Genomic DNA, 118,772 nt, shown 5'->3' on the forward strand with positions numbered 1-118,772 from the left:
TGGTAGCAGGCTTTCTGTGGCTTACAGTCTAGCAGGCTGATAATTAATTACACCCCTCCCTCTTCCAAGCTTCTGCTCAGATCTGCCCTTTCTGGGAGACTGTTCCCAACTGCCTTCCTCAGCCCCTTTGGGAAGGAAGGTGAAGATAGTCTCAAAGCTAAACATGGGAAGGGCAGGTGGGAAGGGAAGGCAGGCAACAGACTGTGTTTGTTGCGGCGGTAAGGTTACATTCTCTCATCGTGTGTATGGAATAGCTAGCATCTATTGAGTTTCAGGAGCTGTGCACAGCACTTGAAATGTCTCATCTCAGGGAACTCTCACAGCATCCCTGTGAGCTGTGGACAATTCCATTTTATCAACAAGGAAACTGAAGCTCTCTCCAGGAGATGAAGGGATTTGCCAAAAGTCACACAGCTTGTAAGTGGTAGGAGTGAGGTTTGAACCCAATTATTCTGAGGCTGCAGCCCCCACCCTTAACACTATGCTGAGTTCTTGTTTGACTAGACCTAGGACTTCTTGGTGGTCCAGTGGTTAAGAATCTGCCTGCCAGTACAGAAGATACAGGTTCTATACCTGGTCCGGGATGATTCCACATGCCGTGGGGCAACTAAGCCCGTGCATCTCATCTACTGAGCCTATGCACTGCAACTACTGAAGTCTGTGCACCCTAGCTAGAGCCTATGCTCAGCAACGAAAGAGGCCACTGCAATGAGAAGCCTGTGCACCAAAACAGAGTAGCCTCGGCTTACCGGAACTAGAGAAGGTCCGCGCGCAGCAACGAAGACCCAGCACAGCCAAAATAAATAAATAAAATTTTAAAAGAAAGAAACTCAGACTTAGAGAGGCCTAGCAATTGGCTAAAGGTCATACAGCAAAACAGCGCTGTGAGTTGAGTTAGCTGGTACCCAAAATGATGCTTGGGTGAAGGTATACAAGCTATCCCGCTAGGGCCTTGGGAAGCCAACTCTCGCACCAGAAGGGATTCCTAGGAATGGGGCAGGGCCTGGAGGAAGACCGGTGGCGGGCAGGTCTCTCTGAGGGTCTTCAGTGCTGCTTGGGCTGCACTCTCATCCCTGCCCCACAGGCTCTGTGCTATGGGGCAAAGGACCTTGGGATATCTTGGCAGAGGCACTGTCCCTCCCATATGTGTTCTGAGGTGTCATCTCTGTGTCCTGCTCTGTGCAGGCCTGGGGAGGTGGCTGGTAGACAGGAGAAAAGGATGTTTAAGTCCTTAACTGAGTCTTTCACCGCCCTGGGGGCTTCTGGTCTGTCTGGAGAGGAGGGAGGTGCCTTGTTGGGGACAGTGACGCTGGCGAGCATTTATGAGCATATTTGGTAGGTGCTGACAGCAGGAGAGCACCTTCCCCTTTGCCTATCTCTCCCATAATCCTTTCAGCAAACCCTAAGTGACAGATACTGTATCTCTGTATACTGATTCTGCATACAGATGCTGTATTTCTGTTTATCCGAGGAAGAGGTGAAGTGATGCCACCAAATTACAGAGCCATGATTTGGACCCAGGTACGGAGGAGCCTGGTGGGCTGCAGTCCATGGGGTCACTAAGAGTTGGACACGATTGAGTGACTTCACTTTTCACTTTCATGGATTGGAGAAGGAAATGGCAACCCACTCCAGTGTTCTTGCCTGGAGAATCCCAGGGACGGGGGAGCCTGGTGGGCTGCCGTCTATGGGGGCGCACAGGGTCGGACATGACTGAAGTGACTTAGCAGCAGCAGCAGCAGCATAGGTGATCTAACACCGTGCTCTTCTGCAGGGCTTCTCACATGTGGTCCCTGGGCCCCAGCACCAGCATTGCTTGGGAAGTTATTTGAAAAGCAAACTGCTGAATCAGAAACTCTAGGGGTGAGGGGCTGACAGTCTGTGTTTAACAAGTCCTCCAAGCTCCCAACTTCTGCTTTCCTCCCTTATAGGCCCTGGGTGAGAGTGGGCCAGGGTGCAGGTGACCCATCTAAGATCACGGGCCCTGGAGTCAGACAGAGCTGAGTTCAGGCAGAACTAAGTTCAAATCTCTGCTCCACCACTTTCCAGCCTATGACTTTGAGACTTTAATCATGAATCCCTGCTTTCCTAGCCTGTGAAGTGAAGGTGATAACACTGCCTCACCTCCTAGAATTGTTGCTGGTTAAAGATCTCATTTGACAGATGAAAAAAAATGGCAACTCAGGGATCTCCTTGGGGGTCCAGTGGTTAAGAATCTGCCTTGCAATGCAGGGTTGCAGGTTCAATCCCTGGTTGGGGGGACTAAGATCCGAGCTGCAACTACTGAGCCTTTATGCCACAACTAGAAAGTCTGTGTGCCACAACGCAGGATCCTGCATACAACTAAGACCCAACACAGCCAAATTAATATTTTATAAAAAAGAAAAGAAAAAACGGTGACTCAGAGAGGGAAAGGGACTTCCCAGAGCCCTGCTGTGTGAGCTCCTTTCCAGAAAGGACTCTGCCCTGTGGGTCTGTCCCAAAGTGACCGTTTCCCATCCAGCTCCATCCTGGCTAGCTGTGTAACCTTGAGCTGATTACTCATGTTCTTTCTGCCTGTCTCCTCAGGCTTAGAGTGGGGATCATAACAGTGCCTGGGCTTCCCGCCGTTGTGGCGAGACTAAAATGAGTTTCTCCGTGCGTGGTGCCGAACAGCAACTTGAAAAGGGCTCAATAAATGTTAGCTGCTCTTATTGAAGGCAGACGCAGGAGCAACCCCTGTGTCTTCTAAATGGCCCCCAGCCCTGGTCAGAGCATGATTAAGAGTTTAAAGGAGGTCAGAGAGCGTGGGAATTCTGAGGGGTGGAATCTTCCCCTTGGAGGAGAGCATTTTGGACAGGATCATTCTGTATCGTGAGAGACCGTGTTGTGCCTTGTAGGATATTTAGCAGCGTCCTGTGGCCTCTACCATCTAGATGTTAGGAGGTCCCCCCACCAAGCTGTGATGACCCCAGATATCTCCAGACGTTACCGAATATCTCCCGGGGAGGAAAATTGCCCCTGTTGAGAATCACTGAGATTATTAGGCAGGGTGGTCTGAGATGCTTTGTTTGCTTCATGGGATGGTGGGGAGACTGGGGTCCAGGGTCACACAGCAGGTAGAGATGGGCCTGGACTCCAGGGCTCTTGTGCCTGTAGCCTCTCCACAGGTCCCTCAGAACAGGTGGGCAGAGCCCAGGGGACAACCAAGCTGGGGCTCAGGATGCCTGGAGTGTCCCCGCTTCCCCCGTCAGAGTCTACTTCCCCGACCACTGCCACATGTCTGGCAGTGCCCATCAGAGTCTGGGCTCACCTTTCCAGAAGCTCCAGGGTGGCCAAACCAAGCAGGTACCTGGTGCCAGGTACTACTGAAGTTGGGCATCTAAGAATATAGCCAGGGCTGGGGTTGTCAGTGTGGAGCTCGCCATGGCCCTGTGAGGGAGAGGGGCATCAGCAGAGTGGAGCATCAGCCCGCCCGCCGGGACCATAAAGCTGCCACCAGAGGTGAAAGATGGGTCCCCCTGCCACTGGGATGCAGAGAGCCGTGGAGACGTGGTGACAGGGCTGATTTAGCGGGGGAGGAGGGAGGATGAGAGACAGTCAGAGATAAAGAGCCAGAAACAGAGGCAGAGAGACAGAGTGAAGAGAAGCAGAGAACATGGATGAGATAAAGAGAGACGGGAGAGAAGGACATAAAGACGCAAAAAATGCAAGAAACAGATCAGAGATGCACAGAGAGATGCAGTTAGAGACGCAGATCCAAAAATAGAGGGAAAGAGGAGAGTCAGAAACAGAGACAAAGATGAGAGGGAACTGGAGAGGGGGCCGGAGTCACAGAGAGGGAGGAAAGAGAGCAGGAGAATTAGACGCAGAGAAAAGAGGCCAGATTCCGTGAGGGAGACACATTCAGTCAAAGGAGACAGGACAGAGACATCCAGAGACGCTCAAGGGACTGACCTCTGCCTCTTCTCTGTGACTCATGCCCTCTGGGCATGTGTGTATATCTCTGCCCACGTGCACATTCATGTCTGTGCTCATGTGTCACACTTCCCGTGGGAGCCATCTGTGTCTGAGAGCCCGGCAGTGCTTGGGTGCGTTCATCTGCTAATTCACCACTGGCTGCCTGTGGGGTGCAGGGCAGTGGGTATCAGTGAACATGGCCCCTCATGGAGATGCTTGCTTATTCATAGAAAAAGTATACAAAGAAATACCAGAGCTGTGCAGAGATGTGAAACGGAGTCATGTATTAGAGGACGACTCTATACCTCCTCTATACCTGGTGGTCAGGGGAAGGTCACTGAGGAGGTGAAGGGTGAGGTGAGACCTGGATGTCAAAGAGCCAGCCTGGCAAAGATCAGGGGCAAATCCTTCCAGAAGGATGACTTGGTACAAAACTCTGAGGAGAAAACCAACTCGGTGAATGCAAGACTGAGAAAGGAGGCTGGTGGGGCCACAGCTTCAGGGGGTGAGGTGGCTAGACAGGAAGGCAGAGGGCAGATCATGAAGGATTTGGTAAGGCCAGGGGAAAGACGTCGGGGTTCTTCTAGGTGAAATGAAAACTGGAAGACTGAAGCTGGAGAGTGATGCCAACAGATACAGGTTTGGAAAGATCTCGCTGGCTGCTGGGTGGGAAGTAGGGGGTTGCGAGGCTCCTGCAGTAGTCCAGGCAAAAGAGGTGGGTGGCTTGGGTGAGACTGGGGAGAAGTGGGTGGATGCAGGCTGTGTTTTGGGTGTGGAATCAACAAGATAGTGGGATGGCGGCAAGAAAAAGGAGCCAAGGATGACTCCTGAGTGGTTTGCCTGAGCATCTGAATGAATTACGGTGGTGTTTACCAGCATGAGGAAGACAAGGAGAGGCAGCTCTGTGGGGAACAGTACAGGAGTCTGTTTTGGCTGTGTGATGTGCCTGTGTGTGTATGTGTGTGCACCTGTGTGCACATCTGCTAGGGCCCAGGTGTGCACGTGTGCCTGTGTGGGTTCAGACCACCTCTTGCTTGGCCATGTGGGGGCTCCTGGGCCTGACCTGGGACCAGTCCTGTCTTGACTCTTCGCTTCCCCCAGCCCCAGGTGCTGCCCCTGCCAGATGGGGATTCCCCAAGGGCCAGCAGGAACAATGGGGTGGGCAGGCCCTTGGCGCTGCTGACATCTGGGCACACAACCCCAGGCCCAGGAGGCCCGGGAGCCCCGCCCGGCAGTGGCAGGCAGGCTCCGGGGCAGCTGGTGGCGATTAGCAGCGTTGATTACCTCGTGGCGATGCCATCTGGGGTGAGGGCACTGAGCCCAGCCCCACGGGATACCCTGCTTGCTGGCATGCAGGGCTTTCTGGGGCTGAATGCATGTAAATGTGTCAGTGTCGCGGCCTGCGTGTGTGTGGATGCCCATTGGTGAGTACATATCTGAGCAGGGGTTTCCGTGGGAGCCGAGTCTGTGTGGCTCCCCGCGTCTGTGTCTGCGCGTGTATGTGCTGCAGGTTTTCCTGTGTGCATATATGAAGAATGATGCCTGTGGGCACAGGTGTGTGTTTCTATGTGTATGTTTGTACACACACGTCTACATGTGCCTGCATGTGTTTCTTTGTGCATATCCAAGTACATGAAATACTGTATGTGTGCATTCTGAAACTGACGCACCTGTGTTTGAGTACACCCAGGATGTATTTCTGTGGCTTCATCTGTGTTCACACGTGTGTTTCTGTGTGTCTGCTTATGTGGAGGAGTATTGTGTGTGTGCATGTGTCTGTGTAAACCTGTCTACATTTGCACATGGAGTCTATACACATGTGCTGTGAGAGAACATATCTAACTCTCTGCTTCTGCATGGGTGCATATATGTGTCCGGGGCAGGGAGGGGCACAGGCCCATTTCTAGACTGTGTCTGTGATAGTATATCCAGGCATAGGGTGTGCCCCAGGCTTGGCTGTTCTTATGTGCACCCTTAGGGAGCAATGGAAAGGGATCTGGACTTCCCCTTCTCAGGTCCCTTCTGCTCTGGGTCCAGCCATCCCCTCCTGTCTAGGAGGGTCTGGGGTATGAGTGGGGGAAGGATTGGGGGTGCCCAGGGTGGCACAGTGGTTAACAGCATGTGCAGTGGGTCCAGGCTAGCTGATGTGGGCCCCTGCCCCCCCACCCACTAACTATGTGACCTTGGGCAAGTTGGGTCATTCCTATGCTCCGGTTTCTCCATCTGTAAAATGGGGGTAAGCACAGAATTCTCTTTCTGGGGCTGTTGTGAGGATGAAAGGAGCTAGCCGATGTGAAATGGTAAGCACAGAGCCTGACCTCTGTCTGGGTGTTGTCTATTCATTCCCAAGTGCCTGCCGCTGGGGCAGCACCCTACGGAGACAGAGCCTGTGCCTACCCACTCCTCAGGTCAAAGTTCCCAGAAAGCCCCACCCCCTCCACTTCCCGCCTGCTGAGCTCAGCGCTTCCCAGGCCCTGCCACTGTCGTAGCCACATCTGGGCCGGCTCTGCGCAGGGACCACAGTGGTGCGCCTCCGTGGCCACGGCTGGGGTTTCCGCTGACTCAGTGCCTCAGGCTCTGGGGGGCGGGAAATCCCAGTCCTGCCCCCCCACCCCCACCTCAGGTTACATGGGGCCACAGGGCTATGGCTCCACAATGTTGCTTTTCCAGGAAGACCCCGCCCCCCAATCAAGGGACTCCAGTTGCTCCCCCCACAGGCATTCTTATGCTCAAGGACTTCCTGAACCTACTTCTCAATAGGTCCTTATCCTTGGGGCCCAGAAATTTGCTACCTCCCTTAGGAGGGTCACTTTGATCATCCCCCTGCCTCTGGACAGAACTAGACACTTTACCTGCTTCCTTCTCCTCGGAAGTCCAACCTTCTCCTCATCCAACCTCAATTCCCCTTGCTTCCTTGCATTCTGAGTATAAAGCAAAACCCTCTCCATTGCTGGGCTGGCCCAGAGTCACCCCCTCACCCCATCCTCCATCCTCACATCCTGCCAGCATTCACCATAATAATGATAAAACAGCGAATATTTATTGAGCTCCTCTTTTGTGCCCTTGGTAAGCACTTTTACAGACTAATTTGTTTTCTGCTCACAAAGTATATGCAGTCATTATCCCATTTTACAGATGAGAAAGTAAAGTCATCGTTAAATAGTAAGTTCAAAACTAGAGGATAGGGATTTGAGCCCTTCTAACCTCATGGAGTTAGGAGGAATAAGGGGACCCGCTGGGTTCCACTTGTCTGGAATTGAGTACAGAGAAGAAGGGGTTAATTTAGCACCCTCCCCAACTCTTGGAGGGAGCCCCCCTCCCCCCAGTTCAGACGGTCAGAGAACAGAGTCACAGGGACTGTTAAGCTCAGAAACTGGAAAAAACTGACCAAGGAGGCTTGGGCAACAGCCACGTCACGGGTGCCGCGGAACTGGGGAGGAGGGTCTTCATTCCCCCTCCCCCAGCCCCACCCCCACCTCCACCCCCGTTTCTGGAGGCCCAGCCGGGGAAGGGGAAGGTGATGGCAAAGGGGAGGCCTTTCAAGCTCCAGGCCTGGCTCTTAAAGGGCCGGACTGCCCGCCCCCCACCCCCCCACCCCCCCACCCGCCTGCAGCCAGAGCCCCCTTGCAGGGCAGCTCCGGACACGCAGGGTCCCGCCTAGCTCGCTCGCTCACCTGGCGGGCAAATGGGAGGGGCGGGCCTGGGAGCGCAGCCAGGCCAGCAGCGGGGCCGCGCGTCCCGCCGCCTCTGCCACCGCTGGAGCCCCCTCTCGGTCCTCCCTCCCTCCTCCAGCCTGGCGGGCGGGTCCAGCTGTGTTCCATTAGCGGCCCTGGCAAGTCCCCAGCCCCCTGGAGCCGCCCCCTATTCCCCCACCCGGAGTAGCCGGCAGTCCCCGGCAGTCGCGCGCGCGGGCGCGCGAGCGGGACAGCCTTTAGCCCCCAAAGCCTCGGGACCCGGGAACTTGGGGTCCCCGAAGCCGGCCAGAAGTGATCCAGGACCTTCCAGCGGGCTGAGGAACCCAGGCCCTGCTTTCTGGGGTTGGCTGCATTGGGCTGCCTGGATTAAGGTGGAGGCGAACCCCAGCTACGGTAAGTGAGGGTGGAGGGGGTTGCCTCCCGGCTCTGGGCTTGCTGTGTGACCTGGGGCAAAAGGCGTTCCATCTCAGAACTTCAGTCCTCTTCTTTCTAGCCGGATAAGCTCTTACCTCCATGGCAGTTCTGACTCTCCCTGCCCCCAAGTCTGTGCCTTCCTATTGGGATGGGATCGTTTCCTCGCGGAAGCATCTCTCCTATGTCTATAGTGCCCTGCTCTGGCTGGGGCTAGGTGAGTGGAGGCCAGAGGTCAGGAGCGGGAAGGGGACAGGGAGCGCATGGAAGTTCACGCCTCCACATGCACTCATACGCCTCTCACAGCTGACGGTCCTTCCACTGACTGGCAGGAGGGGGAGGTCAGGAGAGGGTTGGAGGGATAGGAGGTGCACACCGGAAGAACGGGGGGGGGGGGGATGAGTAGGGGGTGGGAACAGTTCTGCCTCAAGAAGAGGGAGATTGGGGTCCTATCTCCAAATATATGGAGGCGAGGGGTCCTTCCTGCTCTCTTCCCCATCCAGAACTGAGGGAGGGGGAAACAGAATTCCTTTACAGCTGGAGAGAAAGAGGTCAGACTTGCATAAGAACTTCCCAACAGGAGGGCCTACAGGAAGGGTAGTCATCGCCTGCCTGTGTGCACGTGTATGGGTACAAGCTGGTGTGTCTGGGTGGCCCCTGAACACACGTCTCTGTGAGCCTGCCTGTGTGTAGGTAGGTTTGTGTGCACACAGTGCACAAATATGCCTGTGTGTATATATGCCTGTATATCTGTGTGTATCATGACTGTGTGCGCACGCGCGGGCTGCCTGTCTCAGGGGAGGCCAGATGATGTATGGCTCGCCTGGCTGCTTGCTGAGCCCGCATTGATTTATCTGGGCCCATCCATCAGGGTTTAATAAAACTAAAAGACGAGCATCCATCAGCAGGGGAGATTGGCAACAAGGTCCTGAGCCCGGTGACCTGCTCTCCCGCCCACTGCACCCATGAGGGAAGCTTCCTTGGCCCCTGTGATGCCTCTAGGAGACTCAGCTCAGTTGTCAGCCCCTTGTGTGTGCCAGAAAGGGCTGGCTGGCTGAGCTGGGTGCAGCTAGCCAGGTACCAGATTAGCATATACCTATACAGTGCACAGGTTGATAAAATATTGAAATACTTCCAAGCGTCTTGGCAAATAGCCTCTGCTTCAAACCTTTTAGGACCCTCTCGATCTCTCTTCAGTCCAGCAACTGTCCACTAGCACAGCCCGATGCTGCCTGGACCTGGTTTCACTGCTCCAGCCAGCATTCTGTGCTGGCTGCTGGGTGTCCGTGCCATACCGGTGGTTAAATATTTTGAATATCACCGTGGCCCAAATCCTAGCCCAAGGCCTGTGGTTGGGCCTCTGAGAGGGACTGATGCCTGGTCAGACCTCCTGCCACCCCAGGACCAACGCCTGGGCCCCACGGGCTGACTGCTGCTTGCCCATGTGAGAAATTGTTCTCTATGAGCTCTGGAATCCACCTTCCCCCTCCCTATGGTTTCAGGTCCTGTGGCTGCAGTCGACTTCTCTGGACCAGAATGTGGGCATCTTGGGCTCCTGGCTTGTGGCTGCTCAGTCTATGTGTTACCTACAGCCATGGAGCAGATGCAGGTAAGGATCGGAGTGCCATAGGCCTGCCACTGGCTCTCTGAGGTGTGGGGTCCTATGCAGGTATGTGACCATGGCCCTCAGTAAAGTGGGCATTTATAGGAGAGTCCAGAGGCTGGGCTCAGGGTGGCCTGAGCTGTTTGCACACATGAGCCAGCATGAGGCGAGCTAGAGCAGGGGTTCCTGACCTCCAGGATCTAACACCTAATGATCTGAGGTGGAGGTGATGTAACAATAATAGAAATAAAGTACACAGTAAATGTAATCGTCCTGAAACCATCCCTCTCGGACCCCAGTCCTTGGAAAAATTGTCTTCCATGACACTGGTGCCTGGTGCCGAAAAAGTTGGGAGACTGCTGAGCTAGAGAGTGTGCGTGTTTCTGTCTATGTATCTGTGTGTCTCTGGGCCTCTCTGTTTTTACATCTCAGAGCTGCTCTGTGCTTCTGTACATACTCCTATGTCTCTGTGTGTGAGAAGAACCCCCCTCCCCAATACATAAACCCAACCTGTGCCCCAAGGTCTGGTGAGGCCAGCATGGTGGGGAGGAGCCGGCAGCAAGCTCTCCTTGCAGACAGGCCAGGACTCTCCAGTCCTTTCCATGTGGAGGATCCATCCTCCAGCCCACAAGCTCCTCCTCCTCCCTGGCAATCTTGGATAAAGGGCCTGCCTCAAGGCCCAGACACTGGGTAAGACAGAAGGGTGTAGCTTTCCAGGGCCCAAAGCCAGAGGAAGTTGACCGGGCAGCTTGCCCTGCCCTGCTGGGTGCCCTCTGGCTGTGTAGTTGAGCAGAAATAGAACTCCTAGAACCCCCAATACAGCCAAAAGAGGCAGAAAAACCCAGGGACAGATGTGAGAGGGTATATGTGGCAACCTGTGGGCTGTGTGTCTACATATGTGTATTCACATGTTCCCACGTATGCTTTACTCTCCTCTCCCTCACCGGGTCCCCTGGGGATTGAGGCAGAAAATTTCAACATCTGTAAGGAATTTGGGCCCATTGCCAGGGGGTGAGTCACCCCTTGCTGCTGCTGCTACTAAAGACGGTGATAGTTTTTCTGGCCAAACCTGGGGGCAGAAGGATTCGGGGAGGGGGGTTGGTCACTGAGCCTAGGGATCCAGGATGCCTTATTCTAGCCAGGGATCCAAGGAGTCCAGTGTCCCAGCTTCTAGGAGCTATTTCCATTGCCTTGTCCCAGCTACCCTATCTGCATTGATGAAAAAGCTCTCTCTTTTTAAAAATTCTAGCCTCTATCTCTTCTGTTGTAGTACCTCTCTCAAAACTTCAGTTCAATCAGCCCTAGAGAAGAGGCAGGCCCATGGCTACCTACCAGATCCCTTTAAGGTTTTGGAGACCTGAATAAGCTATCCCCTTCTGCAGGAGCCTCTACCCTCTTCATATATCCTGTCTGGAGCCCTAAGGCTCTGGTGGTTCCCTTGAGCTTGTGGTCCACTCAGGCCCTCAGTCTCTCCTCACAGTTTCATAAGGTGGCTATCCAGGTGAAAAGTCAGTCTGTTAACTCAGACTTGTGTCTGGCCTGCTTTGTTTTGGCTGCGGAGTGGAACCCCACCCATTGTTGGGAGCACATGGCATCCCTGGTTGCACAGGCATCTACAACTCACACATGTGTAGACCCGCGTGTGCATAGATATATAACACAGTGTGCACGGATCTGACATCTCCTTGCCCTTGAAGTGCTCCTTTGTCCCCCACTCAGGTGTGTGTCGTGGGATATGTGAGCTGTCTAGAATTTATTTCATTCTCTAGAATGAAAGCAGCCTGGCCCCTGTCTTGGGGCTCTAGGAGAGATCTGGGTTCTAGGAGATCTTGCTCAGCTATGAACTCACTTAGTAGCCTTAGGCCAGGCCTCAGTCTTCCCATCTGTGCCCTGACTCCCAGGATGGGTAGGTAGGGTTAGTCGCTATGTCATGTCTGAATCTTGCGACCTTGGCAGGCTCCTCTGTCCATGGGGTTTCCCAGGAAAGAATACTGGAGTAGGTTGCCATTTCCTTCTCCAGGGGATCTTCCTGACCTAGGGATCGAACCCGGGTCTCCTGCATTGCAGGCAGACTCTTTACCGACTGAGTCACCACCAGGGTCAGAAGGCAAAAGCTGAAAGGAGCCCAAGGCAGAGCCTGGCTGAAGATCCAGAGTGGGGAACATGAACTGGCTCTGTCCCAGGTTCCCCAAGAACTATGCCACCTCAGCCTGACCCCCTCCAGATGCCCCCACTGCCAATTCTTTTGCAGGGGAGCAGTGCCCACCTTCTCAGCAAGAAGGACTCAAGTTGGAACACAAAAGTGACTTATCGACCAACGTGACTGGTGAGCGCCCAGCTCAGCCTGTTGTCCCCCCTCCGCCATCTTCCTGGAGTGGCCTGTACCCCACTCACCTGCCCAGCTGAGCTCGTCATCTGGTGTCTCCCCTAAAGGCTTCAACCTCATCCACCGACTCAGCCTCATGAAGACGTCTGCTATCAAGAAGATCCGAAATCCCAAGGGACCATTCATCTTGCGACTGGGAGCAGTCTCAGTCACCCAGCCCACGCGGTAAAGGCCCCAATGTGGCCACTGGGAACCAGTCTCAGCCACACTCCCCAGCAACTCTGGATGTGGAGCTTAATTTCAGGGGGGACCTGTGGGTCATTTATCTCTCTCCTTGCCAGGAGTCAGCCTGGTCCCACTCCTGGGCCTGGCAGGGCAGGCAGCAAGGGGACTGGCAGGCCCACCCTCTGTCCTTTCCCCATCTCTGGCTAGCAGTAGGTGAGGACAGGTCTGCATCCCATGGGCACTATGAGGACCTCAGGATGGAGGAGGGAGCCTGAAAGAGTTGGGTGTGTTTGTGTGTGTGTGTTCACATGCGTTGATGCGTGTCAAGTTCAAGCTCCTACAAGTTCCTGAGTGTTCTGGCCTCTGCTTACCTCTCCAGCCTCATCTTCCAGAATGTTCCTCTTTCTTTCCTGATTCTCTAGTCATGCTCAATCCAGTCATCTTTTTTCAGTATCTCTTCCCTTCCCCCAGGCCTGGTCATGTTCCCCATGGCATCCTGGTTTCCTTGGAATCCTCGAGAAAGAGCGAAACAGTCATTCTGAGGACTCTGTTTATGGCCTTACCTCCCCCATCATCCCATCACACTTGCAGGCTGCCTGAGGACAGGCCTCTTCTCTGTCTTTTCACCTGTTACCTGCAGCAACCAGACCACCCCTGATGCATAGTAGGCCCTCAAGAAATGTCTGTAGAATGAATGGGTGTGTATATGTATATGTGTGTCCATGGGACGTTATGTGCCTATGTGTGTCTCGTGTAGGTTCAACAGTGCTGAGGGCCCAGGGTGGGCAACAGACGGTCTCTTACCTGAGCCTCAGGGTACCCTCCCTGTTCTACCCCCAGACGCGTGTTCCCTCGGGGCCTCCCCAGTGAGTTTGCCCTGGTGCTGACACTATTGATGAAGAAACACACCCACCAGAACACGTGGTATTTGTTTCAAGTGACCGATGGAGACGGGTACCCGCAGGTGAGCCTGGCGCCCCGCTTGCTCCACCCCCGTTGCTCTTGGGTATCAAGTGGTACCAGTCCAGCCCAGCTTCTGTCCCAGCTTGTGATTCTGGAGCCTCCCTGCTCCACCCCAGTGCCCACCCTTGAGGCCACCCGCAGCCCACCTATCCCTTTCTGTTGGAAGGTATTTCTCAGTGACCCCAGCCAGCTTTCCTTGCTTTGTGGGCTAAGTTTCCCCTCTTGTGAAATGAGCGGGAGAGCCCTTACCTTTGTCAGGCTGTGGCTCACAGGGCTCTGATTCTCTGTCCCTGCCTTTCCCCCTCTCCACACAGATTTCCCTGGAAGTCAACAGTCAAGAGCAGAGCCTGGAGTTAAGGACCCGGGGCCAAGATGGTGACTTTGTGTCCTGCATCTTCTCGGTGCCCCAGCTCTTCGACCTGCGTTGGCATAAGCTGGTGCTGAGCGTGGCTGAACGAGTGGCCTCCGTGCACGTGGACTGCATGTCAGCCTCCTCCCAGCCTCTAGGGCCCCGGCGATCCATACAGCCTGTGGGCCATGTCTTTCTGGGCTTAGATGCTGAGCAGGGCAAACCTGTCTCGGTGAGTGCTAGGTCGGGCTTGGACTCTGCTCCCACTTTCTGGCAGCCTGAGTGGGCTCCCCAGAACCTGTATCTCACCAAGGCTCAGAACCCCCTTATGCTTCCCCATTGACCTCCAGGTGCAGCCTGGCATTCAAGACCTTTCATGACCTGGGCCCTAAAATGTCTGCAGCATCACCTTCTGCTCTGTCTGTCCATGCTCCTTGGCTCTGGTTGATCCCATGCCGGCCATCCATCTCACCTAATACTTTCACACCTCTAGCCTTTGCCTATGCTGTTACCTCACCTGGAATGCTTGTCCTTGAAACCTACCTGCTGAATACCTACTGGTCCTCACGGCTTAGCTTGAATGGAACCTCCTCTTCCCTGCTTCCTCTGGCCAAAGTGAACGTTTCTCCCGCCTCTCCCTCTATCTTGGGTGTATGGTTTTGCTTTGTATTTTGTGACTATATTCTTGATGATCTCCCAGGCCAGACTGGAAAGCCTCTGAGGGCAAACCCTGGGATGGAGCCATCTCTGTGCCTCCTTGGGGACCAGGACACAGAGCTGTTTGCTAAAATGAAGTGACACTTGTGTGTCCCCTGCAGTTTGACCTTCAGCAGGCACACATCTACTGTGACCCAGAGCTCGTGCTGGAGGAGGGCTGCTGTGAGATTTTACTAGGAGGGGTGAGTGGCCTGGACCCAGCCCAGCTGGGAGAGGCTGGGGCACTGCCCTGGGGCACAGTGTGCTGGAGGAGAAGGGCCAGGAAGGGGATGCCTAGACATCTTAGGATGCTGAGTGTGTTAAGGGGGGCTCGATCTTCTGTATTGACCCCAGCCCTTCCCCCACACTGGACAGTGTCCCCCAGAGACCTCCAAGGCCCGCCGGGACACCCAGAACAATGAGCTCATCGAGATCAATCCACAGACTGAGGGCAAGGTCTACACCCGCTGCTTCTGCCTGGAGGAGCCCCAGAACAGCAAGGTGGGTGGCCAGGGCAGGCAGACATGGGCACAGGCTCGAGTGGTCCTGTCCCTCCCCCGATCTGACTACAGCCTGCCCCCAGGGTCAGTTGGTCACGTGCGCCGGGGCAGGGAGGGCACTGGAAGCCCTGCCTATTTGCTTCCTACCCCTACTGGATTCCGAGAGGCAGAGAGACAGCCCACTGTATGACCCTATGCCTGCCTGCTTGCTGGCATTGAGAATTGTGCCTATCGAACTCTGGCACTAACCAGAACTTCACTGGTACCATCCCAGACTCTGGTGAGGGAAGGATCAGGCTGGCACCCAAAGGCATTTTCTCCAGGACACAGATACCTAGGATCAGAGGCCAGGCGCCACACTGCTTGTCTTGGGGCTCACTCATTCTTCTGGGCTCAACCCGGGCCAATGCCAGACTGGTTCCATGCCCAGCACCATGGCCAGCTGCCCTGCCTGCTCCCAGATTCTTTAGGGGGTGGCAGGGAAACCCAGTTCCTCCCGTAGCCCCACCCCTGGCCCTGCAGCCTCCCTGTCCACCAGGCATCTTGCCCAGCCTTTGGCTCCAGGAACACAGGATCCCATTGATTCATAGTCTTGTTTTCTCCGACATCACGTGGGTGGGGGGAAAAGAAGGGGGGTGGACTGTGGGGGTGCCAGGGGTCTGAGCAGGCTCTCGATACCCTGGGAGCTGCCAGATATCAGGCTGAGGGGGTCCCTGGGGTCCATGCCCTTGCCTAGGGGCCCCCAGAACTGTCTCCTTCTCAAGACTTGGCCCTTATTCTTTCTGCTCAGGTGGATGCCCAGCTGTCAGGAAGAATCAGCCAGAAGCCAGAAAGAGGAGCAAAGGTAGAGACAGGCGGTGGGCGGAGGAGCCCACGGCGTCCTCAGTCTGCCCTCCGTGTCCTCTGTAAACCCCTTGAGTAAGAGACTCTCTCTGCCCACGCTCTTCCCACCTGCCCCCACTCTTGGACAGAGCTTAGGACTTGAAGATGCCAGCTCTGAGAAGGAAAGATGAAGGGGGAGAGACAGAAAAGTACCTGGCTCTGTGTAGGGCACCCGCTCCTGGTTGTTCTTGAGTAGGGGTGTTGGAAGCCGCGCTTTGTCCTCTCCATTCCCCGCCCATTCTTATGCCCCCCTCCTCTTCCCAGGCCCACCAGGAGACAGCAGCCGATGAGGTAAGCCTCCCATCTAGACTGGAGAAAAGAGCTTGGTTGGAAGGGTGCCAGCCTGAGCCCTTTGGACAAGGCTTTGGGGCCCTGGAGGCTGGGCCTGGGGTGGGATGGCCACAGAGCTCCCAGCATTCCTTGGGGACCTGATGCTGGGCTCTGTCTGCCTGCTGCTTCTCCTTAGGAGGTGGCTGTTTAGCCCTGGACACTCCTGTTGAGTGGGCAGCAAATGGCCATGTGCATTTTGGGGAGAGCCCAGGCCTTGCCCATGGGACCCCAGATTTGGGGGCCTTACTCTGCTCCATATGCTGTGTGATCCAGGTCTCGCTGCTGGTCCTCTCTGGGCTTCAGTTTCCTCATCTGAGAACTGGCTTGGCTCTGGGTTGGTGGGAGTTGGGGGACACAGCCTATTTGATGGGATTTCGATCTTTATGCTCCTTAACTCCACCCAGACACCTGTGTACTTGGTGTGTGTATGGGGGCCAGTGGGGTGCAGGAGGCTGGCCCTAGGCTCTCAGACCTGACCTCCAGGTCCATTCTTCCCTTTCAGTGCCCACCCTGTGTCCATGGTGCCCAAGAGAGCAACGTGAGTGAAGAGAGAATGTGCTGGGTGGGGCGGGAGGAGGCTGGGAGTGGGCACTGCCTGGAGGTTGGCTTGGTAACTTCTTGGTTCAGGACAAGGGGGTCTTTGTGTACTTTCACACTCTCTGCCCACCCATCCCCCAGAGCTGGGCTTGACCCTCACCCCCAGCCCCACCAGGCCAGGGCCTCATGGAAAGAAGTCTCATGCTCTGTGATCTAGGCAATGTACTGGGCTCCAGGGTAGGACGGGAATGGGGTGGCAGCCTGCAGGATCAGGGCCTCAGTACTGATCCCGGCACTCCCCACAGGGACTCAGGCCTGCTTTGCTTGGAAGGCTTCCCATGTCATTCTAGAGACAGAGAAGGGGAAGGGCTGGCTCAGGGTGACACAGCCCAGCATGGCCCCCCAAGCCACATGTTGACTCAGGGCTTCCCCTCTAATCCCTCTCCAGGTGGTCCTGGCCCATTCTCCCTCTGGGGGGCCAGAAGAACAAGGGAAAGGGGCTCACTGTGAGCCCAGCTGGTACCCAACTGTGCCTCTTCTGTGGGCAGTATGAGTCACCACTTTCCCACAGCCTGACATTCTGAGTTGACATTCTGCATTGATCCACAAAGGACACAACCCTCTCTCCCCTCAGCTCTAAGCCCCTGGCCTTTGGGGATGTCAGGAAGTACCCCTCTGCTGCCCGCCCTTTTTCCATCCTGTCCCCCACCAAATCCAGTAAGGCTGATCATCCCCAGATATGCCGGGGTTACCATGGCAACTGAGCAGCCATGTTATCCTAGCAACTAGGGGGTGGAGCTAGCCAAAGCCAGGCAGGTTAGAGAAGATAGGTCAAACCCCTCTGTAAGTTTGACAGCTTTAGTATATAAAATCAGCATGCTGGTTGGCCTGGGAGGCACAGCAGGGGCTGGGATCCAGGATGTTGGCTCAGCCACTCCTGTGTGGCCCTGACTAAACTGCTTGCCCTCTCTGGGCCCCTGGTTTCCCCTTCCTCCCTAAGATGATTATGTCCTCTCTCCTCTGTCCTTTCAGGTCACGACTGGTCCTTCTGGCCCCCAGGTGAGTCCCAGATGGAGAATAGGACACCCCTGCCCTCTTCAGTGGTGCCAGCCCATCTCATGGCATGTGGCCTCCTGGTTGTGTGTTTATATCAGGGCTACCCAAGCCTGCCTGGGCTTCCCAGGTGGCGCTAGTGGTAAAGAACCCACCTGCCAATGCAGGAGATGCAAGAGATGCATGTCGGGAAGATCCCCTGGAGGGAGGCATGTCAACCCACTCCAGTGTTCTTGCCTGGAGAATCCCATGGACAGAGGATCCTGGTGGGCTACAGTCCTACAGGCTTCAGCTCCCTACCTCTAGGTCTCACAGAGTTGGACATGACTGAAGTGACTTAGCATGCATGCATGCACCCAAGTCTGCATAAGGGTGGGGTTGATAGATGTATGTTTGCGTGTGTGTGTGTTTGTTAGAGAAAGTATTGGGTGTGTGAATCTAAAGATGTAAAAAACTGCACGTATCTAAGGGTCTGTGGAGAAGGAAATGGCAACCCACTCCAGTGTTCTTGCCTGGAGAATCCCAGGGACGGGGGAGCCTGGTGGGCTGCCGTCTCTGGGGTCGCACAGAGTCGGACACGACTGAAGTGACTTAGCAGCAGCAGCAAGGGTCTATTGTGTGTCAGGCCCTGGGCTGCCCATTGGCAGTATGACCTTCTTAAACCACCTCAGGCATAGGTACTCTTATTTTATTTCAGGGCCAGCTATGCCTGCATGTGTGACTGGTGTGCTTTTGTGTGTGTGTGTGTGTGTGTGTGACTGTGCATTTCTGGACACGTGTTTGCATGTGCAGGGGATGAACCCATATACCTGGGGGCCTGACAAGACCATAGAACTGTGGGTGATGGGCTAGGCAGCATGTGCAAATGTGAGATTGTACTCTTGGGTGTGCCCATGAATAAATAATGTTATTCTTGGGGCCACCTCCGTGTGCGTGCTAAGTGGCACTGAGGAGTTTACCTGCAGGGTTACATTTCTTCCGCATTACAGCCCCTTGGCCCCTTGAGGTAGTTGCTGACATGAATCCCATTTTCTTGATGAAGAAACTGAGGTTCAAACAAGTCGCATGACTTGTCCTAAGGCATGTACTTATAAGGTGTGGAGGTAGGATTTGAACTTGGGCAGCCTGACACTCACCGTTATGGGTGTCTGCCATTCCACATATGTGTGTCCAAGCACGTGTGTCCCTAAGCCCCTGGGTGTGAGCTAGCATGCTTGGAAAGGGGTGTGGGGAAGAGATGCTTTCTGCGTGAGACTATAGATTTACCAAATATAGCCTTTTGGGGTGGGAGGGACAGGCGGATGAATGCGTATGGGATCCATATGCTGTGTGCGTGGTGGTGGGGGTTGGGGTAGGGCTGTGCTCATTTACACACCCGTGTGTGGTGGATGCATGGAAAAGATCAGACTGAGGAGAGCTTCTTCAAGGCTCTCATGTGCTTCTCTGGTCCCAGCCCTTGTCTTGGTCTCATCCACAGGGAGGGAAAGGTGAGCGGGGCCTGCCTGGTCCATCAGGACCCAAGGGAGAGAAGGGAGCCCGGGTAAGTGCTCCATCCATGACCGCAGCAGGATCTTCCCAGTGTGCCCTGGGGTTGGTCTGGAATGTGAGCCATCATCATCCCATCATCTTATCTGGAACTCTGCAGCCTGGTCTAAATAGAGGAGGAGGGCCAGGGTCTTTCTAGGGGTTAGTGTGTAGAAACCTCTATTTTCTAGGGGCACCTGGGACGATGGGATTCCTGGGCCCTTCCTTCTCAAAATAGGTCTAGGGTGGCTCCCCTAGGAGGCTGATTCCTTGCTCCCTACTTCTAGGGCAATGACTGTGTTAGAATCTCCCCGGATGCCCCGCTTCAGGTAAGACCTTGAGGAGAGGCCTGCTTTAGGGCCAATATGTGGGTGACTCCTGGGGAAGGGGGCTGTGCCCTCTGAGCCCTGGGGGTGACCCTGGGCCCCTCTCAACACCTTATCTCCCTGCTCAGTGTGCAGAAGGCCTGAAGGGAGAGAAGGGGGAGTCGGGAGCCTTGGTGAGTATGCGACCAGGGCCAGGGCAGGGCAGCAGGGTCGTGGCCAGTCTCCCCATCCTTTCCTCACCTCTCTTGTGTGTCCCCTTCTCATCTCAGGGACCCTCAGGACTCCCCGGCTCCACAGGCCAGAAGGTAATGGGCCTGGATTCTGAGGGGATGGGTACCAGGGAGGTCTGCGAACCCTACAGACAGGAAGAGGGAGGGGTCCAAAGTCATCCTAGAGGATGACGTCATTGGGCCCAGAGTGGGTGGCACCCCCCCCAACCCTCCCAGTCATCCTGCCTTGTCCACCAAAACCAGGAGGGAAAAGCCACAGACACCCTGAGTGAGTGGCCTGGCTGGTTGGGCAGTTCTTTCGGTTGTCTACCCTCCTGTGAAGCCAGTTAATCTCTGGGGAGGCTGAGACTGGCTCTAGGGAGCAGATGAAGCTGTCCTGGTTCTTCCAGCCCCTTCTCTCAGCCCCCGTCACTCTGCCTCTTCCTCTTTCAGGGCCAGAAAGGCGAGAAGGGAGATGGAGGCCTGAAGGGCTCGCCAGGAAAGCCAGGCCGAGATGTACGGTGCTGGGACCCTTCCCCCCACAAAACCCACGTCCCTCAGCACGTGGTCTTGAAGTGGCGAACTGTAACCTTGGGAATCCAACCCACTGCCCTTGTTCAGACAGAATGGAGACCCAGGGAGGGGAGGGCTGCGCCCCAGGAGGGGGCAGAAAAGGGCCTGACTGACTCCCAGCTTCCCAGGTGGTGCTAAGGGTAAAGAACCTGCCTGTCAATGCAAGAGATGTAAGAGATGCAGGTTTGATCCCTGGCTGGGAAAGATTCCCTGGAGCAGGGCGTGGCAACCCACTGCAGTATTCTTACCTGGAGAATCTCATGGACAGAGGAGCCTGGTGGGCTGCAGTCCATGGGGTCGCAGAGTCAGACACACCTGAAGCGACTTAGCGCAACATGACTCCCAGTCCAGGAGCCCCTGACCTCTAAGCCCTGAGTTGACATCTGATGTCCTTGGGGCACTGGGTGGAGTCTGGCTTTGGGACAGGGCAGCGAGGGTGGGCATTTCTACGTCCCAGTGGGGCTGCTGTCCTGGGAGGTGCCAGGCCTCAGCCATTCTCACAGCCTCCCCCCGCCCACAGGGCCGGCCAGGAGAAATCTGTGTCATAGGGCCCAAAGGGCAGAAGGTGAGCTGTGGCTGTCTGATGGGGAGGAGCAGGTCGGGGAGCTCAGAGGTGGTGGTTCTCTCACATCCACCTTATGTCTGTACTAGGGAGACCCTGGCTTTGTTGGGCCTGAGGGGCTGGCAGGAGAGCCCGGGCCCCCAGGCCTCCCTGGGCCCCCTGGCATAGGACTTCCGGGGACCCCGGTGAGTACCCCTTGCTCCTCCTGCTCGTTTTCCCCTCAGAGACCCTTCTTCCTCCCAGCCGGAGGGGAGGTGGGGCTGGGTCCCAGGGGGCCAGGCTGGGGGAAAGGGCCAGAGTGGACCTCACTGTAATGGAAGGCCCCTGGCTGACCCACCCTGTTTCTGCCCTCAGGGGGACCCAGGTGGCCCTCCAGGCCCCAAGGGAGACAAGGTAAGCATGGACAAGAGTGGGGGCCCATGTGGGAACCCCCTGCAGGAACCCCCTACTTGGTGAAAGGAGAGAGGAAAATGGGGCCAGGGGCAGCAGGAGGGAGGCAGTGGGCAGGTTGGGGAAGGGGCTAGGGGGCTGGGCCCCTCAGTGGGCGGTGTCCCCATGCCAGTGCTTGCTGACGTGAAGGCCTTGGCCTGGGTTCACAGGCCTAAGTATCTGGTTAATGACCACAGTGGTCCAACTGGAGGGCCCAAACTCACGTGAGGGCCTTGTGCCTTGAAGAGCAGGAGGCCTGGAAATGTCTGTCTCCTGTGGTTCCTCTGGGCTCACCCAGGTCACCACCCAACCTGATGCCCTGGGGCAGGGACACACAGAGGCCTCGTGATCCCCCTTCCTGTGCAAGCAGAAGGACTCGGGTTAGACACGGAGAAGGACAGGCAACAGGAAGGGAGTGTTGACAAAACTGACCAAGAGGAGACAAGAGATTTGGCAAGATTGTCCTGCCATCCAGAGGGGACTGGAGGGTGAAGGGGTGGATGGGCTGAGGCCACGGCCAGCACCCTTCCCCTTAACCCTTCTTCTGACCGCAGGGCAGCTCCGGGGTGCCTGGAAAGGAAGGTCCTGGCGGGAAACCTGTGAGTGGCCCAGTGGGAGCACGGCTGCCCACCATGCCCAGACCTCCTCTACCAAGGCCTCCAGAGGGAGGGGGGTTCTGTCCTCCGGCCCTCTCTGCCACGGCTAACGCCTGCTGCTTCTCCAACAGGGCAAACCAGGGGTGCCCGGGCTGAAGGGAGAGAAGGTGAGTCCCAGGCCTGGTTGCGCCGGGGTGGGGTGGGAGGGCAAGCCTATCTCTGAAGGGACGGTGAGCATCAAGGGTGCTGAACCTGAGACCTTCCTTGGGGGACCCCCACTCCTCCTTTGATCCAATGGCGTGCCTTTGACTACTAAATAAAGGGCCTGGCTTTGGAGTTACATAGCCAGGTTCAAATCCCACCTCCGCCACATACATGAATATGACAAGTCAGTTAGCTTCTCTTTTTTGCCCAAGTTTCCACAACCCTAAATGGGACACAATGATTTCTTATGGCTTGTTGTGAGGAGGTAGTTTTTGATGTCCAGGGATTGTACTCTGAGTGAATGAGTCAGGTGAACAGAAAGCACCCTCTACCCCCCTAGTGTTCCTGCTGCCCACTTTGCCCTGGCTCACCCCTTGTCTTCCCCAGGGTTTCAGCCCCACCCTGTCCACTCATGGTCTTTCCCTTCTGCTAGGGTGACCCCTGTGAAGTGTGCCCAACACTGCCTGAAGGGTTCCAGAACTTTGTGGGGCTCCCTGGAAAGCCAGGACCCAAGGGAGAACCAGGTGATCCTGCACCAGCCAGGGTGAGTGCCTAGGGTGGCCTGCGGGACTCCATCAAAAAGCCTGGGGGCATAATCATGGAGAGGAGTTGGGCAGAAGGGCTGGAAACTTCTCATGGCCATAGAGACCTCGTGAGCAGAGAGTCTAGGATCTTAGTTCCATGGGGGTGGGGACTGAACCATAGAGTTTAGGGCTGGGCTAGAAGGCTGCCCCAGGTCTCCATAGCAACCAAAGAGGGTTCTTTAAGCCAAGGCTTAAGATGCCTTTTGGGCATGCTGGGGTGGAGCCAACCGTTATAGTGAGTGAGGCTGTGCCCTCCTCCTGGGATTGGATGCTGGTTGAAGGTGGAAGAAAGGAGTGGGCAGGGGTGGTTAGGGTCCTGGCTTGGACTGTGTGCTCCACTCCCTCACGGATGCTTTTTTTCAGGAGGGTCTGGGAGCTGTTGGACAAAAAGGTGATCGGGTATGTATAGGCAGTTTCCAGTGGGGTAGGTTAGCCTGGCCTTCTTTCCTGTCTGTCTGTCACGTGGGTTGATGAGCCCAACTCTGGGATGCTGACCTTGAACCCCTTGGGACTCCTGGCTGTTTGAAGGGTTTGTGGTATGTGACATTGCTGTCCTCATAGATGGCTGGGAAATTTGGGGTGCCCCAACATACCCAGTCTCTCAGCCCATAAATCTCTTCTCCTTGCAGGGAGACCCTGGCATCCAAGGCCTCAAAGGAGAGAAGGTGAGGGACCCCGTCCCCTGGCTGCCCCCCTCTGATCACTGTGAGCCTTTCTGATCCCTTCTCTTCCTTCCCCAGGGGGAGTCCTGCTCGTCTTGCAGCTTTGCCGTAGCGGCCCAGCATCTCCAGCCTTCTGCAGGGGCCAAAGGAGACGTGGGCCCTCCTGGCCTCGGTTTGCCAGGTCTTCCAGTAAGTCACTGCTTCCCCCAGCCAGGCCAAGGCAGCCCATCTTTGCCACACTGGTAGCCTCCCTGGCTCCTTAGGCCTAGTGTCTCAAGCAAGGCAGAGGCCAGGAGGGACGCCCTGAGGTAGGGGCCCCAGGCCTGTAGCCCAGTGTCTCCCTTCACCCCTGCGTCTCCCCAGGACTCCCTCTTAGAACCTCTGAGTGCCAATCTGTGTAACAGCTGGAGTTGTCCAAACACTGAGGGGTTGTGGGATTTGTAGTTCTGAGCTGGCCTTTCTCTTTCTGGGTGGACACTGGGACTCATGGACTCTTGGAGGGATGGGAGTGGGGGGCACGCAGTGACTGTGACTTGATTGTTTTTTCAGGGGAAAGCTGGGGCCCCAGGGCCAACAGGGCTGAAAGGAGAGAAGGTGAGATCTGGTTAGATGTCAGGAAAACTGGGATCTTCTTGACAAGGAGGCAGGGGAGGGGGCCCCTGGGTGGGGCATAGGGACAACAGACAAGAGACCAAACTAAATCCACAGAGAAATAAATTCATCAATGTTTTGCAGACTGGAGTCAAAGAATTTATTTCTGAGAGCCCACATGTTCTCCAAGAAAGTTCCTTTAGTATTGTATTTTTAATTTATTGATGATCCAAAAAATTGAGTACCTTCATAAAATAATAATAACAGCCCTCCTTTACTACTTACTTTGTGCCAAGTAGCATTCCAAAGGCTTATAGATGTATTGACTTGTTTCCTCCTCCCAAAACCTCATGGGGTAGGTACTCCATTCTTCCCATTTTGTGGATGAGGAAACAGAGGTCCAAAAAGACCAAGTAAATTGCCCGAAGTCACATGGGTGTTTGGGTGCAGACCTGGGATTTGAGCACAGAGAAACTGGCTCCAGCGCCTACAGTCTTGCTACTCGGCTGGGTTGCTCAATTTCAGTGCCCTGTAAATGTATGTATTTGTGGTTGTGTTGGAGACAAATGACACCACTGAACTGATACAGCAGCTATTCCTGTGAGGGGTTCGCTGGGTGTACGAGGGTTCAAGTGTGAGAAACCCTGGAATATACATTCAGACTCCGCTCTACCAGGCAGATCATTTGTCAGATTTCTCAAACGGAGCTTTACACTCTCCCCCTCACCTGTTTCTTCTTCCAGCCCTTCTGATCTCCATAAATGGCATATACCCAGTTCTTCAAGCCTCCTCAAACCCCAAACCCGTCTCCACCTCATCTCCTTCTGACAGGTCTCTCCCAATCCTCCTTTTCCCCCGGCTTGGCTCAGCTCCACGGCTGCACATCGTCTTGGTCCCACAGCCTCTGACTTGGATGGAGGTGGCAGCCCTCTAGCTCGCCTGCCTGCAGCCGCTGCAGCTCTTCAGCGTTTTCACCCAGTAGCTACTGTGGTTTTGTTAAAACAAACACACGCTCTCAAGTTACACTGTTTCCCTGCTGAAAATCCTTCTGGGACTGTACACTGTCTCAAAGGCCGGCGGTGCCTAGCAAGACCCCGGATGCCCAGCCCTGCCCGCCTTTGCAGCTTCATCTGGTTCTTCTCTCTGCATTTCCTGTGCTTTAGCTGTACCGCCCTCCTTCCTTTCTGGAATATGTCAAGAATGTTCCCACCTCTTAGATTTTGTCCTTGTGGCTCCCACTGTCTGGAGCGTTTTTCCTCTCTTGCTCCCCCTGCTCTTTCATTGACCGGGCCTTAGTCTCCTCTTTCTGACAATAATTGTCAGCATATAATAATAAACAGTTCTCTGACCATCCTGTCTAAAACGGCCTACCCTGCCTACTTTGTCTCACCACCCTGCTTACTCCCTTCATAGCACTCCTGGCCATCCAGTTACAATTATTTAAAAATTCTAGGTGTCCCCCACAAGGGTGTAAGCGCCACAGATGTGTTTGTCTGTGCTGTTCACTGCTACTGACCAGCACCTTGCCTAGTGCACAGCACGTCCAGGCATCCAGCGAGTGACTGTTGGATAAACGAATTCCTGATCTTTGTGTGCTGGGCCAGGGCTGAGGGCGGGTCTGGGATTCTGCGGCCTGTGCCTGAGGACAGAAACAGGCTGGCCACAGTCTCCCCTGGGGACCTTGGCGGAAATCCCTTCGCTTTCTGGGTCTCAGTTTCCTAGCCAGGAAATGGGAGTGGGGGTGGTTAGGGGTCCCCAGGGGCTACTCTTGTGGCTTGGGGTTTTGGAACGACCTAACACTTGTGTGCCTCCCCACTTTGACCCTGTGTTCTCTGCTTTGCTCTCAGGGTAATTTCGGGGAGGTAGGGCCAGCCGGCAGTCCGGTAAGTGAGCTTTGGATGCCAACAGCTCGAGGGAGCAGGACGAGGTGGGAGTGGCCCAGGCAGATGCCGGGCATCACACGTGGCTTCTTATCACACAGGGGCCGCCAGGGCCTGCGGGACCCACAGGCATCAAAGGGGAGAAGGTGAGTCTGAAGACCTTCCCCATGCAGCCAGGGCCAGCATCCCAAACACACTCCTCCTGCTTGACTTCAAACCCTCCCAGGCTGCCCACTGCCTGAGGGTAACATCGGATCCCTTACCATGATGTTCAGAACTCCTGAGGCTTGGCCCCACCTCCTTTTTTTTTTTAAATATGATCCATTTTTAAATTCCTTATTGAATTTATTGCAATATTGTTTGATGTTTTGGTTTTCTGGCTGTGAGGCATATGGGTTCTTAGCTCCCTAGCCAGGGATCAAACCTTCAAATCCCTGCATTGGAAAGTGAAATCTTAACCACTGGACCACGAGGGAAGTCCCCCCCACCTCCTTTTTTCACGTGGTTTTCTACAATGTCTCCTGAGAGACCCCCCCTGCCCAGTCCAGGTGCTAGGTCAGGCCCGGCTGCATTCCCAGCCCCAGATTCCAAGCCTGGGATGAGGTCCCCCAACCCTGTGTCCTTGCTTGGCAGGGGGAGCCTTGTGAGCCATGCAGAGCCCTGACCGAGCATCAGGATGAAGACAGCCACGTGGTGGCCTTGCCAGGGCCCCGAGGAGAGAAGGGGGAGCCCGGGCCTCCAGGTTTCGGTCTGCCAGGAAAACAGGTGAGTTCTGGGGCCTGTGGAGGTGGGATACAGGCAGGGCTGCCTGGGTCTCTAGGCTCCTGGTGCAGTGGCGGGGTAGGTGGGAGTGTGGAGGGGCCAGTGCGTCTGTCCCCAGAGGGAGCTGGCCTGATGGACCTCTGCCCTTCGTCCTGGGACATAGCATGGCTGAGTGTGCAGAAAGACCACCAACCTGGGACCAGAAAGACCTGGGTTCAAAGCCCACCTCTGCCTTTTACGAGCCCTTTGACTTGAGCCAGTTACCTCCCTTCTCTGTGTCTCTGTTTCCTACAAATAGTGTTGCTGTAAAGTCTAGGAACGACGTGTGTGAAGCATTGGTGGCACACAACAGGCATTCAAGAATGATAATTACAAAAAAAAGAATGAAAATTGCCACTGGGGCGATTATTATTGTTGCTGCTTTACTCATAGCAGTGAATGCTACCAGAGTGCATATCATGGGCCGTTCACAGCTTCATATATATCGACTTGTCTAATCTCACAAGGACTCTGTGGGATAGAAGGCTGTGCTCTTTTTATCATCTCCATTTGATAGATAAAGAAACTGAGGCACAGAGAGGTTAAGTAGCTTGCCAGGGTCACCCAGGCAGGAAGTCTGACTCAGGGCTCTTTTCTTAATCTACACAAACTGACTAGAAGGAGAGCAGAGGTTTTGGTTTGTTTGTGTGTTGTCTTTTCCTTGGCTCTAACGCACTGCCGGACGCTTAAGGGTGTCTAGTGTGAGGGAACGGACACTGGAAATGCTTTCTCCTCAGGGCAAGGCCGGAGAGCGTGGACTGAAGGGGCAAAAGGTGAGAGGAAACTCGGTGGGCACAGGTGGGCACCACCTTCTCTCAGATGCCGTCTCCACCTCCTATTCCTGAATTGTGCTGTGCCCACTCTCCATTCCCCGCCCAGCCCCCAACCCCAGTGAAGAGCTTTGAGTGCCCGTAGGTCCCAAGAGGCCACCATGCCCCGAGCTGGGTCATCCCTGCCCTCCTTGAATCTTACTCCTTACAGGGTGATGCTGGGAATCCTGGAGACCCTGGAACACCAGGCACCACAGGGCGGCCAGGACTGTCGGGAGAGCCAGGGGTTCGGGGCCCTGTGGGGCCAAAAGGAGAAAAGGTCAGTCAGGAAGGGGGCAGGTTGCCCCACAAGCACGAAGAGATCAGGCCGAGAGCTAATGAGGGGAAGGACTTTGGGGTCAGGCCGTGACCCTCATGAGATGCTAGCGTCACCGGGTGGAGGCGCCTCGGCTCTACTCCAAGGCAGGGGAGGAGACCCAGGAGTCTCAGGGGCCAGTATTGATATCCCGGGCTGAGGAGGGGTCGGTGGAGGGGCGGAGCTCTCTGAAGGGCACAAGGACCCCAGTTTCCAATGCCTCCTCTCTTGGCGGCTGGGCCTGGCTCACGGGTTCCTGGCTGTGCCCATCTCTGACCAGGGTGATGGCTGCACCGCCTGCCCCGGCCTGCAGGGGGCGCTGACAGACAGAGCGGGGCTGCCTGGGAAGCCGGGCCGGAAAGGAGATCCTGGGCCAGAAGGCGTGGGCCGGCCTGGTAAACCGGTGAGTTCTGGCTACCTGCCTTCTCGTCCTTCCCTCCCTGGGCCTTCTTTCTCTTCCCCTGCCCCCTTGCCCCTATGGGAGCCCTGGCTCACCTGTGTCTTTACTCACCTGTGTCTTTTAGGGCCAGCCTGGTCTACCAGGAGTTCAAGGACCCCCAGGACTGAAGGGCATACAGGTATGTGTGAGTGTGGGGGGCCTGGGCTGCAGCTCTGTGGGGGTGGGGAGATACTGGGGGCAAGTGGGCCTGGAGGGAGGAAGGGAGATCCCGCCGCTGAGCAGGGGGAGGGGGAGGGGGGAGGTTCAGGAGGAGGGGCTAGGGCAGGGGTGAAGGATGAAGAGGGAATCTCAAGCTCAAGCTTGTCCTTCTGCCTATTTAGGGAGAGCCTGGCCCTCCAGGAGTGGGAGTCCAGGGGCCACAGGTGAGCCTCCAGCCTTCCTTTTGCCTGCTTGCCTCCCAACACTTACTTTCAGTCATGTCCAACTCTGTGACCCCATGGACTGCAGCATGCCAGGCTTCCCTATCCATCACCAACTCCCAGAGCCTACTCAGACTCATGTCCCATTGAGTCGGTGATGCCATCCAACCATCTTATCCTCTGTTGTCCCCTTCTCCTGCCTTCAATCTTTGCCAGCATCAAGGTCTTTTCAAATGAGTCAGTTCTTTGCGTCAGGTGGCCAAATTATTGAAGTTTCAGCTTCAGCATCAGTCCTTCCAATGAACACCTACTTAGCCAAGTGCTTACTCCCATCTGCCCCACCAAACCTAAGCCCCCTCCCTGCCCCCAGAGGCTCCAGGGCACAGCCCTGGCCTTCTGTTGCTTCTGTCTGGGACTTTGGTTTGGACCCCCTGACCCTCTCTGACCCTCTGAGTCTCCTTGTGGAGCCCTCTTGAGTTTGGGCTGGCAGATACCCTACCCCAGACCAGTCTGCCAGTGGCGCAGGTTGGCTTGGGCAGCTGTGACCCAGGCTGCCTTTTTCTGACTTGCAGGGGGAGCCTGGAGCCCAGGGTTTGCCTGGCATTCAGGTATGTCTGCCTCGGGCCTTGGAGGAGCCTGGCAGGGGAAGGGGCCACCCGAGGATAGAGATAACCAAGTGTGCTTCCATCTGCAGGGGCTTCCGGGCCCTCGGGGACCACCTGGCCCTGCTGGAGAGAAGGGTGCCAAGGTGAGCCTTTGCATCCTTGGGCTCTAGACTAGTAATGCTTCAGAATGTCCTGGCCGTGGGCACAGGGGACATGGGAACCGAGGGATACTCATCAGACGGCTGCCCAAGGCCTGGTCTCACCTGCTGGATTGTCGCGAGCTTCAAACTCAGGCCCTGCAACCTTGGTACCCTCTCTTCCACAGGGATCTCCAGGAGTGAAAGGAGCCGCTGGGCCTGTGGGACCTCCTGGTGCCAGTGTCTCTGGGCCTCCGGTAAGGGCCCCTTCTGTACTCCACACTGGGATGTTGCTGGGACTAAGGGCATTGCTGCCAGGAAGAGGGCACGGGGCTGACCTTGCCTGTGGGGGATGGGAGCTGAGAGGCCTCAGCTCAGCCCAGCGTGGGAGTCGGAAGACCACACTGTTTGGGGGGAGTCCCTGAAGAATGGCAGTATTGACCACCACCAGTTTTTGAGCAGTGACCACGCTGAGGCCCATGCTAAAACAGAGATTAACTTAATCTTCACAACAGCCCTGTAAGGGAGCAGCTATGATTATTCCCATTTCACAGATGAGGAAAATGAAGGCCTGAGAGTGGGGAGACAGAGCCAGGACTTGAACCCAGTTCTGTCTGACTCAAAGCCCATATGTTCAGCCCCCCCACCCCACTTCAAAACTTGGAATCATTCGGGATGATCTAAAACAGTGCTGCCCAATAGAACTCTCTGCCCCGCCTGAGATGTAGCCACCAGCCCCATGTGGCTCTTGAGCACTCAAAATATAGCTAGCATGACTGAAGAACGAAATTTTACATTTAATTTAATTTTAATTATTTTCAATTTAAGTAGCCACATGTGGCTGTTGGCTACCATGCTGGCCAGCACAGCTCTATCTACACCAGCAACACTTTCAGTCTCATTATCCTCAAGGACCTCCCTGGATTACTGTCCCACCAATGATTCCCATATTCTGAAAGATGTGTCTGTTGAACAAATTGCACAGATTAGGGAATAATAAGCACATTTCCTCATTTTTATTCATCAAAGACCTATATAATAGCTAGCTTCAGCTCCACATGAACCCACTAGAATTTTTCAAGACGATATAATTCTAGCCTGAATCAAAGAAAGGCTACCTTGCAGCCAGCCGGTGCTGTGCCAGGTTGTGGGCAAATGTATAATTTTTCTTAGGCTTTTGGTAACGTTGAAAATAGCTCAGTGAACCATATCTTTTCTATCTTTATCAATCCCTAGAGAAAGTCCAGACCCAGTTTGGGAATCACTGATGGATTCCTCAGGAGGGGGCTACGGCCTTGCCCAAGTCCCCATGGTCAGTCTGGGTCGTCATGGTCCCCACCTGAGCCAAGGAGCACGCCCCCCGCCCCCAGTAAAGGCAGATGTGAAGGGGAAGGAGGCCCTGGTCCTCAGGGAGCTCCGAGTCCCATGTGGGAAGGTGGCCTGTCCGGCAGGAGACCAGCTGTCAGCATGTGCCCTGGCTGGTCTCTCCAGACCAGCTTTCCTCAAGCTGAATCCCATCCGCGAGCCTCCACAGTCCCTAGCTTCGTGACCGTCAGCACATGACAGTCTCTCGGAGCCTTTAATTCCCTTTAATAAGAGCCAAAATTCCTATCTCTTCCTTAAGTCAACTGAGAGACCTTTTATGATGAAGAGACTGTGTCTCAAGCACCGAAGAGAGAGAGGATAGAGCAGGGATCTTGCGATAGAGCACAGACCGGGTGCAGCCGTCCTGTTGGGCCTATTAGAAAATCTCGTTAAGCCTTAGTTTCCTCCCCTGTGGGCTTCCCTTGTGGCTCAGCTGGTAAAGAATTCACCTGCAATGTGGGAGACCTGGGTTTAACCTATGGGTTGGGAGGGATTGGGGGCAGGAGGAGAAGGGGACGACAGAGGATGAGATGGCTGGATGGCATCACTGACTTGATGGACGTGAGTCTCAGTGAACTCCGGGAGTTGGTGATGGACAGGGAGGCCTGGCTGTGATTCATGGGGTCGCAAAGAGTCGGACACGACTGAGCGACTGATCTGATCTGATCTGATCTGACCCACTCCAGTATTCTGGCCTGGAGAATTCCATGGACTGCACAGTCCATGGGGTCGCAAAGAGTCGGACACGACTGAGCGACTTTCACTTCCTCCCCTGGAAGTGGAACAATACCATCCTGCAGGACTGGGAGCAGGGGGATTCCATCCACTGCCCTCTGACAGGCACTTGGCCCAGTGTCTGACACCCAGAAAGCGCTCGAGAAATGCCAGTCTTCCTTCTTCCTCTTCTCTTTGTCTCGTGGGCCTCAGTCTCCTCCTCTGGACATGGGCACTGAGATGTGGGTTCCAGGGAGCCCGGCGCTGCTTCTGTTTGTCCCGTCACCCTCCCCTCCAAGCAGGCCAGCTGGCTGGCTGCTGTCCAGACCTGCCCGCTGACCCTGGGCTCTCTCCCTGCAGGGCCCTGATGGGCAGCAAGGACAGACTGGACTTCCAGGAGCCAGAGGGATGCCGGTGAGTGCTGTGTCTCAGGGCAGCAGGAAGCCACCGCTGGCCTTGATTCTGTACCCCTATCTCCTCACCCACCTGTGTTTCTTCCCTGCAGGGTGAGAAGGGATCACAGGGAGAGAAGGTAAGTCCCAGAAACCTGTGACCAGTACTTCCGGGGAAATTAGCAGCCCCTAGCACCCTGCCACCCGGGGGATCCTCTGCACTTGGCTGTGACCCTGGACTGGAGGATGGGTGCTGAGGAGTCATCCTGGTCTTCTTGCCACCCACCAGCTCCCTGGTTCCAGGTTGCAGGGAGCCCCAAACACTTCCCATCTCACCTGGTTGCCAGCCCAGGGCTCAACCAGGTTCCTAGGAGACCCAGAGAGCTCCAGGTCTCCCTACAGCAGGCAGCTGCATTTTCAGATGAGTGCTGAGTCACAGGACAGGGGAAGGAACTGGGTTCAGAAGAACCAGTGAGAGGACAGGGATGTGAAGGACCAGGAGAGAAGGGCATGGAAGGCAGGCTGGGCCAAGGGGAATGAGCTGAGAACCTGTGCAGTCGCAGATGGTGATGAAGCTGAAAAGGCAGTAACAGGAAGGGCTGTTGTTTTCTGAGTGCTTGGCATGTGGCAGGAACTCTGTATACATTCATCCAGTCCATCCTCATGACAGTCTATGCAGTGGGCATTATTACCCCCATCGTACAGATGAGGAGACTGAGGTTCAGAGAAGTTGAACAGATTACTCAAGGGCATAGTCAGAAGAGGCAGATCCTGGATTTAAACCCTGCCCTCTCCATCTCTAGAGCCCACCCCGCCTCCCAGCTGTCAGTTTCCAGAGGGTGCTCCATCCTTGTCCCTCTGCCACTGACAAAGGCTCTTCTCTTTGCAGGGCGAGCCAGGGGAGTGTTCCTGCCCCTCCCGAGGGGACCTCATCTTCTCTGGCATGCCGGTAAGTGGTGCCAAGAGCCTTCCCCCCGAACCTGGGGGAGAGGCCTGGCTTTCTGCCCTGTGCCCATGATGCACGGGCCCCCGTGCCCTGGCCAGCTGCCTCCCCACGCAGCCCTGCGCTTGGTGTGGACGTTGCCTATAACCTCTCCCCTTCTTTTGCGACCCCTACTCCCACCCAGGGTGCTCCGGGACTTTGGATGGGCAGCTCCTGGCAGCCGGGCCCGCAGGTGTGTCGCTTGTCTCCTCTGCGCCTCCTCTCATCCGCCAGCACCCCGAGGCTTGCCCATCCTCACACCGCTGCCCCCGCGATGGGGCAGAACTTTCTTCTGGGTCTGATGATTTCTTCTCTCCCTCAGGGTCCTCCAGGTGTTCCTGGACCACCAGGCCCTCCTGGAATGCCTGGGCTGCAGGTAAAGAGGGAGAGCAGAGGGAGGGCAGGGCGACAGGGCGCGTGCTCTGTGCTTGACGCCAAGTGTGCCGCCCCCTGGCCCCAACACCTGTATGTGTCATTTCTCACTCCTTGTCTCCTGCTTCCCAGACTGGTACCCAGGGCCCCCCAGTCCCTGAGGGCAGGCTGTGTGTACTCCCAGCTCCTTTCTGACACATGTCCTGTTGAGTGTAGCCCAGGCATCGCACTGACACCCATGCCAAGCTCAGGCCTTGATCAGCTGGCGGGAACCCAGAATCTAGGTCAGCTAACATTCCTTGACACTGGTACAGAGCTCACCATTTTGGAGCAGCATTGAACATTCATTCATGCAACAAATATTTTTGTGCATCTAGCACTTTCCACGGAGAAGGCAATGGCACCCCACTCCAGTACTCTTGCCTGGAAAATCCCATGGATGAAGGAGCCTGGTGGGCTGCAGTCCATGGGGTCACTAGGAGTCGAACACGACTGAGCGACTTCACTTTCACTTTTCACTTTCATGCATTGGAGAAGGAAATGGCAACCCACTCCAGTGTTCTTACCTGGAGAATCCCAGGGACGGGGGAGCCTGGTGGGCTGCCGTCTATGGGGTCACACAGAGTCGGACACGACTGAAGCGACTTAGCATCAGTAGCAGCAGCAGCACTTTCCAGGCACTGCTTCAGGTGCCAGCGACATGGCAGTGGACAGAAAGAGACCTCTGCTCTCTGGGAGCTTGTGTTGTAGTAGGAGAGACAGATGATAAGCCACAGAAAGAAATAAAATATAGTATGTTAGAAAGTGATACATCCTGATGAGAAAGCTAAAACAGGGAGTGAAGATAGGAAATGGGAGGAGCCCAGGGCAGATATTTGAGAAAAGTGTTGAAAAGAAGAGAACGTTTGAATCAAGACCTAAAGGAAAAAAAGAGAAAAATAAAAAATAAAAAGACTCAAAGGAAATGAGGAGTGAGCCTGCAAAAAAGAATATTCCTGACAGACAAAGCAGTAGGTACAAAGGCCTGGGGGTGGGAACATGCCTGCCATGTCTGGGGAGCAGGAAGGAGGCCACGGAGTGGGGGAGAGAAGCAGGCGGCATGGGGAGATCCACGTGGCATCGTGATTAGACTGTGTGTTCCAGAACCAAGCAGCCTGACTTTGAGTCCCAGGTCTGCTATGTGTTAGCTTTGTGATGCTGGCTATGTTTCTTACTCTCTCTGCGTCTCAGTTCCTTCATCTGTTAAGGGGAAATAATTACCAAACCTTCCTTATGGGGCTTTCGTGAGTATTGTTAAACAAGTTCAGTTCAGTTCAGTTGCTCAGTCGTGTCCGACTCTTTGCAACCCCATGAATCGCAGCACGCCAGGCCTCCCTGTCCATCACCAACTCCCGGAGTTCACTCCAACTCATGTCCATCAAGTCGGTGATGCCTTCAGCCATCTCATCCTCTGTTGTCCCCTTCTCCTCCTGCCCCCAATCCCTCCCAGCATCAGAGTCTTTTCCAATGAGTCAATCTTTGCATGAGGTGGCCAAAGTACTGGAGTTTCAGCTTTAGCATCAGTCCTTCCAATGAACACCCTGGACTGATTACCTTTAGAATAGACTGGTTGGATCTCCTTGCAGTTCAAGGGACTCTCAAGAGTCTTCTCCAACACCACAGTTCAAAAGCATCAATTCTTCGGCACTCAGCTTTCTTCAACATCCATACATGACCACTGGAAAAACCATAGCCTTGATTAGACGGACCTTTGTTGGCAAAGTAATGTCTCTGCTATTGAATATGCTATCTAGGTTGGTCATAACTTTCCTTCCAAGGAGTAAGCGTCTTTTAATTTCATGGCTGCTGTCACCATCTGCAGTGATTTTGGAGCCCCAAAAAATAAAGTCTGACACTGTTTCCACTGTTTCCCCATCTATTTCCCATGAAGTGATGGGACCAGATGCCATGATCTTCGTTTTCCGAATGTTGAGCTTTAAGCCAACTTTTTCACTCTCCTCTTTCACTTTTATCAAGAGGCTTTTTAGTTTCTCTTCACTTTCTGCCATAAGGGTGGTGTCATCTGCATATCTGAGGTTATTGATATTTCTCCCAGCAATCTTGATTCCAGCTTGTGCTTCTTCCAGCCCAGTGTTTCTCATGATGTACTCTGCATATAAGTTAAATAAGCAGGGTGACAATTTACAGCCTTGACGTACTCCTTTTCCTATTTGGAACCCATCCATTGTTCCATGTCCAGTTCTAACTGTTGCTTCCTGACCTGTATATAGCTTTCTCAAGAGGCAGGTCAGGTGGTCTGGTATTCCCATCTCTTTCAGAATTTCCCACAGTTTATTGTGATCCACACAGTCAAAGGCTTTGGCATAGTCAATAAAGCAGAAATAGATGTTTTTCTGGAACTCTCTTGCTTTTTCGATGATCCACTGGATGTTGGCAACTTGATCCCTGGTTCCTCTGCCTTTTCTAAAACCAGCTTGAACATCTGGAAGTTCATGGTTCACATATTGCTGAAACCTGGCTTGGAGAATTTTGAGCATTACTTTACAAGTGTGTGAGATGAGTGCAATTGTGTGGTAGTTTGAGCATTCTTTGGCATTGCTTTTCTTTGGGATTGGAATGAAAACTAACCTTTTCCAGTCCTGTGGCCACTGCTGAGTTTTCCAAATTTGCTGGCATATTGAGTGCAGCACTTTCACAGCATCATCTTTCAGGATTTGAAATAGCTCCACTGGAATTCCATCACCTCCACTAGCTTTGTTCATAGTGATGCTTTCTAAGGCCCACTTGACTTCACATTCCAGGATGTTGGGCTCTAGGTGAGTGATCACACCACCATGATTATCTGGGTCATGAAGATCTTTTTTGTACAGTTTTTCTGTGTATTCTTGCTACCTCTTCTTAATATCTTCTGCTTCTGTTAGGTCCATACCATTTCTGTCTTTATTGAGCCCATCTTTGCATGAAATGTTCCTTTGGTATCCCTGATTTTCTTGAAGAGATCCCTAGTCTTTCCCATTCTGTTGTTTTCCTCTATTTCTTTGCATTGATTGCTGAGGAAGGCTTTCTTATCTCTTCTTGCTATTCTTTGGAACTCTGCATTCAGATGCTTTTATCTTTCCTTTTCTCCTTTGCTTTTTGCTTCTCTTCTTTTCACAGCTATTTGTAAGGCCTCCTCAGACAGCCATTTTGCTTTTTTGCATTTCTTTTTCTTGGGGATGGTCTTGATCCCTGTTTCCTGTACAATGTCATGAACCTCCGTCCATAGTTCATCAGGCACTCTGTCTATCAGATCTAGTCCCTTAAATCTATTTCTCACTTCCACTGTATAATCATAAGGGATTTGATTTAGGTCATACCTGAATGGTCTAGTGGTTTTCCCTACTTTCTTCTATTTAAGTCTGAATTTGGCAATAAGGAGTTCATGATCTGAGCCACAGTCAGCTCCCAGTCTTGTTTTTGCTGACTGTATAGAGCTTCTCCATCTTTGGCTGCAAAGAATATAATCAATCTGATTTCGGTGTTGACCATCTGGTGATGTCCATGTGTAGAGTCTTCTCTTGTGTTGTTGGAAGAGGGTGTTTGCTATGACCAGTGCATTCTCTTGGCAAAACTCTATTAGCCTTTGCCCTGCTTCATTCCGTACTCCAAGGCCAAATTTGCCTGTTACTCCAGGTGTTTCTTGACTTCCTACTTTTGCATTCCAGTCCCCTATCATGAAAAGGACATCTTTTTTGGGTGTTAGTTCTAAAAGGTCTTGTAGGTCTTCATAGAACCATTCAACTTCAGCTTCTTCAGCGTTACTGGTTGGGGCATAGACTTGGATTACTGTGATATTGAATGGTTTGCCTTGGAAACGAACAGAGATCATTCTGTCGTTTTTGAGAATGCATCCAAGTACTGCATTTTGGACTCTTGTTTGACCATGATGGCTACTCCATTTCTTCTGAGGGATTCCTGCCCACAGTAGTAGATATAATGGTCATCTGAGTTAAATTCACCCATTCCAGTCCATTTTAGTTCGCTGATTCCTAGAATGTCAATGTTCACTCTTCCCATTCCTGTTTGACCACTTCCAATTTGCCTTGATTCATGGACCTAACATTTGAGGTTCCTATGCAATATTGCTCTTTACAGCATCGGACCTTGCTTCTATCACCAGTCACATCCACAACTGGGTATTGTTTTTGCTTTGGCTCCATCCCTTCATTCTTTCTGGAGTTATTTCTCCACTGATCTCCAGTAGCATATTGGGCACCTACTGACCTGGGGAATTCCTCTTTTAGTATCCTATCATTTTGCCTTTTCACACTGTTCATGGGGTTCTCAAGGCAAGAATACTGAAGTGGTTTGCCATTCCCTTCTCCAGTGGACCACATTCTGTCAGACCTCTCCACCATGACCCGTCCGTCTTGGGTGGCCCCACACAGCATGGCTTAGTTTCACTGAGTTAGACAAGGCTGTGGTCCGTGTGATCAGATTGGCTAGTTTCAGTGTGTATGCCCTGTGATGCCCTCTCGCAACACCTACCGTCTTACTTGGGTTTCTCTTACCTTGAACGTGGGGTATCTCTTCATGGCTGCTCCAGCAAAGTGCAGCCACTGCTCCTTACCTTGGATGAGGGCTATCTCCTCACGGCCGTATAGAACCTTGTCCGATATATAGTAAACACACAGAAGACATTAGCCATCATTATGGCAACTACTGCTACGATTTTATATCCGTTCTCTCGCGTTCATCTGGGCCTACATCAACTCCAATAGGAGGGCAGTGTCATCCCCAAGTCACAGCTGAACACACTGAGGCTCTGGGAGGTGAAATATCTTGTCTGAAGTCATTGGCTAGGAATTGGCAGTGCTGGACTGGGGCTTTCCCGAGCAGGGCACTTTTGTCTGACCTCCACTGCCCTGCATGGCGGCTCCCCCAGGCTTGCATGCCAGGCCACACTTCCCAGAGACCCTAGGAGGCACAGACAGTGGCTTCTGTATGTCTGGCTCCCAGCCCTTTAAAAAGTGAGTCTCACCTGAAAAAGCAAAGGAGAATCATATGGAAGGTTTTTACAAACTACTCCCTCTGCCCTGATGATTTATTATACACCGGCCTCCACCCTAGCCTGAGAATTGGCTCTGGGGACCCCCTTTGCTGATGGGAGCCTCTGTCAAGATTCCAATTCTCTGTCTCTTTGAAAGCGCAGAATCAGAGCCAACTTTGGGTACCCCACAGGCCAGCCTCACCTTTACCAAGTGTCCAGGCTTCCTGCCGCATGGCCAGGAAATAGGAATCAGTCTGCAGGCGGTTGCGGTTTGCCAGGAGAAGCGTGAGAGTCATTTCAAAGTGACCCATTAACAAGCACACGCTGATGTCATGTGAACCTGGCCAAGACACGCTGGGGGAACGAGGCAGAAAGAATGACTGCCACCAAGCCTGGGCCCAGGCACCAGAGTCCCCGTCTGGCACCAGTGCTGGAGACCAAGCCGAGGCTGCTGCCAGCGGGCACCTGCCCCATGCTAGGCTGGGGCAGGTCCCCGTGCCTGTGGTCTCCCGCAGTCCTTCCAAGGAAGAGAGAGCCCAGCAGTAACTCTCTTCAGGCACAGGAACAGACTCGGAGATACACAACATCTGGGCTCCAGTAATGACATCCATTCCTACAGACATTAAGAAATGTGCGGTTCTATAGCTCGCGGACGGTGCATAGGTAGCTCTTCAGTCTACAGTAGAACCAAGTGGGAGGTGTGGTGCTGGGAGGGCAGGGCAAGAAACTCAGTCTCGGGCTTGAACCAACACACGGGCAATGAAGAAGGGAGCAGGGGTGAATGATACTTTAGGGGCATGATTAGAATGAACATGGTCAAGGGGTTTTCCCCATGTCAGGTACTATTCTAAACACTTTACCTTCTTAACTCACTGAAGGCTCGGAATGAGCAGGGCTGGGTGACGGCACGTGGGGTGCAGGAGGGGCCGGGGGAGACTGACTCTAGGTCCATCTCAGGCCTGGTGGAGCCTGGCCTGAAATCAGGTGGGCTGCCAGGGAGGGTGCCAGCTTCTATTGCTGGGCGCTGCGACTTGAAGGGAGGCCGGCTGTCAGAGTAGACCAAGAAAACCCCGTGGTGGAGAGCAGCGGTGCATTCACGCAGCACATGGTTGACGCATGCCTCCTTCAGGGCACTGGGGATTTAAAACCGAACACACGCCCAGCCTCCATGGAGTATTTAACATGCAAATGTGCATCGTGTGTCTGTAAGGGGAACAGAGTCTGGGTGGCAAACACTTAACGTGAGCATCGCAGGTGCCAGGCTCTGTATGAAGCTCCTTATAGCCTTGATCTCCTTTACGCCTCCCTGTAAACTATCCCTGTTTTACAGAAAAGGAAACGGAGGCAGAGATTTTTTTCCCCTCCCAAGCAACCTGCCAAAAGTTGGGCAGGTGGTCAGTTAGGATCTGCACCTGGATGGGCCTGACTCCCGGCCTCCACCCTGTGTGCGCATGAGCGTGCTGGGAGATGCTTTTTGAGGAATGATGCTGAAATAGTCGTTAAGAGGGTGGTTGAAGTCAATGGTCCTCAGTCTGCATCTCGCCCTGTGCCTTGCTCGTCCTGTGACCTTTAGCAAGTTACTTGCCTCTCCGAGTTCTTCATCTTGTTTTTTAAGCTGGAGATAACATCCAACACACTGAAACAATTGTGGTGACTAAATGAGAAAATACAGTGAGAAAATATAGGAAAAGTACTTAGCACAGAAAGAAACCATAGTTATTTACTACACAGAAGACCCTCTGCCCCTAACGTGTAGGGGAAGAACTCTTTTGGACTGTTTTATTCGGGGGGTCCCCCCTCTGGGCCTACCTCAGCTACCCCTACAAACCATCTGGAGACTTTCGAGCTGAGAATAGACATCAGCTTTGTGCCATCCCAGGCTCTCAGCTCTGCAGGATGAATGGAAGGGGCAGTGATGGTGAGAATGAATCAGAGGGACCTGCAGGCTAGAGAGAGGTGTCCACTCACCCGTGTCTCTTCTTGGCTGCAGGGGGTGCCTGGGCACGACGGTTTGCCAGGACAGCCCGGGCTAACTGCAGAACTGGTAGGTACTGGCCAGATCTCATTGCCCGCCGCCTCCCCTACTCTTCTCGGGGCTGAGTTTGCCACGCCAGCACCCGTAGCCTCAGTGGGGGTCCCTCTTCCCTCCCTCTTCCCAGGCTGGGAGAAGCCTGGATGCCACGTGGCTTCCCAAGGCTTCACCTGGTGCCCTAAGTCCCCATACCCCTTCTGAGCCCTCATGTCTGTCTCTTGCAGGGATCCTTGCCCATTGAACAGCACCTCCTGAAGGTAAGAGCGTCAGAGGAAGGGCATGGGAACTGGCAAGGCTTCCCCTAAGGGGATCGTCATAGTCAGCGCTCAGCTGCATGGCGCCGCTCACAGAGAGCTTCAGATGGAGCTGTTTGTGGGGACCAGGCATGCCACACATCTGTATAAGGGGGCCTAACACAGTGCCGGCTCAGAACAGACCCCCCAGTCAGTGTTTGCTGAATGAGCGTTTGAAGGAATCCTGCAAAGGCACCCATGTGGCCATGGGTGCTCTTGCCCACTGCACCTGTGAAACCTGCCCACAGCTGCCGCTGGTGAGGTCACACGGGTGGAGCGGGGCGGGGGAAGGTGCACTCTTCCGGCTGCCAGGCAGGGAGGGGCCTGTGAGGGTTATGCACTATGGTTGACTGGGTGAGGGCCTGGAAGAAGCCTCCGCTGTCCCCTGGTCAATTCAGAAAGAATCCAGGAAGGAGCGGGGTTTGAGGCAATTCTAGTGGTGCAAGAACCAGGAGCTGGGGCCTGGTGGGAGAGCTGGCCTGGGCCAGGGCTGTCAGCAGCATTAAGTCCACACCCCAGGGCCGTGGTCTGGTCTGATCTCCCACGCTGGGCACCATGGGTGACACAGCCTTTCATTGCTCAATCACCTCTAAAGACCAGATCAGGACTCTTCCTCCTCCAGCTCAGCATCCCTAGGGGTCCCTCCCAGGCCCTGGCCTCCAGAGCCCCGCCCCGTCCTGGTCACCCCCATCTAGCACTGGCTGGTAAGTGCTCTGGACCTCCCATGAGTCCAGCGGTTCTGCTCAGAACAGAGCATGGGGTGCCCCACCCTGCTGTAGACAGCAGTCATTGTCAGAAGTAGCTTGAGGTTGGGTTAACCTCCTGCCGACAGTTATAGGTTGGATCATGGTGAGGCTGTGGCAGTGAACCCCAGCTCTTCCGCCCTAGGCCTCTGGCAAGCCGAGGTTCCCCAAGGTCTGCCCCTGGGCAAGTGATGGTATGACTCCACAGGTAGCATTCAACAGTCTCTGTGTAACATGTCATCTGACAGCTCCGTGATCAAGCGCTCCATGGAGGGCCCCCGACAGGAACCGAGTGTGGTCTGGAGAAGGGGTCCAATGGTGCCCCGGGGGGTGCTGACTCCCATAGGCCCCCACAGCCCAGGGGAAGCCTGAGTCTCTGGACAGAGCGCTTGTTACACCCTCGGATCAAACTCCAATCCAGGATCCCACTTAACTTTAGATAAGTCAGGCTGTCTCTTTCAGCCTTGGCTTTCTCATCTCCAGAGTGCTTGTAAGATGACCCGCCTCATTGCACTGTCTGGGTTGAATGCGATCATGTGCAGAGGCCTGTCACCACGGCTGGTGTCACGAGTGCTGAGTCAATGACAACCATTATCATTGAGCTTCACAGCGAACAGCGGCGATGGAGCGGCAGCTCCTCTAGAGGCCCGCGGACGCCTCCCCACCCCACCAGGCCGTGGATAGACGCCCGGCTCCTGAGTCCTCTGAAACTGTAGTCTAGTTTTCACTAGTAGGTTTCATTTTGAAGGGGAGCAAGGACTCATAGCCTCCATCAGACTCTCAGAGAGGTCTGTGACCCCGAGAGGTTAAAGCCTCCAGGAAAGAGGAGGACCTTTCTTGTCACAGGAAGACTTCAGGCCCGCACACTGGGGAGCCCGTGACAGCCGGGACCTGCCGTCCCATCCCCAAGGCTGCAAAGGGCCGGCAGCTGTTTCCTTGGCTCCCATGGGCAGAGGAGCTGCTGTGTGGAGCTGGCCTTTTCAGGCTGAATCCTGGTGGCATGTCCTCACAGTGGGCGCAGGTTGCAAGAACAGCCGGGACAGATGGTCACCCCCCCACCCACCGGCAGGCCCCTCTGCCTCCTCCCACACGGCTCTCTGCAAAGTGGCGTTGGCTTGGCCCCGCCCGAGCTTCTTCCTGGAGGGAACTCAAAGCCAGTGTTGGGACTGGGTACCCTGAGGAGGCAGCCGAGTGGCTGCAGGGATGTGGCTGGGGAGGAAGAGAATGATGGCTGGAGAGGTCTTAAGAGTGTGGGTGGGGGCCCAGTCTGCAGGGCACCCCGGGCTGGGTTCAGAGCAGGGATTCCCCCCATCCAGCCCATCCTGGCCCTTCTCCGGCCCTGGCCCCACCACCCTCCCTTTCTCATCAGAGCATCTGTGGGGACTGTATCCAGGGCAAGATGGCTCACGAGGTGGCCCTCATGGAAAGCGGAGAGAAGGGAGACCAGGGCATCCCCGGCGTGCCAGGCCTCGACAGTTGCACCCAGGTAGGAGGCGGGGGCAGAGGGTGGGGGGCTCGGGGTGGCCCTGGTGGTGGGGCGAGCTCCCTGGCTGACCCCCTGACGCTGACTGGGCCTCTGGCTGTCATCTGCAGTGCTTCATGGAGCGGGAGCGCCCGAGAGCCGAGGAAGCCCGGGTGAGTGGGCCTCCGTCTTCTCCTCGCCTCCTGCCTCGTGTCCCATGGGGCTGCTCACACTCACTGTCCATCCCGCTCCAGGGGGACAACCATGAGGGAGACCCGGGCTGTGCAGGGAGCCCTGGGCTGCCGGGACCTCCGGGACTGCCTGGCCAGAGAGGAGAAGAGGTAAGAGCCTGGGCTGGGCCCCGAGGTGGCTGGAGTCTGCATCTCAATGACCCTTGGTTCCTGAGGGCAGTCTCATTCCTGCCAGCAGTCTCCTTGGACCTTCTGGTGGCTTCTCGTCTCCCCCGGGAGTCCTTCAGGGGCCGTAAGGCGTCAGGCCACCCCACACCCCTCACTGTGCTGGCTTCATCTGCCTGCCTGGCGCCCGGGGCCTCCTCGCAGTGCTGGGCCCCCGGTCACTCTTCCTCCCTCGGCCTGCAGCTCTTTCTTCTCCAAGGCCTGCTCCCTCATCCCTTCAGCTCCCCCTCCTTTTTTTTTTTTTTTCAAAGATCACCTTCTCAGTGAGATATTCCTTGTTGTTCAATCACTAAGTCACGTCCGACTCTTTGCTGGACCACGGCACGCCAGGCTTCCCTGTCCCTCCCCATCTCCCAGAGACCTTCCCTGACCATCTTCTAGAAGGGAGCCCCCCACACACCCCACATCCCTCGAGCCCCAGGCCCGCTCCCTGCCCCGTGCGCCTCGCCCTCTGGCGTCCTGTGTTCCCTTCCCTCGGGAACACACTGCAGGCATCGGCTGAGCACTCACCAGCCCCTGTTTGATTCTTTCCTGTCCACCTCTTCCCAGAACGTAACGGCCACAGGCAGGGATTTTAACTTCCCGATTACTGTTGTGTCTTCAGCACCTGGGTTGGTGCTCAGTACTTAACGGTTGCTAGATAAATGTTTGCTGGATGATTGAACGGACCGAATGAAAGCTTTACCAACCAGCGCTGATAGCAGCTGCCTCTTGACTCTGTGGCAGGCTGCGGGGGAGGGCTGTGGAGACCCCCCCGGGGCGCTGCGAGCTCTGAGCCTGTTCATTTATTTCCCGTGGCTTCCTTCGCAGGGTCCACCTGGTATGAGGGGCTCCCCGGGTCCTCCAGGCCCTATTGTGAGTATCCGTGGTCTTCTGGGCTGCTTGAGAGGCTCTCAAAGGAGACGTAAAACCCAGACACCATTCTGCTGCCTTGTCCCAGGAAGCTGGGCAGGACAGAAAGGGGAACGTCTTCTGCCTTTCCCTCATCACAGCATCTGTGGGGACTGTGGTCTCCCACCTCCGAATCCCCCAGAGCTGGCCCGCTCCGCCCCGTTGTGCCTGTGGTCCTGCTTAGAGGAGGCCTCGGGGCATATCTGTGTTTCCCACTCCCCCCACCCCCATCCCTGCTGTGTTCTGCACGACGGCTCACGGTCTGGATTGCCAGGAAAGCGTGTGGCAACCTGCAGGCAGGGGCCAGAAGCTAAGATGGAGCCACCCTCCATGGCTCTGTAGGGCCAGTCTCTAGGACAAGCCTGCAGAGGCCAGCCTAGGAGCGTCTCCCCTGGTGTTGACATGGCAGGGACGTAGAAGTGACTAGGAAAACCTGGAAGAACTGAAAACGCTTCCTTTGGAAGAAAAAAAAAAAAAAATTGGCTGGTGGGAGCCATCTTAGAACCAGGGAGCCCCGACCCAGGGGCCCGTGGAGGTCAGGTAACAGGTAACAGGCACCATGGGCTTCCACTCTGGCACTGGGGTTCACCTGGATGTGGGAAGATGTGGGCCGGTGGTCTGACTGCGGGGCTGTTGCGCGTCTCCGCCGTCAACAGAGCCATTCATTCTTCCTGGAGCCGAGGCGAGGAGCAGGTGGCTTCTGGGCCAAGACCCGGGATGAGTCTCTTTTCTAGCTGCCTTGATAATACCCCCGTGACTTCCTTTCCCCGTGAGCCCTCAGCCCCAGATCGTGACCCAGGGTTACTGTGCTTGTGAGATGTGACCTGCCTGTTTCTCCCACCAGGGCCCCCCAGGTTTTCCTGGTGCTGTTGGCTCCCCCGGATTGCCTGTAAGAACCTAGCGCTGCTCGACCTCCCCTCCCCTGCCAGCCAGGTCTCTGTGGCTCTTGCTCGTCTCCCTTCCTGCCATGCCCTGGCCTCCCTCCCCCGTGTGTGTGCGTGTGTGTGTCGTCGTCGTCATACCCCCGCAGGCTCGGTAGCTAACGACACAGGTTCCCTGAGGTCCCAGCAGCTTGGACAGCCTCCCAGTCTCTGACTCTCTTTCCATTTTTCCCTTCTCCCTCTTCTCCTGCTCTCTCTCTTTCTCTCATCGTCTGTCTTCTCCCCCCCTTCCGTTTCCCTTTTTTCTCTCCCACAATCACACATCACTCCCCCCTAAATCCTCCGGAGCTATTTTACCTTCTTATTTTAAGCTGGTGCCTCTAGGGGCCTCTTTATTCCCTCCCTTCTCACTCTGCCTCCTGCTTCTCCCACCTTTGGTGTTGACTGAAGATTTGCTGAAAGTAGTTCTTGGGGCCCTGCCAGGTGCCTGGCACAGAGCCCGGCAGAGATGCCAAAGCTTTAGGGCTTCACACTGCAGGCTGGCGCGGGTTCGCTGCCCTGCTGCTTGGCGGGGCTGGTCCAGAGGCGCCCCGGGGATTTCAAGGCGGCCACGCTTGCAACCTTTCCCATCATCCTAGGGGAAGCTTCCTCCTCTTCCCTTCTTCTTCTTTGGCTCCAGGCCAAGTCTGCTCTGAGGCTGGGCATGTGGTGCCAGCAGTAGGGTTTCTGGGGGTCACGGGGCCCTGCCCCTCCTGCCCAGTGTCTTGGCCACCTCCTTCTGCCCGGTGTCGTTAATTGCTCTGCCTTCGTCATCATCACAAGTACGTTTAAGTCATTCTCATCCTCACTGTTGCTCCCTCCTGGGTCATGGAAACTAACCTCCTGTTTTGTGGGACTTCATGTTCCCGGGGTCGGCTCCTCTCCTCCCAGGGCTGGTGATGGCGGCTCAGGGAGCAGGGCCCCTCCTTGTCACAGCTCCATCTGTCCCCACGTCCTCATCCTGGCCGGACCTTGTCTGTTTCTGCTTGCTTGGGTGGAGGGGCCATCTGTCCGTCTAGCCATCTGTCTTGTGTCGTGGAAAGGTTTGGGCACCGCGTCTCTGGAAGGCATGAGGGAGAAGGGGCAGACACGGCCCCTTAATGGTGTGTGTTGCATCTATGAAGTCCAGGTTGAGGATGAGGGATGGGGACTCTACTTTGCAACAGATATCCCCAAAGAGACAGGGACTGCTCTGGAGGGAGCCTTCTTGAGTCCTTCCCCAGCATCCCTAAAGGAAGTTGATTTTTGCCTGGGGTGGGGGTGGGGGGCTTGGACAGGTAAGTGTCGGGCATCGGGTAATACATCTTGGTGGGGAGCACTCTAGGGACACCTCTGCTGACAGTTGCCCCTCGGAGGGAGCACATGTGTCACTCTCCTAAAGGTGCGCCCCAGACAGTGGTGACAGTAGGGCCCACCAGTGACAGTCAGCCACCTGGGCAGTGTATCTCTCTGGTGGCCCATCGTGGGGGCCCTCGCTCCTGAGAGGCACCCGTATGTGGGAATTTATACCTCTGACAGTGTTGCCCTTTTGGGTCCACCCCCTATGGTCACTTTCCCGGGGACACTCTGGGGGCCACCAGCAGCCACCACCCCCCCCACCTTTGCCTAGAATGGGAACAGAGGGCTGCGAGGCCGTGGGGAGGAGGCAGGGGCTGGGAGGGGGCTGCCCTCCCCTGCAGTTTCTCATGATTTTTCTCTCCAAGGGTCTTCAAGGAGAGCGAGGCCTCAGGGGCCTGACAGGAGAGAAGGGGGAGCCGGTAAGAGGGGGTGGCAGGGGGTGGTGATACATGAAGAGCCCTGGGGAGATGGGTTGGGCCCCCTGGGATGGTTGTCAAGTGGAAGACGGGAGGTGAAACTCTTTGCCCCTCAGCCCTGATTCCCTCAGCACTGGGATCTTCACAAGCCCTCAGGATCCAAGGAAGCTGATCTCCAGGTGCCCTCACTCCTGTTAGGGGCAGACACCCCCATCCCCGGGGGCTTCCTCGCTCCCTCTTCCTGCAGCGTTTGGCCTGCCCCTTTCACTCCCCAACCCCGGTCCTCATCATCCCCCGCCTGAGGGGTCTCCTCCTTTGGCTCGGCCCCCCAAGGTCCAGGCCTCTGGTGGTGGTCTCCACTGAGGGAAGCTGGCCTAGGGGACACGGCCTGAGGTGGTGGCTGTCCTGGAGGGTGGACTGGTGGCTGTCCCCGGGGTGGACTGGCACCTGCTGAGGGGCAGCTGCAGGCCGGCTGGCCTTGGCCACCCTCTTACCCAGGGAGGGTGACAGAAACATTGAAGGGCTGGCCCATCACGTCTCCCTTTCTTTGCAGGGTCCTCCAGGGCAACCTGGTTACCCAGGTGCCATGGGCCCCCCAGGACTGCCTGTGAGTAAGCAGGCCCAGGTCGGGGATGGGGTGGGGGGTGCCGGGGAGGCGGGGTGGGGGGGTCCCGGTGCCCAGGGGTGGTGGTCAGAACAGGACCAGGCTTGAGCAGCCTCAGTGGGCTTCCTCCTTTATAAGCATTTCAGCTGGTGTTTTCTGCCAGGCTGTCCATTCAGAGACCAACCTCCCCTCCCCTCCCCCAGCCATATAAGCCCCCTTGGGAGTGGGACTTGGCCCACCTCTCTGCTTTGAGGGGAGCCCACAGCAGTCGCTACACATCAGGGGCCAGAGGCTCAGAGCAGCCGGAGCCTCCCAGGGAGAGGACTGAAGGCTGTCTGGTGGGGAGGGGGAGGGAAAGTTGGGGAGACCCCGCGGAGGCCCGAGTTCGGTAGACATGACTACCCTTCTCCTTTCCACCGAATGGTGGTGGGAGACTCGGAGCCGCGCTCCCGCTCAGAGAGCACCCCACCCCACTGGTTCCCAGCCTCTTCCTGGGCGCCATCTGCGCCCAAGTGCCAGTCTGGGTGCCAGCTGCAGTCTCCACCCCTCTCATCGCGCCGCGCCAGGCAGGCCGCGGGGCTAATTCGCTCTCTCTTTGCTGCCTGTCAGGGCATCAAGGGGGAGCGAGGCTACGCGGGTTCCCCGGGAGAGAAGGGAGAATCGGTGAGTGCCTGAGTGCTGCTCCCGCGCGGGGGCGGGAGGAAGGGCTTCAAATGGCTGGTCCCTGCCCGCCCACCTCTTCCTCCGCTGCCGCTGCCTGGAGAGCTTCCCAGCTGCCCCGTGAACGCGAGACGTGACCCCAGCTTCCCAACCCCCTGAATCCTCCAGCTGCGTCTCAAGCAGTCGGCGCTGCCGGCTGGTTGCTGCGGGGGCGGCAGCTGCGAGGAGGATCCTCCGGGTTTAGTGGAGATGGCTTGGAGGGGCTGCCTGGAAGAGGGGACCTCCTCCCACCCCACGCCCACAGGCTGGAGAGCCAGCCCGACGCTCTGGACCCCGCTGCCTCCAAGCCTGTCTCAGGCCACCCAGACCCAATGGTGGCACAGCCAGTGTGCCAGACCCACCCTGAGCTCAGGTCATCAGTGGGAGCCTCCGGTGACTGGGCTCACCCCGGGTCCTGCAGCTAGTTAGTGAATTAGGGTGGAGGCTGGACTTGAACCCATGCCTGTTTGTTTTCAGCCTCCCCAAACCTTTGTCTCCCTTCCCCATCTCTCATGCCGCCCACCCACAGCCGCTGGTGAGGCCAGGTAGAATGCTGTAAACCCCGGTTGTGCCTTTATTCAATAGCACATCTTTCTCCAGGGGCCTTCTAGGTGCCAGGCTCTGTTCTGAAGATGCCTTGACGGATAAAACAGGCAGTTGGGCCCCTGGCCCTCAGGGAGATAAGTTCCAGTGGGACAAGCAGATAACAGATGAATAAACAGATACACATAAATTAGGAGAGATGGGACTGGTGGAAAAAATCAAGCTGGAGCCATGAACAGGATGCTGTAGACAGAGGGTTAGGGAGGCCTCTCTAAGGGGGTGGCATTGCAGCTGAGCCTTGAATGGAGCTTCAGGGTCGAGGGTGGGGAAGGACATTTGGTTGTCCATGCTGGGGAATCCCAGAGGGAGAGGCCACGGGTGGGGGCACCCCTGGAACAGGTTGGTGCCATCGATGGTTTGATAAGGTTTCAAGAGACCTGGAAAGGATAAGGGATGGCAGACATTCTAGGTAGAGGGGACAGTCAGTGGTGTGAATGTATGGTATTCAGGGAACAGCTGTCGGACCAAACCAGGCAGAAGATAAGAAAAGGAGAGGGAAGTGAAGCAGGAAAGGGTGGTTGGTATCAGATCACAGGGTGCCTCAAAACTCAGCATTCGGTTGGCGGAGGGGAGCCATGGAGGGTGTTGGAGCAAGAGGGTGTTATAATCAGAGCTGTGTTGAAGAAGAGGAGCTGGCACTTAGAGTGAACTCAGAAGTGGCAGAACTAGTTAAGAGGCTGGTTCAGTAGCTCAGGCAAGGGAAAGGGCGGCCAAACACCAGGGAGAGGAGTCCTGCAGCCTGGAAGTGCCTCCGCCACATCCCTGCCTCTGCTCTGAGCCCATCCCCTGCCCTAAGCCCTGATCTCCCCCCTCCCCCAGCCAGAGGGACTGATTCTGCTCCTTTGTGCCACCAGGGCCCACCAGGATCTGAAGGCCTCCCAGGCCCCCCAGGCCCAGCGGTGAGTGAGGAAGGGGACATGGAGATGTGGACATGAGAATCCCTGATCCTGCCTTGGAGTCTGGGGGACAGGACAGTTGCATGGGGGGTTGCATCTGGGGGTTCCAGATGCATTGTTCTCTGTGGTGACAGGGTCCCCGAGGAGAGCGAGGACCCCAAGGAAGCTCGGGTGAGAAAGGAGACCAGGTGAGTGGTGACAGGGACCTAGCTGGTTGTTCTGACCACTGTGAAGGACTCGGGGGAGGCAGGGAAGGGGGCCTCTCCCTGGTGGTCACTCTTATGTATGGGAGTAGGGACCAGCTGTAGCCTCCCAGCCTCCACCATCCTTGAGCTGTAACCTCACCTTCTGCCCAGAGCCTCACCTGCCAGCCTTCGGGGGCAGAGTGGAGGGCAAGGCCCCATGACTCGAAGCAGCCTCACTGTTTCACTCTTTCCACCTGGGCAGCCAGGCTGGAGAGAGGGTGGCGCAGCACACTGCCCCTTGCTTTCTTCCCCTAGGGATTCCAAGGGCAACCCGGCTTTCCAGGCCCCCCGGTGAGTGCAGACACAAAGCCAGCTCTGTGGGATGCTCCCAGTCTGTCGGGCAGGCCTGCTGAGGCCAGGCCGCATGAGGGTGGGCCTGGGGAGGGGAGGGAGGAAGGCCCAGGAGGAGGGACGGCCTGGGTGGTCAGGCCGGATTCCAGGAACAGAGACCAGGAGAGCAAGGCCTCCTGGGTGGGCCCCAGCAGCCCAGCAGCCCGGAAGTAAAAAAAAAACGCATCATGTTAACACAACGCGAAGGACACCCAAGAGGAAGAAGGAAGTGGAGCTCTTTTCCAGCCCCACGTTCATCCCTGCCTGCTCCTTTGTTGGTTTAGGGTCCCCCTGGATTCCCAGGCAAAGCTGGAGCACCTGGCCCACCCGGCCCCCAAGCAGAGAAGGTGAGCAGGACCCCCAAGTTGGCCACACTCACAGATCTGAGCCATGCAGCTCCTAGCCCCTGTCTGCCCCCTCCCACCACCCCCCCCCCACACACCTAGTATCAGGCCTTCAGAAATTCAAGGACTGACTCAGTTATAGCAAGGATGGGCAAAGAGACTCGAGAATGGGCCCAGCAACTTCTGTAGGGCAACAGGGCCGGGGCAGACCAGTGGGCCACCAGCGCTGGGTCCAGGATGCCTCCTGGCCTCTGTGCCACCAAGCTCTGCACCTCCCCCAGTAGGAGAGGGTGGCTGGGGAAAAGGCAGAGGGGTGTAGTAAGAGGTGGCCCACTAGAATGTGACAAGGTGGCCCGGGCCAGCTTGCAGCTCCTCCAGGACAGGGCAAGGAGTTGAGAGAAGCACATCCAAGACTGGGAACCCCCCGTTTAGCAGCGAGAGGAGCTCTGGGCGTTTGCCTTCTGGGTCTGACAACAGCAGGAAAAGGGAATGGGCCTCCTGGGGAGCCAGGCTCAGGGTGTCCCCAAGGGCCAAAGAGGGCAGGCATGGCCTGTGACCTGGTGACAAGGGCGGGAAGGAGCAGCAGTTGGGAAGCGCCCACACTGGCCATCCCTGGGTTTGGCTTTGGGACTAGCTCTGCTTTTGGTTCTGGTCTTTAGGGCTTCGCTCGTAGCTAAGCGGGTAAAGAACCTGCCTGCAATGCAGGAGACTCGGGTTTGATCCCCGGGTTGGGAAGATCCTCTGGTGAAGGAAATGGCAACCCACTCCAGTATTCTTGCCATGGAGAATCCCATGGACAGAGGAGCCTGGCAGGCTGCAGTCCATGGGGTTGCAAGAATTGGACACAACTTAGCATCTAAACCACCGCTGCTTTGGTCTGGAGGCTGACATCCCTGACTCAGCCTGCCCTCTGGGCTTCTCCAGATGTGACAGGCGGGCAGTGTCAGGTGTCAGGAGGCCCGTAGTCTGACCTGTGAGCTTGGAGTGGGAGGATCACGGCCCAGAGGGAGGGGCAGGAGGTCTGTAGCCTCATGGGGAGCCTCTTTCCTCTGAAAGTGGGAAAGGACTCCTAGAAGGGGCCACCTTGGTCTAGGTTCAGGTGAGGAAATGAGACCCAGAGAATGCTGGAAGGCCCTGGAATGCTGGTGGCATTCCAGGACACACAGCAAGATAGCAAAAGAGCTAAGATTTGTCCCCCCATCCCCAACCCCACTCAGGAGAACCCCCACACCCTTTGCTGCCTCCCCGATCAGCCATGATTGAGGCAGTGGCGGGTGCCATCTCCCTTTACCTGGGTGGCAGCCCCTGCCAGAGTCTTCCATGCTGGCTCTGTATCCAGGGCTGCCTACTCTCCTTAGGCCAGTCATTGCCTACTCCCAAACTTCTGGGCAGCGGTTCTCCAGCTTGACTCCCTGCGGGGCCGCCATTTCCTGGGGTTGTGCTGACCCCTCCTGGTAGCTGGTGGCATTGCAGTACCACCCGAAGCTGTCTCCCCCTGACCCCTCCCACGGGGTCTCTGTCTGGAGCCCTTCCCCTTGGCGAGCCCCGCAGCCACTGACTGCTCCAGGGCAGCCAGCCTCTTGCCCCTGGGGAAATGCTGCCACCTGCCCTACTAAGCCGCCTGCCTCGCCCTCCCTTCTCCGATAAACATTCTAATTCACACATTCTCCCCACCTTTTCCCCCGCTCTGAACTGTCAGTGGCGCCCCCGTGCCTGTAGCGGTGTTTTTCAGGCTTCATTTTGTAGTTCCCAAGGCTTTCCCCTCATAGCTCAGTTGATAAAGAATCTGCCTTCAATGCAGGAGGCCCGCGTTCGATGCCTGGGTGGGAAAGATCCCCCGGAGAAGGAAACGGCAGCCTTCTCCAGTATTGTTGCCTGGAGAATCTCATGGACAGAGGAGCCTGGCAGGCTACAGTCCATGGGGGTCACAAGAGTTGGACACGACTTAGCGACTAAACCACCATCACAAGGCTTTTCCACAGAATCTCGTGTGAATGCTCAATCTATAAAGCAGACTTGCCCGGCAGTCCAATGGTTAAGACTTCGCCTTCTGATGCAGGGGGTGTGGGTTCAATTCCTGGTGGCAGAGCTAAGATCCCATGTGCCTTGAGCCCCAAAAAACCAAAAAAATAAAGCAGAAGCAATATGGTAACAAATTCAATAAAGACTTTAAAAATGGTCCATATTAAAAAAAATCTTAATAAACAAACAAATATGCAAGTGGAGCTTCTCTGGCTAAGCAAGGGGTGGGGCTCTGGAGTCCCACCCCTGGGTCTCCACTTTGTGCCCCCAGCCCCTCCAGAGTCCTCCAGGAGCCCCCAGGCTCTGAGAAGTAGTTTGAAAGCCACTAGTCCATTTGACAGAGAAGGCAATGGCACCCCCTCCAGTACTCCTGCCTGGCAAATCCCATGGATGGAGGAGCCTGGTAGGCTGCAGTCCATGGGGTCGCTAAGAGTCAGACACGACTGATCAACTTCACTTTCACTTTTCACTCTCATGCATTGGAGAAGGAAATGGCAACCCACACCAGTGTTCTTGCCTGGGGAAATCCCAGGGACAGGGGGAGCCTGGTGGGCTGCCATCTATGGGGTCGCACAGAGTCGGACACGACTGAAGCGACTTAGCAGCAGCAGCAGTCCATTTGATAAAGTCTAGTATAGAGTTCAGTGTCCTCCCCCAATCTAACTCTTCCAGCCTCCTCCCCACCCCTGCCATCATACAGGCTAGACCAGGCATGTCACCCCCTCCAAATCTTTATCCTTCTCTGAAGTCCCCAGTGGCACACCCTTTCCCCCTTCTCCAACTGCCCAAATCCCAGCCACCCTTCAGAGCCCAGTGCCTGCGGACTCCTCTGTGACACTTTCCCTGACCGCCTACCACCCCCCAACCCTGCCCCTCCCCAGCAGAGTGAGCTGCGCCCTCTTCTGGACGCCCAGTTCCCCTCGGAACGCCCAGGGCCCCTGACTCCCAGAGCACAGGGACTGTTACACTGCCCTTCGTTGTCGTGGGTCTGTGATCCTCACTGGACTCTGAGCTCCTCGGGGACAGGAGCCACCCTTGTTCCATCTGGGGGACCAGAGGCCCAGCCTGCATTACCGAGCACCTGGCAGGCCAGTCGGTCAGCCCTGGGGAAGGTGCTGGACTGAGCAGGCTCTGTCCCTTCCTCGTGGAGCAGTGCAGAAAGAGGATGCTCTGTAGATCTTGGGCAAGTGATATGTGGGATACAGCCAGTTAGACCAGAACCGAACTGGGATTTGAAGCCAGCTGTCCTGACTTCCAGTAGCCACCAGCCCCTGTGGCCCAGGGTCCCTTCTCATGCTGGTGTGTCCAGGGGAGGGAGAGGGACAAGGTCCTGCTGACTTTGTTGGGGGGCTCGTTTCCAGGGCAGTGAAGGGATTCGAGGCCCATCAGGTCTGCCTGGTCCCCCTGGACCACCAGGATCTCCCGGGATTCAGGTGAGTGTGTCATAGCCTGACAGATGGGGTGTGGGTGTGTATGTGTGTGTGTGTATGTGTGTGTGTTTAGGGGCGGGAGTGGGATGAGGGGTGGATGGGGTGGAGAGGGTGGCAGGGCTGGTCAGGCTCCCGCCTCCGAGGGCTCCAGCGCAACATGCAGAAGTGCCTTTTCCTCGTTTCCAGGGCCCTGCCGGTCTGGATGGTCTGGATGGGAAGGATGGCAAACCTGGCTTGAGGGTAAGACGTGGGCCCAGGAGGGCACCCTTTTCCTTCTCCTTCCTTCCCCAAAAGCCAAGGCCAAGGGAACCCTGATGAAGGGAGTTGAATCTCATCCCCCACACCGCTTTCAGGAGGTGCCCCCACCTTCCCTCAGTCTGCATCTCACTGCACCCCACTTCTCTGAAGGCCCCAGAGCCCCCTCGTTTCTCCATTCTTCCGGTTGGCCTTAACCAGGTTGGATGTGCTGGCAGGCCGTGAAGGCAGTAAATTTACACCCAGAAGCTCAATCAACTAAGAAACTAGGCTGGGCATCAGAAAGAACAGGCTGCACACATGGAGGGACCTGAGCAGCCCTGGCTCCTTGTGCCTGGTTTTACTGGGGTATCTGAAAAGGAGGGGGCCATGGCAAAGGGCAGAACATCAAGGTCAACTGCCTTCTGTACCCAAAAGAAGGAAAACAGGTTCAGAGAAGGGCCAGGATTCACTCAGGATGCACAGCCAAGTCAGACCCTCCATCCTGGGAGAGCTGGGGGAGGGGCTGAAGAAAGGCGGAGACAGTGGTGAATGAGTGGGCACAAGCTGGACAAAGCTCCTGTCTCTGTGCCCCTGGTCTCTTTCCCTAGGGGGACCCCGGTCCTGCTGGCCCTCCCGGACTCATGGGACCCCCGGTAAGCTGAGCTGCGGGGAGGGGCTGGGAACTGAGAGGTTCCAAAGCTGGGTAGGTGCCTTGGTGGGCGGGGCAGCTTGCATCTATGTCCCCTGGGGACTGAGTTACGACTTTGGGTGGGTTTGACTTGTCTGACCTGGGGAGGGAAGAGTGAGAAGTGGCTTCTGTTTGAGCCGAGGGACGTGGCAGCTCCTGCTTTGTCTTCCAGGGCTTCAAGGGAAAACCCGGCCATCCTGGCCTCCCAGGACTGAAGGTAAGGACCTGGTGACTTCCGCCCATCAGGTTTTCTCAGCTCTTCTCAAGGCTCGACCCCGGGCAGATGGGTCAGCCTAGCTGGAGTGGACAGGCCACCTGACCCTTGACTGAGATGCCATTCCAGCATCCAGGCCTTCTGAGGCCGCCGGTGCCTGGCAGACTGGGTCAGGGCTTTGCCATCTGCCAGCCTAAGGGCATCAGGGGGCCACCGGCATGTGGCAGGATCCCTCTGATGTGGGATCAGTTGGGGCGGCAGAGCCAAGTGGCAAACTGGTGAGCCCCAGATGCCCCTCTCTCCTCCAGGGCGACTGTGGAAAGCCAGGCCCCCCGGGCAGCAGTGGCCGGCCCGGAGCAGAGGTAAGGGCCCGGGGTCTATGCATGCTGCCTTTAGACAGCCCTGGGTTCTGCTGAGTCCTGAATGCTGCCCTTTCCTCCCTCCTCCCTGGCAAGGTGGCCGCCTCCTCTGCTTGGCCTTCTGGGGGAGGTTTTCCCCAACTCTGCACATCTTGACCTTCCCCTCTAAAGGCTTATAACTGGCTCCTGCCCCTATGGGCTGCTAACCTACAAAGGCCTGGTCTCTGCTTCCCCCTCCAACCATACTCACGGGTAGGGCTGGTCCCCTAGGGCTTAGACCTAGAGGCCAGGGCTCAGCGTGGTTCCTCTGGCCGTTGGTGTGTCCCATCTGCTCTGCTCCACCCTCTCCTGCCTAACAGCCCATGTGTCTGAGTCTGTATCTGTGTCATTTCTTCCTCTTTCTGGCTCCTGCAGGGTGAGCCTGGTGCCATGGGACCCCAGGGAAGACCCGGCCCCCCTGGCCATGTTGTGAGTTGACCTGTTTTAGTCTCTGTCTCTCTAAAAGTTTGGATTGCATTGGGCTGGGTGGCGGTGGTGGTGGGCAAGCTGATGATGACTTGAAAGAACTGACTGCAGGAGCAGCACCAGCCATACAGAACCAGAAGGGGCTCTGGGCTCACCCCGTCCAGCAGTTCCCCGGCTCTGTGCCATTTTCGTATTTTCCGGGCACATTCGAGTTTGCTTATCAAACAAACATCATTTGGTTATTCAACAAATAATTATTGAGCACCTGCTCCATGCCAGGCACTGTTCCAAGCCCTGGGCTATGGCAGTGAGTAAGGTAGAAAGGTCCCCCGATCCCAGAACTTCCACACGGGCACAACATGTTGATGGGTGCAGAGGGACCAGGTGGTGATGTGATGTCCTGGGGAGGGCCGGGAGGCGACTTCCCTGAAGAAGTGGTCTTTGAGCAGGGGCCCAAATAACATGCAGGAGCCAGCTATCGAGCCGATTGGGGGAGGAGTGTCCAGGCAGGGGTGTAGCTGCTGCAGAGAGCCTGAGACAGGCAGGGCACGGGGGAGTGGAGTTTGAGGAGGGCGTGAGTGGGGATGGGAAGGCTGAGCTGGGAGAGGTTGTGGTGCAGATGGTGGAAGACCTCAGGGCAGGAGGGGGAGGACATGCAAGTGGAAGCAGAGATGTCAGTGGACGGGGGGTAGCGGTGGAGCGGGTGGCAGTGGACCCATCCCGCAAGTGTTTGGAGGTAGAGGACTTGCTAATGACCCAGATGGCAAAGGGGCAGGAGGCGGCAGGAGAGGGATCGAGGATGACTCCTGTTTGGCTCGGGCAGCCGGGTGAGTGGGTGGTGTGTTTACTGACAAAGGGTGACTTGGAGAGGAGGTTTATGAAATAATGGCTTTCCCTTCTCCTTGATGCATCTGTAACGCAGATGTCTGCCAATGGGTGCCTTTGATCAGTGTGACGGCTCTGAGCTGGTGGGGTTCCAGAGAAAAGGGAATACACTAGCCGTCCGCTTTCCAGAAGGCTTTTGGAAATGTTAAAAATAGATCAGGACCCCACAACAAGAACTCTTGGGGCCTCATTACTGTTTTTATGGCTCTCAGGGGATCCAGATACCTTGCATTGGGAACCCCAGGTCTAGCCCTGTCTGCCCCGGTTCCACATCAGAGATGAAAGAAAGAGTCACACACTCTGAATTGTGGAGACTCACTAGGGGGCTGGGGTGTGCAGGGCTCCTCTTCCCACCTCCGTCCATCCAGCTCAGCCCCCTGCTGAGGGCTGGCCACTCCTGCCCTGGGAGGCTTCAGATGAGTAGAACAGAGCCTGTGCCTCCAGAACATTCCATCTGTGAGTACAGAGGAAGGTGCTGCGAGAGAGACCCGTGTGCCCCCGTTGGTTCAGAGGAAGTGTCGCTCTGACCAGGGAGGTGACGTGTGAGCCGGGCCTCCAGGGCGGGATGTGGAGAGATGGGGCAGGTGGGAGCCCTCCTGTGCAGTTGAGGTTCGTCACCCCCCAGTGATGGGTGAGCGGCAGGAGACCAGGGAGCTTGGGGCTTATCTGCGAGGATGTTGGGGTTGGAGCTGAGGCCCTCTGCCTCACCTGCCTCCGCACAGAGACAAGCTCCTGGTCTCTGCTCCCCCCCACAGAACAGAAGGAAGGCGGCAGGGTGGGGGCTGTTGGGGGTCCTCAGAAGACATCCAGGCCCAGGTGCCATGTACTTCACTCCCTTGCGCTTGGCTCTGGCTCCCAGATCATTCCCTCTGTGCAGGCCCCAGTTGTACCACTCAGCAAGCCGCAGGCGTGAGCATCCTGTGTGCCCAGGGATCCCCAGGCACAGATCAAATGCAAGAGTAGATGGAAGAAAGGCCCAGGGAAGAGAATGGAGCTGCCTAACCAAGTTCAGGGCTTGTTCCTGCGGTTGGTCCCTCGCCACCTCCCGGGGCCTCGTTACCGGAGTCTCTGTCCAACCCACTGACTTTGTCTCCCTTTAGGGGCCTCCGGGGCCTCCAGGCCAGCCAGGCCCAGCTGGGATCTCTGCAGTGGTGAGTGCCGTGCTCCTCCTTGCGTCCCTTCCTCCCCGGTGTTTGTCCCCGCATGTCCCCGTCCCCCCTCCTTTCTTCCCCGGGGTCCTTCCCCAAGTTCAGGCAGCGCCACCTCCCCTGCTGGGGCCTTGGAATTGGGGACAGGGTCCCTTGTGCTCAGTGTCTGCCTCTGGCTCTGTGGGGTTCACTCTTCCCTCCCGCCATCTCCATCTTTTTCTCTAGGGCCCGAAAGGAGACCGTGGAGCCACTGGAGAAAGGGGCCTTTTAGGTCTTCCAGGCCAACCTGGCCCCCCTGGACACCCTGGTCCCCCGGTAAGACCCCACCTCTTAGGGCTCAGCCCCGGGGGAAAGGGCCAGTGAACCTTGTCAGATGCACACAGTCCTCCATTTCGGAGGTCTCTGGGGAAGGAGGGGTGTTCAGCACCACGATGGCAGCTTGGAGCTTGTGCCCGAGGATCGCATCCTATTTGGAATAAAGGACAAGCTGTACAAGCCAGCACTGGGCCAGCCACGCAGCAGACGGCTGCCTCTGACCTAGCACTCACGTGCACATCCCTCCTAGAGGTGTCGGAAGGGGAAACTGCTCCCTCTTCCACCCTGTCCCCTCCCTAGGGGAGCTGGTTGGTCGCATAGAAAACCTGTAAACGTCAGGCACCCAAACGCAGTTTTATTGCTGGAGCTCTCCCAGCAACTCTGAAACCACTCCTCAGTGCCAGTTAGCGTGTATATCCAGAGCTGTGATACACTGGTCCCTGACACTGGGCTCGATGGTGACCTACATGCCTGACATGTTGTCGTTCAGTCTGTACTGCAACCCTATTTAATAGGTCTGATTGTCCCTGTTTTACAGACGAAGGAACCAAGGCTCAGCAAGGTTGAGTAGGTTGCCCAGAGTCACAACAGCTATAAAGTATTAAGAGGCTGCCTGACTCCAGAACTTGGGTCCAGAGCCACTCTGCGATACTCCCTCTTTCAGAGGTTCCAAACAGGTGGACCACATCAGGTGGAACTGACTGCCAGGCTCAGGGATGAAAAATCTCCCAGGGGACTGAGGCAGGGACCCAGGTCTCCTAGCCCTCAGGCTGGGGTGCTTTCCACCCAAGCAGACTTCCTTCTGTGGGGACAAGAGCAATGCCATGGGGCTGGTGCCCTGAAATGGAGTGGATGACTCCAGCCAATCTGCCAAGAGGCTTGAGTCTTGCCGCCCACTCCTCTGATTCCTGCCATGGGCCCTGGGCAGGCAGGTCCCATCAGTCCTCCGTCCCTCCTACCTACAGGCTAAGAACCTCCAGAGTCCCCTGATGAGTTTGCCAGTTGCCTTGCAAGCATAGATTCCTCTTCCCCAGTGTTTCACTAGAAGTGAGCAGGTCCCAGGGGGCAGCCTCTCCTGTCTTGGGGAAGGAGTGGACACTGAGGCTCCCTTGGCCAAACTCTGGGACTTCATCAAGGTCAGAGGTTCACAGGTTCACAACCTTCATTCAGCCAACACTGAACATACACTCAGAGCCAGGAAATGTGCGAGATGCCAAGATCTCAAGCAAAGAGCAGGGCAAATGCAATGGGGGGTGGCTGGGGCCAGGCTGGAGCATGGCATGGGGTCTGAGTGTCCACAGCCTGTGCCTAGAGTGTCGGGGGAAGGTGGGGAGGATTGTGGTTCCTAGGTGGAATGGGGGCTGGCCACGCCTAGTGGGCGAGGTGAGGCATGAAATGCCAAGCTGGGTTGGGGCTCATCACAAGCTCCGTTGCTCTCTGCTCCCCAGGGTGAACCCGGCATGGATGGCGCAGCTGGCAAAGAGGTACCGTTGTGCTGGGCTTCTCATTTTCTCTCGGGGATGCTGCTTTTAGCTCCTGGCTTTGCCCTGACCCCTCTGCATTCACTCGGTAAATGCTCCCTGTATGTACAGACGGTCTCTGGACGGATATACAGGCAACTGGTGCCCTTGTTATTACAGGAGAGGAGCTGGGGACTAGGAAGAAGGATGAGAGTGAGCCTTGTTTTTCACTCTTCTTTTTTTTAAACCATATATCTGGTCCAAAAAAACCAATGATAATAATGAAATCCAATAAACATCTCCTGGGGGCCAGCTCTTGTCAGGCCCTCCCTTTCATTCTGACTTCTCACCTCTCTCTGTGACAAGGGACCCACCTAGCACAATCATATGAGGCCATGTCCTGGAAACATAATTCTCCCTTCCCGCTGTCCACGCTCTTGGCAGGGAGGTTCTCGTCCTTTCTCGCACAGAACTTAGTAGGACAAGGTTTGGGGGCCTAACACTTTGGAAGGTCCTTTCATGACATCTGTTTCCCCTGGATGGTTTGGAGATGCTGCCCAGACTTCACCCCTGACTTCTGCTTTCTTTTAGGGACCCCCTGGAAAACAGGGACTCTATGGACCCCCAGGTCCAAAGGTGAGTTGGGCACTGGCTGGGTTTGAGAGGAGCAGCTCATGAGTTGATGAAGCCCAGCCCGAAGCTCTGACTTTAGCCATGGAGAAGAGACACAGCAAGGCCAGTGGGCAGGGAAGAGAAGTGGGCGGAACTTGGAGCAACCTTGTCTCTGAACACTTCTCACGTGGGGCTGTTCCAAGGTTCTTAGCTATGGTGGGAAGAATGGAACCCTCGTGTTCATTCACTCTTGATTGATTCATGCATTCATTCTGCGAGCATCTGCTTGGCTTTACTCACCTGCCAGGCCCTCTGTCCTAGCCTTGGGCCCAGTGCCCACTTAGTCCAGTCACACTTACACTGGAGCCTGTTGGGTTTTAGATGCAGTGCTGTGGAATCAGAGGGAGGGAGCGATCCACTCAGCCTGGGGCGTCAGGGAGGTTGCACAGAGAACAGGGACCTTACAGCCAAGTAGGAGGAGGACACTGGGGAGAGGGAAGGCATTCCAGGCAGGGAGGACGAAGACACATGGCTGAGTCAGAACTATAACCAGCAAGGCGTGGCTGGAAGCACCTGGGCAGGAAAACGAGGCTGGAGAAGACATAGTCAGGACCCCATCATGATGGCCTGGAATGCCCGGCCGAGGAATTGAACCTTTATGCTGAGGGCAACTGGGAGGCATGGAAATTTCTCAGCAGGGAGTAAGAACATGAAAACCATCCTTTAAAAGGACTGCTTTGGGGGCAGAGACATGGGGCAGCCTGTCAAGATGCTGTGATCCAGAGGGAGATGCTGGGGGCTGCGTGTGGCACTGAAGCCAGGGGCAGACCCTTGAGACACTGTAAGATAAACTTGACAGCACTTGGCAATGCTGGACTGTGTGACTTCCTGTCCTTGTAGGGTGACCCGGGACCTTCAGGACAGAAGGGCCAGGCAGGAGAGAAGGGAAGAGCTGGCATGCCTGGCGGGCCTGGCAAGAGTGGCTCCATGGGACCTGTGGGGCCACCGGGTCCTGCAGGAGAGAGAGGCCACCCTGGATCTCCGGGGCCTGCGGGGAGCCCCGGATTGCCCGGGGTCCCTGGCTCCATGGTAAGGAGGAGGCTGGCTACCAGGGGCACTGGTCCCACAGAGCAGGTGTGCGAGATAGAGTGCAGACCATTTTAGAAGCTCCTATTGATGCTCTACAGAAGAAGAGCGTGACCCCATATGGGTGGTTTTTAACTGTGTGGGAGAGTGGAGAAGGGGGGAGACCCTTTCCCTAGGAAGATGCACAAAATGTTTTCTTCCACTTTAGGGGGGCTAGGACATTGTCTTCAGTGTCTGTGGGAGGCTTCTGGGACCTTTGTTCCGCAGCCACCCCCCATCCTTTATTCCCATGAAATCTATTCCCAGGAGAGATAAGCCCCAGACTTGAAAGTGTGATTGAGGCAGGTTTCTTCTCTTTCCTCAGGGAGACATGGTGAATTATGATGAAATCAAGAGGTTCATCAGACAAGAGATCATTAAAATGTTTGATGGTAATTGGCAGCTGAACTGGCTAGCAGTGGGTGCTGTTTGCCCTTCCCAGCTGCTTCTCCACCCCACCCCAGCCTCCTTTCCCTTAAAGTATCCACCCCCCTACTTACCTTGCTCCCCCACTTACAGGCATCTGTTCAATTAGACTTCAGCCTTTCCTCTCACCTGCTCTGTTCAAAGACAAAATGATTCCCTTCTGCCCCCCGCCCCAAGCCCCCACTGAAGCAGAGGAGACAGACAAGAAAACTGATACCAAATGAGTCTGCAGAGAGTCTAAATAGAGGGGCACGCAGCAGCCTTAAGATGGCTGATGTGGTTTCATTTTCAGCTCTTTCTCCTGTTGATTTGTTCATCAAACATCAATAAGCTAGGGACTGGGGAAAACATGGACCCTTCCAGAAGGGGGCTAGGCATCTTGCTTGGGAAGCAGACCTTGAATGCCAAGCAAGGAGTCTGGACTTTATTCTGAAGCCGGTGATGGACTAATGAAGGCTGCCGGAGAAAAGAGATGCTGGAATCAGATCTGGGCTTCAGGAAGATCACTGTGGGGAGCGATGTGGGGGAGAGGGCACAGGCGACCATTTAAGAGATCCACCTGTGTGTTCCTTGCTCTGACGCCCCTCTGAAGAAAGGCTGTCTTGGACTCTATGCCGGCAGCCTGTCGTTCTGAGTGCCCAGGGTGCCCTGTGACCTGTCCCTGTCCTTTCTTACAGAGAGGATGGCTTACTACACCTCCAGGATGCAGTTTCCCATGGAGATGGCAGCAGCTCCAGGGCGACCAGGGCCCCCAGGGAAGGACGGTCCCCCAGGCCGGCCGGGCTCCCCGGGATCACCGGGACTCCCCGGTCAGATTGGCAGAGAAGGACGGCAGGGCTTGCCCGGGGTGAGAGGTAGGTCTGCCCTCCGGTTACGTGCCTGGTTCTTGGGGGCGCACAGAAGCATTGCACGAGGTCTGTGAATCAAGCGTTTGCGTGTATGTGTGTGTTTCAAATAATCTGACCAGGTAGATCATTTTTCTACTCCAGGATGGGACGTCTTATCTTATTTCTTTTGTTTCAGGATTGCCTGGTACCAAAGGTGAAAAGGGAGACATTGGTGTTGGCATTGCAGGAGAAATTGGTCTCCCCGGCCCCCCAGGTAGGAAAAGTCAGTCTTGGAGACTGTGAATCTGGAACAGCTGAGAGCTCCTTTCTTGATGTTCTTGTTGTGTAGCGTCTCCAATAACCATAGGCCTATCAACCAGCATTTATAGTCATGACACTGAGTACGGGAGACTCTACTAGGGTATGGGTGTGTACGTGTGTGTGTGTTGGTGGGGCAGGAGTGTTGAGGGTTAGGTGGGACATCCCGTGCCTGTTCTCAAGTCCTCACGTGGCCGAGCGTGACAGAGCGGAAGAGAGTCGGATGTGGTGGGGCCAGGGAATGCAAGCTTAGGTCCCGCTCATCATCTTACTGGCTATTTTACGTGGACAAGACTAAGAGAGAAATGACTGAAGTTTGATAGCCTGGTTCTGAGATGTAGCTTCACCACATGGCGGGTGTGTGACCTCCCTGAGCCCATGTCCTCATCTCCAAAATGAGATAATAGTTTCTTTCTCATGGAATCGCTGCAATGATTCAATGAATAATGCAGAGAAAGCACTTGGCTTCTGCTTGGCAGGTGGAAACTCTGAATAAAATTGGCCAGTGGTATTATTGTCACTGTTCAGTTAATGTCAGGATCAGATCAAGTCTTCATGAAAATATGGTGTAGCTGGAGAAATAGTCATCAGATGTAAGGTATTGCTATTATTTACCATGACTGTTACTTCTTCTTTTCTTATGACCTGGGTTTCCTGATCCCCCTTCTCTGACTCCTTCCTGCCTTAGGTCCCCAGGGTCCTCCAGGGTATGGCAAGATGGGCGCGACTGGGCCGATGGGCCAGCAAGGCATTCCTGGCATCCCTGGTCCCCCCGGCCCCATGGGCCCGCCAGGCAAGACTGGCCACTGTAGCCCCTCTGACTGCTTTGGGGCCATGCCGATGGAGCAACTGTACCCACCCGTGAAAAACGTGAAGGGACCTTTCGGCTGAAATCACCATTTCCATTGGATGAAGGGCTCCATTGGGAACAAATGGCTCCAACTTTATAGGACTCTGGACGGGTTGTGAATGTTTGGGATTTTTTTAATTGCTATTAATATTTTTTTATCAATAAATAAAGAAATAAAACTATCTGCAATCTCAGTGCCGCTGGGGTTTCTCTGGGGCTGCAGCTGCATCTCTGTCATCTTCTTCTTACCATTCGGTCCCAGGATCAAAAGGGGGCATCTCCTTCATTGCCTGTGGTCAACCAGTAAAGCTGTGGAATGTTGCTGTAGAGAGGGTCCCCAGCTCAGCTCTCCTCTCCGATACTTCTGAGTCATCCTTTGGTCCTCTGAACCACATGTTCTATCCTTCATGGCACACTTCTCCAAGTCAGAGAGAGGGCATTGCTCACCCCTTCTCATGAATGAACCAAAAGCAGTTTGAAGACCTCTTTCCAGCTCATAAAGACCACTCCCTATTTTCTTCCTTAAAAGAGATGGGTGTCTGGTACCCCCACCCACCCTCTGGGGTGTGACCCAAAGCCCCATCCAGGATGCACCTTGAGAATTACCACTTGGTGCTAAGGTACATTCATCTATCTGCCTGACAGCTCTTCCAAGCAAGCACACTCTCTTCTTGCCGCTCCAGTAATTCCATGATTAGAAAAGTCTGTGCGAACAGGAGGAACGATAAGGTGGCAGCCCTGGGCCCAGGGAAGCAGGGAGTGCTTCTCCGGGAAATGACATGAAAATTCCTTCCTGTACCGATGGAGGGCCCTCTCACCCGCCCTCCTGGACTCCACATGGCATCCTTTTGTTATTCTTTGTTAATCTAGCACGTGGAGTGATTTTTCTGTACATCTTTAGCCCTAGGCCTTCAGAAAGAGGTTACATCAGTGCAAAGGGATCACGAGCACGCCACAATAAGATCTGAGTTCATGGGCCTCCAAGTCCACTGGGACTCTGGTGATCCATCTGCTGCCTCCTTCTCCATTTGTAAAAAGGCTCAGAAGAAGAAGAAAAAAAGAAAGATGAATATTATAGAAACATTCTATCTCAGACTTCTTCCTTTTCTGCTTTTCAGATCTCTTGATCCTGATGGGATGCCTACCTTGTGAGAAAGCGATAGGGCACATCCAGGGGGACTTCCAGAGAAAGCCTTTTTACTGGCTCCAGCTTTCTGGACAGTTTATTCAAGTTGGATAAACTTCAAAGGGATCACAGAGCAGGCTGAGAAATGTACCCGAAGTCCAGATGCTTATCCAAACTGCCTGAAGCTTTCAAACTGGCTGTCAAACCTCTCCAGAGCTGGCATTTCCAGCACGGTTTTGAAAATGCTCTTCCCCTGTCGAGCCCCAAATGCCAAGAGCTTTTCAGAACCTTTGACCTATTTTTTTCCTGCCGGGAGCAGAAAGGTGTGCCAGTGACGAGAGAAATGAAACAAGGCAAACTCTTGAGGCTGCCAAGTGTCTCACATGATACTTTTAGATAAAGGAGGAGCCAGTTCTTATTTGATCTCTCACCAGCAATTCTCAGTTAACCCTGATTCCAACATAAAACATGAAAAAGCAAACTCATCCTCTTCGCATGGAAGTAGCAGCCAGTTTTTGACAGTGGACAAGGACAGATGTTAAAGTGCTCCCATCAGAAGGCCAGCTTCTTTTCAACCCAATCTGTGAAGCACTAACTGATGATGAGCTTCACAATAAAAAGCGTGTTGGCATGAGTAGAAAGAAAGAGAAGCAAGGACCAGCTGTTGAACTGAGCAGGTTGGCTTTGAAGGCCAGAGGGGGGAAACTGCTATGAGGAAACATCAAACCCATCCCCTCTGAGGACCACCAGGGAATCGATCCTTACAGAGTAAATGACGCTTTCTTCTCTTTTCTCCTCGAGTCAAATCATACTACTCTTCAGGGGATCCTACAACAGGCTAGGTTTAAGCCTTCATGATTTGAGTGCTTGTCTCCCTGGAGTTGGAAATTGCTGTATTTTCTTGGACCATGAAGAACCAGATGGGAAGCTGAATTTTATAGTCTCTTCTGTTACTGTGGTCAGCAAAAAAAAAAAAAAAAAGGATTTTGCTCATAAGTAGGAGCTGGGTACGGTGAAGGCACTGGCACCCCACTCCAGTACTCTTGCCTGGAAAATCCCATGGACAGAGGAGCCTGGTAGGCTGCAGTCCATGGGGTCACTACGAGTCAGACACCACTGAGCGACTTCACTTTCACTTTTCACTTTCATGCATTGGAGAAGGAAATGGCAACCCACTCCAGTGTTCTTGCCTGGAGGATCCCAGGGACAGGGGAGCCTGGTGGGCTGCTGTCTATGGGGTTGCATGGAGTCAGACACAACTGAAGTGACTTAGCAGCAGCAGCAGCAAGAGCTGGGCAAGCTGTTAGGGAAAGGCAGGAGCGGTGTGCACCTTCCCCTTCTTTCAGGGAGCTCGCTCACATTCCTGCCTGTCTTCACTTCTTAGCGTATTTATTTCAGGTTTTGAAGGCAACACACAGATCATTCGGATTGGCAATTGATGAGTCTATTTCCACTTTCTATTTTGTGCCAGGAGCAGTATCAGGCTATGGGGATTCAGAGGCAACCTAGACAGATAGGGCCACGCCCACACAGTGTCTGGGGGGACAACAGAGTTAAACAGCTACAGTAACATGGGGTGATGAGGCAGTACCAGGCACCAGGGGAGCACAGAGCTGAGAGACCTAACCCTGTCTAGACAGAGATCGATGTAGGCAGAGGGAACGCCATGTGCCAAGGTCCAGAGATGACTGGGGGCAGCACACTGAGTGATGAGAGACAGGGAGTGTGGTTGGAATGTGGAGTGTGATGGAGGGAGGGAGACGATGGGAAGCCAGGGTTTCATATGAGGCTGTGTTGAGTCAGCTTTGCATAACAGGGAATCCTTAATTTGAGAACCCCTCTCAAATTTGAGTGAGAGGGAGAAAAGGCTGCTGCCTGTTTATTCTGCAGAGAAAAATCCCCAAATCTGATGTCTTCTGGAACTGAGATCTTTTCTGTCATAATATTTTCCATTGTCACCCGAATTTAACAGAATCTGTTTAGACTCTTCACATGTGGTCCATTAACCCCCTCCGAGATGAAATCTTTTTGTCATTGTCCTGAATAGTTTATGGGACTAGAACATATCAATGTAGCTTCCATATGATCTCATAATGAAAGGGGTGTGTGGCCAAATTGCCATGTCTGCCGTTCTCATTTTTCTGTTGGTTCTGTGGAAAGCTACAAATCACCCTCTGCTCCAAGGCATGCAACTGGAATTTAAATTTTGGAACTGGATCTAGTCAGAATCAAAGAGAATTAATTCCATAATAATTAAGTGGGTATCAGTATTCCTTCTCAGTAAGCAATACTGGAGCTTGGTGTTGAACCAGGATGCCTAGAGGGAATGATGTGTCTCTAGGGGTGGTGATATTTTCATGGATGGTCCTTCCATTACTAAGCTCTGCCTCACCTCTCATGGGTCAATCATGGGGCTCCTATGAACTCAGGAAAGTACTCTGTGCTCCAAAAAAGGGCTGGAATCCAAGTCTCCCCCTTTGGCTAAAGCTGAAACAAAAACAGGAACTTCTCCACCCACCTCTGTCTGCCTCAGGTAGCTGAGGTTTTGGAAACGAGTTGATTGTTTTTCAGTCTTTGGAAGCTCCTGACCTCCATTTTACCCAGCCCTCTCCAAAATAAACACCCCTGGGCCTGCTGCAGGTCCGCAGAGGCTCAGCCCTGGACTTGGCTTTGGCTGGTCTCCGACTGCCTGAGAGATGATTTGGATACCCTTGCCCCCAGATAGCGCAGACATCCAAAGAACGTCCTCCTATGAGTCTTTTGCTGGGCAGAGGGAGCTGGGGTGTGAAATTCTCATAGCTTAATCCTCAGCGCCTAGAACACAGCCTGACAAGTGGTGGGAGTGCAACAGGTTGTTATGCTTGTGGAACAAAATGAGTGTGTCTCACACTGCCCCAGTTTGCAGGCCAGGTGTCACTATTCTCGCTCCCTTCACCTTCAGCCCAGACTGCAGGCCTTCCTTCTTTGGGAGATTTTGCAGTTAGACTCCACTAATTGTTTTGGACTGTGCATGTAGGGGGCAGTGGTGATTTACAAAGGCGAAGAAGACCAACTACTAAGTACCAATGAGTTAAGTTTGCGGACCTGGCTTCAAATCTGCCTTATCTATTTCCTTTTGATAGTTGGGAAGTAACTTAGCTGCTCTCAGCCTCAGCTCCTCATTATAGAAAGGTAACGGTATGTCAAAGGATTGTGGTGAAAATTGAGGCAATATATTGTACTTAGCACAAAGTTTGACATGTAGCAAGCATTCCTTACAGGATACTATTACTACTGATAACTATTAATAGACATTGAACTCGTCCAAGGCACTAGGGATAGAAGAGTGAATAAGGAAAAGGACAATCCTACAGCATACATGTAAACTTTAAAGAGGACAAGTCAAGGAGTGACAAGTGTTATGAAAAAATAAGACATTGTGGTATTATAGATGAGTAGAATGGGTGTGGGGGGGCAATGTTACTTTTTTTAAGACTTATCTATTGGCTGTGCTGGGTCTTCATTGCTGTACACGGGCTTTCTCTAGTTGCAGTGAGTGGGGGCTACTCTCCAGTTGGGGTGCACAGGCTTCTCATTGCAGGGGCTTCTGTTGCGGAGCACAGCTTCTAGGCATGTGGGCTTCGGTAGTTGTGGCTCCTGGGCTCTGGAGGGCTGGCTCAGCAGTTGTGGCACACGGGCTTAGTTTCTCCGCAGCACGTGGTATCTTCCCAGACTGGGGAATCGAACCCATGTCCCCCGTATTGGCAGGCAGATTCTTAACCACTGGACCACCAGAGAAGCCCCAATGCTACTTTAGATCTGGTGTCCATGTCCCCACCCCCACCACCCAAAGAAGTGAGATTTGAACTGAGACCCAGATGGCAAGGAGAAGCTAGCCAGTGACGAGCCAGTGGAAGAGCATTCCAGGCAGAAGGAACTGCTAATCCAAAATCTAGAGGTGGGAATGAGCTCTCTACGTTCCAGGGGTGGAGACCAGGCCAGGACAATTGGGAGTGACCTGAGGACCACAGTGGTGGGAAGAGGGGTTGAAGACACAGGCAGGGTCTTGGTTACCGAGAGCCAGAAATGCTATCAGGATGAGTACAGTACAGATGTTCCTGTAAGAGTTATTGGAAGCCTCTGGAGAAGTTTAAGCCCAGGAATGACATGATCTTATTTGCATTTAAGACAATCATTCCGGCTGCCCTGTGAAAAACAGAATGTGGGGGAAGGAGTGAAAGCAGGGACACTGATCAGGAAGCTATGGTCATGGTCCAGGCCACAGACGATGGTGTCTCAGACGAGGGTGAATGTGCCAACTTGGTCTACTTTTGAGCTACAGCACATGGAAGTGGGAGGGGGTGTGGAGAAACAGAGGTCGCACAAGGGTGATCCTCGGTTTCAGGCCTGAGAGACCGGGTGGATTTTCAGGGGGAGGAATGAGTTTGGGGAAAATTATCAAAGAGAACTCTGAAGCAGGAAGGCTAGGATACAGCACAGTGACAGTACCAAGTGCAAAGGGAGGCAGACAAGAGCGTGAGTAACTCTGGAGCTGGTGGGGATGTGGGAGGGTTACGTGAAGGATGGGATTGGAATTGAGTTGTTTTTTTTTAATTTAATTAACTGCGTCAGGTCTTAGTTGTGGCATGCAGGCTCAGTAGTCGCCGCACGCTGCCTCAGTTACCCCACGAGGTATGGGGGAACCTTAGTTTCCCGACCAGGGATAGAACCTGTGTCTCCTGCATCGGAAGGTAGATTCTTAACCACTGGACCACCAGGGAAGTCTCTGGAACTGACCTTTGAAGGACTGGACTTGGGAGGGCTGCTGGTTGGGTGAAAGGAGTGGTCTGAACACAAGTCTTGTCTGAACACATGTCTGGGCATGAATAGGTGCCATAAATTCATTATTTCAGATCTCTTTATATACTCGTTTCTGACAACAGAGGAAACTGAGACTCAGAAATTAAATGACTTGCCTGAGGTCATAGAGTTAGAAAGTGGTAAAATCAAGATTCCCCATTCCAAAGAAAGGGGGCTGAATGGTGGAACTGAACACAGGAGTACAGAACAGCAGACAAACGGGGGCTGAAAGACATAAGGTGTAATGGTGAGGCTGGGTCAAATTGTGAAGGGTCCAGTGTGCTGCAATGAACATGCTGGACCTTATTTTGTAGATGGAGATGAAGACAAGCCATTGTACGTTCTCCAGTGGGCTAGGAGCATGATCAGCACTGTGATTTTGGAAAGTGCTGGCTGTCGACTGAAAAAAAAAAAGCAAAACATGAGCGCTGTGAGTTGTTTTATTTGGGGCAAAATGAGGACAATAGTCTGGGAGAAAGCATTTCAGATATTTCTGAGAAACTGCTCGGAAGTGGTAGGAGGCAGGTCAGTATATATGTGATTTTGGTGAAAGGGGAATACATGTAATCAAGCCCATATATTTTGCAGAACATGTCTGCCAGTGACAAGAGGCAGATGTCACCATGGAGGATTTCAGTTCTTTTATAGGTACGAGGCGATGCAAGAATGGGGCTCATAACATTGTCTCCTGAAAATACCTAACTAACTGAAGACCTATTCTGCCAGTTTTCCCCAGAGCACAGAATGCCTCATTACAAATCTCCACGTTTAAATCCTTTCAGGGGGTGTTGAAGGTCAGCAGCAACAATGGCTCATAATTTGATCCTTTGTAGAGATAGACGGCAAGTGCCAATTTGCAGGTGACAACGGCTCGATGGCCAAAAGCGACAACACCTCGTAACACTATTAATTATTTTTAAAAATACAGGTTCTGGAGATACAATGGCAAGCAAAATCAGACACAAGCTGTGCCATACAGGACTAACAAATTAATCAAATAAGCATGCAAACAAGTGGCGAGCCTAAACCACAAAGAAGCAAATACATGACTGTGAGGTCTTTGTCAACTAAAAAAATGCTTAGAGTTGTGAGTCAAGTTTTATTTGGGGGCAAAATGAGGACTGCAGCCTAGGAGAGAGCACCTCAGATAGCTCTGAAAGACTGCTCCAAAGAGGCAGTGGGGGAAGGTCAATACATAAGATTGTGGTAAAGGGGGAGTTCAATGCACTTGTGAGCTTACTTCACATAAGGTTTTCTGCTAATCACAAGGAAATGATGTCACCATCAAGGGATTTAGAGCCTTTCTAGATATGAGGAGATGCAAGGATTGGGATCATAAAATCAGTTCCTTAAAATATCTAACTGTCTAAAGACCCGTTTCATCAGTTTCCCTGGAGCACAGAGTGCCTCCCTCTCCACCCCGAATTCCCTCTGGGGAGTGTTGCAGGTCAGCAGCTGCCGCAGCACAGGCAGAAGGCAAGGGCCCTTGTTGGTGCAGTTCAGGCACTGGCAAAAGCTCTTGGCAAGAGCTAATTTGTAGTTGACATCTCTTAATAACCAGGATTTTACTTACACTGGGGATCAGTCCTCAACACTTCCCTGATGAAACCTGGGGCATCCACTGACCCCAGTTCTAGGCTACACTCTGCCCCTAAGCCATAGTGAACTAGGGCAGGTCACTGGACCTAGTTCTCCATTTATGAAACAAGTCAGCCTTTTGTAACTCAATGAAACTACGAGCCATACCATGCAGGGCCATCCAAAACAGATGGGTCACAGTGCAATGTTCTGACAAAACATGATCGACTGGAGAAGGGAATGGCAATCACTTCAGTATTTCTGCCTCAAGAACCCCATGAACAGTATGAAAAAGCAAAAAGATAGGATACCGAAAGATAAGCCCCCAGGCAGATAGATGTCCAGTATCCTACTGGGGAAGAGAGGAGAAATAACTCCAGAAGAAATGAAAGAAAGTGTTGCTCAGTCATATTGGACTCTTTGCAACCCTAAGGACTGTAGCCCACCAGGCTCCTCTGTCCATGGGATTCTCCAGGCAAGAACACTGGAATGGGTAGACATTTCCTTACCCAGGGGTCGAACCCGTGTCTCCTGCATTGCAGGCAGATTCTCAACCCTTTAAGCCACCAGGAGGGCCTGAACGAATGAAAAGGCTGGGCCAAAGTAGAAACAAGGCTCAGCTGTGGATGTGTCTGGTGGTTAAAGTAAAGCCCCAAGAGACCCTGCTGCTGCTGCTGCTAAGTCGCTTCAGTCGTGTCCGACTCTGTGCGACCCCATAGATGGCAGCCCACCAGGCTCCCCTGTCCCTGGGATTCTCAAGAGAAGAACACTGGAGCGGGTTGCCATTTCCTTCTCCAATGCATGAAAGTGAAAAGTCAAAGTGAAGTCGCTCAGTCGTGTCCGACTCCTAGCGACCCCATGGACTGCAGCCTACTAGGCTCCTCCGTCCATGGATTTTTCAAGCAAGAGTACTGGAGTGGGATGCCATTGCCTTCTCCGCGAAGAGACCCTAGACGATCCAATTTCCCTCCCATTCTGATGACTTGGAATTTTCCTGTCCAAATACCGTAGATCCAACTCCAAAGTTACTGACATATGGCATCCTGACGTTAGAACGAAGTACTTCTAGCCCTAGCCTCTGTCCTTCCCAGGATGCCTCTGTACCCCGTTGTCAGGGTAACCGCCTGGGCCTTGCCCTGGTGGAAACCTGGACTGAGGACAGCAACTACGCCACTTTCATGCGTCCTTTTTGCCAGGTTAAAATATGGCCACCGCTGCAACACTCTACCCAAGTTTTTCTCTAAATACCCAGGCCGACCAGCCCCGGGACCTACTCTAGAGCAAGAAAGGGAGGAACAGCTGCGCCAGCACAGCAATTAAGTTTTCCGGAATCGGTCTCCTGACCCTTAGCTCCTTTGGCCTCTCTCTAGGAGGCACCAAACCTCCGCCCTAGAGCGTCAGTTCCGTCGACCCATGCGTCCAGGATGGACAGTCTCATACATCCAATCAGAATAGGGCCCGCCCCCAAGCCCAAGAGGAGGCAGGTTTGACGCCTGGAAGCTCCGCCCCTCGCGGACGTGTGACGTCAGAGTCGCCATGGCCAGCTATCCTTACGGGCAGGTGAGTGTGAGGGGCGGGCGAATTCAAGTAGGGCCCTCGCTAAGTCCTGCCCGAAACCCCCTGCTTCGCTTTATCCCCGCCTCCTCCTCGCCTTTCCCAAGCTGAGGTTGTCTTCCGCGAGGTTGCGCAGGAGCGAAGGGAAAAGGGATGGTCGGTCGCGCCTGGCTCACGTCACGTAGGCATGCACGTCTGGGAGGTCGTGTCGCGGCCCCTTTGACGTTGTGCATGGGAAGATTTGGGGCTCTTGAACCCCAGAGTCAGACTGCGCTTGGCCTGGGCCCCACAACTCTCCCAGGACTCCACTGGGGCCCGCAAGCGGGGTCATCAACGCCAGCAGAACGTTTAGAGCACTGGTTCTGTAGGTATCTTTTGGGGAGTCGATAAAAATACACCTCTGACGTACTGCATCTGAAAATCAGGAGAATCTGTGGTGTTAGCAGACTGCACAAGTGAGCTTGTCTGGCCACTGATTTAGTCCAGTACCTTCGTTTCACACATAGAAAAAGTAAAACCCAAGAAGACATGGAATTTATTTGAAGTCGTTAGGCAGCAGAACCCGGAGCTGTCAGCAAATGCCTCTTCCCCAGCGCACCTTGATCCAGCCGAGAACGCCACAGCAAAGTGATTCTGTGGCCAGAATACGTTGTTGGATGACAGAATGGTTGAGTGATCAAGTGCAGTTTGGTGTCAGAAGAAGGTTCACATCTTGGCTCCATCACTTAGTTTAGAGCCCTTAAACAAGGTACTTTTGCCTTTCTGAGTTGAAGTTTCCTCCTCAGTAAAATTGGGCCACATAATAGGGTCTATTTCATAGAGCTGTTATGAAGAATAATGAAGTGATAATGAAGCTCGTAAAACCTTTGGTACAACTAAGAGTGTAACGGGTGTTACCTTTTAGTATTTTGATTTTTCCTAGATTCCTAGGTCAGTGCTGGAAGAGCCCTCAAAAGAGTTCCTTCGTTTTATTAATTTACTTTTAAATGTCATTTATTTGGCTGCCTCAGGTCTTAGTTCCCGCATGTGGGATCAAGTTCTCCAACCAAGGATGGAACCTGGTCCCCCTGCGTTGGGAGGGCAGAGTCCTAACTGGTGGGCCACCTGAGAAGTACCAACTTCCTTCATTTTTATAGGAGGAAACTGAAGCTCAGAGAGGGCTCCTGAGTTGCCCAAGATCACACTAATTTAGGAGATCAAACCCATGCAGGAAAAATTGGCAAACAGAGTCACATGGGCTATTACTAAGCGCTGTGTGTAATCACATACCAAAAGATGTGGCAAGAGCCCTCTTAGGCAGTGCGGCCCTGTACACAGTATTTGGACATCCATATTCTCAATCGTGAAGGCACTGTAAGCAGGCTTGCAGGAATAATTGATTCAACTTATAACTCCGGAAAGAGCCCAAAGAGGTTAAGTGGCTTGCCCATGGTTGCACATAGCAAGTGAGGGAGCATCTATGCTAGAACTTAGAACGTTTGTTGCATACTTAGCAGAGGTAGGAAAGAGAGGCCCACTGGGACTGAGGTTAGGAGGAAGTATAACCAAACTCGGTTCCATTTGCTGAGGCTTGTGAGATGTTAATAAGTATTGCTAATAAGGGGGTATGGATAAATAAGTTTGGGAAATACTCTGTTAAATGTAGTACATGTTTCATCACAAAGCATCTCAGAATTCTTAATTTGTTAATAAACTTTGTATATTTGCCAGAGAGGGACAGAGTATGCAGTGTTTCTTTTTTTTAAATTTTAATTAGAGGCTAATTCGGAGAAGGCAATGGCAACCCACTCCAGTACTCTTGCCTGGAAAATCCCATGGACGGAGGAGCCTGGTAGGCTGCAGTCCATGGAGTCATGAAGAGTTGGACACAACTGAGCGACTTCACTCTCACTTTTCACTTTCATGCATTGGAGAAGGAAATGGCAACCCACTCCAGTGTTCTGCCTGGAGAATCCCAGGGACGGGGGAGCCTGGTGGGCTGCCGTCTATGGGGTCGCACAGGGTCGGACACGACTGAAGTGACTTAGCAGCAGCAGCAGAGGCTAATTACTTTACAATATTGTATTGGTTTTGCCATACATCAACATGTTTCTTAAACTTACTTAACCATGGGAAACTCCCCCTCCCCTGTTTTGAGTCTGGTCATTTTTTTGGTGACACTAGTATTATTCTTGAGGAATATAGTTTGGGAAAACATGGCCGTGGTGCATTGTTTCTCAGTGGGTGGCCTGCATCAGAATCCCCTAGGAGCTTGTTAAAAAAGCACTGTTTAGATTTCCACCTCAGACCTGTTCTGTACCCAGAAAAGGCCCAAGCGTCTGCATTTTAATAAGCTTTTGGAGATCATTGGTATGCATCCTAGAAGCAGTGACATAGAAATTAGGGGCCCCAGGTTAGACCGAATTGGGCTAGAATCCTAATTCTGCTATTTAATATTTATACGCCTTTGGACAAATCATCTAAGGACTCTGAGTCTCGGTTTCCTTACTTGTAAATAGGGAGGAATAACACTTGATAGGCCTGAAAAGAGGATGAAATATGGTGAAGCCTGTGGGCACTGGGTGCATTGCTAACGTGCAGTGTGTGCCGCGTGTGGTGGGATCGCCCTTGCTGCTGTGATCGCGGTTACCATGCCGTGCTGCCCAGCCTTATGCTCAGTGAGACAGTGAGGAGGAGCGCAGAGAGAAATGTGCCTCCAGTAGAAGAAGAGATGCTTTTCCCTCACCATACCTTTCTTCCTCCTATCCAACTCCTGGTCCACAGTGTTGCAAGAAAGGAAGTGGGTTGTTTGAAAGCATCCAAAAAATTAGTACTGCCTGTCCTCCACCCAGTATGTAGCCCTGGAGGATTCCAGCCTCGTGTTAGAAATCAGAATTCCTGTAACTTTCCACTGCCTCCTGCCTGGGGGGTCCTCAAGCATGGACTGAGTGTCGGAGAAGTAAAACTCAAGTACCCTTTGGTTGTGTCAGGGAGCCAGCCTAATGGATTTCAGCGCATAAGAGCTTGGTCTCTGAGACCAGAAAGATTTGGCTTCAAACCCCTCCACTGCCATTTCCTTGCAGAAATTTCCCACCAAAGTCTGAGGCTTGATATCCCCCTTTTTATAAATGGGATCATAGGCATACCTACCTCAAGAGTTACTGTAAAAATTAAATGAGATAAGCCACGTTAAGTGAGTGATACAGTGTTTTGGCATGTAGTAAATACTCCAGGTGAAAGAGTGATACAGACACGTAAATTGTAGAATCAGCGTGATGAGTATTAAATGGGAGTAAGAATCAGGCCTGCACAGGAAAGATCCCTAACTCAGTCTTGAGGGAAGGAAGGCTTCTTAAAGGAGGTGACATTTAAGCCAAAAACCGAATATCCAGTAGGAGTTGGCTGCATGAAGAAAGTATTCCTGTGGAGAGAATAGTGTTCACAAAGACCAGGAAGCAAGAGCCCAGTATTGTGGAAGAATGTAAGGAGATCAGTCTAGTTGTAGTGAAGAGGAGGGGGAAATGGTAAGAAATGAGACCAGAAAGCTAAGCAAGGACTAGATCTTAAAGGGCCTTATGTTCCTTTCTGAGGAGGGTGGACTTGTGAGGGATCTCCTAAAGAGTTTTATCCCATTTGTGTTTTGAAGCTGTTCCTGGGGGGCACTGTCAGGATGGGTTGAAGCAGGGAGACCAGTTTCAAAGCTATTGAAGTAATCTAGATGATTTGCATCAGATTAAGCCAACTGTGCTCTTTCCACTGTGGGGGCCCAGTGTGCCGTGGCCCCAAACAGCAGCCTCCTCTGAGGTATATACAGCCTGTTGCCTTAAGGGACCTTGGAGACAGCCTTTTCCAGTGGACATTCTTGACTGGCATGCTGTCCCTAATCTAGACTCCAAGCAGGTTATGTGCAGTGCCTTTAGAAAGCGCCAGGGGAGAGTGGCCAGGTACACTGGCCAAGTCATACTGTCCATCCGCACCAAGCTGTAGAACAAGGAGCATGTGATTGAAGCCCTCCGCAGGGCCAAGTTCAAGTTCTCTGGCCACCAGAAGGTCCCCATCTCCAAGAAGTGGGCATTTACTTAAGTTTAATGAGGATGAATTTGAAAACATAGTGACAGAAAAGTGGCTCATCCAGATGGCTGTGGGGTCAGATACGTCCCTAATTGTGGTCCTCTGGACAGGTGATGTGCCCTGCATTCATGAGAGCCTTGGCGCTGACCCCTCCTTATTCACGCCCACCAATAAATCCTACTTTCCTGTCCAAAAAAAAAGTTATCTAGGTGAGAGAACAGTGGCCTGGTGAACATGGAGCTGGGAGGCAGAAGTGAGGAAACTTGGCACCTAATTGAGGTGACAGAGAAGAAAGAGGAGGCCTCAGGGGTGCACCAGCATGCCCCTTCACTGCCATGGGCACACAGGGAGGAGCAGATTTGGATGGAATGTCAGGAGGCTGTTGGATATGAAAGTCTGCAGCTCACAAGAGATGAAGCTGGAGAGAAAGATTTTAGAGTGTCAGCACAGAGGTGGTAATTGAAGTCTTGGGACAATTCTTGGCTCACTGTTTATTGGCTGCAGGCTGCTAGCCTTTAAATATTTTAGGACGTTCTGCTGGTGAATGCCCAAACCACTCCTTCTGTAATCTTGTGACTGTTTAACCCCTTAGAATGGGCTCTAGCCTCCTGCAGCAGGCTGGGGGTAGCTCCAGAGCACAGGCTTGTCTTTGCAACACAGCTGACTCTTCCTCATCAGCTTCAGCATGGACCAACCTTTGACACCTCTGAGCTTTACTAGCATCTTCAGGGTAGAAGAATGAGCTCTCAAAGCCAAAGCAAAGTGTAGGACTTTCTGAGTGGGTTATTTAAGAGAGGGTGAGCTCCCCATTGGGGCTTCTTTGATGACTCAATGGTAAAGAATCTACCTGTGATGCAGGAGACGTGGGTTTGATCCCTGGATTGAGAAGATCCCCTGGAGGAGGGCATGGCAACCCACTCCAGTATCCTTGCCTGGAGAATTGCATGGACAGAGGAGCCTGGCATGTTACAGTCCATAGGGTCATGAAGAGTCGAACACAACTGAAGTGACTTTGCATGTGTGAGCTCCCCACCACTTACAGGAATGTAAGCAGAGATTCCAGATGGTGCTACATAGATTCCATCATTGATTGAAAGGTTGGACCAGAAGGGCTCTGGGGTCTCTTAGAATACTGTGGCTCTTGAATTGGGTCTAAGTGCTGGAGTGAAAACAGGATAAAATTCTTCCGAGTCTCCCTGATTTCTGGGCTTGAAGCCTCTGAAAGATCACCTAATCCAACCTTTCCCCCTTCAACCCTGCCCACTGTAGAGACCCGTTATATTTGACCAATATACTTTGGACAGTCCCTGCCACTGGCGTGTGGTAGACTCTCACCCATTTATCGTGAACACTTAGAAGAGGGTCGAGTGGGTGGAGTCATGCAGACCCTGTTTTAAATTTCACTATTTCTAGCTGTGCCCTCCCAGGCACATGATTAAACTTTCTGGTCCTTAATTTTCTCATCTGTGAAATAGGGATCATAGCCCTTACCTCATAGGACAGAGGATCAGTGAGAGCCTTAATAAAATGTTAATTGCTCCCTGCCCCCATACAAATTTATCAAATGTATTTTACTTGCAATCAGTAAAGAGATAAGATTAGTTTGGAAAAGACCTTGATGCTGGGAAAGATTGAGGGCAGGAGGAAAAGGGGGCAACAGAGGACTCAATGGACATGAGTTTGAGCAAGCTCCAGGGGACAGTGAAGGACAGGGAGGCCTGGTACACTGCAGTCCCTGGGGTCACAAAGAGTTGGACATGACTTAGCAACTGAAAAATAATAATGACGACAAAGGGTTAGTTTTCTGTAATGTTTTGGAAACCGTGGTTACTGAACTTTTCCTGTCTTTTTTTTTTTTTAAATAATCTCGTGTTTATTATCAGCATGAAATGCTCTTGGAAAAACCTCTTAAAGGGGCTGGCAAGTAGCACGGAGTAGTATAAAAGAACATGGAGTCAAGGACTCTCACTCCTGTTTCATTTCTGGTTCTGACCTTTACTAATAACTCAGTGACCCTGGGAACCGTCTTTGCCAGCCTGGATTCTGGTGGTTTTACTTTCTTCATCTTATGGTGCAGACTAGAAACCTGAGTCATCCTGAACACTTCCCCTTCTTCACTCCTCCTTCCATCGCTTCCCTAATCTAATTAGTTGCCAAGTCATGTCTAGTCTCTCTCTGAAATAGCTGCAGAATCCATCCTGTTCTGAGTCTGCTGTCTGGTTCGGGTTCTGCTTGTCCGGCACCTTGGCTGCTTCCTCCCCCGCAAGCTCATCCTCCACACCCTCTGCTGCTTAGTTCTCTAAACAAGGCTCTGATAACGTTTCTTCCCTGTTGGAAACCCTCCTATGGCACTCCGTTTCCCCTGGCATAAAGCTCCACATCTTCTGAGTGATATTCTTTTGTTCACGTTTTTACGGAGGCTTGCCGGTGGGTGCCAGGCACTGTGCTGGACACTAGGGTGCTGTGATGAATGAGGCCCAGTGTGTGCCCCCAGGGAGCTCACTGTTGTGTGACAGAGAGAAATTCTTCTAAGATGCGGCCCCGCACCAGCTACCGAAACGCAGCAGGACAGGTGCTGGGACGAGGAGCACGGAAAGAGCCTGCCTTTCTGAGTTCACGCTGCTTTCTTGGCCCTGCCCCCTGGTTGTTAGCCCACTCCCTGACCACTCCATGCTCGCCCTCAGGCCTGTGCCTTTGTCTTTCTTCTCGCTTCTGTCTGGGATTTCCAGTTTCCTTTTGGAGAATTCCTGTGTGCCAGACTCTGCCTCCTCCAGGAAGCCTTCCTTGAGCCCCTGCCTGCATGTGTTCCTTTGATTGCTTATTTATCATTTGACAAATGGAACCAATTCCTCTACTCATGCCTCTGAATAGCATTTAAGTCGATTTTTCTGATGTCATTGATTGGATTGTATCACAGTTACCCCGCGCTCCGCAAGGCCAGGCCCTGTTTTGTCTAGCACAAGCTAACACAACATCACTGCTCTGAATGAATGAAGTCTTTTAACAGTTGTCCCCATCAGTTTCTGAAAATAGGCCTTCTAACACCTTCCTTTTTTTCTGTTAAAGGATTGTTGGTGGGATTTTGCCAGTAGTGTTTATGTGCGTATGTGAAAGTGCTTTGTAAACTGTACACCTGAGGGCTTTAATGCAGGGCAGAAAGCAAAGAGTTTAGTTGCCATCAGCCCCCTGGATTGTGATAGGGCCAGGTCAGAAGCCCTGCTGGGACAGCCCTCGCTTGATTGTAAGGACTATGCCTCAGGTGTCCTCAGCCAGGAACAGTTTACGGCTTTGCTCACAGGAGTTCTTGGGAGCAGCGACACCCGGGCTTCTTGTCCAGTCTGTTCTTTGGTTTGCGCAGCCTCTGCAGAGTCCTGTCCCCTCTTCTAGCCTACCCTGGAATCCTGTGCCCTATTGCTTAAGGAACGAGCACTGTCGCAGGAGGTAGTGGGAGTCACTGGGCTAGGGTGTGAACAAGGAGTGGTCTTGTCTTTCTTGGAGGAGGTCCATGCTCCTCCACGTCAGTGTTTCTTGAGCCAGTCCCTTCCCCTCACCTGGCTTTGGTTTCTTGTCTGTGAACTGGAGGGGATGGATTGAAGAGGTTCCTTGTGCATCTGTCCAACTCCATTGGGAATCTTTTAAAAATTTTATCTGTTTATTTTTGGTTGTGCTAGGTGTTTGTAGCTGCACATGGGCTTTCTCTAGTTGTGGATAATGGGAGCTACTCTTCTCGCGGTGCGCAGGTTTCCCACTGAGGCGGCTTCTTTTGCAGAACACGAGCTCAAGGACGCATGGGCTTCAGTAGCTGTGGTGCACAGGCTTAGTTGCCCTGAGGCACGTGGAATCTTCCAGGACCAGGGATCGAAGCTGGGTCGCTTGTATTGGCAGGCAGATTCTAAACCACTGGACCACTAGGGAAATCCCCCTTTTTTTATTCTTCGTTGGTCCCATGGCACCTGGCTTATGTGTCCATTTTAAACAGCTCTTTCCTTATGCTGCTTTGTTAAATGTTACAGAGAGTGTTTCCGTGCTCCTTTGAACATTTCCCTCTCCTCCTTTGAACATTTCCCTCTCCTTTATACACTGCACCGCGCCCCCTGCACCCCCTCGCGCCCCCCGCCTCCCGCGCCAGAGTTTACCTGGTTCAGGGCTTTGCTGATAGTAATAATAATAATTAATATAACAATAGCAACTATGATTTATGCCAGACACTGTTGTAAGAACTGTTTGTCTTGTATTAGTGCTTTTCAAACTGCCTTTTGAATCACTGGGAGGGTTCTGCAGGGGCTCACTCACAAGCTTGCGAGGGAGGGCTTGCGAGCCTGCCTGATTGAGGCTCCAGAATCGCCACCTCCAACCACAGCAGCTTTCTCTTGTGAGTTTTTGGATTTGTATTTATCAAAAGGTTCTTTAGCTAAAATGTAACAAAAGCTGTATACATTTCTTGTAATCTGCGGAACAATTCAGTGAGGAAGGGATTATTATGTATTTTGCTTGTGAGAGAACAGGCTTAGAGAGATTAAGCCACTGGCACATGGTCGTGGAGTCAGCTGATGGGAGCAGAGTATGGAACTGAGATTGGCCTGTGGCTTCATTATCTGTGAAGGAGGCTTGCCATGAGCTCTGGGCAGCTTTCAGGGCAGAAGAGCGTCCACGATGCTGAGTGGGGAAGGGCCTGCCACCCACCCTCCCTCAAGAAGCTTCTCTTCCTTGAGCAGGCAGTCCCTCTTTAGATCAAGTGTGAATTTGGCCTTGGCCTTGAAGGTAAGTGTCCAGGAAGCCATCAAACACAATTAAAAGAGAAAGTCCAGGTTCACGCTGGTGGTTGGTCTAGGACTCGTCTGGATGGCAGCATCCTCAATTTTTGGAGCTGGGCCCAGTTGCCCTCTGTGCCCTTGACCTCAGCCCACCTGCCGAGGCCTTGGCCGTCCTCCACTCAGCCTTTGGCCGTCCTCCACTCGGCCTTTGGCCGGCCTGTTAGGGAGATGGAGCCTAACGCTCTGAGTCTCAGGGATCCCTGGCTAGTGGCGTGGGGACACGAACAAGAGCGGGAGTGCTCCCATGCAGGCTCTACTGTACCCATGGCCCGGGCTTAGCAGCCAGGAAACCTGCATTCTGGCCCCAGCCCTTCCACGTGGTTTTGTGTGATTTTTCTGGACTTGAGTTTCCTTTTCCATAGGGGAGCGCTAATACTAATAGTTCATGTGTATTGAGTGCTTTGTACCAGGATCTCTGAAGGAACTCTTCACGTGATAGGCCTCGTTTCATTCTCATACTAATTGGTAGGCCGGCACTTGAAAAGCAAAGAATATTGAGGTTTAGAGAGTAAATGGCGAAACCCCAACTTGAACTGGTCTTTTTCACTCCTAACCGTTGTCCTGTATTGCTTTAGGAATAGGGTCTTGCCTCCCTGTCTCACAGAGCCGTGGGTGAGTCCGGGGAAATGTGTTTGCATCATAAGCTAGAGCCCAGTAAGGAAGACGTGCTCTGGGTGAATCCATGCAGCATGCACCGTTGGTGACTGGGAGGGTCAGGGGCATTACTGGAGATCGCGTTTGGCTGGGAATTCTGCAAGTAGAGGTGGGGGTACTGTGGAGTGTGGATTTTGAATTCAGTTTGATTCATTTGCCTGCTCACTGATACAGTCAGTATTCACGGGGCATCCATTCTGCCCTGGGGGTGGGGATAAAGTGGCAAACCAGTCAGGATACCAGCCCTTGTGGAGCCCCTTGGTGGGCAGGGAAGGGCAGGTTTCCAGGGCAGCCAGGAGAGCAGGTTTCCAGCCCTGCCTCTGCAGGTCATGGGCAGTGTGACTGGGTAAGCTGAATGTCTTCTGGACGCCGCAGGTTCCCCATCTGAACCATGGGATCATGAGTCCAGCCCAGCCTGTAGGATCAGTTGAAAGAAAGGCTGTGGCAGGGCTTTGTAACTGTAGTGTGCCGTGCCATGGCTAGTTTCTGGCCCTGTCCTTCTGACTGATGTCTTCTCTTCTTGCAGGGCTGCCCAGGAGCTGGGGGACAAGCACCTGGAGCCCCTCCGGGTAGCTACTACCCCGGACCCCCCCACGGTGGAGGGCAGTATGGGAGCGGGGTACCCCCTGGTGGCATATATGGGGGAGGTCCTGCCCCTGGAGGGCCTTACGGACCACCAGCTGGTGGAGGACCCTATGGACACCCCCACCCTGGGGGGCTCCCTTCTGGAACTCCAGGAGGACCCTATGGTGGCGCAGCCCCAGGGGGCCCCTATGGTACACCACCTCCAAATTCCTTCGGTGCCGGACCTTATGGACAGGGACCACCTCCTCCAGGTAAGTAGGGGTCTTGGACTCCAGCTGCCTTGAGCCTGGTTCCGAGTTATCCAGGGCCCTGTGTGCCCTTCTTGTGGATGCACAGGCAGCCTGCTCCCTGGCTTCTAGGCATCTTGTCTCTAGCTTTGCTTGCATTAGACAATGAGAAGTCTGTTAATTAGCTTTGCTGTGGTGGCAACAATTCTGGAGTCTCTGGCTTACAGCAGCAAGCATTTATTTCTGTTCCTTGCTCACGCTTATTTACTCTTGCTTACACGTCGGCAGCTGCAGGCTTGGCTGCTGAGGTTCTGCTCCACGTGTCTTTTCTTTCCAGGATCTCGGCTGGAGGCACAGCCCCCGTTTGGGGTATGCTGTTTCTGTGACAGGCGAAAAGAGCAGGAGAGCTAGGAGAAATGCACAGTGCCTCCTAAAGCTTCTGCTCTGAAGGACGTTATATCTCTTCCACTCAGGTTTATCACATCCCCTGGTTCAAGCCTGACATCAGTCGGATGGAAGTGGATCCTTCTCTCATTAGAGGGGGCTCTGCAGCCCCTGGGCAGTGGAGAGGATGTACCATGCTCTTGCCAGAAGTGGGGGAAGGAGTAGATTAGCCAGTCATTGGAGACAGCACTACCATCTGCTGTGGGAAGGAACCCCTTTTCTGTGTAAGGGAGACTGACTGCTTATACGCAGAAAGGCACGGTAGCCTAATTGCTGAAAGCTTGGGCTTTTGAGATAAGATCACTTACTGATCTGACCACATTACTTTATCTCTTTAAGCCTCAGTAGCCACATCTGTAAAATGGGTAAATATCACTGCTTCACAGGATGGTTAATAAGGATTAAGTGAGAAGTTGCAGGTAAACACTGGGCACAGTGTCTGGCACATGGAGAGGCTTACTAAACAGTGTTCTGTTAGAGGGCTTGTTCTGGAACATTCTCAGCAAAGAGGTATTGAGCATTTACTGTGACAGCAGACGTGACAAGGGCTGTCTCACTGCAGGATGCCAAGACAGGCAGGGGGGTGATGAGATGAGATGGGGAAGGATAAAGTGCAGAGGCAGTGAAGGTGAGCTGCTGGACAAATGGGGCCTGGGGAGGGGGCTTGGCAACTCAGTGGATGTGGAGAAGCTTAGGTGGGGTCTTCAGGCTCAGTGAAGACTCCTGAGTGGTCTCAGACCGGCTGTCAGGAAAGGTGAGTGCCCAGACCCCTGCGCCCTCCCAAACTCATCCAGTGAGCCTGTTCACAGCATACTTGTTCCAAGGAGTCCGCCCTGGCAGTGAGGCAGCCTGGAACCACTCTGCTGCACCTGAAGGGCCTCCAGGGAGCAGTGCTGCAGGGAAACTGCAGCATCTTAGTATACCGACCGGCAAGTGGCCGAGGGAGAGGCTCAGACCTTGGGGGTTCTAAACACTGGGAGCCAGTGGCATTTATCTTGTCAGAGCTGGAGCTGCTGGCTATTTGCTTTCAGCTCAGCAGCTTCCTGGTGGATTTACTCCTTCTTCTAAAATTTTGTTTCTGAGCCTGCATGAGGTCTCAGCAGGGGAATGGAACCCCTGGCTGTGAAGCTCACTCCTCCAGGGCCTGAGGCCAGAGATACTTTCTGGGGCTGCAGAGGAGAGGAGAAATGTGCTTCAGACTATTAACTGCTCACCCTCTGCAGCTGCCTGTCTCCCAACCACCATCACGTCCCCCCCAGTGCCACCCGTGAACCCCTGGAGCAGTGCTTCTTGAAGCATGATCCTTATATCACATGCACTGGAGTCACCTGAGGGCCTGCCTTAGCCCTGCTGAATCCAGGGTCTAAAAGTTGAGCACCGTGCCCTGCCAGAGAGGTTTGGCCCTTAACATTGCCCCCACTGCCCACAAGGGAGATCCTAGGGGCACTCGACTCCCAAAGGGCCTCTCCAGCTCCTCACCTGCCATTACCCCTCCCTCCCACCAACCCAAGACCCCGTGGAGTGCTCTGAACACACTCTGTGCCTTTGCCACATGGCTTTTCTTTTCCCCATTGCAACTCTTTGGTCACCCTTTCAGACCCAATTTTAAAAGCCCTTCCTCTGTTAAAATGTGACTGCACACATTCCAGGCCCATTGCAAAAATTTTATTTTGCCATTACGTCACTTAGTCATCAGAGAAAGCCTGGGAAGTAGGTCCAATTTAGAAATGGAGGAATTAGTACTGAGAGAATGGAACGGTTTCTCTAAAGTCACACAAGCTAGTAAGGATCAGAGCTCTTTGCTTCCAGAGGCTGAGCTCTTCTCTGCTGATTGCAGAGACCGCATGTTCCAGAGACTCTTCGCCCCTGCCTGTGGCCTCCTCCGCGTCTGGCACAGCAGCTGTGTTTTTAGGAAAGAGGGTGGGGCCCGTCGGGATTTCCCACCCGAGGAAGTCAGCCTAGCCCCTCAGTCAGGCCAATCTTTCCCTTCCAGCCTCGCCCTGGGGCCTGGGCGGTGGTTTCTGCGCAGTCTCTGATACCGCCTTGTGCCAAGGAGCCCTTTTTGTGGCCAGTCAACTCAGCAGGGTTACCAACACTCTGGCTCTTTCCCAAGACAGTCTTCTGTGCTTCTCCGCTTTCATCTGCCACCCTCTCCCCTCACCCCCAGCCCACCCTGCAGTCTCCTTTCCAAATGAATGATCCTTTCTTGCATCTTCTGACATACGCACAAAGCTCGCAGACACCCAAAGCCGTTTGAACCCCAACAGCAACACTAATAATCAGCAGTTACACAGGACTTAGACGGTGCCAGGTGCTGATCCAAGGGCTTTCGTGGATTCATTATATCTTCACAGTAACCTTATGAAGTAGATGCTGTTGTGTCCTCATTTCACAGATAAGAAACCGAGACACAGAGAACGTTAAGAGCTTAGCCGAGACTGCACCCGGGAGAGCTGAGGCTTGACCAGGAGCCGCCTCTGGCGGGGGCTGAGCACCTCCCTCTTCTGTGTCCTGCCGTGCCCCTGGGGATTCAGAGATGAGTTAGGCTTGGATCCTGCCCACAAGTTGGTCCAAGTATAACCTGGAAGAAGTCGGGAAAAACATGTACACAGAAGAGTGATCAGGGCTATAGGGTGAAGGGGTACAAAGGAGAGAGGAAGGAGGTCCGTCCAGGAATGGAAGAAGAAGAAAGGCTTTATGGAAAGAGCAGCATTTTCTTTTGAGTTTTGAAGTGTGCATGGGAAACGGATGCAAAGAGATGAGGGAGAAGGGGACGCGAAGCAGAGAGAACCCAGCGTGTCAGAGCTCCGTGGAGGGGCTGGGCAGCTCTGGGGAGGAGCAAGGGCCTTACTGCAGCTAGGCTGGCACCACAGGGTGGGGAGACAGACTGACAGGTAGACAGGGGTGGACCACGTGGTGGGGAGACTGGAATGCTGTTTTAGGGGCGCTGGACTTCATTGTAGGCAGTGAGGCGCCTCGGAGGAGTTTTGAGTTGAGGGAGGGGGAAACTGGTGAGAACAGAGTGGGATTTTACAAAGGTTGCTCAGTTACAAGTGCTGGGTGGTGGAGAGTTGCCATATGGGGGATTCGGTTTCACAGTCAGGTGAGAGGGGTCTGAATCAGGGCAGGTGCAGTAGGAACAGGGAAGAGTTGATAGCTGTGTGTGGAACTGCCAGCTTTGGGCAGCTCTTCGGATGTGTGGGGTGAGGTGTCGGAGATGTCCGCGGGGAGGTTCACAGATGAGGACCTCTGGAGGCCATGGGGAGGGAGGAACAACAGCCACCCACACTCTGGTAGGCCCGGGTAGGATACGCCTGCCCTCATGGTGCCAGGGCAGTCAGAGATGGACCAGACCTGGTTCCCACCACAGAGAACTCCCTGCTGCCTGATGCTCAAGATGCTTGTCTCTGGGCCATGCATGTTAGGTGCTCAGCAAACAGTTTTGGGTCCCCCTTCTCAGAAGATTCTTAATCTGACAGATGAGTCCCTGTTTCTTAGAAACTTAAAATCAAATTGAAGAGTGGCTGGAGCACTATAGGAAAAGCCTGAAGGATTTGTGGAGTAGAATTCAACGCATTTACACAGAAGGTCCTCTCTTCCATTAGAGGAAGGGTGTTGTCTTGATGGAAGATAGGGAGGGGGCAGACAGACCTGTAAGGCTTTCAGAGAAGGGACAACCTGTAGCCAGGGAGGTGCTGAGGCTGGCCCTTACCAGCATTTCTGCAGATTGGTCTTGAGACCTGCGTCTGACTGTCCTGGTTGGCACCCCTTCCTGCAGGTGGCATTCCTCCCAACGTGGATCCCGAGGCTTACTCCTGGTTCCAGTCAGTGGACTCTGATCACAGTGGCTACATCTCCATCAAGGAGCTGAAGCAGGCCCTGGTCAACTCCAACTGGTCCTCGTTCAATGATGAGACGTGCCTTATGATGATAAGTGAGTCCTAGCCCTTCCCCATGGGCTTGAGCTGGGGTCGAGCCACCTCCTGTCTGATGGGAGGCAAATGGAAGGCCATTCTGAGGAGAATTATTTCAGCCAGGGAGGATTTCAAGCAGGAAACTGGGTTCACGATGAGATATCCCTTAAACTGAGAGCTCTTTTCCTTAGATCTTTTCTCAAGTTCTAGACATGGCTGAGTCATAGGCCATCTCAGTTTCTCGTTCTGCAGGATGGGACTACTTGTCCTGGTGGGTGATGGCAGGGAGGGGGTCAGCCCCCAAGCCTGTGGAGACGATGCGGTTCTGGCAGGGATGGGGCTGGTACAGCGCTTGATAAGGTGTATCTTGGGTGCTGGCATCTGGGCCTCGGGCCTGTGGTTCTGTGGAGTCTCCTACCCCAGCCTGGGGGGACGGGCTGCCTGAGTGGTACCTGAGGACCCTGGGCCCTTAGTCTTGAAGCCTTCTTTCCCTGTCCCCCCAAGACATGTTTGACAAGACCAAGTCAGGCCGCATCGACGTCTACGGTTTCTCCGCCCTGTGGAAGTTCATCCAGCAGTGGAAGAACCTCTTCCAGCAGTATGACCGGGACTGCTCGGGCTCCATTAGCTACACAGAGCTGCAGCAAGGTGAGGGCCTGGCGGCAACTCGGTGCACAGGCACAGCGGACCTTTCTCTTTACTCCCTAGGACAGAGCAGGGGGTGCTGTCTGCCTTCTGACCACCTCATGTCCAACTGCACTCCAAAACGCTGCCCTCAGCACAGGCCCCCTCCCCACCCCGTCTGTGACCTGGCTGGACAGCGAGCCAAATCCCGGGCAAGGACATGAGCAGGGCTGGACTCTGACAATGAAATTCCTGGCAGCGCTGGGTCGGACAGATCCAGCCGGCAGGGAGCCTTGGGGATGGAAACTCAGCAGCCCAGGGCACTGTAAGGCTGGTACGTGTGGCTTGTATGGCTCTTTCCTCTTGAGTTTCTAGCATGCAGAATGGAAAGAGCCCTGTAGAGGGGCTCAGAAAGATGGCTTCTGTTGCTGGCTCTGCTGGAAGGCAGTTTCCTTCCCAGAGTACTCTAAACATAGTTGGGTAAGATGATGAGGTCACAGCTCCAGGTCTGGTTCCAGGTCTGACTCTAGAGGACAGTTGGTTAGTGTGGTTGATGGGAACTGGACAGGGAGCTTTGCTGGCAGAGAGGGAGAAAGCGTTCCCCAGAGAACCCAGCCCATCGCCCTGGCCATGGATTTCACTCAGACCGAGGAGCTTGGAGGCAGGGGGAGAGGGGAGTGTCCTGGTGGAAGAGAAAGGAGATTTGTCCTGAGCACCTACCCTGTTGCCAGGTGATGATCTGGTGATGGATGTTTGTAAGGGTGATATCATCACAGGAAAGCTAGTACTTATTGAATCTTTGCTATGGGCCAAGCACTGGAATAAGTTTTTCTCCTGTGTTACATCATTCTGTCTCTGCATGTGATAGGTACTGTTTCTTATTCCCCACCCTTAGATGAAGGATCTCTTATTATTACCCTTTTACAGATGAGCAAACTGAGGCTTAGTCTAGGAAACTTGCCCAAGGGCCACATGGCAAAAGGGGAGCCGAGATAGTAGCCTGAGTGGGTAGATTATACGGAGAGGAGGAAGGGAGCATCCCAGCTGGGATGGGGGGACGTGGGGAGCAGTGTGGAGGCTGCGACCTGGGAACTGCCCTGCAGCCTCACCTGGGGGAGATGGGATGATTTTATTACTTTTAACAAATAACACTTACTCTGAGTGTTTATTATGTACCAGGCAGTATGCCAAGTCCTTTGCATGATCACCTCCTTTAATCCTTACTAGAACCTACAAGGTAAGTATTATCCCTATTTTAGAGATGGTAAGACAGAGGATTAGCAAGGTTAATAAACTACTTGCAGAGGGGCTGTCTTAACTCCGGAGCAGGCCCTCATAGCCTCAGCTGAGCTGCCTCCGATGTCTGTCGGCTTGGAGCAGGGGGGCTCAGGCTTCCGTCTGTAATACAGACAAGTCAGAGATGAGCATGTACAGACTGGTGTCACTATGGGCCCCTGCAGGCCCTTAGCTAAACACAGTAGAGACCTTGAGAGCAAGTGATGGGGGCCTTCCAGCTCAGGGGAGCACCCAGAGCTCCTGTTGTGCTCCTGCCATCTTGGGCGTCTGTCCCGTTTTCGCCTTGGTGCCAGTCCCCTTGAGGCCCCTGAACTGCTGTGCTCTGTGGGGCTGGTTGGTGGCAGTGCTCACGCATGTTTTTGTGTCTGCTCTGTGTGCCCCTCCTCTCCAGCTCTGTCCCAGATGGGCTACAACCTGAGCCCCCAGTTCACCCAGCTCCTGGTCTCCCGTTACTGCCCGCGCTCCGCCAATCCTGCCATGCAGCTGGATCGCTTCATTCAGGTCTGCACCCAGCTGCAGGTGCTGACCGAGGCCTTCCGGGAGAAGGACACAGCTGTGCAGGGCAGCATTCGGCTCAGCTTCGAGGACTTCGTCACCATGACAGCCTCTCGGATGCTATGACCAGCCCATCCGCAGAGTGGGGAGCGCGCCAGGCGACGACGTTTCCTAGCTCCTGGGGTGGGAGAAGCATGTGGGCCTCTCTTCCTTTCCTGCCCCTTCTAGAAAAAGAAGTCTCCCTTGCATGATGCAGCAGTGTTCCCAAAGAGTGCTGGGAGTCTGTGTCATGGCCACCAAGTAGTGGGGGCCTTGGCTGAGGCCACACAGGTAGGGGCCTGACCGAGGAGAGGACTGGAAGTTGAATGTCCTTATATCCCTGAGCATTTAAATGGCACATCCTTGCGCCAGTTGCAAGACATGCGAGTCACAGCTGTGGAGTTAGTGCCCAGTTGGCTGGCTCCAGCCTCTAGCTTTTCCTTCTGTACCCTGACGCCAGTGGTAAGTATTCGTCAGCTTCTTCCCATTAGCGCCTGCATTCCCTTGCCCGTGCTGTCTTGTCAAACCGACCCCATTTCTCCAATGCAGAACCTGACCGGGGTAGGGGTGAGAGATCTGCCCATGGGACCAGTGGCTTGGATTCCACCCCCACAAGGCCGTATGTGGTTGACTTCTAGCTGCCCAGGGGTTGTCCCTGCTCAGGGAGCTTGGGCCGTCTGCTCTCTGGGCACCTTTGGCCAGGCGACCCCTCTGCAGCTCGGACCCCTCACTTGCCTGCGTCTTCTGCTTGGCTTCAGTCCCCAGGGAACAAGTTGCCACCTCCCACTGCCAATGCTTTTTTATTTGTGGTTTTGTTTTTTTTTCATCTGGGGCCAAAAAGTTCAGTGACACCGTAAGCTTCAATATAAGAATAAAATTCTGGAGTTCCGTGTTTTTCACCACACCTTCCCAGTTAAAGGTCCATGCGTGTATCCATTTAGTTACTTCACTCAACGAATATTTAAGTACATATGATATCCAGTGGTCCCTAGCCTTTTTGGCACCAGAGACTGGTCTCGTGGAAGACAGTTTTCTCATGGATGGGGGAGTGGGGAGGGAATGGTTTCAGGACGATTAAAGTGCATTGCATTTATTGTGCACTTTATTATTATTGGGTTTCTCTGGTGACTCAGAGGGTAAAGCATCTGCCTGCAATGCAGGAGACCCAGGTTCCATCCCTCAGTTGGGAAGATTCCCTAGAGAAGGAAATGGCAACCCACTCCAGTATTCTTGACTGGAGAATCCCATGGACAGAGGAGCCTAGTAGGCTACAGTCTACAGGGTCGCAAAGAGTCAGACATGACTGAGCAACTTCACTTTGACTTTCTTATTGTTATTCCATCAGCTCCACCTCAGATCATCAGGCATTAGATCCTGGAGCTTGGGGACCCCTGCTGTGTACCATGCTATGCAGAAAGAAACAACTCAAAGGGCATGGCCTTCATGGGGCAGCTGTCACTTACCTGGGTGAAGTTAAGTGTCGGGGCCTGCCTGGTTCAGTCCAAGGGGCTGACTGTGTGTTTTATAACAGTTTTAGGGCCGGCATTCTGGGCTAGAAGCCACCACCCCAGACTTCTCACAGCATGGCCTTTTATCATCTCAAGCCCTAGTTTTATCTTCCAGACAAATTGCATTTATGAAGTCATAACTTTCCTCCCATTTTTATTAAGCACAAACATCTGTACTTACCAGCTGGATCTTCAGCATGATAATCAGCCTACGCCAAATGTCTGTAGTGATCTGACAAAATCTCAATCAAAAGCCAAGGCACCAGACATTCTGGCTTGCCAGGGAGACTTGATGATGGGTAGTGGCAAGTTAATCCTTTCACTCTAGGGGCTGAAGATAAGCAATCCAGGCTCTCCTCCATGCTTGGTTGGGGAAACGGCTCAGTGAGGCCGGCAGGTATGTCAGGCTGAGCCAGTTCAGTCCCATTCTCTTCTGGCTGCTGTTGTGCTAGAATCCTCAAGTTAGATGGAGTCCAGTTCCCAGAGGCCAGTCCCCACCTGGAGCTAGAACCCCCTCCATTTACTCCACTGTCAGTCTGGCCTCTGCTTGCCAACCTCCAGTGACAATTCAGTGCCTTTCCAGGCAGCCCATTTCCTGCTTGACTAATAGGGACTTCTTCCTGATGTGGATCCCAAATCCCACCACGTTGGAAACATCACCCATTGGCTATGGTTTTCTCTCTCAGGCCACCCAGAACCTGTTTCCCCCTCTCAGCGTGCCAGCCCCCTAGGTAGCTGAAACCTGTCACTGCGTTTCCCCCCAGGGCCTCCCTTCCCTAGGTCACATAGTCCTGGGCTCCTCAGAAGCTCTTCACTGAGCTCTATCCCTGGTGACCTCTGAATTATCCAAGTCCTCCAAAACGGAGGCCCGAGGCCCACCACGATGCTGGGCTCAACCAGCAGAGAGTCGGGTAGAAATGCAGACATTAGGGGAAGCTTCTGTTGTTCCTTTGCTCCACTGAGCCACATGTCTACTGAAACCCACGTGTAGAACAGTGCCAGTCACGTGCTGTCACCCTGACGCTCAGCCGGGAATGAGGAGCCCAGGACCTGGCTTCGTCCTTACGGTCATGGCTGGTTCTAAGCTTGGGGGCCAGCCGTCACACCTCATTCTACCACACTGCCCCCCCAAGCCTGGCTACAAACTTGACAAACAAGTTTGGATCCCAAGGCCAGAGGGAGGGGAGTGGAGAATGGGTGGGACACCCCATCCCGCCTGGCAATGACTCTCAGGAGCTGGGCTGGCGAGTCCTCTGGAGAGAGGGATGACAGGCGCAGACCACTCCTTCCACCTGCTCTGCCCACGAGGAGGGGTTCCTGGGCTGGATCCCTGGCAGGAGCTGCATTTTGCCCCATTTTCTGATGGGCGAGGTTATTAATCAGGTTAAGCAGAGCCGGCGGTGCACAGGGCCGAGCCAGCCTCTGCCAGCTGTCTGCCGCTCCTCCCAGCAGAGAGCCCTTCAGAAGGCATCCCACCTCCTGCTCCGCCCGTGAGGATCAGGGCCTCCAGCCGCCCTCTAATCGTCTGGTAGCAGATGGAGCCTGTCGAGCCCAGTCCCTGGCTTTCTCTTTTTATTCGGTAAGTTCACGGAAAAGAAATGCAAGCCCTGATCTCCAAGAAAGTGAAGATAACAGTAAACCAGTTAACCCTGCTGTCTGCCCACCCTCTCACCTTCCACAGGCTCCTGGGCCCAGGAGCTGACAGATGTGGCCACGACTGAGGTCCTGGCACCAGGATCAGCACTGCATGAGGGGGCAGCAGCCTGTGAGCCCCGAGGCCTGGCCAGAGCCACCTGGGATTCAGTGTGTCGGGGGCAAGAGGGGTCAGCAGAGAGCTGCCTTCCAGCGCTGCCTTGACCGCCCCCTCCTCCCCCAGCCTCCCCAGCTTCTCACTCCCTACCTTCTCCCTCCTAACCTAAGAAGCCCAGATGTGCAATGACAAGGAAGGAGAACAGTCAGTGCCAGGCTTTTAATGACAGTTGCTTCAGGCTGCTAGCCTCCCTGCCAAATGGCCACATGGAGAGTGTTCTGTGACACCACCAGTCAGCGGGCTCCAGTCTGTGGTGTGTGCACTTGGCACCTGATGGGGGGTGGGGGGGCGGTTTTCCCACCAGAGAGGGACTCTGCTCAGATTAGTTCACACAGGCCTCAAGGAGCAGCTGCCAAGTGCAGTCTGGGCTTTAGGGAGCCCCTGGACCAGATGGAAATGCCTGCTGGGACCCTTAAAGCAGACTCCAGGGAAGACCTGTAATTGGGTAGGAGAAGGTCTTTGGGAGGCGGGCCAAGCTCTGGAAGGATGATGGCGATGGATGGTACCATGGGGTATGGCTAAGTGAAAGGAGCAAGATGATAATCTTGTCTGTAATGCTTTGCAGTTTACAGAGAGCTTTCCATTTATCCTGAGCGTGCTTAATCCTCGCATCCTGTGTCCCTCTTAGGGCACACAGTTGAGAGAAGGGAAGTGACACTGCCCGGAGGCAAACAGGCAGAAAACCAGGAGTGGAGCCCCAGGCGGCCTCACACTGCAACCAGCAGTCTTTCCACGAGTCGTGGGGGCGGGCCCCCAAGAGCCAGAGGAGCAGCCCAGGCAGAGGACAGGTTGCACGCCCCCCTAGAGCCACCAGCCTAACGCTCGCTCAGGGCAGCACCGTGGTGACGCTGGTGAGCAGCACGTGCTCCGAGACTTTGGAGACGGAGTACCGGCTCTGCAAGGACAAGGACTTGTGGCTGGCAGAGGAGCGAGGGCTGGGGACCTTCAGAGAGACGCAGGGACCCAGGCCGGGCAGGCAGCAGGAGAAGGCAGCCTTAAACTGCTCCCGGAATTTGCCTTGGTTGAGAGACAGAAGACACAGCCATAAGCAGACAGAGATGGCCTTCGGCCCAGGAACACCGACATAGCTCAAGCCAAGCTGCCTGTGAACGGGGGCAAGGGGTGGGGGGAGGAAGGGTAGCCCCAGGCAGGAGACAGCCCCAAGGCGACCTCGCCCCTGCCAGGTAGAGAGAGGATAGGCCCTGGAGCAGATTCCCAAGGAGAAATGCAATTTTCATCTGATTCCTTGACAGCGCCCTGGCTCTGAGCCTGGCTCAAAACATGGCGTCTGGCTCAGGGACCTCAGGTCACCTCTGCCCAGGCCGGCGTGTAGGTGAAGGGGATCAGGGCTCACCATCTGCAGCTAGGCTTTGCCCACCTCTGCCCCGCAGTGGTGAAGATGACCACAGCAGTGGCCCTCAAATGAGGCGCTGTGCCTGGTGCCTGGGCTCATCATCCAGCTCACCCCAGCACCCTGAGGGGCCCGAGTCCTTCATCCTCCTCACTCCACTGATGAGACACCCAGGTCTGCTGGCCTGTCACCATGCAGAATTTGGACCCCGTTCTAATTCTAAAGCCCTTCACTTAAAGTTGAGAGTGGAGGGACAGTGGGGAAGGAGGGACCACCACGGCCACCTGTTCAGCCAGAGGACCCCAGGCAATAGACTGCTGTAACTGAACAACCACGTTTCATCACTGGCAAGCCACACTGGTGCCCAGCAGAGGGCTGAGCGCACAGTGCTGTGCTTAGACATGCAGCTGTGTCTGACTCTTTGCGACCCCATAGATTGTAGCCTGCCAGACTCCTCTGTCCATGGGGATTCTCCAGGCAAGAATAATGGAGTGGGTTGCCATGCCCTACTCCAGGGGACTGTCCCAACTCAGGGATCAAACCCAGGTCTCCTGCATCGCAGGCAGGTTTTTTTACCGTCTGAGCCACCAGGGAAGCCCCCAACACAGAGTAGGCGCTCAGTAAATGTAGAGTCAGTTAAGGAATGCTCGCCAGCACATGCTCATTTCTGTTCTCTGAGCCGGAAACCAGTGGCTAGCCTTTGTTAAGTAATTCTTTAGTCTCGGTGAAGGCTAAGATACTGACCCTGGCCCCTTCTTTAACTTTTCAACGTTTTCACAAAAATCGTTTTGTGTCCAGGCTTGAAGAGTCATCTGGTTCTCAGGCCTGGTCCAAGTCAGAGGTCTGGTGAGTCACACTCTGCTGAGCCCAGGCGGGGGCTGGGGTGGGGCCTTTCCACTCTGAGGCTGGGAGGTAGTGGAGGCGGGTGGGGGCTGTGGGACAGCTGGGAGAGGAGACCTGCAGGGAGAGGGGACCACAGATGCCTGGAGAGTGACAGGGCTGGTGCTGGAGGCAGGTGGATTCAGGTGTAGCCCCTCCAGATCCTGGCCATACTGCCAGTATGTGTCTAGCTGGGCATGGGGAGGCCACTTCCTGGCTCTGGGCTGTCTCTGCTGGTGGCCCTCCCTTCCTCCCATGCCTTGATTATGCAGTCACCTTTTCAGACAGGGGCTCCATCTGAGCCTGTGTCAACCAGACTGGCTGATCCGTGGTCCTGCTCTGCATGTGTCAGGCAGGGGTGGAGGTGAGCTGGCCCTCCCGCAGCACTCCCACCCACCCACTGGTCTGCATCATCTGCAAAACTGGATCCAAGTGCTGGACACCTTCGGCCACTACTGGGAGTGTGGCCTGTCTCCCACTCAAACCAGGGCTCCTAGGTGGGGCCAGGTGTTCCCCCTGAGTGGGGGTGCCCAGAGCAGGGTCACAGTCCCCAGGAGGGAGCAGGTGTATCCTCCCAGGCTTTATTCAGCCTGGATTGGAGATGCAGAGACTGCTGTCCTGGGGACTGTTGCCACCCTCTGTTACTCTGCGTCTCCAGTCCACTCACCACTGAGGAAGTTGTAGATGATGGGGTTGGCAGCGCTGTTGGCATACACCAGCCAGTGGGAGAAAGTGAAGCAGGCATAGACAGCTTCCCGGTCGTTGGCTTGGCGGAACATTCCAAACACCCTAGGACCAGGGGGGCAGGACACTCAGAAACGGGGCGTGTGTGTGTGTGTGTGTGTGTTTTGTCGGGCAGGAGTCACCATCCTCATCTAGCATACAGGAAAACCAAGACTCAGAAAAGGAAAGTGAGTTGTCCAAGGTCACACAGCTCATGAATGGCTGTAAAGTACAGGAGTCCCACGGTCCCTTCACCAGATGGCCTTTTCCTGGGCCTCTGGGTCTAGGGTCCTGACCACAGTTTGGGGTTCTTGAACACAGAGTGTATGGCCGAAGTGGGCCTAGGGGCAGGAGCCAGGGCACCTCTGCTCCGTCACCAGCCGTCCGATCCCCTGGGGCTCCCCTTCCCCTTTATCATCTGTCTTCACAGCAGCATGGTGAGTCATAGACATCATCCGATTTTCAAATAGAGAAACAGATTCGGAGAAGCAAAGTGATGTGCCCAAGATCACACAGCCGGGAAGTGGCGGAGCACAAACTCTCGCTCAGATTGTCTCACGTTGTGGAACAGCCCGGTGTTTGGCCCTCCCCACCCCCACCCCACCATGGCCTCTGCTCTTCCAGACACCTGTGGGCGTGGTCCCTCCCTTCAAGTCTCTGCCAAATGTCACTTTCTCAGGCCTTTTTAAAAAACCATTACATCTTAAAAAAAAAAAAAAAAGATTTTTAAAAACCGCCACCAATCTCGGTCTTTGTCACTTTTTATCCCCTTTCCCTATTTTTTTCTTCCTAGCAGTTATTGCTGGCTGACATTGTAATATATTAATATGTCCATTTTTGTCCACCAGATGTCATTTCCACCAAGGCAGGACATTGTACCCTGCACCTGTTCACTCTGTTCCCAGCCCCTACAACCTGGTGACTGAGTGAACAGATGAGAGGATTTTCATGATAGCCTTAGGAGGCAGGCGGGTTATTCTTCCCATTTTACAGATGAGGAGATTGAGGCTCAAAAAAGAGAAACAACTGCCCCAAGGTCACACAGTGAGTGAGCGGTGGGCCCGTTCTTTCTCTAAAGCCGAGAACTCTCCTTTCCCTTGACTCCACCACCTCTCCCCACCCCAGCCGCTCCCCATGTGCTCTCACCTCTTGAGGACGTTGAGGACACTGATGGGCAGGTAGCAGAGGGCAAAGACCAGCAGCACCACCATCAGCATCTTGGCTGTCTTCCTCCGAGCTCGTATCTGCTTCACCTCGGCCAGGAAGGCGCGGGCCCGAGGCTGGGGCTCTGCACCCAGGCCTTGCCCCTGGTCCTCCAGCTGGACTGAGGGCCGCTTCCAGTTCCTGACCAGGGCTGACGTGGTGCCAGGGATCTGTCCAGCACACAGCAGTTGTGGGTACAGCCCCTTGGGAGGGGTGTTCTGCTTTGCTGGGCTGGACTCTGGGGCAGGGCAGAAGCGAGCAAGGGACCAAACCCTTGCAGTAGGAAGGAACTAATAATCATGATAAAGACCAATATTCTGGACTTGAGTATACTTCCGTTTTTCCATTAGCTCATTGTGAGCCCTCCCACAATATACCTCTTGGGAACATGTTATTGGCCTTTAGTTATAGATGAGGTAGGGGACCCTCGACAAGTCCCCAGGTCACAGCCTGGGGCCTGAACATCCTCCTAGCTACCCATCCATCTTCCTCAGTGGTGAGTTGTGCCTTCCCCTGGCCCGTGCCTGACTCTAGGAGGCCTGAACAATGGCTGAGCAGGTGGGCAGCATGGAATGGCCTGGGCCTCAGAGCACAGGTCCCAGCCTAGGTTGGTGCCTGTAGGCCTCTGATGATTCTGGGCTCCTGGAGCAGCACAGATACCTTCACGGCCTCTCCCACACTAGACACCTGAATCACCCTACAGCAGAAGGGCATGGGGCTAGAGTTCAGGAAACCTGGGGTCTAGGGCCAGCTCAGCCGTTCATGAGCTGTGTGACCTTGGTATGTGACTCACTTTTCTTTTCTGAGCCTTGGTTTTTCCTGTTGGTCAGACAGGACTGAGCAACTTTCACTTTGCACAATGTTTGAGAATCTATATCAGAACTGGAGAAGGGAAAGGCTACCCACTCCAGTATTCTGGCCTGGAGAATTCCAGGGACTGTACAGTCCATGGGGTCACAAAGAGTCGAACACAACTGAGTGACTTTGTCTCACTCTGCACTTTTTCCTGTTGACTGGGGGACTGTGAGGAGCAGATGGAAAGTGTTGGTGGACCGCAAGCCTGCTTGTGTTCAGGCTATCCTCTCCCTGTCCAGGCACTGATCCAGGACTCACCCCCACAAGTGCCACTGCCACGGAGCACCCCCTCCCTTGGCAAACGCCACCCCCACACCCCACCCCATGGAACTTGCTGTTGGTCAGCTCGTAATAGAGGAGAGAAGGAAGGCTCTGGAACCAGGAAGGCTGTTACTCATTGGCTGTGGCAAACTGGTTGCCCTTACTCAGCGTTTGTATTGTGGGTAATATTGCTTCTTCGGTTAAATATTAATCGTTGTGAAGACACTGCAAGCCAAGTGCGTAACTGGGAAGCAGCACAGAGGTACAATTCTTGTTGCTGAGGCCCTGCACCAAGCACTGGAACCCCCAGACCTGGGTTTTAGTCCCTGATCTTCCACTCACTGTGAAGGATTTGGGAGAAGTTGCTTTGCCTCTCTAGGTCTCAGTTCTCTCATATATGGAGTTGGGGATAATGTTTGGTGGTGGAGAGGATACAAGACTGGCCGGGAGTGCCCGGCGTGATAACTACTGACACTACGACAGTGTCAATCACTTTGGCTCCAGGGCCGGCACTCGCACTTCTGGCCTGCAGTGTGTCCCTAGGCCTTGCCTCTCTGGTTGCAGCCAGAACGGCATGTTCTGAAGGCAGAGAACTGTGTACTCCCTCAGATGAGGACCCTTGTGCCCTCCCAGGCCAGACAGTGACACCAGAGTGGGCCTCACCTGGCGGCCCCAGAGCTTGCGGAAGATCTGGAAATAGGCCATGGCCATGAGGCCCAGCGGGGCCAGGTAGGTGACGATGAAGAAGCAACTGTGGTAGATCTTGGGATAGAGATCATCTGCAGGGGCCAAGACATAGAAGGGTTGGGCCCCCAGCCTGCCCCGCTTAGCAATACCACCCTGCCCCGACTAGAGCCAAAGCCAGCAGCTCAGCCCCATGCAGAGCCCTGGCAGAGAGACCCTGGAGTTACCCAGCCCATGGGTGTCCATCCTGGAGGAACTCTGGCACAGATGTCGACCCTAGAGGAGGTACCCAACCTGGAGGTAACCCTGGTAGATGCCTGCTCTAGAGTGTCCTCCTGAGAGAGCCACACCCGGGGGTGCCCACTGCAAAAGTGCCCTGAGAGATGTCTACCACTGAGTATGTATCCCAGAGGTGCCCACCTCAGGTGCCCTCCCAAGGCTCCCACTCTTACCAGCCCAGCGTTCATCACAGACGGAGAAGAGCCGGGTGCGGTTGGCTAGCTCGGGCAGCACACTGCTGCATTCCATGACTGCAGCCTGGGGCACCATGACGGCCAGCGACACAGCCCAGATACCCAGGATGGAGCCCCGGGCACGCCGGGCAGTGCTCTTGAACAGCAGAGGGTGGCAGATGGCATACCAGCGGTCCAAGGCGATGAAGCTGAGGGTCAGCACTGCCACGGACACAGACACGGCCTGCCCCATGGGGACACAATGTCAGTCGTTTTTGGGGCCACCCGGAGACATGGGGTGAGTGATGGAGCTCGGAGCCCAGAAATACCAGGCATCCAGGTGCAATGCTGATCCTGACTCCAACACTTATGCCTGGGTGCTGTGCTGTGCTTAGTTACTCAGTTATGTCCGAATCTTTGTGATCCCATGGACTGTGGCCCGCCAGGCTCCTCTGTCCATGGGATTCTCCATGGCAAGAATACTCCGGTGAATGCCATGCCCTCCTCCAGGGGATCTTCCCAGCCCAAGGATCGAACCCAGGTCTCAGGCAGATTCTTTGGCATCTGAACCACAAGGGAAGCCTTACTGCCAGGGTAGATTTGGTCAAATCACTTACCCTCTCTGAGCCTCATCTGCAGAATTAGAATATATCATCCTGGCAGGATTCTTTTTAGAATAAATGAAATTTTGGGTGGAGAACATCCAGCCTGAGACCTGGCACATACCAGGTGTAATAACTTACACTTCTGGAAATAACTACGTGCCAGACACTGTTCTCAGGATCCTCACAATGACCCATGAGTGAGCACTCTTACATCCAAGGTACAGATGAGGAAACTGAAGAACAGAAAGGTTAAATACCTTGCCTTAGGTGAATTTCCTCACCTGCCTGTCTTTATTTTCAGGGTGGCCGGAGTTAATCAATTGACTGGAAAAACTTCAATATAATGGGAAAATCAAGAGGCATTCTCTCTGCCCTGGGATTTCATCCCTTTCCCCAGGCTGTAAGGGAAAAGAGTCCTCATTCTGGGAGGCAGAGATGCAGGTGGGCACTGGCTCCAGGAGTGCCCCCTGCCTTCTGGGGTATAGGGAGGTGAGGCAAGGGATGAAACCCTGGCCTCTGGCCAATCCTCCTTCCACCCCGCCAACCCCACTGGGTATCCTGATTCCCACCCCTGGGAAAGGGAAGGCCCTGGCCAGGGGTGGGAGGGGAGGGAAGGGGAGGAGACTCCAGCAGGCACCCTCAAATCTGCCCTACCTCCGGATCAGGGAGCAGGCCCAGCGCTCTGTCACAGCAAATTGTGCCTGTCGCCTCCACGGTGTGCCCGTGTGCCTGGAGGTGACTGCACATGTGTCCCCAAATGACTGTGTGTATGTCTGCGGGTGTGACCTGGAGGGGATCTCTGTATCCGTACTTGGGGCTGTGTCTGTGTCCTTAAGTGTCAGGCCTGGTAGCCTGCCCTTGCTGACAGCAGAGCATAACCCTGTCGAGGTACTGAGCCACCATCTGAAAGTCAAGACTAAGGGTCCCTGAGATCTAGCAAGGCCATGGTTGTTGTGTTTGGTGTGTCAGAGGGATCACGAGGGTCACCCAGGCGGAGCTCACCTGTAGATAGGGGATGACCTTGCAGAGGGCATGGCCGAAGAGCCAGGATTCAGTGATGTCTACTAACAAGCTAGCTGGCAGGCAGATGGCCGTCACCAGCACGTCGGCCAGGGACAGGTTGACGATGAAGTAGTTGGTGACCGTCCTCATGTGGTGGTTGCGCCACACAGCCAGGCACACTGCAGGGTGAGCAGGGGAAGAGATGAGGCTGGAGGCAGAGCCACGCCCAGTCCAGCTGGGCCCCTGCAGCGAGACCCTTCCCCACACTACCCGGGAGGGACTGGGGAGAGAAATGAGGCCCAGGACCCCTCCCAGTCCCCAGGGGGACCCCGCAGCACCCCCAGAGATCTGGAGACCTACCTAGCGTGTTGCCCACCAGGGCTACGAAGAACACAGCCACGTAGGCTGCGATGAGGACCCACTCGTACTGCTTCGGGTACAGATAATCACGCCACAGATAGCGGAGAAACTCGTCTTCATAGTCTGGAGGCTCCAGGGACCGTTCCCTGCCCTCAGTGGGGACCCCCATCTGGGGCCCTGGGGTGGCTGGGGGTTCCATGAGCTCAGGAGCCACTAAGGCTGACGGGCATCCCAGGCTCTCCCCAGGGAGGGGTGCACCTGGCCAGGCTTCAGCCCACTTCCCTCGGTGGAGGGGGGCCAGTCTTGCACTCAGGTGTTTAGGGTCCCAGCCCCAAACCTTCTGAAGAAAGGAAGGAAGAAAGGGAATATTAGGGAGTGTGCTGGGTTACGTGCAGATAAGCCCTCTCAATTCTCACAATCGTGGGTTAGGATGAGCCTGAAATGGTTCGAGAAAGCCTTGCATCCCCACTTCATACCAATTGGTCAACTCACCTCTCAGCCTTGGTTTCCCCATCTATCTCGTAGAGTAATAACTGAACCTGCTTCACAGGGCCAGTAAGGAGAAATCAGCTCTAATGAATGCCAAGGGTTTTGCCCAGAAACTGGCTGGCTTCCTCGCCATTGCGGGTTACCACTATTAAGAGCTCCGCTTTGCAGAAGAGACAGAAGCTCAGAGAGGTTGAGCCCCTTGCTCAAGGTCAAAAGGCCACTATGGTCTGTCTGAGTCCACCAAACACCACAGCTTAGGAAGGAGAAGCCATCCTGGTTGCAAACACCTTCTCTCCTGAGTCAGTTCACGGGCCTGAATTTTGGGGTTGTAAAAAGAATGATCAAAGGAGGCTTTCAGAGACCCAGGCCCCGCCCACCAGACCTGCCAGACCCTCCCAGGTGGACACACACCCACGCACACACACGGTGTGGGTGGAGGTGCAGGGGGGAGCTGACAGCCTCCCTGAAAGCGAGGGGAGAGCCCCAGGCCCGGGGGCTGAGCGGGTCAGCACCCCCGGCCCCAGGTAGTCCTCGCTTTGAATCCCTCGACCGCGATGAGCCCCGGCGGCCGCCAGGGGTCGCTGGACCGGCGCGCCGGCCGCCCTCTTCATTCATAAATCCGGCCTCGCACCCCGCTGCTCCTCCCTCGCTCAGACCCCTCCTCCCCTCAAGCTGAGCCGGGACGACCCCGGATGTGTGTAGGAGGGTTGCGGATCCCTGGAGACCCCCGGAAGAGCATGAGGGGTCTCGTTTAGATTCCCCACCGGGCGCCGACGGACCTGCTTCCCCAGCGGGACCTCACTGCATCTTGGAGGCTGTGGGGCGGCGGTCGGGGGAGCGAGGGCGCGAAGGGTTCTTTAGGAACCTGACGGAAAGAGGTCAGAGCCTGCTGGGGACCAACCTCCCAGCACCTAGGTCATAGCTCCCGAGACCCCTGGCTTCCCCCGAGGGTCCTCTGGAACCGCCACCCCGGGCCCAGGGGTCCCCCAAGCCCCGCACCTGTTGGCTCTGGGACCTGGGCGTCCTCGGCTGCTGATCCCCCGATCGTGCAACGGGACTTCGCCTCCCCTCCCGGAAGGCCGGTCTCCGGGGCCCGGGGCTGGGGGGAGAGCACCGGGCTGGGGCAGCCCCCTCCCTAGGCTGCGCTGTCTGGGCTCGCTCGTCTGGGCGCGAGCGCCGGCTCAGACGCGGGCTGTGGCTGGGCTCGGGCTCCGCGGAGCTGCGCGCCGCGGGGAGGGGGGGCCGGGGCGGGAGGGGCAGGGCGGGGAGGGGGGGCCCCAGCCTGTCTCGGCTGCAGGTCTCCCAACCCCCGAGTCTCAGAGGGCGGAGGGAGAGGCTCGTCCCTTCCAGCTCACGACTTCACGCGTCCATCCCACCTTCATTCATGTGTCCACCCGTTCATTCATTACGTTCGCATGCATTCAACATTCCTGCCTCCGCCTACGCTGCATTCAGAGGGCACTTACTGTGTGCCGGCGGGCCCTCGGGCAGCTTCGGAGAGCCACAGTGCTGGAGGTGGGTCCCAGCTCCACCTCTGCCCGCTGCCTCACCTAGCTGACGAGGATGATGGCACAGGTGGGTGACCAGGGTGCGAGAGCGTCGCCTGCACGGTCTCCTGCCAGGCTCCAGCTGTTCCTGGAGCAGTGGGCTCCCAGAGATGCCTGGAGACCCTGCTCGCCCATCTCCCAGCCTCTGATTCTATCTGCCCTCCAGTCCTTTCTGTTCATGACTGCTTCACCCCTCCCAAGACAGGAAGGATAGATGGGGGCAGCACTCAGGGGAGCAGAGGGGCTGATGAATTCAACAAACGTTTTCTCAGCTGTGTGTCAGGCAATGAGCTAGAATATTACAGCTGCCATTTGCTCAGTCCCCGCCATGCATGATCCCATTTAATCTTCACATCAACCCAGTGAGGTGGCTGTTCACCACCCCATTGCACAGATAAGGACCGTGGACTCACGTGGTTCAGTGACCTGTCCAGGGTCACACAGCAGAGGCCGAGCTGGAATTCAAACCTGCCCAGTTCTCCAGGTCTATCCTCCTCTGCCAGACAGAGGTGCCCAGGCTGGCTGGAGGCAGGTGGACTCACAGCCAGGCAAGTCCTCTACAGTGTGACAGAGCTGCTGGGGCACAGAAGGACAGATTGATTCAACCAGGATGTCAGGACAGTCTCCAAGAGCAGGGACGTAGAGACTTAATGAGAAGGAAGCCCTGCGGTGGGGGTGGGGGGCAGGGGTGGTGGACTCAAGGCAGAAGAAAAAACAGGGACAGAAGTATGGGGGTTGGGCCTTCCTGGAGTCACAAGCCAGTGAAGGATGACCTCTCAGGCATCGAGCCGTCACCTTGACCTTCCTCTGTGTCCGGACAGAACCTTCCTAACCCGTCAGATTCACCCTCCTCTCTGACACTCAGAGACTCACACCCCTTCCCTGCTGGGAGGGGATTCCTGAGCTGGAACTTCCATCTTCCCTGTTGCAGCCAAAGGCTTTTTTCCAAAGGAGCTAGAGATGCACATTAGGCATAGAATGTGTGGGAGGGAAGCTGGGGGCAGGTCAGGGACCTGCTTCACCTGTCCGGGGCAGGAAGGAGGACCGAGGCTGGTGCTTACGTAGCACTCTGTCCCTGGGCGGCAACTGCACAGTAAGTGATCATTCAGAGCATCCATGAGGTTCCAAGGCTCTGAACCAGCCCCGCCCATCTAGAGCTGCCCGAGGTGCCTGCCTGCCATAGGGAATGGATGAGGGGACGTGTGTGTGTGTGTGTGTGTGTGTGTGTGTGTGTGGTGGGGCAGGGGGAAGAGAGAGTGTCTGTATTTAGAAGTAAGGGTTGTGACTGCATGTTTGGGGAATCCAGTGTGTGGCTCTGTGTGTGTGTGTGCGTGTCTGAGCATGCATGTGGGTAGGGGACAGGCTCTGGGTTGATGACTGGAGTCACCCAGGGTGGGATGTGTCTGTATGACGTGTCTCTTGATTTGTCTCTATGCATACTGGTGTCTGTGTCTATGAAGGGGGTGTGTGTGTGTGTGTGTGTGTGTGTGTGTGTCTTGGGGGTGTCTGTCTCTCAGTGTGTCTGGATGTGTGGTTGTAGCTTTGACTAGCATGGCCTCCCAGTTCATTCCCCTGTGAGTGTGGGAATGTGAGCGTGGTGTGCCTTTGTGTCCATGGCTCTTCAAGTGTGCGTGCATGGAACTGGGTACGTCTGCCCCCACAGCGATGACTCATCTAATCTCCCAAGTGAATCCCCCCTGTCCCCCGCCCATCTAGAGCTGTGACTGTTTGCTAGGTAGGGGCTGGGGAGTGGGCTGCGGCACACGCGGGGCTGGGAGGCAGATCGCCCGCGGATGCTCAGATGACAGCCGCAGCAAACAAGGCACAGGCGGTGATGTGAAAGGGACAGACCCCTCTGTGCCTGCGTGGGCGATGGGCACCGGCTGAGCACAGCACAGCTACAAACCCAAAGCACAGCTCAGCACAGCTCAGAATGCCATGAGTCAGGGCCTCCCAGACACCCTGGGTTGGAGTGAACAAGGAGCTTCCCAGGTCTCCCAAATCATTGTACTGGGGATGCAGGTGTCTATATGGAGAAGAGTCAGCCTGAGAATCCACCCCACACCCACAATATCCAGTTTCACAGAGCCTGTCCCATTTCCCCTTGAGAGGGATCCTTCTTCATTCCTGGGGACCCCAGAGGCTGCTCCCCGGGACAAGGATCTTGGGTGATTCCTTCTAACCTGAAGCAGCAGATCTTTCTTTCTCCCCTACCAGACCCTGGCCAGGGAGGAGGCTCTGGGTCCCCAGGTCCGTCTAGCCTGGAGTCTGGCTCCCTTAGCCACGGCTTGAAGATGGAGAGGCCAGTTATTTGGCCTCTGTGGGCATTGAGTAGAGACCCTGGGGTGTCTTGCTCAGAGAAAATCCTGGGGCCCCCAAGGGGGCCACTGATGCTCTAGGAGACCCACCAGGAGCTGCAGTGGTTTGGTCCTTGGGCTCAACAGCACTGTCCTCTGGGCGAGCATGCTAAGCCACTTGTGTCTGACTCTTTGCAGTCCTATGGACAGTAGCCTGTCAGGCTCCTCTGTCCATGGGATTCTCCAGGCAAGAATACTGGAGTGGGTTGCCAAAACCTCCTCCAGGGGATCTTCCTGACCCAGGTATTGAACCCAAGTCTCCTGCATTGGCAGGCAGGTTCTTTACCACTAGTGCCCCTGGGAAGTCCTCTGGGAGACCTTGGCTTCTGGCAAAGCACCTGTGTCCAGAGGAGGGCCCCAGGGACCTCATATCCTCCATCTCCAGGCTGGGCACTCAACCTGATGCCTCCTCCTCCCAGGGAGGGCCAGCCTGAAGCCTTTGCTTTGCCCAAGCTGTCAGTCAACCTTTGGCCACGCGACCTCTTTCCTGGAACCAGCCAGCTCCAGCCTTGTTGATCTAATCCTGAGCCTCTGAGCCACAGGGCCAGGTCATATCCGTCTTCAAGTGTCAGCCTGGGCACTGCCCCCAGGTGCTACCTCCCCCTCCCTCCAGCGTGACTTACAGTAACCTCTGTCTGGCTGGGACTAGAATAATCAAAATGTAATTGCATTTTCAACTCACTAGTGCTGCCACGGGCCCAGGATGGGATGGAAACACTCTGGGTGGGGACGGCAGAGGTGCTTGTCAGAAGACCAGAGATCAGAAAACAAGCAGACGTGTAGGGTGGGGCCAGGGGAAGGCCAGCAGTGAGTGGGCTGTGGGCCTGGGAAAGGGGAATTCTTTCAGAGGGCTGAGTCCAGACAGGCCATGGAGGTGGCCAGGGTGCTGTGGTCCTTGGGCCCAAAAGTACTGACCCCTGGAAGTTCCTGACAAAGCGTCATACCCACAGGAGGGACCGAGGGACCTCAGGTCCTCCATCTCCAGGCCAGGCGCTCAGGTTTTGTGCCCCTCTCTTTGGGGAAGGCCAGTCTTTTTCCAGGGTTTGAGTGATTGGAAAGGACCCACCATCCACCAGGAGAACCAGGGGCCCAGGGTCCAAAGTCAGGCATCCTCAGTGGCTTCACCAGGTAGGGAGCATCTTCACGCCATGGCTGGAGCTAGAGAGAAGGGGCTGGAGACAGCAGTCTTCTGTCTGCTCACTGACTCATAGACCCACTCAACAGACACTGGTGGGAGGTAGGCTGCAGAGCTGGGGGGTCCTCCTGCTTAGGCTGTGGAGGCCCCATGTAAACATGGGTGGAGTGGGTATCAAACGCATTAGGGTGGGAGCTGCGGAGTCAGGCCTGGGGGTGGGATGGGGCCGGACCAACAATGGGTAGTGCATGTGGATCCGAAGGAACACAAACTAAACCCCTCAGCTTGTTAATTCTGGTGTTGAAAGGAGGTGAGGAGTACGGGCTCTGGGGCCAGAGAGGCCTGGGTTAGAGAAGTGGCTCTGTCGCTTACTACTGTGTGATCTTGGACCAGTCACTAAACCTCTCTGATGGACTGGGTCATGGCCATCAAACATGTCTATGTCCTAATCCCCAGAATCTGGAAATAAGTTACAAGGCCAAAGAGGCTTTGCAGATGGGACTAAGTGAAAGGTCTTGAGGTGGAGCAGCCTAAGTTAACAAGGTGGGCCCAATATGGTGTAATGAGGACAGGTCCTCATAAGGAGGCAGGTGGGTGAGAAAGAGGAGATGTGAGGACAGAAGCAGAGGTTAGAGCGATGCCAGCCCTGGAAGGGACAACGGACCAAGGCATGATAGCAGCCTCTAGAAGCTGGAAAAGATGAGCAACATAATCTTTCCTGAAGTCTCCAGAGGAAATGCAGCCCTGCCAGTTCCTTGATTTTTAGCCTCATAAGACACATTTGGACTTCTAAACTCCAGAAACATAAGAAAGAAAATTTTGTGTGCTTTTAAGTCACTTAGTTAGTGGTAATATGTTACAACGCAATAGGAAATAATACAACCTCTCTGTGTCTCAGTTCACTGGTTAGGAGACCAACAGGCACCTTCAGCGCATTGTTGGGTATTCACTGTGAACGGAGCAGGTGTGCAGAGCCGCAAGCGCTGGGCACCAGAAAGACAGACAACCACACGTTCATTCTCATGGTATTTATAAAGATCAGAGTGATCCGCATGGGAAGGAGCCAGACTTTGCCAGATATCCTTAGGCTTACCTGTCGTTTGTTTTGTTTTGTTGTTTGTTTTTGATGTGGACCATTTTTAAAGTCTTCATTGACTTTGTTATAATATTGCTTCTGTTTTATGTTTTATTCTTTTTTTTTTTTTTTTTTTTTTTGGCCACGAGGCATATAGGATCTTAGCTCCCTGACCAGGGACTGAACCTCTGCATTAGAAGGGAAAGTCTTCACCACTGGATCACCAGTGAATCCCTAGTAATGTTTTTGTTTCTTGTCATGTATTGGTGCTGAAGGCTGTTAAAGATCCAGATCCTAAAATAATAAGTAATATTAGTAGTAAACAATGATCATAGGAAACATGTACTGGTTTGGCTATTTTGACATAGGAACATATGCGGGGAAGCAAAAGAAGGAGAGGCCTGATCTTCCTGGGAGGGGTGTGTGTGAGTCTGTGTGTGTGTGTGTGTGGACTAGAGGTGAAGAGCGAGTTCGCTATGACTTGGATCACCATTCATATGAGGAATATCTTTTAACAGGACAGAGAAAAAACCAAGATAAACAAAAAAGCTCCAGGGGCAACTGGGGCTAGGTCTTGAGGGATGAATAGAAGTTCTCAGACGGGCTTTGAGTGAAACATGCTGGGCAGAAGGGAGAGAGGAAAAGGGGGCAGGATTTCAGGCAGAGGGGACAGCATGAGGGGTGGGCATGGCCACGGGTCTGTTCTTGGGCCCCAGGAAATGCTAGTTTGGCCTGAGGGTGCTCCCACAGAGGGAAGCAATGAGAAATAGAAAGATGGATGAAGGGCTGGCCTTGAGTCTAGGCTGAGGAGCTTGGGCTCCATCCAAGAGGCAGTAGAGTTCCTGAAGGGTGTAAGTGAGGGTGTGATGTAGACTGATTGGCAGCCATACCCTCTGAAACACATTTGACATGAATAAAGAGTACATTTTCCTTGTGAAAGATTCCAAACATTCAGAATAAAACAACATAAAATCATTATTTTTAATTATGTAGAGTAGCTATTGATTTCCGTATAAGAAGCTACTCTTACAAAGATTCTCCCAGTCAGAGTGACTTAGAAAGATGGATGTTGATTTTTCTCGCCAGGACATCCAGGGCTGGTGAGGTGGCTCAACGATCATCAGAAAGCCAGAACTCTGCTGGGACAGAAAAGTACCTGTTTTGAGCACCGGTTCTGGAGCCAGATTGTCCAGGTTTAAATCATGGATCTGCCACTTATGAGCTATGTGTCTGTGAGCATACTACTTAACTTCTCTGTGCTTGAATTTCATCATCTGTTAAATGGGCGTGATATAGTTCCAGCCTAAGATAGGAAGAAGAATGTTCCCCCAAAGATGTTAGTCTGGTGCGCCATGGGGTCGCATAGTTGGACACAACTGAACGACTCTTACTTTCTAAAGATATCTATGTCCTAACCCCTAGAAACTGTGAATATAACCTTATATGGCAAAAAAAGGGGGACTTTGCAGAAATGGCTATGTTAAGAATCTTGAGATGTTATCCTGAGTGGCCCAGGTTGGTCCAATGTAATCACCAGGGCCCTTATAAGAGGGAGGCAAGAAATCAAAATAAAAATAGGAGATGTAATGATGGAAGCAAGAAACTGTAGTGATATGATGACAGGATCGTGAACTGAGGAATTAGAGGTGGCCACTCGGAGCTGAAAAAGGCAAAGTGGTGGATTCTTCCCTGAGTCTCCAAAAGGGAGAAGCCCAGCTGGCACACTGTTTTTAGACTTCTGACCTCCAGAATGGTAAGAGAACTTTTTTTTTTTTTTTTTAATCACTGCTGTAGGGACTTCCCTGGGGGTCCAGTGGTTGAGAATCCAACTTGCAACGCAGGGGAGGCGGGTTTACTCCCTGCTCAAGGAACTAAGATCCCACACGCTGCAGAGCAACTAAGCCCGAAAGCCACAGCTACCGAGGGCTCTCACTCTAGAGCCCGTGCCCTGCAACGTAAAAGCCGTGTGCCGCCACAAAGAGCCAGGACATCCAAAATCGATAATAATAATTTTTTAAAAATCAGCGCCATAATTTTTTATAGCAGCAATAGGAAATACACACCCTCGTTAGGTTAAAATGACTTGATACATTCAAAGCACTTAGAAAATTACCTGACACATAGCTTACATATAAGTCTTAGCTAAAACTCTTGTCCTGGGTCAGAGGTGGCCAGCTCCACCCATATTCCAGTTAGCAGGAGGCACATCTCTTCTGTTACATCCAGTTAACCTGAATTTGGTCACCTGGTCACACGTAACTGCAAGGGAAGCTGAGGGATATAATGTTTTTCTGAGTAGCCCATGTGCCTACCTGAGATATATGGGTTCTAAAGGAAGGAGAGGAGGTGGCTGTTGAGGAGCTAACGGTGTCCTGCTATTAAAGACAAGAAGTTTAGCAAAGGTACTTTGCCCCCAGAGTTCGGTTAGAGACACACTTTCCAGCTTCTTTTCCTTGTGCCCCTAATTTTATGTAACATCTCTTGACTTTAAGATGAGACACCCTCCTTGATCACTCTTGGCCTCCCTCCTCCTGCTAAACCATTACTTTTGCATCTGGTTCTGTACCCACAATTAAAATGCTCTGGTTTTGTGTGTTGTGTATCTCTGAACTTCAAAACTGAAAAATCAATAAAATTTCTAAAAAACTTTATGACTATGCAAACATCATTCCTTGTAGAACTAACTAGCATTCTGGGACCTCTAAAGAAGGAACTATGATCTTATAGTTTAAATGTTCTTGAAGAGGAAATGCTCCAGGCTCCAAGTTCAAATATATTTTTTTACATTCCTTTAGATACTCAAAGTCATGTTACATTTTAATTCACTTCGTATTTGGGCCACGACTCTCTTATACAACTTTTTGTTCTCTGGGAGTTTTTCATTGCTTTTCTCTTCTCTTCTTGAGAAAAGAAACATATGCCTTTTAAATCAGGTCATTAGAATCTTCCAGCTTCTTAATTACATTATTTTTTGAATGAAGCCCATTTTTTTCTTAAGGACATTCTTCTCCAAACCCTCTGACTTCCTGTTCTAATTTTGACTGATGGTTTTATAGACCTCTGGTATTTCTATTCATTGTACTCCTGGGTTAATTCCACTCTTTCGTGAATCTCTTAACTTTATCTTTCTGGAGTTTTGCCTCTGTTTTGCTGAAATGCATCTTCAAATGACATTTTAAAAAGAAGTGCATGGGAGAAAAGCTTCATTGCATGTCTGAAAATGACTTTAATTTGTCGTACGCTTACTGAGTCAGGAGGTCAACCAGCAAGCTTCACTTTATGGGATGTGGAAAGGGGGACTGATAGGCAATCAGACGAGTGCCCACCCTGGGTCAAATAAGAAGCGATCTACTCTAGACCCCAGCACTCTGAGTAGGAACCCTGGTCCTTTTGAAAATAATTACTCAGTTTTTTTAGAAAGTACTTCTTTCTCATTTTTTTCTTTTTTAAAATATTTTTACTTTTGAAAAATTGAGATATAGTCGATGTACAGGCTTCCCTGTTAGCTTAGCTGGTAAAGAATCCACCTGCACTGAAGGAGACTTGGTTTCCCTGGATTGGGAAGATCCCCTGGAGGAGGGCATGGCAACCCACTCCAGTATTCTTGCCTGGACAGTTCTCGTGGACAGAGGAGGCTGGCAGGCTACAGTCCATGGGGTCGCAAAGAGTCAGACACGACGGAGTGACTAGCACAGCTCACAGCCACTGTACAGTGTTACAAGTTACCAGGGCACAGCGTAGTGATTCACAATTTTTAAAGATTCTATTCTACTTGTAGCTATGATAAAATATTGGCTATATTCTGTTATATAATGTATCCTTGTGGCTTATTTATTTTATACATAATAGTTTGTGCCTTTTAACCCCTACTCCTGTCTCACCCCTTCCCTCTCCCCACTGGAAACCACTAGTTTGTTCTCTGTATCTGTGAATCTGCTTTTTTGTTATGTTCATTAGTTTTGCTTGTTTTAGATTCCACATATAAATGATACTGCACAGTATTTGTTTTTCTCTGTCTTATTTCACTGAACACAATACCCTCCAAATCCATTCATGTTGTTGTAAGTGGAAATTTTTCATTCTTTGTTAAATGGCTGAATAATAATAACATCTTATCCATTCTTCTGTTGATGGACACAGGTTGCTTCCATGTCTTAGCAATTGTAAACACTGCTATGAACATTGAGGAGAGTTATCTTTTTGAATTAGTATTTTCTTCTCTCTTTTTTTTTTTTGGATATATACCCAGAAGTGGAATTGCTGGGTCTTATGGTAGTTCTATTTTTAGTTTTTGAGAATCCACTATGTTATTTTCCTCAGTGGCTGCACCAATTTACATTCCCACCAACAATGTACAAGGGTTCAGCTTCCTCCATGTCCTCGCCGACATTTGTTATTCATGGTCTTTCTTATGATAGCCTTCCTAATAGGTGTGAGGTAATATCTCACTGTGGTTTTAATTTGTATTTCTTTCATGATAAATGACGTTGAAGATCTTTTCATGTGCCTGTTGGCCATCTGTGTGTCTTCTTTCTCTCTTACTTTTTAACCTGTCTCTGTGTATGTTCCTGATGTGAGTGTCTCTGTAAGGGAGAGTTGGTGGCCGATACTGGCTTGTTATTCACTAAAGTGGCCTTTTCTTGAATATTTTCTAAACTTTGGTTATTCACATACCACTATTTAATTTTTTGCCATATCTTCTTACTACCTGCATTACTGTTTACTCATGGTATTATTTTTCTTTGAATTGACTGTCCTAGTCCTACATGGCTGTTGCTGCTGCTGCTGCTAAGTCGCTTCAGTCCTGTCTGACTCTGTGCGACCCCACAGACGGCAGCCCACCAGGCTCCCCCGTTCCTGGGCTTCTCCAGGCAAGAACACTGGAGTGGGTTGCCATTTCCTTCTCCAATGCGTGAAAGTGAAGTCGCTCAGTCGTGTCCGACTCTTAGTGACCCCATGGACTGCAGCCCACCAGGCTCCTCTGTCCATGGGATTTTCCAGGCAAGAGTACTGGAGTGGGTTGCAGTGCCGTCTCCAGTCCTACATTATACATATAAAATTACAAGTGTGTTGTTAAAATTATATCTCTTATTATTTGTAATTATACAGTTATATCTTATAATCTATGTGAAAACAAACACAAAACTCTTAAGACAGCAGAGGTTTACTTAATGTAAAATAATATGAACAAGAATAAATATATAAAAAACTGAATCACTTTTCTGTATACCAGAAACTAACACAACATTGTAAACCAACTATACTTGACTAAGTAAGAGTAGGGACTTTCCCTGGCAGCCCAGTGGTCAAGGCTTTGCCTTCCAACACAGCGAGGGGATGGGTTCAATCCCTGGTTTGGGAGCCATGATCCCACATGCCTCAGGGCCAAAAAACCAAAAATGTGAAACAAGCAATATTGTAATAAACTCAATAAACACTTTAAAAATGGTCCACATCAAAAATGAAAAATAAAAGCTAAATAAAAGATAACAAAGTTTTATTTATTTACCACTAAATATTATCCACAGCAGTGGTTCATATACTATACTTTGGGAAATATATTTTTTTTAAGCTTCGTGGCAGGAAGGATCTTAGTTCCCCAATCAGGGATCAAATCTGCGGGGGTGTGTGTGGGGGGTGTCCTTTCTCTTCCTTGGTCTTTATTCTGGCATGCTGGGAAATAAAATACAAGAGTAAATATAGGAGACAAAATATCACTTTCATTGCTGATGATGTAAAATGTGGGACCTCAGCTTAGGATGAACTCACTGTTCAGTTCAGTTCAGTTCAGTTCAGTCGCTCAGTCGTGTCTGACTCCTTTCGACCCCATGAATCGCAGCACGCCAGGCCTCCCTGTCCATCACCAACTCCCGGAGTTCACTCAGACTCGCGTCCATAGAGTCAGTGATGCCATCCAGCCATCTCATCCTCTGTTGTGCCCTTCTCCTCCTGCCCCCAATCCCTCCCAGCATCAGAGTCTTTTCCAATGAGTCAACTCTTCGCATGAGGTGGCCAAAGTACTGGAGTTTCAGCTTTAGCATCATTCCTTCCAAAGAACACTCAGGACTGATCTCCTTCAGAATGGACTGGTTGGATCTCCTTGCAGTAAAAGGGACTCTCAAGAGTCTTCTCCAACACCACAGTTCAAAAGCATCAATTCTTCAGCGCTCAGCCTTCTTCACAGTCCGACTCTGACATCCATACATGACCACAGGAAAAACCATAGCCTTGACTAGGGACTTCCCTGGTGGTCCAGTGGCTAAGACTCTGTACTCCCAATGCCTTGACTAGACGGACCTTTGTTGGCAAAGTAATGTCTCTGCTTTTGAATATGCTATCTAGGTTGGACATAACTTTCCTTCCAAGGAGTAAGCGTCTTTTACTTTCATGGCTGCAGTCACCATCTGCAGTGATTTTGGAGCCCAAAAAATAAAGTCTGACACTGTTTCCCCTGTTTCCCCATCTATTTCCCATGAAGTGACGGGACCGAATGCCATGATCTTCGTTTTCTGAATGTTGAGCTTTAAGCCAACTTTTTCACTCTCCACTTTCACTTTCATCAAGAGGCTTTTGAGTTCCTCTTCACTTTCTGCCATAAGGGTGGTGTCATCTGCATATCTGAGGTTATTGATATTTCTCCCAGCAATCTTGATTCCAGCTTGTGTTTCTTCCAGTCCAGCGTTTCTCGTGATGTACTCTGCATATAAGTTAAATAAGCAGGGTGACAATATACAGCCTTGATGTACTCCTTTTCCTATTTGGAACCAGTCTGTTGTTCCATGCCCAGTTCTAACTGTTGCTTCCTGACGTGCACACAGATTTCTCAAGAGGCAGGTCAGGTGGTCTGGTATTCCCATCTCTTTCAGAATTTTCCACAGTTTATTGTGATCCACACAGTCAAAGACTTTGGCATAGTCAATAAAGCAGAAATAGATGTTTTTCTGGAACTCTCTTGCTTTTTCCATGATCCAGCGGATGTTGTCAATTTGACCTCTGGTTCCTCTGCCTTTTCTAAAACCAGCTTGAACATCAGGAAGTTCACGGTTCATGTATTGCTGAAGCCTGGCTTGGAGAATTTTGAGCATTACTTTACTAGCATGTGAGATGAGTGCAATTGTGCAGTAGTTTGAGCATTCTTTGGCATTGCCTTTCTTTGGGATTGGAAGGAAAACTGACCTTTTCCAGTCCTGTGGCCGCTGTTGAGTTTTCCAAATTTGCTGGCATATTGAGTGCAGCACTTTCAAAGCATAATCTTTCAGGATTTGAAATAGCTCAACTGGAATTCCATCACCTCCACTAGCTTTGTTCGTAGTGATGCTTCCTAAGGCCCACTTGACTTTACATCCAGGATGTCTGGCTCTAGGTGAGTGATCATACCATTGTGATTATCTGGGTCATGAAGATCTTTTTTGTACAGTTTCTGTGTATTCTTGCCACCTCCTCTTGATATCTTCTGAATTCACTGAGGTGAGGGCTAACCGAGCCCCGCTCGCAGCATCTGCCTGGGGAAATGATTGGACCTCCGTTTCACGTGTCATGGGCTCAGAATCTCAGTTCAGCTGCTCTCTTTCACTCTTAGTGACCATGACGGTCAAGTATCTTGAGCTCAGGGACATACTCAGAGAACAAAGAGTCCATAACTTATACCAATGGCTTCAAAAAATAAAACAGAAACACAAACAATCCTTTATACTTTATGTGGCTAGTAGAACCTTGGTACTCAACCCAGGCAAGGACAGTTTGAGACAGGAAAGTCAATCTCAATAATGGATATGGATACAAATACACTAAACACAATATTATCAAACTAAATACAGCAATATATTTAAAAATACATAATGACCAAGTTGGGTTTATTCCAAGAATGCAAGGCTATTTTAACATTTGAAAATTGTCATGTTAAGTTGCAGCATTAACAGGTTAAAAGATACAAAAATCCTATGATCGTATAAAATAAATAAAGAAAAAGCAACTTATTCAAACTCTTGGCAAACTAGGGACAGGAGGGGCTTCCTTTTTTAATTTTTGAAATATGTTTTATCCTTATTGTAAAGTTTTTATCCAGGGGAATAGTGACAGCTGACCCAAATAACCCAGCCCTATTAGAAACTGGAAATTCTTACACTGAGGCATTTTTTTATATTATATTTTTAATTTCTAAGGGCTATTTTTGTTTGTTTTCTCAATGTACTTTTTTTTTTTTAATTTATTTTTGACTTAGGGAATCTCAGTTCCCTGACCAAGGATTGAACCCAGGATACAGCAATAAAAGCATCGAATCCTAACCAGGCCACCAGGTAACTTGCAGGAGGTAATTCCCTTAGTGTGAAAATTGTAAAGGATCTTTCTAAAACCTACAGTAAACATAACAATGATAAGAGCTTAAAAAGCATTCATTTCAAAGTCAGAAACCTAAAAAATGGGTGTTCACTATCTCTCTGTTCAAAGCTGTACTAGATTTTGCAGCTTGTACAGTGAGAAAAAGGGGGAGAAATTATATAAACCATTGAAAAGGAAGAAACAAAATGGTGGTTATATATTTGTAGATTAAGTGATTGTCTACCCAGAAATTCTAAGAGATTCCACAGACAAATTCTTAAAACTATTAAGAGGATTCATAGTGAGAGGCAATTTCCCATAGGTCTGTTGCATTCCTGGATGACCTGCAATCAGAGGCATTAAATGACCTTTGGACTTTTCCTTGACACTCTCTTCAAGAATATCTGCATGTCAACCATCTTTGGAATATAGAGTAAGCATCTTCCTCCAGAGCAGAGGGCAGACTTGCTTACTGTCCAATATAATGAAGATAATGTCTCCGTCTGCAGCCAAGATCAGGCATTCGGGTCCCCTCAATGCAGGGTTCCTCAGCAATTAGGCCAACTCACTCAGTGCATGGGCAGCAGCCCTTGAGACTTGAAGGGCAAGCGGAACCACTGACTCAAACAGGAAGCTCATGCTGCTTGCTGAGCCACCAGTAATGAAGTTCTTTGTCTCTGACCCAGGAGTGTCATCATCCAGGACACTCTGACAGCTAAGGGTCTGAGTAGGGCAAAATCCCAGGCTCTTCACATTCTTGGCAATTCTGCCATCTCATTTCTAAATATTTGCAATAAATAGAAAATGCTATTTATAAAGGATAACTTTCATAAAAGCACATAAAACTCTTAAGTGCCGAGGGATAAATCTAAGGGATGTGTAAGATTTTATGAAGAAAATTAGAAAACTTGATTGATGGTCATTCAAGAGACATAGGTACATAGAGAGTATACATTTCTTGTAGAAGGAAAGACTCAACTGTAAACATGTCAGTTATCCAATTAATCTATAAATCTATTGCAGTTTCAGAGGGCTAAAAAAGGTTTTTTAAAAAATTATTGTTTTCAGGGGGAAAAGAAGTTTTCAGAAACATGTCAAGCTTTTCCTAAAGTCATATGAAAGAACAATCAAGAGTCGTCAAGACAACTTTGAAGATATTGAACAAGGTGAGAATGATCCTCCAGGTAAGACTTATTATGCAAGTGAAGTAGCAAAGACAAGGAGAGTTTGGCAGAAGGATATACAAATAAATAAACGGAGCAGAACTGAGAGCTCAGAGACAGAGACATGCAGGTTGGAGGTTCAGCATATGTCAGAGGTGGTATTTAAATCCATTCCTTCAAATAACTGGTGGGAAATTTGTTTTCCATGTGGGAAAAAAGAGAACTGCACCTCTCTATCACTCTGATCACCAAAGTCAATGCAGAGGGATGCTAAAGGCGAAAAAAGAAAACTTGAAACTCTTAAATGAAAATCTTTTCTAGATATCATGATGTAAAGATTTCAAGCAACAAGAAGCATAAATAATATAGAAAATACAGATAGATTTAACTACATTCAAATTCCAAAGTATTGTGTAGTAAAAATATAAACAAAATTTAAAGCCAAACCACATGGCTGGGAGATGATATGTATTGATATAAAATGCACATGACAGACAAAGCATCAGTATCCAGGCTACACAGAGAGCTACAGATCAAGGACTTCCCTGGGTGTCCAGTGGTTAAGAATCTGCCTTCTAATGCAAGGGATGTGGGTTTGTTTCTGGGTCAAGGAAGATCCCACATACCTCAGAGCAACTAAGTCTGCGTGCTACAACCACTGAGCCTGTGTACCACAACTACAGAATCCCTGCGCTGCAATAAAAAGATCCTGCAGGCTGCAACTAAGACCCAACACAGCCAAAATAATAAATAAATACATATTTTTAAAAAGAACTACAGGTCAATACAAAAATTATAAACAACTTGAGAGAAAAGGGGACTTCCCTGGTGGTCCAGTGGTTAAGACTCTGCACTCACAATGCAGGAAGGGCAAGTTCAATCCCTGGTTAGGGAACTAAGATCCCATATGCTATAGCACAGAGCCAAAAAGTAAGGAAAAGAGAGAGAGAGAGAGAAAAGCAAGTAAAAGATATAAAGAGGCAAACCATACAAATACATAAAATGATGTTTAACTTTACTTGAAATTATTGGAATACAAATCAAAGCAAAATGCAGTATAATTTTATGCCTCAAATTGGAAAAGATTGGAAAAATTTTCAGGCTGAGTATATTATTAACAAGTGTGAGTGAGTACGTGTGGAACCATGGGCA

At 53.1% G+C, this 118,772-nt stretch overlaps 3 protein-coding genes and 1 pseudogene across 10 annotated transcripts; 3 read left to right on the forward strand and 1 right to left on the reverse strand.

Moving 5' to 3' along the window:
* The first annotated feature begins 7,826 nt into the window (after positions 1–7,826).
* COL16A1 (collagen type XVI alpha 1 chain) lies at positions 7,827–63,785 on the forward strand. 4 transcript variants are annotated; one of them, XM_055573847.1, is made up of 72 exons: positions 7,827–8,027; positions 9,548–9,654; positions 11,900–11,974; positions 12,082–12,199; positions 13,040–13,163; positions 13,477–13,743; positions 14,330–14,410; positions 14,562–14,708; positions 15,498–15,551; positions 15,854–15,880; positions 16,422–16,457; positions 17,489–17,515; positions 18,987–19,049; positions 19,321–19,362; positions 19,488–19,532; positions 19,629–19,664; positions 20,022–20,084; positions 20,662–20,706; positions 20,793–20,888; positions 21,058–21,096; positions 21,687–21,731; positions 21,860–21,895; positions 22,366–22,476; positions 22,880–22,915; positions 23,146–23,181; positions 23,257–23,367; positions 23,728–23,772; positions 25,617–25,652; positions 25,751–25,795; positions 26,283–26,414; positions 27,188–27,223; positions 27,432–27,539; positions 27,856–27,978; positions 28,100–28,153; positions 28,356–28,397; positions 28,967–29,002; positions 29,089–29,142; positions 29,325–29,393; positions 31,576–31,629; positions 31,721–31,747; positions 32,497–32,556; positions 32,735–32,782; positions 32,912–32,965; positions 39,981–40,034; positions 40,247–40,279; positions 42,428–42,544; positions 42,652–42,693; positions 42,775–42,861; positions 43,747–43,791; positions 44,672–44,716; positions 46,451–46,504; positions 47,055–47,108; positions 47,715–47,768; positions 49,262–49,306; positions 49,438–49,491; positions 49,804–49,839; positions 50,163–50,225; positions 53,606–53,677; positions 53,861–53,914; positions 54,520–54,564; positions 54,772–54,816; positions 55,122–55,175; positions 55,587–55,640; positions 57,623–57,673; positions 57,896–57,985; positions 59,434–59,469; positions 60,037–60,081; positions 60,958–61,146; positions 61,508–61,574; positions 62,286–62,462; positions 62,632–62,709; positions 63,442–63,785. In XM_055573847.1, the coding sequence occupies exons 2-72, from the start codon at positions 9,582–9,584 to the stop codon at positions 63,642–63,644; spliced, it is 4,899 nt and encodes a 1,632-aa protein (XP_055429822.1). In that variant the 5' UTR covers positions 7,827–8,027; positions 9,548–9,581; the 3' UTR covers positions 63,645–63,785. The 4 variants fall into 4 exon arrangements, with proteins under 4 accessions (XP_055429822.1, XP_055429823.1, XP_055429824.1 ...); XM_055573848.1 differs by having other exon boundaries at positions 14,583–14,708; XM_055573849.1 differs by lacking the exon at positions 32,735–32,782.
* An 8,790-nt stretch (positions 63,786–72,575) lies between these two features.
* Positions 72,576–90,763, forward strand: PEF1 (penta-EF-hand domain containing 1). 2 transcript variants are annotated; one of them, XM_055573857.1, is made up of 5 exons: positions 72,576–72,706; positions 82,745–83,054; positions 87,253–87,408; positions 87,893–88,036; positions 89,700–90,763. In XM_055573857.1, the coding sequence occupies exons 1-5, from the start codon at positions 72,683–72,685 to the stop codon at positions 89,927–89,929; spliced, it is 864 nt and encodes a 287-aa protein (XP_055429832.1). In that variant the 5' UTR covers positions 72,576–72,682; the 3' UTR covers positions 89,930–90,763. The 2 variants fall into 2 exon arrangements, with proteins under 2 accessions (XP_055429832.1, XP_055429831.1); XM_055573856.1 differs by lacking the exon at positions 72,576–72,706 and adding an exon at positions 81,345–81,511.
* On the forward strand, positions 76,403–76,524 carry LOC129648083 (uncharacterized; annotated as a pseudogene).
* Positions 90,764–92,072: 1,309 nt separating the features above from the next.
* HCRTR1 (hypocretin receptor 1) lies at positions 92,073–103,257 on the reverse strand. Of its 4 annotated transcripts, XM_055573854.1 has the most exons (9): positions 103,024–103,257; positions 102,028–102,889; positions 101,536–101,875; positions 101,176–101,354; positions 99,569–99,812; positions 99,096–99,211; positions 97,260–97,486; positions 96,058–96,179; positions 92,073–94,177 (listed from the first exon to the last, which is right to left on the reverse strand). In XM_055573854.1, exons 3-9 carry the CDS (start codon positions 101,732–101,734, stop codon positions 93,987–93,989), a joined length of 1,278 nt encoding a protein of 425 aa, XP_055429829.1. In that variant the 5' UTR covers positions 101,735–101,875; positions 102,028–102,889; positions 103,024–103,257; the 3' UTR covers positions 92,073–93,986. The 4 variants fall into 4 exon arrangements, with proteins under 4 accessions (XP_055429829.1, XP_055429827.1, XP_055429826.1 ...); XM_055573852.1 differs by having other exon boundaries at positions 101,536–102,337; XM_055573855.1 differs by having other exon boundaries at positions 94,060–95,468; positions 101,536–102,889.
* Positions 103,258–118,772: the final 15,515 nt, after the last annotated feature.

This window comes from Bubalus kerabau, chromosome 3, assembly GCF_029407905.1.
Source record: "Bubalus kerabau isolate K-KA32 ecotype Philippines breed swamp buffalo chromosome 3, PCC_UOA_SB_1v2, whole genome shotgun sequence".
NCBI lineage: Eukaryota > Metazoa > Chordata > Mammalia > Artiodactyla > Bovidae > Bubalus > Bubalus kerabau.

What these genes read in the sequence shown, in the direction of transcription:
- PEF1 (XM_055573856.1), top strand. Translation starts at nt 81,404, where the DNA reads ATGCTGAGTGGGGAAGGGCCTGCCACCCACCCTCCCTCAAGAAGCTTC. An exon ending in ATTTGGCCTTGGCCTTGAAG is followed by an intron (nt 81,512 to 82,744) that starts GTAAGTGTCCAG and finishes CTCTTCTTGCAG; the next exon opens with GGCTGCCCAGGAGCTGGGGG. An exon ending in CTACACAGAGCTGCAGCAAG is followed by an intron (nt 88,037 to 89,699) that starts GTGAGGGCCTGG and finishes CCTCCTCTCCAG; the next exon opens with CTCTGTCCCAGATGGGCTAC.
- COL16A1 (XM_055573847.1), top strand. Translation starts at nt 9,582, where the DNA reads ATGTGGGCATCTTGGGCTCCTGGCTTGTGGCTGCTCAGTCTATGTGTT. An exon ending in CCGGCCCCCCTGGCCATGTT is followed by an intron (nt 55,641 to 57,622) that starts GTGAGTTGACCT and finishes GTCTCCCTTTAG; the next exon opens with GGGCCTCCGGGGCCTCCAGG. An exon ending in CTGGACACCCTGGTCCCCCG is followed by an intron (nt 57,986 to 59,433) that starts GTAAGACCCCAC and finishes TCTGCTCCCCAG; the next exon opens with GGTGAACCCGGCATGGATGG.
- HCRTR1 (XM_055573852.1), bottom strand. Translation starts at nt 101,734, where the DNA reads ATGGAACCCCCAGCCACCCCAGGGCCCCAGATGGGGGTCCCCACTGAG. An exon ending in GCAAGCTCTGGGGCCGCCAG is followed by an intron (nt 97,487 to 99,095) that starts GTGAGGCCCACT and finishes TGTGCTGGACAG; the next exon opens with ATCCCTGGCACCACGTCAGC. An exon ending in CATCTACAACTTCCTCAGTG is followed by an intron (nt 94,178 to 96,057) that starts GTGAGTGGACTG and finishes CTCTCAACCAAG; the next exon opens with GCAAATTCCGGGAGCAGTTT.